Consider the following 121,097-nt stretch of genomic DNA (forward strand, 5'->3'; position numbering starts at 1 on the left):
CTGACGGTGGTGTTCATGCTCGTGCTACTCCCTTTCTTACTCGGGTGCGGCAGCTCGATGAAGCTCCCCGCAAACTGGCTCGCCTGCGGGCCCAGCCCTTGGAAGAAGTTCGCCGCGTTTATAAACACGTCGAACTGCACGAGCTGGTCCTTCTCCATCTGGACTCCATCCACCACCAACACCTCCTCCTCCTTCGCAGTCGTGCTCCCGAACGCCGGCCTCGCCACAGTCGCGCTCGCTGCATTATCGAGCACCAGCGGGAATGTTATTTTCTGTGGTTTTGTAAATGCAATCCTCGTCAATGGCGCTTTTGCCGGCGTCGCAGTCACATTGATCCACGGGATGTCTACGTCCTGGTACGCATACCGCAGCGCGCTGATGTCCAAGCAGTCCTGTACTCTGACGCGGACGAGCTGCGCGTTCTCGTCGTAGAACAGGAAGGTCGAGTTGAGCCAGTCGGGGTCGGTGAAGTCTTGGTGCGTGCTTCCGAGGCCCCTCCACAGGTACCACATGCGGTCGACGTTGCCGTGGTGGGCGAAGAAGATGGGGTCGCGCCCCGCCGAGTAGAACGCGCCCATGTCTTCAGTCTTGTGGGTGGGGTCGCCCGTCCACCAGTGCACGCTGCTGTGCGACTCTCTCTCTACAGTGCCTGCGCCGGGGTCAGGTTGGTCGCCGGCTCGGTACGCAGCGCCCAGAAACAGCTGTGCCGTTGCCGCACCGGTTATGATCTGTCGATCATGGTTGGCATTTTAATTAGACACGTCGTGCGCGCGTCATAACACGATGCAAAAATATTAGTTAGTAATAAGAGAGTTGAAATTGACACGCCGCAAGTAATTAAAATTGTTTTGCATCGTTTCCCGTCTGACGAATGCATGTGTCCACTTCAAGCTTCTTCTCTTCTCTATATGAAGGTTTCAATTCAATTCGATTCAATTTTTATATCAGCAGTATAATTAATACTATAAATTTTTAGAGGTATATATATATATATATATATATATATATAGAGTCCAGCTGCTATACTATCGGTAGCACGGGGCCTCCCGTGCTACCAAGTTGTTTTCAATGATGCGGCTTCCAAATCGACGATCAGCTCCGTTAGACTTGATCTACACTATTAAAAGTATTTGGAAACTAAATTTCATAATTTTTCGACATCATTTGATTAGTGATCAAAAGATCTCAAAATTGACCATTTTAATAGCCGATGTGGCGTGTTTGTGAGTTTAACGGTGTAAAACAATCGAAATCCGATGAAAATTTTATAGAAAATTTTTTTCACTATTTAGAGTAAGATCAGTATATCTGATCTTGAGTTTAAATCTTTTATCATTATTTTTTATGAGGTTTTATTTTAGACTATTTGTTTGATAGGTAAATGATATTGAAAAATTATGAAATTTAGTTTCCAAATACTTTTAATAGTGTAGATCAAGTCTAACGGAGCCGATCGTTGATTTGGAAGCCGCATCATCGAAAACAACTTGGTAGCACGGGAGGCTCCGTGCTACCGATAGTATAGTAGCCGGACTATATATATATATATATATATACAGTGGCTGTGGATACTCGATCCAATCGCTTATTAGGTAGTAGAACGAACCGTCTGCACGCGTGCTTGCTCCAGTACTGCATGGTTTTTTAATTAAGTTGATGCGATCGATGTAGTCTAATTAATGAATAATACGACCGACGCACGTACTTACCTCGCGTTTCATGACCTGGAGGTTGTTTTGGATCTGTTGGGCCGGGGGCTTGGTTCCGGAGAAGCTAAGGGAGACCAAAGCCGGCGGCTGGTGATTCGCATTGCGCAGGTTGTCGTAGAGCGGGGACGAAGTGTCGGTGTAGATCGACGGGATCTGCATGCCATCCGGCGCGTCCCAGTTCCAGAAAGGCAGCGCGAATGTGTCGTTGCAGATGAGCTTCCTGAGTATGCGCTCGTTGAAGTAGAGGTAGAAGCGGTGAAAGGGAAAGAAGAGCCACGAGTTGTGGACGTCGAGCTCGAGGCCGGGGAAGCCGAGTTGGTCGTACGCGCCGTTGCAGTAGGCGCAGTGCACGTTGGCCTGCTGCTTGAAGCTGCGCGGGTCATCGTCGGGGAGGGCCTTCATGAGCTCGACCGCCTTCTTATACATGGCGAGGTAGTCGGCGTCGACCAAGTGAGCCGCGGGCCGGACGCGGAGCGGTTCGGTGGGCGAGGGGAGCTTGAAGTCGACGACGGTGGATGTGTACGGCGGGCAGCAATCCGTCGGCTGGACGCCGGTGGGGAGGTTGGGCGGTCCACAAGTTGAGAGGTCGGGGCCGGGGAAAGGGGCAGCATCGACGGCCAGACGGTTGAGCCCGAGCCCGAGCCAGGCACAGGCGGCGCAGTAGATCAGCCAGCCGAGGCCCGCGAGCTGGCCGCGGCAGCCGACGCGGCCGGGCGGCCTGCCGGCATTCTCCTTAGAATGTTTGGAAGCACTCTTCCGAGGGCATTCAGAGGGAGAGGCCAAAGCAGAGTGGTCGTTCCTAGCGGGAGCTACTAGTCTGGGTTGGGGACTTGCCATAGTGACTTTACCTAGCTAGTTAGGTTCCACTTGATTTGCTTTGGGTACGTAGGATTGCGGGAAAAGCCATGTATTTATAGTGTGCAACCTACGTGCCCTTTTGTTTTTTCTTTTTCTTTTATTTTTTTAAAAAGAAACAGTGCTAAGTAGGCCTAGAATTTGTTTTGGTATCTAGTACTATATTCAGCTCTAATACTTAGTTTAGAGTATTGGTACTAAAATGCTCTCAAAATTACAGTAGCGGTGCTCAAAGTCACGTATCGATACAAAATATAACAAATAGTTTTTGACACTTGCGGATTTTGAGGAACTTCGGAAATATTTGTCAATATATGCCACTACTCAGATTTCATTTTTTATTACTTAATATTCAGAAATCTTAAATTTTTATTTTTTCACCGTGATATTGGGTCAGAATATAAGTCATATGACTTCACGTAATTCAATATTTATTACTTAAATAATAATAAAATAAGCTAATTAATTAATTAATTATAAAAATTATACAAACTGCATGCTAACTAGTAGAGAATTGCACTTAGGGGTGGCAATCCAGCTCGCTGTTCGCGAGCCAGCTCATGTTCGGCTCGCTCGTTTAGTAAACGAGCCAAACACGAGCTGAATTTTTCAGCTCGTTCAATAAACGAACCGAACACGAGCTGGGGTCAGTTCGTTCGTGTTCAGCTCGATAACAGCTCGAATACATATATTTTATATTTATATAATTTATTTAATTTATATTTTTATATATAAATAAATAATTATATATAATATATATTTTTATTATTTTATTTTTAGAAAAATAAAAATATAAATGCGAGCTTAATTATAAAAAGACTCATTTATATGTAAAGTTTCAACTATTAGATCAAAGTCTAATAGATAAGATTTGATAAATTTATTTTTTATATATATTTAATCAAATTATTTTTAATTTATTGTTCGTTGGCCAGCTCGTGAGCCAGCTCGAGCCGAACACGAACTGAATTTTTCAGCTCGATACTTTAACGAGCCAGCTCGTGTTCGGCTCGTTTAATAAACGAGCTGAACGCGAGCCGACCCCAGCTCGCTCCTGTTCAGCTCCTTTACACCCCTAATTGCACTAAGTAGTTAACCATTTCAATAATTATTTAATTAATTAACTATCAAATTAATCAATTAGAAAGTTAATAAACTAACAAGTAAATATATAACACATTATTTAGTTTTTCCGTAACAAGTTAACGAACTATCAGTTTCATATAAATATTAATTAATAGATAAGACATTTGTTACCAAATTACTTAGTCAAATACTTAATAAGGTAATTAAATATGAATAAAAAATCAACCACGTAGTTAGTCAAATACTTAATAATTTAATAAATTTATTAGGTAATTAATTAAATAATTGATTAATAAACAAATCAATACATAGAATTCCACTCAGATAATAGTTTAAATTAGTTTTTTCATGACCAAATTAGTAGTTCCGTGGGTTGGGTGGAATCGCTATTTTCCTTTTTCATGGTTGTTCACAAATAACTTTTTAAGAGAGGAACAACAGTTCCTCATTATGCATATTTGTTTTACTGGATGTGGTGGAGAATTTAGTTGTTCTTGGTTGTAACCGTTACGTTATTTGTTTTGCTGTAAATTAAATTTATTCAAAAGATTATTTTTTCAAAATACCGTAATTGATTTTATCGTGAGTGGCGCCGAATTCAATACGAAAGAAAGAATAATAAAAAAGTAAAATATTAAAAAATTTTAATAAACTAGATGAATAAATATTGGATATATAATTACAGTTTGAAAGTCATTAGTTTTATATCAAAGAAACAGTAATTAAAAAACATTCCTCATGAACCTCAATCTAACTGAAACTTATTCTGAATCTAAAAATTTCTTATGGTTAAACAAACAGGGCCCGTGGCATTTGTTTTGAACTAAAAATCTACATATAGTGAAACAAACTGCGCAGAAAATTTAGCATAATAATTAAGAAAATGTACTACCAAACAAACGTTTTCTTCGTAACTGTTCATCGGTTAAGAGATTATGGAAGGTGATCTGTTACAAAGGAGGTATATAGGGGAATAGACAGATAGTGATTATCGCTGCTACTTGGTGGGCTCTTTGGTTGGAGCAGAATAGAAAAATTTCCGCAAATACTAAGTTCTCTTTAAATTTATTTCTGCTTCAAAAATAATTCCCGTTGACCTTTTTTTTTTTTTCCCAAGGCCACAGCTGCCTCACCTTGTGGCCAAGTTTTTTTCTTAAATGAATGAAGCAGTAGCAAGCTATCTTTTCTCCAAAAAAAAAAAAAAAAAAGGAGAATGAAAAGGGTCAAGGAAAGGTTGGTTTGGTGCCATGGATCCGGGCTTTTAGATGGGAAAAGACTTTGTCGAAGCCCGGAGTACCCTCAATTGTATAAATTGCTAGCTGTTATTGCGGTAGTTGTGCGAATTTCTTTTTTTGCGAGATAGGTAGGACGCTATCCGCTTCGTTTATTTTATTTAAAAATAAATTTAGCTGAAAATGTGAATCAACTAGGATTCGAATTCGGGTCTCGGATACCAACCATCAAGCCCTTAGCCACTTGCTGTAGGGACGGTTGGTTAGTTGTGTGAATTTCATCATAGCTCATCACCTGTTTATTATTGGCGATGGTCAAGTGTTCATTGGACAATATGGAATGGACAGGTCCACTGGTTAGGTTGGAGGTAGATACACTTATTTCGATTTTTGAGCTGTGTAATGGCGGGAGGAGATGTATCTAGGAGGTGCAGTAAATGTACATATATATAGACAAATATTCTCCTCAAAGATAAGCGTTACACTTTGGTTTTGACATGCATGTAACCTAACTCATTAGTACTAACAAATTTTGACTCCTAGCAAACAACTTAAAATACCTAAATTCAATTACTAGAATTAGTATGTATGACCGATCGTCTCTAGAGCAAGTGGCAAAGGGCTTGATGGTTGGTACCCGAGACCCAAGTTCGAATCCTAGTTGATTCACATTTCTAGCTAAGTTTATTTCTAAATGAAATAAACGAAATGGATAGCGTGCTACCTATCTCTGAAAAAAAAAAGAAAAGAAAAAGAATTAGTATGTTTGTCACATATAACCCCCCCTTATTCTTCTACATTGTATAATGTGGAACACCTGTTTTAAACTATGACGTCTTAATCAGAGCTACAATAAATATAACCTAAAATTATCAGACGATGTAAGGCCCACCTTCATTACATTTTTCACTAGTTTACCAATTCTGATACTAACTGAATGATTCGGACCGCTAGTACTAATAATTATTGAGTCTAATCAATCAACTCAAAATACTTAAATCATATTATTTGTTTAGCATCTCTCTCGCATATGAACCACTTACACTCTCCCATGTTTTTTGATAAAGAATTCTTTTTGTTGAAAGAAATAGGTAGCACGCTAGCTACCTGCTTCGTTTATTTCATTTAAAAATAAACTTAAGTAGAAATGTGAATCAATTAGAATTCAAACTTGGGACTCGGATACCAACCACCAAACCGTTTGCCACTTGCTTTAGGGACAGTCGATGATAGAGAATTTTTAAGGTGTAACAAACAGTATCGGACGATGTTATTTTATAAAATTTTTATACGTTAAATAAATATATAGAACTATATTTATTAAAGGCCCACAATCATAGAAGTATATATGTATGTATTAAGTTAGCGATTAATTATGGCCGAGGAAATTTTAATTTTTTAAATTTCATTGGTGCAGCAAGGACAGTTCTCTCCTAAATTGTAATATAAGACATGCGAATAAGTGCTTTGCATCTTGCTTTGTGCTTTGTTGAAATATTTGATTGGATTGGATCTAATTTTTCTATAGAATGATTGAATTTTTAATTTCAATTTTATTAATGCAAATAGATTAACCTGATTTTAATTATATATATATATATATATATATATATATATATATATATATATATATATATATATATATAATATAGAATTAGGCTGGAATACTATCAATAGTACCAAGCTATTGGTGCTATTGATTTTTTTAGCCCTTGAATTGAGAAATGGATGTTAGGATGATGTAGGCCCTTAGAGTTGAGTAAGTGGTTGGTTGAATAGTATAATCTAACAGGTAAAAATAATTAAAGGATTAAATCTAACGTGAAAAATTTGATAGCACCAAATCCTTGGTGCTATCGATAGTACCCAGCCGGACTCTATATATATATATATATATATATATATATATATATTATATATATATATATATATATTGAATTGAGCTAGAATACTTTTAGAAGCACCAACATCCAAAAGCTAGGTTTCTAGCTTTTGGATCTACTCCTTGATTACTAATAGTCCTTGGATCAAACACTATTTTACTTTGAATTTTTGAAATTTAAATATATAACTCTTAAATTTCAAAAATTTAAAATTAAAATTTGAATTTAAAATTTCAAATTCCAATATTCAAAGTTCTAAATTTTAAATTTCAAATTTTAAATTTAATATCAAATCTAAATTTAGAAATATAAAATTTTAAATTTTAAATTTAAAAAATTAAATATATCAATTTAAAATTTAAATTTTAAATTTTAAAATTTAAAATTTAAATTTTAAAATTATAAATTTAAAATTATAAATTTTGATTTTAAAATTACAAATTATAAATTTTTATAATTTAAATTTTAAATTTTAAATTTAAATTTTAAAATTAAATAGGGATTGGAATAGCTATTCCTATCCCTATTCTGGAACAACCGGCCCGTTAAGGGGTGGAGTTAGCAATCTCACCCTTTTTAGAAATAACGTTATATTTAGAAACCTACCTACCAAATTACCACTGCTATCGCAACTGTCTAATGTATTGGAGTGTTGGCGATAGAGTAGGCAATTTTTTGTAGAGTCGGCTGACATCGGTGTTTGCTATATCCTTCGGTAGAACGTTTTGTTGCTACTTTTATTCTAGTTTTTCTTTTTAGTTCTTTTTAGTTCTTTTTCCACCCTTTTCGAGGCCTTAGCTATCTTACTCCATATAACTAAATTTATTTACCTAATGAATGAAGTAGGTAGCGTACTACTTTCTCTAAAAAAAAAAAAAACTAAAAACTTATTCATTTTCTAGTACTATAGTAGAACTGAGATACTTTATTATTATTGTCCATTATTTCTAGAGCCGTGCTAGGTCTTGCTTATGAAAAGGTCATGGCCGTTGGATAGAAAACCGTACCGCGTGCACAATTGGTACCTCCCTATCCAATGTTACAAATTTATTTCGCGAGTCTGTTTAAATTAGTCATGAATTAGGCATAATATATATAGTGACAAAACTTCAGATCAATTAGGCGAACCTGTTTAAATTAATCATAAATTAGGCAAAACAATAAAAACAAAATTCTATATAAAAGTCTAATTTCTTTTCTTCATTAATGAGTAAAGGTTCGTAAAAAACAAAAAAAACAAAAAAAGGAACAAGAAAACTAAGTACAATATCATATTCAAGATGCATGACTTAATTGCATGAATTTCTACTACAGCGTGCACTGAGTTCTCTGACGTGATGTAAAACCTCCACCCAGCTGCATTTGGGAGCAAGCACGTCGACCTCAGCTTGTCCCTTGTGTTCCTAAACTTTAGAACGACCGTTTAGGACATATTTGTTTGGATGTAAGTGATGTGAGAGTGAAGAGGAAAAAGTTATTTTCGATAACAATGATCACTTTTATTGTTTGATTCATCGTAAAAAAGTTACGGTCGAAATTTCAGTTAATCTGAAATGGCGTAATTAGCTTCGGCTACTACGAAGAGAGATAAAAATAATAATAAAATAATATAATAGGTAAAGATAGTTAGATTTAAATATATTTAATTATGATACTAATTACTCTTTTATTCAGTTGGCATATTTAAAATAGGATAAAAGTTAATTAATTAAGTTTTATTATTTTCTTTATTTAGTTTATACAATTAAAATATGATAAAAATTAATTAATTAAATATTAATATTTTTTTACTTTATAATTTTATTGTTGTATTACTATAAATTATATATAAAAAATAATTTCATTATTTTAAATTAAATTTTAATTATATAAAAAATATAATTACATTATTTTTTTATTAAATTATTTATTGTTCATACATAAATTATAGTTTATATTATACATTTTCTGTCAAACAAATAGCAAAATTAATAAAACTTCACTTTCATAACTACGAAACAAACAGTGGACAAGAAATAATTTTCACCGAATTCTATTTTAACCTAAATCCAGTTCAACCTCAAGTTTAATTTTGGTAAAATAAACATGCCCTTAGAGGAAGCGCTTTTGCATTTACCACATGCAGGCACGCGAGCAAATGAGGCAAATTAGGTGGAATTTCGTGTGTGTTCTTCGGAACAAATCTGTTCGATGGCCAGATTGGCATGCGGTTACACGCAAGTATTATATATATATATATATATATATATATATATATATATATATATAAAATTAAGCTCTTATACTTTTGAAAGTATCAAGTCATTTGTACTTCTAAGTTTTCGGCTCNACGAGTAAATATATATATATATATATATATATCAGTAGTAGTGCTTTTAAGTGCTAACTTCGTAACTATTCATCAATTTTAATGGATTGTTAGGGTGAGAGAGAGAAAAAAAAAATTAAGAAAAAATTAAATATCTCAATTTCTCTTCTTTTTTGAATTTCTTCTTAATTTCTTTTCTCTCTCTCATTCTAATCATCCATCAAAATTGATGGATGGTTAGAAAGTTAGAAATTTAAGAATTATTGTGCTCCTAATAGTACAGTAGTCTTACTCTATATAGAGAGAGAGAGAGTGGATAGAGTACTTTTTTTGTGCTTTCAAAAGTAAGGAAGCCTCCATGCATGTATGTTTTCAATAATAGAATATTCGATTCGATGATCAGCTCCATTAAATATAATCTATGTTATTAAAACTATTTAAAAAATAAATTTCATAATTTTTGGACATGCAACATTTACCAAGTGATCAAAAAATCTAAAAAATGACTATTTTAACGGTCGATGTGACATGTTTTTAAGTTCAACGGTGTAAAACAATTCAAATTATATGAAACTTTAATAGAAAATTCTACTTAACATCAATAACAAGATCAATACTTCTGATTTGAAATTTAAATTTTTTATTACTATTTTTTAAAAAAAATTTTATTTTCAGCCATTCATTTTCAAGCGAATCGTTAACTAGGCAAATGAAATCAAAAAATTATAAAATTTAATTCCTAGTTTGTTCCAATAGCGTAGATCATGTCTAACGAAATCGATCACTGATCAGATGTCCCATCCTAGAAAACAGCTTATAAGGATAGAGGGCTATGTACTTTCGAAAGTACCAAGCGCTTGGTGCTATCGAGTTTTCCGTCATTAGATCTATCTCTTTGACCATTTCACCTGTTAGATCATACTATTCAACCAACAACCCACTCAAACTTAAAAAACAACTATAATCCAAAACGAGAATCACTATTATCCTAACTGCACATACTTTCATTCGAGGGCCAAACCTAATAGCACCAGGCCCTTCGTACTATTAATAGCGTGTGTGTGTGCGCGCATATATATATATATATATATATATATATATATATATATATATATATAGAAAGAGAGGGGTGAGAGAGTCTGGGTATTATATTATATATCAATAGTACCAAGCTCTTGATATTATCGAGTTTTCTACCATTAAATCTACTGCTTGATCATTTTCACCCGTTATATTATACTATTCAACCAATCACCCCTCAGCCCTAGTAGACCACTATCATTCTAACCGCACATCCTTTCATCCAACAGCCGAAAACTCAATAGCACCAAGCACTTGCTACAATCGATAGTATATATATATATATATATATATATATATATATAGAGAGAGAGAGAGAGAGAGAGAGAGAGAGAGAGAGAGAGAGAGAGAGTCCGGCTGCTATACTATTGATAGTGCCAATCCCTTGGTACTATTGATAGTATAGTAGCATATATATATATATATAATTAAGTTACTATACTACAAATATTACTAAGCACTTGATGCTATTAAATTTTCGATCGTTGGATGAAGAGATGTGCCGTTAGGATGATAACAGTCTCATGTTAGGATGATAGTGGTTCCCTAGTGTTGAATCGGTGATTGGTTGAATAGTATTAATCTAACGGGTGAAAATGGTTAAAACGGGAGATCTAACAATGAAAAACTCGATAGCACCAAGCAATTGGTACTATCGATAGTATTTTCAGCTTTAGTCCTCTACAATTGAATTTTGAATTTCAAAGTTGATTTTTGCGTTAATTTCACATCAAAACGTCTCCAACTCAGTCACGTATGGTAGAAAATACTGTCAAAAAAATTATACTACAATCTTTCCTATTTATTAAGACCCAATATATCACACTAATTATATATGTATTAACGATACTTCATTATTTTTTGTTTGAAGCTTTATTAACTTCTCATCCAATATATTATTCCTTATACAATATACACACGACAAACTTTTAACCTCAACATTAAAAGATAGGAAAATGCTATTGCTATTTATATGCGCCATTTAGTTTGTAAATCATGCATCCCACCATTCTATAAATAATAACTTTTCCCGTTAGTCACAATGCACCCTCTTTCGGTGTGCGCCACATTGCTCTAAAAAAAGATATTAGATGAGCTCTTCGATAGCATCTTTTTTTTTATTATTATTATTATTATTATGTGTGAATAACTTGATGTTGGAGGAGTCATTTGGGCCTGGGCCAAGTCCTCTAGGAGTCATTTGGGCCTGGGCAAAGTCCATGCTGCTCATTGAAAAAAAAAGTTTGGTCCCCCAGGAGATGTCTAGCCAATCTTTAGCAGGCCCATCAATCACATAAAAAGTTTTGTTCCCCAACTACAACGCCCTATCGAATGGGCAATCTACCAAATCTATTGTCTATTGTAATAAATAAATCTTCGGTTTCTAACCCCTCGTGGCCACCCCTCTTTTTGCTTAGCTCAAATTAAGAGGCACGCGACGCTTTAGAGTTCATATTTTTAATTAATTATAATTTTTGACTTTATCTATTATAAATGTAATATTTGAATCTACAACTTTTATTGCTATCATAAAAATAATTTATTATTCTTATAATTTTTTCTTTTTTTTATTTTTTATATTTTATTTTTATATTTTTATTACAGTCCTTGTTGCTTATTCCTCAGTTTTTTTATTTGTATTTTTTTTTTGTTCATTGACTTTTTTTTATATATAGTTTTATTTGTTTCTATAGAGTTGACTCCCGCAACGCCGGTATCTTTACTAGTGTTACATAAAACTTAGAGATTTTAGTTTTATAATATTAATATTAATATTTAAAAAGTAGATATAGCAAGTGTGGGCAATAATTTTGCGTAGTTGCGAAGGAAAAGATAGGATGGTAAAGATAAATTGTTTGATGCACTTAAATACCATGCGCCGTAATTTTTTATATATAGAGGTATTTTATGTGATCAAATATATTTTAATTTTATCAAATTATTAATTAATATAGTAGATTTAAAAATAGGGTTAGTGTACGAAATTTATTTGTAGGTCAGATGTATACGGTATAAGTTGAAGTGAAGAGTTAAGTGACACGTGTCGTCTTGAGGTTTCCTAACTCTCCTTTACTGCACAGATATATATATATATATATAGAGTTGAGCTAGAATACTATCGATAGCAAACGAGTTTTGTTGCACTCATTTATTTTCGATGATGGAGCCTCCAAATCGACGATCGGCATCGTTGAATATAATCTATACCACTTGAAGTGTTTAGAAATCAAATTTCATATATTTTCGATATTGTTCTTTTATCTGTCGAGTGGACACAAAAATGAACGACTGAAAATGAATATTCTTTAAAAAATGATGATAAGAGTCTTGTAATCAAGATCAAGAGTATAGATCTTGTTTTAAATAGTTTAAAAAATTTTCTAACAAAAATTCAATTGATTTGGATATCTTTATGCCGTTAAACGAGAAAACGCCTCATATCGACTATTAAAATTATAAATTTTGAAACCTTTTGATCATTAGGCAAATGATATCAAAAAAATTTAAAATTTGATTTCTAAATACTTAAAGTGGTATAGATCATGTTCAACGGTGCCGATCGTCGATTTGGAGGATCTATCATCGAAAACAAATGAATGGCAACGAAGCCCGTTTGCTATCGATGGTATTCTAGGTCAACTCTATATATATATATATATAGAGAGAGAGAGAGAGAGTGAGGCTACTATGCTATCGGAAGCACGGAGCCTTCCGTGCTTCCAGCTCGTTTTCGATATTGCGACTTTCGAATCGTCGATCGGCTCCGTTAAACTTGATCTAGAGTATTTGAAGTACCTAGAAAATAAATTTTATGATTTTACGATATCATTTGCCTAGTGAACGAAGGGGCTCAAAATCAACGGCTGAAAATAAAAATCTTACAAAATGTAATAATATGACATTAAAATTTTAAATCAAAGATATTGATCTTGTTTTATATAGTATAAAGAATTTTCTATCAAAATTTCACGTGATTTGGATATTTCTACACCGTTAAACTTGCAAACGGCTCACTACGGCCATTGAAATTTGTTGATTTTGAGCCCATTCGATCACTAGGCAAATGATATCGAAAAATAATAAAATTTATTTTCTAGGTACTCCAAATACTCTAGATCAAGTTTAACGGAGCCGATCGACGATTCGAAAGTCGCAACATCGAAAACGAGCTGGAAGCACGGAAGGCTCCGTGCTTCCGATAGCATAGTAGCCTTACTCTATATATATATAGGCTGGAATACTATTAATAGTAAAACATTCTTTTTGCTATCAAGTTTTTAACTCTTGGATGAAAAATTATATGGTTAGGATGATATTAGTCGGTTAGAGTTGAATGATCTCTCTAGGGTTGAGTGGTTCCCACTGGGTTATAGTATTTAATCCAATGGTTAGAAATAATAAAAAGAGTTGATCCAAAGGCTAAAAAATTAGTAGCAAAAATGAGATTTAGTCCATCTCTCTCTCTCTCTCTCTCTCTCTCTCTCTCTCTCTCTCTATATATATATATATAGACACACACACACGTATATGCAAGAATAGATTTCCACAATAGAATAAAATATAATAGTAATTCAAAGATTACGTCATTCTTACGTACACATACATACCCACATGCAAACTACCACACAACCAGGCATGGTCGCATGCATGCATGCATGCACTTGCACACGCACACGCACACGCACACGCACACGCACACGCATGGAACTCTTTATTCAGCATATACGCTCGAACAAGGTTTGAAAGAGAAAAACAAAACAAAAAAAAAAAAACAAAGGCAAACGAATGTGGACCTAAATAAATTATTCTCCTCTGTAGGGGCGTATAAATTAATGTAGATTGTAGATTTCTCCCCCTTCATAATATGTATTTAGATCATCGATGGCAAGGAAAATTCGACCTTCAGCCCGCCAATCGACACTGTCCCATTCCTGGGCACGAGCGTGACGGTAATGGTCTTGTCGGAGGCGGCGCCGATTTGGTTGAGCAGCTCCGTTATGCCGAACCTCACAGTGGTGTCCATGCCCGTGCTCCTCCCATTCTTACTCGGCTCCGGCAGCTCGATGAAGCTCCCCGCGCACTGGCTCGCCGATGGCCCCAGCTCTTGGTAGAAGTTCGGCGCGTTTATAAACACGTCGAACTTCACGAGCTGGTCATTCCCCATCTGGACCCCCTCCACCACCAACACCTCCTCCTCTGTCGCACCGCCGATTCCGATCTCCGGCCTCACCACTATCGCGCTCGTTGGGCTATCCAGTGCCAACGGGAATGTAATCTGGGGTATTTTAGGTGGAGGGAGAAGCGTCGGCGGAGGTTTTGCCGGCGTCGCAGTCACATTGTTCCACGGGATGTCAACGTCCTGGTACGTGTACCGCAGCGCGTCGGTGTCTAAGCAGTCCTGTACTCTGACGCGGACGAGCTGCGCGTTCTCGTCGTAGAACAGGAAGGTCGAGTTGAGCCAGTCGGGGTCGGTGAAGTCTTGGTGCGTGCTTCCGAGGCCCCTCCACAGGTACCACAGGCGGTCGATGTTGCCGTGGTGGGCGAAGAAGATGGGGTCCCGCCCCGCCGAGTAGAACGCGCCCATGTCTTCATGCCTGTGGGTGGGGTCGCCCGTCAACCAGTGCACGCTGCTGTGCGACTCTCTCTCTACAGTGCCTGCGCCGGGGTCGGGTTGGTCGCCGGCTCGGTACGCAGCGCCCAGAAACAGTTGTGCCGTCGTCCCACCGGTTATCATCTGTCGATCATGGTTGGCATTTCAATTAGACACGTCGTGCGCGCGCTATAACACGATGCAAAAGTAGTTAGTAATAAGAGATTTGAAATTGACACGCCGCGAGTAATTAAAATTGTTTTGCATCGTTTCCCGGCCGTCAGACGAATGCATGTGTCCACTTTACGCTTCCTCTCTTCTATATATGAAGGTTTCAATTCAATTCGATTCAATTTTTATATCAGCAGTGTAATAATATAAATTTATATATATATATATATATATATACACAGTAGCTGTGTATACTCGATCCAATCTCTTGGGTAGTAGAACTAACCGTCCGCATATATGCTCCAGTGCATGGTTTTTTAATTAAGTTGATGCGATCGACTAATTAATAATACGACCGGCGCACGTACTTACCTCTCGTTTCATGACCTGGAGGTTGTTTTGGATCTGTTGGGCTGGGGGCTTGGTTCCGGAGAAGTCGAGGGAGAGCAAAGCCGGCGGCTGGTAATTCGCATTGCGCAGATTGTCATAGAGCGGGGACGAAGTGTCGGTGTAGATCGACGGGATCTGCATGCCCCCCGGCGCGTCCCAGTTCCAGAAAGGCAGCGCGAACGTGTCGTTGCAGATGAGCTTCCTGAGTATGCGCTCGTTGAAGTAGAGGTAGAAGCGGTGAAAGGGAAAGAAGAGCCACGAGTTGTGGACGTCGAGCTCGAGGCCGGGGAAGCCGAGTTGGTCGTACGCGCCGTTGCAGTAGGCGCAGTGCACGTTGGCCTGCTGCTTGAAGCTGCGCGGGTCGTCGTCGGGGAGGGCCTTCATGAGCTCGACCGCCTTCTTATACATGGCGAGGTAGTCGGCGTCGACCAAGTGAGCCGCGGGCCGGACGCGGAGCTGTTCGGTGGGCGAGGGGAGCTTGAAGTCGACGACGGTGGATGTGTACGGCGGGCAGCAATCCGTCGGCTGGACGCCGTTGGGGAGGTTGGGCGGTCCACAAGTTGAGAGGTCGGGGCCGGGGACAGGGGCAGCATCGACGGCCAGACGGTTGAGCCCGAGCCCGAGCCAGGCGAAGGCGGCGCAGTAGATCAGCCAGCCGAGGCCAGCGAGCTGGCCGCGGCAGCCGACGCGTCCGGCCGGCCCGCCGGCATTCTCCTTAGAATGTTTGGAAGCACTCTTCATAGTGAATACCTATAGCTTGCTAGGTACGACTTAATTTGAGTTGGGTACGTAGGATCGTGGCTTTGCCATGTATTTATAGTGTGGTTCTTGCACCTTTTTTTATTCTAAGAAAAGAAAAGAGTGCTAGGTAGGTCTAGATTATTTTGGACGGTACCTAGCACTATAGCAGTTTCAAACCTTTCACAAATTTTGTTATATATTTTATTAGCCAAATTAGAAAATAAAAAAAAAGGTTGATTAGTGGACTCTCCGCACGCATGGACAAGAGATTAATTGTGAAGGATTGCAGCACGTTTCGTTGTGGAGTTACGCACTGTTTGGTTTCACGTTAAATTATAAAAAAAATTTTGATGAAAAAATTATTTCTAACACAAGTGGCAAAAATTTTGATGGTTAAAATTCGAGGTATCAAGTTTAAATCCTAGCAAGTTGATTCACATTTTTTACTAAATTTATTTTAAATGAAATAAATGAATCGGGTAGCTATGCTACTTAATTATCTCTCAATATATATATATAGAGTCCGGCTACTATGCTATCGGTAGCACGGAGCGCTCCGTGCTACCGATAGTATAGTAGCCTAGTTCTATATATATATATATATATATATATATATAGTGTGAGGCTACTATACTTTTGGAAGCACGGAGTCTTCCGTGCTTCCACGTCGTTTTCGATGTTGCGACTTTCGAATCATCGATCGGCTCCATTAAATTTGATCTAGAGTATTTGAAGTAATTAAAAAATAAATTTTAAGATTTTTTGATATTATTTGCCTAGTGATCGAAAGGGCTCAAAATCAATAATTTTAATAGTCGTAGTGAGTCATTTGCAAGTTTAACGGTGTAGAAATATTCAAATCACGTAAAATTTTGATAAACAATTCTTTATACTATATAAAATAAGATCAATATGTTTAATCTAAAATTTTAATGTCATATTATCACGTTTTGTAAAATTTTTATTTTCAGGCGTTGATTTTGAGCCCCTTTGTTCACTAGGCAAAATAATATCGAAGATCGCATAATTTATTTTTCTAGGTATTTCAAATATTCTAAATCAAGTTTAACGGAGCCCATCGACGATTCAAAAGTCGCAACATGAAAAACGATCTGGAAGCACGGAAGGCTCCGTGCTTCCAGAAGCATAGTAACCTCACTCTATATATATATATTTTTTTGTACATCTTTTAGTATTTAATTTGTAGGAAACAAATTAATTTTTCATACATTTAAACTTGTTTGTTTGGTCGAAAGCAAAGGCAAGTCAAAAACCATCTTATATTATTTTCTTCTATTAGTATATTATATATAATTTATAAATAATAATTATAACATAATTTTTATTATTTTTATTGTTTACATTTGCAAATTAAACACATATAGAATTATATTGTAATATAGGCATGCCATATAATATATAGTTGATACTATATATAAATAAATATATATTCATAAATATTATTTATAAATAAAATATAATATACTTACATATTTATATGACAAGAAAAATATTATATATTATTTTACTATATATATAAAGAGAGAAATAATGAGGTCCAGCAGTGAATTCTCATGCGGTCCACGAAAAACATACGTCACTCACTACGACAGTAGCATCACGCAATTTTGCTGCATCGCGCGAATTCTCTTCTCTTTTTTTTTTTTTTTTTTTCAAAATGATAGCTAATAGAATTGATCAGCTCAAGTGTCTCTTCACNAAAAAAAAAAAAAAAACTTATTTTACAAAGAATTAAGCAAACGAAAAAAAATTCAACTTCGAAAATAGTTTTCGGCCTAATTTTATGGCAAACCAAACATGCCTTTAAGGCAAACCAAACTACTTTTTGGTTTGTAATCTCACAACTCTATTATTTAAAAGCTCATATTTATTTTACTACTTTTATTTTTTAAATTACTATATTTTTTTCTTCGAAAAAACTATGGTGTCTTTTGCTTAAGGAATAAGATATTCTTACTTATAACTGTTGTGATAAGCTGGAACTAAACTAATTTAATTTGTTTGTTCTTAGATGAGAATTGAGTTATTTTTAAAATATATAACATAGCATTCGAATGGTTAGATTGGAATAATGAGAATGATTGATAGTTATAATTCTAAAATATAAGAAATTTAGCCTATTATTTACTATCAATTTATTATTTAAATAATTGTATAATAAGTTAATTAATTAATTAATTAATTAACTATTAAAATTATACAAAACACTAATTAGTACAGAATTACATTTAAGTAGTTAATACGTTAAATAATTATTAAATTAACTAACTATCTTATTAATCAGTTAGATATATAGCTAATTATTAGCAAGTAAATATAGAGTTAAGTTAGAATGCTATTAATAGTATTTGAGTTTTTTTGCTATCAATTTTTTAGCCGTCAAATTTATACTCTGTTCAATTTTTAATTTTAATTTTATTAATGGAAAATATATAGACTGACCTGATTTTAATTTAATTTTTTAATAAGATTTTTTTTTTTCGCTAGTAGACGTGTACTATACTACATGCTTTTTAATTAGTATTAACTTTTTTTTTTTTTTTTTGAGAGAGAGAAAGGTAGCATACTACCACCTGCTTCATTCATTGAAGAAGTGAACTAAGCTACATGGGTGAGACATCGCGGGCCTCGGGAAGGACGCGAAAAATAAAATAAAATAAAATAACAAAAAAAAAAACTGTTTTATTTTCTTTTATAGAGACGTGCTAGGTGTCGCTGAATAGATCGTGGCCGTTGGATAGAAGACCTTATTGAATCCACAGATTAATTGGTTCCTCTCTATCCAATATTACAAATTGATTTGGCGTGTCTGGTTAAACTAATCATGAATTAGGCCCAACAGTGAGAACAAAATAATCATAAATTGTGCAAAACAATAATTAAGAACAAAAATTCTATATATGTGTGAGTCCCATTTCATTTCTCTTCTTCATCAATGAGTAAAAAGGCCAAAAAAGAAGAAGAAAAAAAGCACTAAATAAGTACAACGTATTCAAGAGGCATGACCTAATTGCATGAATACCTACTACGTACGTAGGTACATCGTCCTCATAACTCATAAGCTTGTCCCTTGCGTACCTAAACCGCGGGATGAGCTTTAGGAGGAAGCGCTTAATTTGGCATTCACCACATGCTGCAAACGTGAGCAAATGAGGGAAATTAGGCGGATTTCGTGAATGTTTCTAGGAACAAATCCATTGGCAATTCAGTGTTCTTGTGTCTTTTCCTTCCCTAATATTTTGACTTCTTATACAAGTTTAGTATTTAGTATTAATTACTGTGTAAGTGTGGTATTGCTGTACATTTTTCAAAATGTTGGTCTTATAACTACAACTCTTGTACATGTTGGCAGCTTATAACACCGAGTATAATTAATTTAAACATGTTGTTTAACAATATGATGACGTGCAACACTTTGTGAGTTTGGATTTAGGACTCATTTTCCAACAGCCCTTTGTAAGCATGTTAAACAACCATAAGATTGATCTTTAAATCCTTTTTTTTTTTTTTTGATAGAAAGATAGCATGCTACATGCTTCATTCATTAGGTAAATAAACTTAGCTACATAGGGTGAGATAGCGAGGGCCTCAGGAAGACGACTAAACGAAGGAGAAAGGAACTAAAAGAAGAACAAAAAAGAACAACAAAGAACTACAACAAACGTACCCGACTCTGCAAAAATCGGCCCACTTTTTTGCTAGAACTCCAATACGATGAGCAGTAGAGATAGCATTCGTGGGTATGTTTCGAAAAATAACATTATTTCTTTCGCATCAAATCGTCCACCAGATAGCCACCACAAGGATTCGAGGCTTCAAAGTGTCAATCTGTGACTCTCTCCTCACCAGCTCTTTCCAAACGAACTTGGCGTCCTCGCATGACGGGTAGACGTAGGGCGCCTCTTGAATGGAAATAAAAAAGAACTTGCTTCCTACGCCACTTTAAATCCAATTTTGATGTTAAGTTTCAACTTTACCTTGAATTTAGAGTCAGAATTCAAATTATACAAATTGAATGTACTATATATATATATTGGAAAACGCATTTCAACTTTGAATTTGTTGAGGGCTTCGTAGTTTTAAGGAAAGAATCAATAATTAATTCTCCTGTAAAAAAAAATTAAAATTTAAAAGATTGAAAAATAGAATCAAAATGGCCTCTAATTCAGGTATTATTGTATGAGCTCTCGGTTAGACCTTTTTTTAATTTTTTTTTTTTCTTTCCCGGGTCTGTTTAAAGGATGGGCTGGGCCAAAATTTCATTTGGACCGAACTTTGTTATTTGGGCGAAAACTTATTTAAGAAATTAAATCCCAGACCAATAGATCTGAAGTCCTATTAGCAATTTTTAAAAGGCCTAATAAATAAACATATTGGGCCCCCAAACTCCTAGGCCTAATCTAGTGGGCCATGATAAGGTGTAATCTTTTAGTCTTGGGTTAATTTTATGTGAAGTTAGGGATGCAAATAGATCCAGGTTGATGGGGCTCCGGCCCTAATCCGCCCCAAATGGAACAATAAGTGGAAACGAAAAATATAGAAAAATATAACCCGCCTCGAATCCACCACAATCCACCAAATAAATAGAGCAGGAGGTGGGAGATCATTTTCTTCCTTCAATACATTCCAATTCGTTAAAAATTCGCTCCCGCTCCGATCCACCCCGAATGAAGCAGTAAGTGAGAGCCAAAAATAAAATAAAAAAATAATATGTCCTGAGTCTGCTCCGCCCTAATAAGAAATGGAGCAGGAGGTGGGGGAACCCTCCCGCCCCTAGATTTGCAATGTTTGCATCCCTATGTGAAGTGCCCTTTTGATTCCACTGTTGTAACCGGGTCCTTGTACTTTTTTTCTGAACATTTTAATCTCAAAATAATTTTTATTTAGAAATATATTTAATTAATAATTGCCAGTTTTCAGTCTTATTTTCTGAAATAATTTGCCTACCTCAGTTACTTCACATTGAGTAAAAGAGAACGTAAAATCAGATTTTTATTTTTTTTTTAAAAAAATTCACCAGTAATATACAAACTTCAGAGATTAATACATTCAAATAAAAAAAAAATAGGGATTGATTTGCAATATTATGATTCTACAGGGACTTAACATATACATTTTACCCTGTAGGCTGTAGCTTTTATTAAGGTACCGGACTACCGGCCCGTTTCTTTCTTTATACTTTTCCTTGCGTCGTTAACCAACCCTAATCCCTACCCCGAGACTCTCGCATCTTATATCGATCGATCGATCGATCTCTCCTCTTCGGCGCTTCGGGTTTGTGATCGTATCTTCTAATTAGGGTTGACATTCGATCGATCTTTGATCGATTATGAGTTTTTTTTTTTTGTTTTTTTTTCTTTTTGGTTAATTCGGTTCTCTGCGTTGGATTGCAGGGAAAAGGGAATCCATGGCGAAGGGCTCGTTTAAGTTGGACCATCCTCTCGGTTTGTGTCTCCCCAATCCTTCACGTTTCGCCTTGATATAGAAGAAAATTAGGGTTTTTGTTTTCTCTTGTGTTTCTGTTTTTTATATTTTATTATATTAGATTTTGGGATTTATTGGGCCCGTTTTGTTTAAATTAAAATTGGTGAGCAATCTTTGACTATCAATAGATCGGCGAGTTTCGCTGTTTAAGAGCAAGATTAATCTTTTGGACTTATATCGTGAGGTTAATTTCGGTATAAGAATCATAACAATTTTCAGGGTTCTTTTTATATAATTTATTTAAACATGGATTGTTTGTGACGTATGGATGGTTTCTTGTTTGAAAACATGTTAGAAGGGAAACCATGTGATGGGCATTGTGGTTGCTGTTTAAGATGTGTAGTCTTGGTTAATTCATGTGCTTGGTATGCGTGCAGTGTGATATAAATAATGATCTATTGGGGACTGTTGTGGGAAAAGCTGAAATTAGAAAAATTTGAACTAACTAATTAGAGTGTGTTGAAGGATATATAGCATATCTCGAGTTTCAACTATTGTTACTCGTACAACACGGTGTTAGATTACTGTTTGAACTAATGATCCTATGCTCTCTCAATGTATATATATTTTGTTCTTCATATATATTTGGGGATATACTGGCGAATGTAGGAATTAATTTCAGGTATTTACTGAATTTTTCTTAGGATTAACATGGAACTGCTTTATGTGGATGTGAATGCATAGGCATTTTTAGAAAAGGCATCTTTGAAGCTATATTTATGGGACTCCTTTTTTCTTCCGACCTATGTATTTTTTCTTGTTCTGCTCTTATTAACTCATCTGAGGCAGCTGTTCTATTAATCTGAAACCTTCAAATTCTTCTTGTTGGAATTTTGCCATTGATGATAATGCAACTCGAATGTTTTTTTTTTTTTGTTTCTCGTCGACATTCTCCATATTCTTCTAATTGTCACTTTATGAAACCTCTAGAAAATACAGCGAGTTTGAGTTTGTATTATTGTGCTCTCTTCATTAACTCTAGCATGGTTCGCTCTTTGCCAAAGCTTGTTGACTCTGACCTTGGATTGTCATGGTTTTTTGTGTAATGACACTGTTATACTCTACTGGCACATTAAACATATGTTGTTAACCGATACTGTAGAGAGGAGACAAGCAGAAGCTGCCCGCATCCGAGAGAAGTATCCTGATAGAATTCCTGTGAGTAATTTCTGTTTCTTCTTTTTTCTTGTCGTGCCTTACATGATTTATATTGTTGTATTATTAGTCATCAATACGTTCTAATTTTATTTCATTTTCCACATAATATATAGGTGATTGTTGAGAAGGCTGAGAGAAGTGAAATACCAGATATTGACAAGAAGAAGTAAGTTCTCAGCCAATTGTCCCTTTTATATCTCAAAGTGCTTATCTTTCAATATACATTCTAAATTAATTTAAGAGTAGAACCATAGAACCCGGGGAAACAATTTGTGGAATGTTGCATCCATATGTTTGTATTCTATACATTTATTGAAACTTCATATATATCAAGTTCAATATTTGCTTGAGTTTACCAATGGGATTGCTTATTTCTTGAGTGTGATTGGCTAAATAACTTGTGCTGTTTATTGACCTTCCTTGTCTGTTGCTTTCGGCATATTGGCAACATAGCTGATTAACTTAATTCAGATATATAGTTTGAAGTATGTAAAAACATCCATTGAAGAAACAAGTGTGTAGCAGATGTATATATGCATACTAGCGTGTGATATCAGTAACAGATGATCATTCTATAACCTAATTCCTTGGCGGTGCAGGTACTTAGTTCCTGCAGATCTTACGGTTGGACAATTTGTATATGTTGTCCGCAAAAGGATTAAGCTAAGTGCAGAGAAGGCCATATTCATCTTTGTGAAGAATACCCTCCCTCCAACAGGTCAGTTGCCCTGAGTTTGCTACCCTAAAAATAAACTTACGAGTATTTTTGACTCATGCCACTTAATTTTTGTTGTTCAGCGGCAATAATGTCCGCAATCTATGAGGAGAACAAGGATGAGGATGGTTTCCTATACATGACTTACAGTGGGGAGAATACCTTTGGAGCCGTCTAAGGTGATGCAGGAAGTCCCTGTAAATAAGGCTTGAAATAATTGTGTACAGTTTCGTCTTTTTCGTATTTAGTCTAGCTTTGTTCGAAGTGCGATATGTCATTAGTATGATGATTGATGGTCAGCTAGTACAATTGTCAACTGTCTAACCACTGCTGTTCTAATTTTATATCTTCTCTTGTTCTAGTACCCTCATGGATCTTCCATTATCATGTTATAGGATTATTCCTGGTTCTGTGTTGGTAGTATTTTTACAACGTTATCAAAATGATTTTAATAAAGTATCTTTATCAAATTTGTTGATGATTTTATCAAATTTCATACTTCGAAATATATATTCAATCCATTCTCAAACAAATAGTTGCATTGTATTTGCAAAGTGAGAAATACCTACAAGGAAAAGCCGTCGATCATCCATATCTGTAAGCATCCTGACTAATACCTAGTAAAAATACTTCCCTAGTATTTTTTACAATACATAGTAAATAATTGATTGCAACACAAATATTTGCAAGTATTTTTCAACACAAATTTGATTGACAAAGGATTAACTAATAGTACTTACAATACATGGTAAAAATATTTAAGTACAAGCTTGCGAGTATTTTAAAGTAGATCGTGAAAGCAACTGTAAGTAGAACCTGGTGTAAAGTGGAGAGATGGTTGGTGCAACAAAGAGGGCTTTAATTTCATACAAAGTAATGAAAACATTCTGAAGAACAGGCGAACACATTAGTGAAATATCTGTACAATAAGCACCCCACAAGGAATATGAAACGAAAGGCATAGTATTGTATTAACCTAGTAAAATAAGTAACAACATCCCACAGCATTAGCATATCGCATCCAACAAACAGTGAAGCTTTTATTACATGATTTTTAGTCCGATAGATAGGCTATCTCGTCCGCGCATATACAGGAAAGCAGTTCTTAGGGCATTATTATTTTCACTACTAATCACGCCTCTAGCTCCTTGAGGAAGTCAGAGTGGTCAACCAGAACCTGTACACCACAAATACCGCATCAACAATACATTTCCAACAATCCAATTTATTAGCTTCTTTACGAAAGATGAGTGTTCAGCAAACATGGAAAGATTGTACAACAGTTGCTTCCCACCTTCAAGGGCTCGTTTAGCTAGCTTAGGTTTGCTGAAAAAAATACTTTATGAGGAGAGCAGTTTGAATAGGCATTAGTACCCATTTTTTCCCACTTAAAAGTCCTCGAAACAATATTTTACTGCAGCAAATGCAAAAGCTTCGGATGGGAGCTTCCGCCAGGCTAAAAGCTCATGTCAGCTTTGCCACAGCAAAAGCTCCATGATTTAATCTAGAAGATTTAGTTACAGCAGCTTCTCATGTTTCAGCCCAAATTCTGTTGCTGAAATTGGTTGGTGTTGATTACAGACCATTACTCCAAAAGTAAGAGACTGTAGCTTTTCATATTTTATCTTCTCCTCGTAATAATACAATAAGAAAAGCAATTTTCACAACATGGGTTATCTAAGTATAACTCTGCTGTTCCAAACACTGAACAACAGTTAATGTTCATATCACTATTTTCCGAAAGAACTTCTTAACAGTTCAAACCCAAAAGAGGAAGGCCTTACCACTTTCCAGCCATCTGGATCAAGGAAAGAGGTGATTTTCGTATTGATTCCTGGGATTGGTCCAGGCTGTCTTGTAATTTTTCCTCCCAGTTCTTTAGTAACCAAATCCACGACTCGAGCACTTTTATAAACATCTTCAGTGCTAATAGCGACCTAGCAATAAATATAGCTAAAATAAGGGACCATTTCAAAAAGCTTCAACAATTTACCATTCAGATTATAGTACAACCTGAGCATACGCATTGCCTTTAGTATACTCTGTGACACCATAGTTGTATGTCAACTCCAGAACGGTTGTCTCATACTCGTCAGCATAACCCATCATGGCAATTGTATACTGCGCAAGTTTATTGACCAGTTATTAGTCACACCAACTGGAGATGGGGCTAAAACTAATACATTTGCCGGAAATAAGAACTCATTCTAAATCATGAAAAAGAATAGGACTGTTTGCAAAAGTCAATGAAAACTCTCTTACCTTATAGTCAGGATTGTCTTTTTTCCTCAGTAACTTCATCCCACAGGCCTGCATGAAAGTAGACGTATTCATAAGCTTAAAATAATTTAGTTACTGCTGATCAAGCAAGCTCCAAAATAACCCAAAAAGATAAAATGAAGATGAAGGTAAAATAGTAGCAGAAAATATTAGGAAATTAGAAGAACAGAAAACAAACACTGTATCGCCTAACAGTGCAGAAGAAATATAAATAGTCCCACAATTAATGAGAAACCCCATGCTTTATTTCCCTGAGATGCAGGCAAAAAGCCAACATTTTTATCTGCGTACTAATCATCAAGAGAGAATACACATACAACAATATTTGAGGGGATTTTTCTGTAATTCAGCCTTAGAAAAATTTAAACTAAATGGGCATTCATTACCTTTTCATAAAACTTGATGGAGCGCTCAAGGTCACCTACACGAAGCATAACCTGACAAAGAGGCTCAGGAGTTGGACCCCTCTGAATTAGCTCAAATATGTAGCCATCAGGGTCTTCCACAAAAGCGATAACCGTCGTTCCTCCTTTAACAGGACCAGGTTCGCGAGTAACTTTGCCACCCTTTGCCCTGACATCTTCGACCAATTTATAAACCTACAGTTTTATCATAGTTTTCTTTTAAAGCATGTAGGTGGTGCATGCAAGAGAATGAAAAATACTGTGATACAGCAAGATAATTTATGCTCACATCTTCAGTTGCAATGGCAAAATGTCCAAAGCCTGTTCCTATATCATATTTATCGACTCCATAATCTGCAAAACAAGATAAGAACAATACAATTTTAGAAATGATGGAAATCCTATAAAAGCAAACACATATGTACATGTCCAAGACGACCATGCAGCAATTATGAAAGTTTGCAAAGAAATATATTCTGGAGGATAAAGTGGACTGACTTCATTTATGTACAAGTAACATGCAGTTAACAATTCACCAATATGGAGGCAGTTTGTGCTTTAATATAGCTCTAAGATAATATTCTAAAAGCGTTAAAAAGAAAACTAATTTAGCAAGAAGAGAAAACCATAAACTGGGGTGCTGGGGAGTTACTATAAGTCAATTCTAACGCAAAATGAGAGTCCTCGGGCCCAAATCCAAGAAATGCATTTGAATATTTCTCCTCGGGAACATCTCTTTTCCTCAGCAGTTTCATCCCAAAACATTCAGTGTAAAATCTAATAACAGTGAATAATTGAGTCAGCATTGTGAATTACTACCATATCTCACTGCAAGGAAATGTAAAGAGAATTAAATTTAAACAGAAATAAAATTACTTTATGGTGCGATCCAAATCACCAACACGATAAACAGCATGTAAAAATCGCCGCTTGTCTTTCTGAACCCATTCGAGCAAATTCTCACTTCCAGCTGTTTCACCTTCTGATCCAGATGCCATATCCAGGTATTGCTTTTATATGCTACTGTTTAAATTCAGTTGAAAAAGGTAAATGTCAGTAATCTATGCAGTGAAACAAGATCGACAACAAAGTAATAAAACAGGATTCCTTCTTATTTTTCTTTTTTTTCTTCATTTTTTCCCAATAAAAAGAACTGCGTTATGCTCCTTATTGCCCATTTAGAAGGTAACAAAAAGACAATCTACAATTGTAAGTGCAGAACCATAAGCTAGGACGAACCAAATTTGAAATGTAAGGATTTGAAGACCATTGAGTCCATTGACATGATAAACCACCAAATCAGAACATTACATGGCGACAATCACAATCTTGTATGGTACAATCAACTGGATACTAAAATTCATCTCAAATAGTGCAAGTAATTTAGCTTAACCCATGCAACTACAACAGCTGTCCTATAAAACCCTGACTAGAAATCAACCCTTGTTTTCCAGCTACTTTTCCTGCCGTCATACACAAATTGAGGCGATGAATCCTTAACTACTAGTAACTCACAGTACTCTGTAGCTTAACTTTTTTTTTACTGAGAAACAAATCTTATTTATCCAAACCTCAAAAGTCAAAACCCTATCAAAATTACTACTGATGTTTCAGTTCATCTAGCTCTTAACAAAAATCAAATCAAGTATAAGAACCCCCTAAAATCAGAAATTTTTCACAGACTAAATTCGATATCTCGTCAATCCAAAGCATCAAAATCCCCATACACCTAACTATACCGGTCGATTCTGCGCTTCGTCTATCTAGGGTTTTGAGATCCCAACCCAAACTCCCATTCCAAACCATTTCCTCGACTACAAAGTGATAATTCTACAAAGATGTATGGATCGCCGGATTACGAAGCTCGATCTAAAAGAGAACGAAGAAGAAAAAGGATCGAGATCTATCGAGAGAGAGGCTAGGGTTAGGGATTCGATTCGCTCTTACCAGAAGAGAAAGGGGTAGTGTTGTCGACTCGACGACGATCCGTGCGCACACGCTCACTCGCTTTGCTCCGCTCTCTCCGCAGTGTGTGTGTGTGTGTGTGTGTGTGTGTGTGTGTGTGTGTGTATATATGTGTGCGGATTTGTACAAGAAGGTTCCAGAGAGTCGCGGTTACTTGGCATCTGTTTGTATTTGACTTTTCTTTTTGTTACTTTTAGTACCAACTTTTGCTAATATTTTATTTTGTTTATATTTATTTTCTAAATAAATCAATACACAGTGAATTTTATAAATATATAAATCACTCAATTCCATTATTAATTTTCATTAAATTTACTAGTGGAAAATTGACTCGGACTTTAGTTTAGCATTTTTTTTATATATATAAAAACTCGATGAGAGTGATTTGACACATTTGTAAAATTTTTACAGAACTTTTAAATTACAAATTTTTAATTTATTTATGACAGTACTTAGACGATAAATACTTCGTTTATCCATTTATTTATAGAATTTTATATGTCTAAATTATGTACACGTATAAACATATATATTAATTATAACTTCGTGAATAGTTCCTGAACTTCTAGTCGAGTTTTATTGCAGTTTCAAATTTTTAATTTTCATATTAAAATTTAGTAAATTATTAACTTCAAAAATATCCCAAATATTTAATAGTGTTTTATTTTAGTTCTTAAATTAAAAATTATTGTTTGCAACTAGTTCATACACTTGTTTTTAACACCATCAATTCGTCGTTTTTTTATACATCTCATTATTTCAATTCAGATATTACGTGTTTATATAAAGAAAAAATTATAATTTAATGGATAGGCAAAAAATATGCAGTGAAAGAAATCGTTAATACGTGATATAGAGATGCATTGAGTGTAGGCAATAATTTATCATCTAACAAGAGTTTAAAACTACAACATAAGATTGAAGTAGATTTTTCAATAAACTAAAATTTAAATGAAAATTATTTTTTCTGTTATTTATTTATGTAGCGTTAGTTTAGTAAAAAATAAATGACGTAATAATTAGTTGCACAAAAATCTTTTTATTTTTTTAGTAATTAATTTCGATCTAAGTTTAGGCTGTTATCTAGAATTTAAATATTGATCAAAAATAAATTATGATAAATGAAGCAGCAAAATTGAATATTTATGATTTATGATAAGAAATTACTTCATCACTCTTATTTTTCATTAAATATACAGACGGTAGCTGAACGGTGAAATTTACCCAATCTGCAGCACACAAATTTCGATATATGTATTTCTCACTGTTGATTTACGGTGTACACGCACTCTAGTGTGTTATGTTAGATGTAGCCAAAGGTCGAGCAAACAATAACAATAATAACAACGAGCTCAATCATCTCTCCTCACTTAAAGAAACCAGCATTTCTGTCCTATAATGGAAGGTCATAGATCAAGTTATGCTCGAAATGACGTGAGATCGTATGGACTGAATTATATTCGAAATAATGTGATTTTGATTAGATTGAATCGCAATCAATATATGTAAATATTATATCTATATGCTTTAAATAAATTAATTATGTATTTTTAACTAAGGAGCGCGATCACCTCCACCCACTACCCATCCCCTCCGCTCCTCCTCATCGCCCCAGGAATCCTCCTCCACCCACCCCCCACCCTCAATCTCCTTCCCCCTCGTCCCCACACCACTGCTATATATTATACCCTATCCCCACACCGCTCTCCTCTCACCAACCCCCCCTCTCTCTTTCTCTCCATCTACGCCACAATGCGAGGAGGAGGAGGTGGTTTGTGGCAACTCACCCAATCGCTCCTCACCCGGCGCATCGCCGCCGCCACCAAGGCGCGCCGCCCCTTCGCCACCGCCGCCGCCGCCGCCGAGGCCGAGCTCAAGAGGACGGCGCTGTACGAGTTCCATGTGGAGCACGGGGGGAAGATGGTGCCCTTCGCCGGGTGGAGCATGCCCATCCAGTACAAGGACTCCATCATGGACTCCACCCTCAACTGCCGCGCCAACGGCGGCCTCTTCGACGTCTCCCACATGTGCGGCCTCAGCCTCACCGGCCGCGACGCCGTCCCCTTCCTCGAGAAGCTCGTCGTCGCCGACGTCGCCGCCCTCCGCCCCGGCACCGGCACCCTCACCGTGTTCACCAACGAGAAGGGCGGCGCCATCGACGACTCCGTCGTCACCAAGGTCAAGGACGACCACGTCTACCTCGTCGTCAACGCTGGGTGCAGGGATAAGGATCTCGCCCACATCGGGGCGCACATGGAGGCGTTCAAGGCCAAGGGAGGGGATGTCGCGTGGCACGTCCACGATGAGAGGTCGCTCCTCGCTCTCCAGGTTCGCGATCTATCGACCTTTGTTTCCGCAAACTTGTTCTTTTTTATTATTATTATTTGAATTGATTCCGTTATGATACTTGGATCGGAGTGATCGTAAAAGGTGTAGATTTGTATGAAAATCGGGTTGCTCTGCTGTGTTCTTCTTGTGCCAGATCTGTTTGATGAAATGCTGTAGAGGCGATTGCTTGCCTGTGAGGAAACAAAATTTTGATTTTGGTGATTTATATCAGAGAATTCAGTAAAATCTGGTGCCTTGTTGTATGCTAATATTGAGATACTTAATAGCGGCCGGTTTGTAATCAGCTCATTAGATGGAAGTTGTATTGCAGTGTGGTTTCTGTATTGTAGTGGATCTGATTGATGAAATGCTGCAGTGGATCGTAGAAGTCCTAGTTACTAGTCTCAGAAGCAGTTTATTTCGGTGTACTTGGCCTATGGTTTTAGAAAATTTAAAAATGAATTGATAGAAATGGGAAAGTGCTGGACTCCTGAATCCATGATGCTGCTTCTATGATGTTGGACTCTCTGCTGTGAAATTGTGCTAAAACAAATTGTAGTTGGATATATGATGGAAATGAAAGAGAATCAGCTGTTCATTGTATAACATCTTTACTTCCAACATTTGTCCTTTTTATGTAGATTGGTCTATCTCCTCTGAATCTTGTTAATAGCTCAATACCTTTTGGCGAATGTGAACAGGGTCCCCTTGCTGCGCCAGTGCTTCAAGTGCTGACGAAAGAAGATTTGAGCAAAATGTACTTTGGTGAATTTAAAACATTGGACATCAATGGTTTCCCTTGCTATCTCACGAGAACCGGGTATGTCTGGTTCATTTCTTTGAAACATTTTACCTTTGATTTCACTGGAAATGGATAGGTTTTTTTCCTTAAGACTAAGTTACACATTGTAGGCTTTCTTACAGTTTTTTTTTTTTTTCTTCATGTTAACCATCCGGTGCACATTTTTACCTAATTACTTTGAAGGTCTAAGACCACTTCCACTCTGCTTAGTAATTGTGATGAATGACTTAAATTTTTCTATTTTTTATTTTGTGATGTCGAAAGTTAAACACATGCTTTCACTGGTGAATCCTTCTATAGATAAACCTGTTCCATAAAGAATCAAATAATCCCTTTACATTCTTTACTTTTCAATCTCAGTTTTTCCAAACTCAAAAGGCTTGATGTACACATTCAAACTTCTTGGCATCCTCGGCGTTTTGGGAGGATACGAATTATTATATTGCGTTAATTTCTAACCTTTTCATGATAGCCAAGAGAAGAATATTTGTGCAATATCCTCGTCTCAATCGCTATAAAAGTATTTCTCCTGTACTTCTTAAGCTTCTAACTCTTGTCAATATATTTCATGAAAATTGTAGGTACACTGGTGAAGACGGCTTCGAAATTTCCGTCCCCTCGGAAAATGCTGTCGACCTTGCGAAAGCAATCCTTGAAAAATCTGAAGGTAAGGTTAGGCTAACCGGCTTAGGAGCACGGGACAGTCTCCGGCTTGAGGCTGGCCTCTGCTTATATGGAAATGACATGGAACAACACATAACTCCGGTTGAAGCTGGTCTTTCGTGGGCCATTGGTAAGAGACGGAGAGCTGAAGGCGGCTTTTTGGGTGCTGATGTCATCCTCAAACAACTTGAAGAGGGGCCCAAAATCAGACGGGTTGGATTTTTCTCATCTGGCCCGCCCCCACGAAGCCACAGTGAGATCGTGACAAGCAGCGGGGAGAATATTGGCGAGGTGACAAGCGGAGGGTTTAGCCCATGCTTGAAAAAGAATATAGCGATGGGGTATGTCAAGTCGGGTTTACATAAGCCTGGGACAGAGGTTAAGATTGTTATCCGGGGAAAGCCGTATGATGCAGTTGTCACTAAGATGCCGTTCGTTCCGACTAAGTACTATAAGCCATCTTAGACCATGAAGATGCTTGTTGTTTATGATGTGTTAAGGGTGGTGTAATCCAGCTGCTGAAGAATTTCTCGCTGAATTCGGAAGCAGTTTTCCTGCTCTTATTTGCTAATAATTGTTTTTCCTTTTGGTGTTTCTCCTAATGTTGACTTACTGAAAAAAGCATTCTATTTATGCTTCTGAGAATGAATGTCTGTGTCCTTCCTCTTTTCATTCTGGAGAGCACATTGTGTATTACTTTATATTCTTCTTATCATCTTTAACTGCCGGGTGCATGGAGACTCGGTTTGTGTTATCTTTTTTACTAGTTTTAATTTCACAATCATCTGCTGAGTTTCGCCATCTATAAGAATTCAAAATGCTCTTGCCGACACTTCTATAAACCCACAGGTCTCAATAATGGGAATAGCTTGCTACAATTTTTATGTGCAATACCTGTTGCATAGTAGACTTTCTCATTGAAAGATGGTAGGATCGGCTTTAGAAAGTTTTCGCCGTGGATTTGATTCAGTGTTTGCTAACTTGATTCAGGCAGTTTCAGTCGAATCCGGCGACTTAGAAGTGCTCTTCTATCGACTGCAATGCGAGTTGAACCCGGCAACTCGAAGTGTTTCGGCACCGAAACTCCCGAGAACTCGGCACTTAGCGGTATGCCGGCACCGACTTCGTTGTCTTTCTCTGTTTTTTTTTTTTCTCGTCCCCTCGCAATCCCTCCGCAACTCCTCTAGCCACACCTCGTAACAGTAACATGCTCGTTTCCCTCCCCTCCCAACGGTCGACTCTTTTCAAATTCAAACACCACCGCTTCCTCCTCTTCCTCTCCCCCTTCTCCACCTCCTCTCCCAACCTCTTGCCCCTCATCCCCACGGCCCGAATACTTCAACAGGCCCACGCGCGCCTCATCCTCCACGGCCATGCCCACAACTCCACCATTTCCCGCCACCTCGTCGCGCGCTACGCCGAGCTCGGCAGCGTCGACCTCTCCCTCGCCGTCCTCTCCTCAGCCCGCCACGTGTCGCCCGCTCTCCACGCCTCGCTCCTCCGCAACTTCTCTCTCCATGGCTGCTCGGAGGAAACCCTAATAAGGGTTTATTCCCTAATGCTTCACGAGACCCAATTTTTAGATGAATCCGTTTACCCCTTCGTATTCAGAGCTTGCCCTAATCTTCGTGTGGGCCAACAAGTACATACCCATGTGGCAAAATTGGGTTTTGAGAGCTCTACCCTTGTGGGTAATGCTTTAATGGAAACGTACCTAAAAAACGGTGCACTGTGTTATGCCCAACGAGTGTTCGATGAAATGCCGGAGAAAAATTCGTCTTCTAGGAATATGATGATCTCTTGGGTGTGTGAGTGTGGTAATCCAATAGAGGGTTTTAGATTATTTGAGAGAATGATTTTGGAAGGATTTGCGCTTGATTCAGATACTGTTGTTAATCTTCTTCGGGCTTGTGTACTTTTAAATAGCTTAGAAGCAGGCAAATTGGTTCATAAACTAGTCATTGCATACGACTTGTTTGATGAGTTGTCAGTGAGTACTGCTCTATTGACAATGTATTGTAAGTTGGGTAGATTAGAGACGGCAAGAATATTGTTCGATAAGATCGGCAATAAGGATACTGCAGTTTGGAATATCATGATCTCGGGTTATTCACGGAATGGATATCCTGAACATGCCCTAGAATTGTTGATACAACTGGGGAGATTAGGGATGGGAACTGATTTGTTCACGGCCTTAGGTTCGCTTGTTTCAATTACAGAGCTAAAATCACTATCTCATGGTAAACAGATGCATGGGCATGTGATAAGAAATGAAATCGGCAATCAAGTGTCAGTTTATAATGCACTGATAGATATGTATTCCACATGCGGTTGTATAGACTCAGCAAGAAATATATTTGATTCTTTGGTGAATAAGACTACAGTGTCTTATAGCTCGATGATAAAGGGTTATGTAAACAATGATTTATTCTCCGATGCTTTATTACTCTTTAATGAAATGAGGATGGATCAAGTGAAGCCTGATTCTGTAACACTTATCAGCATTCTCCCAGCTTGCGTAAGTTTGAGTTTATTGAATCAGGTGAATAACATCCATGGGTACTCTATAAAGCTAGGTTTGGTTTCGGAAGCTTCAGTTGGTACAGCTCTTTTAGTTAGCTATGCAAAGTGTGGGTGCATAGATCTGGCACAGAAAATATTCAATCAAGAAAATATCATTCACTGGGACTTGGTATCATGGAATTCAGTAATTGGTGCATATTCAAATCACGGCGATTGGTATAGATGCTTTGAAATGTATGAAATAATGAAGGGATCAAATGTTTATCCTGATAGAGTAACTTTCCTTGAACTACTAAAAGCTTGTGTTAACTGTGGGCTTGTGAAGCAAGGTTTGGACTATTTCAATCAAATGGTTTATATCTATGGCCTAAAGCCAGAACAAGAACACTATGCTTGCATGGTGGACCTTCTAGGACGGTTTCGGCTTTTCAAAGAAGCCCTAGAGCTTATAGAGAGAATGCTGTTTAAAGCGGATTCTCGCATATGGGGATCCTTACTGAATGCCTGTAAGTTGTATTCTGATACCCAGCTTGCTGAAAAGGCAGCGATGAAGCTCATAGAATTAGAACCTAATAATGCGGGAAATTATGTGATGCTCTCTAATATTTACGCAGCAGCAGGAAAATGGGATGGAGTTTCTGCTATGAGAAGCTTTCTTAAAGATAGTAGTTTGAAGAAGACACCTGGGTGCAGCTGGGTAGAGATCAGTGGTCGGGTGCATGAATTTCGTGTATTGGATCGATCTCACGATAATTCGCAAGGTATTTACAACATGTTAAGCATTTTGGAGCAAGAGATTAGAGATGATACTAAAGAATGTAGTGTCTTGTGGTGTTAATCATGTTTGAGCACATCGGAAAACTCAAGGCGAGATCGTTGTGATTGGAAATGCAGAAGTTTACCATTTCAAATCTCATTGTTTGTCCAGGCTCAAGCTTCCATAAAAGTGCTATTTGAGAGCTGTTTGATGAAGTGGCCATGAGTTCTTATTAGATTTCTCCAATCGGCACTTCCGCTCCTAAAGCTTAAAAGCTCATCTCACCCTACTAATACAGGAAATGCCTCAGTGTTTTTGGAAGCAACTAATTGCCGCTATTTGGATCAAGATGTGACACAGTTGTCCTTCTTCTAAAAGCTTAAGCTATTGGATCACGATGTTTTAATTATCTATATTCATCACTCCACATTATCTGTGAGCGGATTTTGATGACAGGCCTAACATAGATTTCCTGGAATAAATAGGAGAAAATTAAATGAGACAAGACTCCAAGGAGACTCAAACTCAAGACCTTGTGCTCCAACACTATACAAAGCGACTGTTTTTTCATTAAAAGCTAAAGGTACCAAAGTATGTTGTTTGATCATTCATATTCAAACACCCAAATCTGTTTCCAAAGCTGTTCCAGAAGTTATTCCGAATATCAAAAGGTAAGATATACTGAACATTCATACACAATCCTTGTACATAGAAAAATAGTTGATTTGTAATCTATTAATTGGCATTGGTCAAGATATGTTGCTTATAAATGAAATCATTTTCTTTCGCATTGATTGAGCCCCTGAACTTTCACTTAGCAAACAATTCAAGCTTTTGTTGTTCGAAGTTAAATGCATTGGTAGGAAATGGTTGCAGTGCATACTATGTTTGATTATGCCCGGGGCAATGACAATATGCCACTTGGTTGGTCACAGACCAGTCCAAGTGCAGTGCTCTGTACCTCTTACTATATTTCCATGCATTAAGTAATGCTCTAGTGCCCCACAAAATTAGGCTTGAGGATGTAATAATGTAAGTCACTTTCACATGCTACTGCTCTTTCTTTTTTTTCGTTTGTTTTCCAACAAATTGTTTGGTTGTAACTAATCAAACGAGCACATAAAAGATTAAGTAGTATTTGTTAATCTGGCATGTTATTATGTAATTGATTTGTGTTATAATTATTATAATCTTGTACTATTACTTGATGATTAATTAAAATTTTCTCATTGAGTCTTGCATAATTAACTCATATATAATACTAGGAAGCTATTTCGTGTTTTCTTTTTCAAAGTAAGATTTGGTGAGCACATTTATAGCTTTTATTTTCAAAAGTATGGTACCCTCATGCCATTGCAGTGCCCCATAACATGCAAGCACGTGGGGAACCTCTCTTCTTCAGGTCACATACCACTACTAAAAGTTAATCTGTGCACAAATAGAGTCCTACAAAGACACAAATAGAGTCCTAAAAAGTAGCTTAAGTGAATCCACAAATATGTTTATATATATGCACGTAGTAGATATATATAATATTGTTGCTGTGTGATTCCACTTGAGTTGGAATCTGCCCATAGATGAGCACTCTGTGAGAGTAAATTATTATTTGGCACATATAAACTAATGCTTCATTAGTTGATTACAAGATGGTAAATTTACATGTTCCTCTCTATTTAATTGCAATTTGCAAATATATATATATATATATATATATATAGAGAGAGAGAGAGAGAGAGAGTCCGGCTACTGTACTCTTATGAGTATAGATCTCTTTGTACTTATAAGTTTTCGGCCATTAGATCTAATTCTTTGATTATTTTTATTCGTTAGATTATACTATTCAACCAATCATCTACTCAAACTCAAACCTAGGAAAACATTATCATCTTAACCGCACATCATATCAACCATGTGAACAACACAACTTTCTATGCCTCGAATATCACATCAATCATGTGCGCTTTTTCTCCAACATAGTCGCTTTGATAAGTTGTAATTCATATATCTTATCCACCCATTATTTTGCAGATTACAATTAATCAAATTACTTTAGCTAAACTTTTCCCAAACTTTCTCTCAAACCATACTCATAGCTAAAAATGCTAGATGCTTTTGCTTCATCTCTTAGCCTGTTTCCCTTAATACGCTGAATAATTGTTTGTACCAGGCACCTAAATAAATTAAAAAAAGAAACTGCCCTTTAAGGTTAGAAAGCAAAATTCTAGAGTTCTTTTAAGGATTTTTGGATCTTCTTCTTTTCAAGAACTATAGCTTAAGAGTGTTAAATATAAATAGGAGTAAATTAATACGGTTGGTTCAAAACTTTTCGCTAGAATCATGGCATGGGTGCGGGTCAAATGGGAGAAAGTTAACAATGTATAAACTTCGCGTGACTCGAATTCAAGACTTCTTGTTTTGATAACATGTTAAATAATATGAAACAACCGTTATTCTCTAAAAATTTAAACTGATAGAAAAGAATATTTAAATACTTTTATATTTCATAGAAAGAACCTAATCCTCGCTGATTCATCTGAGATTTCGCATGTGGCGTGCTATTCGGTTCAGAGTATAAGCGCCCTGTTTCGAGATCCTTGTAAAAAGTTCTAGTTGCAGATTCATGAACCACTTTCCAGTTGAGAGACAGGGTGGGTGCTACCTAAAGGCACCACAACATTAAAGTGTGCATTAACAATATTTATTTACGTCTCAAATTCATTGATCACACCAATTTCATTCACCTAGCAAGGCCTAGGATATCTCCCACCTATGTAAGATGTGTTAGTTTAGATTAACACAATCCTACTGATCAAGAGAATGTTCTCACTGTTAATTAATCTGATAATCATATTAGCAAAAATAAAATAGTAAAATGTTATCTTATTAATTAAATAATGATATAATTGGAGTCAACCAAGCACTGATCTCAGGTTTCAACAATGAAAGTTTCATGCTTCCACTAACAATGTGAAGTGACCTCCACCTCTACAATTTTTTAGAGGTTATTTGGGTTAGTGGGTGCTTTGAATAATCCACCAAGTGTGGCGTTATGATATCTTTAATGTAATGCTTTGTGGCCATGATTAAAGATAAATTAAATTGTATCTACGTGAAGGATCCAGAAATTTAATATATATCTTTCGATGGAGAAAGATTCCTGCAATCAACTCATGATTTACTAAATGGCAATGTTTCATTGGTATAATAATAGTGATATGGCAGTATTATGATCGATGAGATAGAAACAACTAAGATACCACATTACTATCAAATTTGCGAGACATATTATTCTGCTAATTAAATTGCGTCTTGAGAACTTGATTGCACCAATATAAAATATTTGAGTTAAAATTACAACAAAGTTTAATGACGAGATTGTCACGTATCTTATAGTTTGACGACCGAACATGCAATTAGTTGAATTTCTCTTAGCATAAATAATTAGCCAAATTTCTCTTACCAAAAATAGTTGGATAAAAATAAAAATTATTTTTGGTAATCTCTACCTTAACTTTTTGAGCTTTTTATCTAACACCTTTTTCTCACAAAGTTTCACAATAAGGGGGAGGTCACCTAAACCCTATTACTAGAAGGGACAATGAAAGGGCATGGTCCCCAAACTAATTAGTTTGGGAACTATGCAGATCAGCGCCACGTGGCCGATTCACGTGGCCGATCCAACGGATGCCTTTCTCAGTTACTTTTTCTCCCTCTTTTTTTGGAAAACACGGGAATTTTTTTTCTTTCCATCTGTGACCGTCGGATCGGCCACGTGGCGCCTATCCCCATAGTCCCAAACAAATTTGTTTGGGACTAGGCCATAACATTTTTTGTCCAAAAGAAAGAGAGGTCGAACCACAGCATATAATAGGTGGGCTCCACAGCCAACGACCACTCGGCCCACTGCGACGATCAACACTTCCCTGCACCCGGTTCACTCCTTCCTCCGTACACCTTCCATCTATCAACCGTCCATTTCACTTCATATGCCAATCTACACCAATCGCTGAGTTGTGTACCTTTTTTTAATCATTTCCTGAAAATTGACGGTTGGATTAGAGCCGAGTGATAAGACATAGTGCTAAAATTCGGGAGGTGAACGAATGTACGGATAAGCTGGGTTCAGAGAATAATCCCCTCGTCTCCAAAAGGCTTTGAGATCCAACGGCTTGGATTTAACCGATCATCGGGACTGGAAATTTCCACGTGCAGGTGCCGTGCGAATCCCAAACACATGTATCGCGAAGATGCAAATTACGTACATGCCCCTCTATGCATAACTAATTTATCTATAAGCCACTACGAATTATGCTAATATATATATATTCTTATTCAACATAAGGATTTGTTTTTTTATTGTTTTTTAATTTGGTATTTATAGAGCATATATACAATTCTAAACTATCAATATTATATATACATATATATATGTATATATATGAGGCAATAACTTTTTTTTTTTTTTTTAGAGAGATAGATAGCACGCTACCCGCTTTACTTATTTTATTTAGAAATAAACTTAGCTGAAAATGTGAATCAATTAAGATTCGAACTTGGGTTTTGAGTACCAACCATAAAGTCCTTTGTCATTTGTTTTAGGGACGGTCGGTGAGCTAATAACTTATTGTATTATGGTACTAGAGTGTGCATAATTTGTAATTGTAAAGTGGCATATTTGTAAAAAATAAATTTGAGATGGGCTTATTCGTAAATGGACTTCTGAAAAAGTTACGCCACCGTCCATTTGGTGGACCAATCTAAAAGATTAATTAAATATATGGTGAGTATAATTAATTAATTAATTTCATGCGGACCCACACGTAATTGATTTCTTAAAAAACTTTAATTAGCTGCTTTATATGTTGGCCATTTCCAAAAGTAGACTCTATTGCACTCACCAACCCGTAAGAACATAGAAAGGAGAAACCATTCTCCAGTTGCACTATTCCAATTGTGTTCCTAAATTTAAAGATATTTTTTGTAAATTTTTTTTAAAAATAGAAAGTTATTAAAAAAGTAGGTGTTGGCTATTTTTATTGAGGTAAAATATGTCTAACTTTCTGCCTCGTAATAATAGACATAGAAGACTAATAAGTTAAATTGGTTTAGCCTAATAAGTTGAGCGGAGCTGTGATCCATAAGAGATTTAACAATAAGAGATCCAACAATAGATTTAACGTTTAGTTGAATTGAATTAGATCGAACTCCGTGAATACTGTGCTTGAGCTCTAAAGTGTGATGAATGCGTCTTTTCTATCTATACGTGTTTTTTGAAATAATTGATTAGCACTTACGGTTTACCGTAGCTTTCATGAGATTTCATATATAATTGAATTAAAAAAAAGTGACTATTTTGGTGGTAAGGTCATTATTTTTTTTTTCTAGTGCAAAGAGTAAAAGATTTAAAATGCATACATAAAATTTTAAGTTCGAAGCTAAAAAAAAGGTGTTCGGTTCAGCGTAAAATGAATACAAAATTATTTTCGGTATGAAAAAACTTGTGTGGTTCGACGTAAAAATATTTTAAGTTGTCGTTTTTCGCTGTGCGTATATATTTTTTATTTATTTTTTCCTACCAAATCTAAATATTTTTCTTTTTTGTTGAACCAGAGGGGCTCAAAACTATTTCACAATTTTGAACTAAATTTATTTAATTTTATAAAAAAAGTAAATAACAAAAGTGGGCCGCGGCGGTAAGCTCACCTGTGGTGGACGAGAACACACAAAAAGACACAATGGAATCTATAAATGAGGAAGGATGTTAGAAGCACCGTGCGATGAAAAGCTACACAACAAACGCCACACGGACCTCCTCCTCCCCTCTCGTTTCGTCTCCAAATCGCCTTTTCTCTCTCTCTCTCTCTTCAAAGACGCCTCCTTTTTCCTCCCTAGTTCCCATCCCCGTCCCCCAATTTCGCATGGGATCGCCCCAGTTCGCCGAGCCCAGTTGATCCCTAACCCTTCCTCGTAGCCGCGCCGATCGATTCGGAGAGAGCGCTCCATCCGATTCCGAGGCGATCGCATAAGGGGCTTCTCTCAGATTCCGCATGAACTGGTTCGTCAATCTGGGGCTTAATTCGAACTCGAACCACTTCATCACCTGCCTCTTGATCTTCGTCCTCCATTATTCGCCCCAGTTACCCCCGTCGATTTTGAATTCGAGGAGTCGCTGTAGCGGAAATTACTCAGATCGCAGATATGGAGAATCGCAGTATGTTACTAGGGTTTTTTTTATCCCCCCCCGTAAATTTTAGTTTTTTCTGTTGTGAATTTTGGTGATTTCAGATGGGATCGGCATGCGATTTAGAGATCTGATGAATTAGGTCTACGTTTTTTTTTAAAAAAAAATTGTGATCGTGGAAAAGGTATAAGTTGTTATGAGTTAAGGTGGAGTCGGATGATATCACTTGATAGGTGCATGAAAAAGGCCGTGTTTTTAATTGTTTGTGAGAGGTGTTGCTGGATTAATTAACTAGAATAATGACGCCTCTAAGAGAAAATATTATTCTAATTGGTAGGTATAGTGGTGTGATGAGTTGCTTTCCCATTGGGTTTGATGCTATATGGACTATTTTTTAACATGTAGTACTTCACTTTACATGCATGCTTAGTTTCTCATACAAAATGTTCCTTATTATATGGGGTAACTATGAATCTATTTACATGCATGATGCATATGCTGAGAATGATGTAACTTGTTTTTTGTTTAAGTAAAAATAGTTGTACGTTGTCTTAAACCTATTTTCTACATGGAACTGTAAAAAGTTTCAGATTTATCCAAAACCGAAGAAGTTCTTTGAAATAGTTTGCCTTCAAAATAATCTGTTACTGTTCATAATTCCCCAAAATTGGCCTGTTTATTGGTTTTACATGTCACTCAACTTGACATTTATTCATGGAAACTGATCTGTTATTTGATCATGTAGACCTGAAAACAAAGGTCATAGGGTGGTTAAACAAGGAATGATATTGAAGCTTTCGCCATCTTGTGTGCCAGAAATTTCATTGATCCAAACAATATCATACTTAAATTACTATTTGTATGAGTATTGTATAAAAAGCACTTCTATGAGTATCTTTATTTGGTGGCTTTTCATGTGCGGCCTTCCATTTCAGAAACAGTTAAATTATATTTATTTGCATATATATGTGATTTTTAATTCAACTGTTTTATCAAGTATTCACCTTTTCTTTTTCTTTTCTTTTTGTTTCTTTAGGATCTTACTTTTCGAATGTTGAGAGGAAGTCCATCTCTCCTTCTGCTATTGTCATAGGTGGTGGGTTTGCAGGCATTGCTGCTGCTCATGCACTAAGAAATGCATCATTCCAGGTAATTTCTTTAGTCAAAGATTTCAATGAACGATTTTTAACATCTAATTATCCAGTCTAATCATAAATGCTGCATGATATCCTAATTCTTTCATGGAGTTTAGTAACATGCATATATTTTCAGGTTGTCCTCTTGGAGTCACGGGATAGAATCGGTGGTCGAGTTTCTACTGACTACTCATTTGGCTTTCCTGTCGATCTTGGTGCATCCTGGTGAGCCTCAGCCCTTAAGTTTTTAACTATCCTTCATTTTGACCATGATCTATTTAAATTTAGAGTATTTTTTTTTCCCCTGAATAATTCATGTTAAATTGCTTTTTTGGTTTCTCTCATGCTTAAGGTTGCATGGTGTCTGTGAAGACAACCCATTGGCACCTTTGATAGGAAGACTTGGGCTTCCACTGTATCGCACGAGTGGCGATAACTCTGTCCTGTTTGATCATGATTTGGAGAGGTAAAACTATTTTTTCTTGGATATTAGACATATCTGTATTTGTGTTATTCAGTATGAATAGAAATTACTGATAAGTTTTGCTCATATTTGTATTTTCCAATGTTTTCTATTTTATTTTATTCAGTTATGCACTCTTTGATACTGATGGCCATCAAGTCCCTCAAGAACTGGTCCAAAAAATTGGAGACGTGTTCGAGACTATATTAAGAGAGGCGGGTTCTTCTGTCAAACTCGATAATGTGACTTTTATTTTTAACCTTCCTGTGGATCGGTAACTAATTAGCTGTTTATAATTTACAGACTGACAAAGTGAGGCGTGAATGTAATGATGACATGTCTATAGCACAGGCTATCTCGATTGTTCTGGAGAGATGCCCGGAATTAAGGTTTTAGAAAAATCTGATCTATGTTTTTTAGCGTTTGTCAATCTTTTCTTGCATATTCATCTATTGGACCTAGAATTTCTTGTATTTAATTGACTTTAATGCTCACAGACAAGAAGGGCTCTCTCATAATGTACTCCAATGGTACCTATGCCGAATGGAAGGCTGGTTTGCTACAGATGCAGATACAATCTCGCTCAAAAATTGGGACCAGGTAGGAATTTTTTTTTTCCTTTAAGCTCAAAAATCTTATTTGGCAAGTAGAAAATCAGGGAATATTGTTGAAACTGCATTTTCCTGTTTACTCTATATGGCAAAATAGCTCACAAAAAAACAGTGGCCACAGTGATTGAATTTTACTCTCTTTTAAATTCTAATTAGCAGTTTTTGAGGTGCTTTCATTTTATTTATTTTTTGTACTGTGGAGTACTTATGTAGCTTTTGCATGCAGGAAGTGTTGCTTCCTGGTGGTCATGGCCTTATGGTTCGTGGGTATCGTCCTGTTATAAACACTCTTGCTAAAGGCCTCGATATTCGTCTCCATCACCGGTTTGTACTGATTTCTTTTCATCTTGTTATAAAACTGTTGCTGGCTTCATATTTGCTGGTCACTGGTTTGCAGGGATATATATATATATATATATATATATATATATATATAATATGTATGTAAAGGTCTCTTCTTGTTTTTGCTCATCCCAATCCTCTCTTTCAGGGTTACCAAGATCCTTCGCCACAAGAAGGGAGTGGAAGTAACTGTGGAGAATGGCAAAACATTTGTTGCCGATGCCGCCATAATTACTGTACCTTTAGGGGTTCTAAAAGCAAATTCCATCAAGTTCGAACCGAGGTTGCCAGAGTGGAAGGAGGAGGCAATACGTGAACTCGCGATCGGGACAGAGAACAAGATAGCCTTGCATTTTGACAAGGTCTTCTGGCCAAATGTGGAGTTTATAGGAGTAGTTTCATCCACTACATATGGTTGCAGCTATTTTCTTAATCTTCATAAGGCGACCGGCCATCCTGTTCTTGTTTACATGCCTGCAGGTCGACTCGCTCACGACATTGAAAAGATGTCTGACGAGGCTGCCGCTAAGTTTGCCTTCCTTCAATTGAAAAGGATTCTCCCTGATGCATCTGAACCGGTAAGTATCCCTTTTTTGTTCAAGCTGTAATGTATCCCCAACTCTATTCCAGATTCAGCTACATAAGAACCCAAAAATCTTGTTTGGCGCATTGAAGTTCTATGTAGGTACAGCAGAAGCCCAATTGCTGTATCTCAATCTACGCCCAAATTAGACGCTGGTGGAAATGCAGCAGTTGGGGAGAGTATTTTACACTTAAGGGTAATATTATCTGACCACTTACCTCTTAAATGAAGAGAAAGAGTAATTTCTCTACGCTGGAAATAATCTTACTATCCCACATGTAAAGCAATGGGATAAGCAGATACAGCTTTTAGCTGCGTCAACAGAAAAGCTACAATTGCAGTACTCTCAACTGCATACAGCCAAACAAGATATTAAAGCTACAGCTATCTTTTGCATGCCCAACTGCATGCATCTCTTATTGCACATCATTTCTGCCAACATCCAACCCGAACAGATGGTTAATATGTTTGTACAGGTGAAGGGATTTAAATTAAGCCCTAATAATCGTACTGATTTCTCGTTTTATAATCTTTTTTGCAGATCCAATACCTTGTCTCGCACTGGGGAACTGATGAAAATTCACTCGGGTCCTACACCTACGACGCAGTAGGGATGCCCCGCGAGCTCTACGAGCATCTGAGAATCCCCGTCGACAACCTGTTCTTCGCAGGAGAGGCCACAAGCACCAAGTTCACGGGCACAGTCCATGGCGCCTTCTCCACCGGACTGATGGCCGCAGAAGAGTGCCGGATGCGGGTTCTAGAGAGGTACGGGGATCTCGACATGCTGGAACCGGTCCACCCAGTAATAATGGGCGAGGAGACTGCCTCGGTCTCTGTCCCTCTCCTCATCTCTAGAATATGATTTGTCAGTAGTAAGCTATTTTAAGGTCTTTATCCACACTGGTAGTTGACTCTAACCATTCCATTCATTGCTTGAGGGGGGAATGTTTAACATAAGGAAGCTGATCAATTTTCCTTGTTAATACTTTCCAAGCATGATATATGTGTTATGATCTACAGTGTGATACTAGTACTAAGATGAATAAAATGAAGGTTGGACAATGGGTTGTTTGTCGTTTGTTCTGTATAATATAAAGTTAAGTATTGTGAGAAGGGGATATTTAACAATAAAATCCCCGTGAAGGGATCTTTAGTGCAAGGCTACAGACGCTATTACTGTGTGAATGGTTAATTTAGTGTTATATCTACTATGGTTTTTCTACAACTGTTGCTTCATTACTTCCTCTATTTTTTTATTATTGGCTGTTACTACAGTTAATACTTTTGTGGATGTTATGATTCGTTATTTGATTCCAAACTTTATGGTTGATTCTGAGTTGAAGTGATGGTTCATTAGTTCCTGAAATATGTTGATCAGCATACATTGGTCTATTCGGCAATATAACACAACAAAGAAACTATAATGCGAGTGTGTACCTGGGTTCCTTTGCATATAAATATAAATAAAATAAATAAATAAAATTCAAGGGTTTATTGTTTTATTCTTAGGAAATTGCGTGGACTTAATTCACCTCATCAGATGTGATGCTCTGGTACCGTCAGTTGGTGATATTACCTTTATCAGTCTACCAATTTTTTTTCACATTATTTACAAATTTTAACATTTTTTTTTAATTATGAATATTGAATGATGTAATCAATGAAAAGTAGATCAGTTAACAGTTCATAATCGACAATCAAACTTTATATATATTTTTTTTCAAAATAAAAATTTAAAAATAAAAGAACATGCAATTCAAAGCCGTGGTGTCAAAGCACGACAGCATATGAGTGAACAAGTTAACTGTATCATACTTAGATCACATCATCAGTAATAAATCAATTACATTTCTCTATTTTAAAAAAAAGTATAATAATTTTTTTTTCATTAATCACAATGAGACTGTCAATCTAAGGGAAATAATTTTATTGGTTGAGAACGTCACGTCAGTAATATATCCGATGCATCCTAGTCTTTTTTCAGCAAGGACGATGTGTCCAGCAGACGGTGCATTGCTGACGTGATGCACCCGGTGCACGCAAAGTTAGTAAGTTCTACTTGGGGTTTTAGAGCGCGAGCGAGGTTCTTTCTTATAATAAGCTCTATCTGAAGAAGCCGATAAGATCCACTCCACCGCTTCCCCTCCCCTCTCCCACTCTTCTTCTTCTTCTTCTTCCTCCTCCTCTTCCTTTGATGGAAGCAATCGGGTCTCAATCCATCCTCTCTTTCTCCTCCAATCTCTGGTTCGAGCTCTCTCTCTCTCTCTCTCTACTGTGCCCACGCAAATTGGGAATTTTTTAGAGGGTTTCCCCCCGAGCTCCTGAGGTGGTGGAATCTTCAATTCGTGGTTGATTCAAGCTAAATATAAGTTGCTTTTTAGTTGTTCGAATTGATTGCGAGTTATTAACGTGTAATTTTTAGTAAACATTTCTCCTTTGCTCATTTGAAGAATGGATTCCTGAACACTGCGTTCAAATCTATGATATGTGCTCCTTTTGTGTACTTTTGGGGAGATTAAGCATTTTTACGAAGATCTCATTTTGGGATTTTGGGTAGTCTCTAGAAGAATAGAAAGAGGAATCACTAGTTTGAAGTTTTAGTCAGTTTGATCTCGTCGCATGCTTTCTCACTACTATAAGATGATTGTGGAGGAGATATTTGTTATGTCTTCTGAAAAGTGAAAATAGAGTGGAATGAGTAATCGACCAACATATGTATTTCTGTTTTTAGCAATATTCTAGGATAGTCCGATATTGTGTCTCTCAAATGGATTGTGGATTCCAACATAATTTGTTATGTCTTTTGATTTGGGGTGTTCCTCCAAGCCATGTCGCCTCAAGTGTCTTCCATTTTCCTTTACGGTTATGTGTTAGATATCCTACAAATAGCGTAGGAAAAGAGGTTCTTAAGCTAACTCCGGATTTCTCTTACATTGTGTGTTGTGGCTGTATTTCATTTAATGCTGATTTCAATGTTCTTGTAATTTCAGCAAAAGGAAAGTACCTCTCAGTTCACATGCGTACTGCGTTAAGTTTAAGAGCAATCAAAGATTGGAGATAGTTTGTCGGGGCATGTTAGCGCCTCGAAAGTTCCTGCGAAGGAGAAAGAAAGAGGAGGTCTTTAAGGATGCCGCTGATGAAGCTGAGCAGAAGAGCTGGAGAAAGATGATGAAAGAGATCGAAGAGTCGGGCTCCGCCGTGTCAATTCTGAGGACGCAAAGAAGCAGGAGGGAATCACTTCCAAGAGATCTTGTTCTCGGTACGCTCGTGAGATTTAAGCAGCTAAAGAAATGGAATCTTGTTAGTGAGGTATTGTCTACATCCTAAATTCTGAAAAAAAAAAAAGTGAAGAGTTTTTGAAAGAGAAGATGACACGTGCCGCATGCCTTTCTTCCATAGAATAATCAATATTCTTCTTAGAGAAGAAGGCACTTGCAGCATACCTTTCTTCTTATTGAATAGTCAATATTTTTCTTGAAATTTTAGCATTTATGTTAGGTTAAATCTACTGAATCTGAATTGTGGAACATCCTTAAATAAAAAATTCTAAAAAAATCAGGCACCACCTTGCAAAATTCGCTATAGTTCAGGTATTGTTTGTGTGCACCATTACGTTGAGCGTACTTAAAGTTGCAGCTACATCTTTCTATATCAATCAATCTATACCTTTAGTTTATGATTGTACATCTGGTGTTTTGAAGATATATGACCTGTTCAATTGCCGATGATAGGGAGTCATGCACGTGAAGTTTTCACAATGTCTTCATTTATTGATGTCTCGCAGATTCTTGAATGGCTTAGAACACAACACTGGTGGGACTTTAGTGAGATGGATTTTCTAATGCTTATCACAGCTTATGGTAAGCTCGGTGATTTCAATAGGGCGGAAAGGGTGTTAAAATATATGGGTAAGAAGGGTTACCCACCAAGTGTCATATCTCACACTGCTTTGATGGAAGCGTATGGAAGGTCTAGGCAATACAGCAAAGCTGAAGCCATATTTCGAAGGATGCAGTCATTGGGTCCTGAACCTTCACCATTGACATACCAAATCATCCTAAAAACTTTTGTTGAGGTAAATAAAATCTTTGTTCTCTTGTAGAGGTGGTTTTTTGGATCATCTATATCATCTCGTTCTATATTATTGGGAGAATCTAGAAGAAGAAGTTATTTTTCTACCTAGTTGGAGTCGAGAACTTAAATGCAACCTCATGTACAGGTTTTGAATAATGTGTCGAAGAGATCTTGGATAATTTTTGTACTTGTCATGTACATGCCAGATGACCCTTTTTAAAAAAAATATAGTTGGAACGTGCAACCGTAGTTATATTCCCTCAAACTGTAAAAGATGAAAAATCTGATATACACCCATTGGGTAATGGCAGGGCGACAAATTCAAGGAAGCTGAAGCAGTTTTTCAAAGCCTTCTGAATGACGAAAGATCTTCTTTTAAGCCGGATCAGAAGATGTTTCATATGATGATATACATGTACAAGAAAGCAGGCAACTTTGATCAAGCTCGAAAATTATTTAGACAGATGGCTGAGAGCGGAATACCGCGATCAACTGTGACATTTAATAGCCTCATGTCTTTTGAAACAGATTACAAGGAGGTCTCAAAAATATATGACCAGGTATTCTTCAAGATCATCTATATTTTCTCAGATGAAACATCAACGTGCCCAATTTGCTTGCATCTATTGCAAATAACATGAACATAATGCTTTATGTTCTAGTAATACATGCCAATAATAATTTTATATTTCTTTTTTGCTTTTAAATGTCTAATGTTAATATCATTTTAGATGCAAAGAGCTGGACTTAAACCAGATGTTGTGAGCTACGCACTGCTCATTAGTGCTTATGGGAAAGCAAGGAGAGAAGACGAAGCATTAGCAGTTTTTGAAGAGATGCTTGATGCTGGAGTCAGGTCTTATTCTCTTTATTATCATGTTACTTGCTTCGTACTAATATGCAACTACTGAGTAATACGTGAAGTTTTCATTTTTGTTATTGCCATGATTTTTTACCATTACCAAACTTTGTATTGGCCTAACAATGTGGTTTTTTGTTTTTTTCTGTCTTCAGGCCAACTCGCAAAGCATATAACATCTTGCTTGATGCCTTTGCTATATCTGGAATGATGGAGGAAGCTCGGACTGTTTTCAAGAGTATGAGAAGAGACAGGTATGTGTATACATACATACATACATACATATATATATATATATATATATATATATATATATATATATATATATATATATATATAGTGCGACTAGGATGCTTATGGAAGCACGGNTTCTCAAATATATATATATATATATATATATATATATATATATATATATATATATATATATATATATATATATATATATATATATAGTCCGACTACTATACTATCGATAGTATCAAGCTCATGGTACCATCGAGTTTTCTACCATTAGATCTACTCTCTGATCATTTCCATCCGTTAGATTATACTATTCAACCAATCATCCGACTACTATACTATCGATAGTATCAAGCTCATGGTACCATCGAGTTTTCTACCGTTAGATCTACTCTCTGATCATTTCCATCCGTTAGATTATACTATTCAACCAATCATCCATTCAACCCTAGGGGACCACTATCATTCTAACCGCACATTCTTTCATCGAACGACCGAAAACTCGATAGTACCAAACGCTTGGTGTGTGTGTGTGTATATATATATTGTATTTTTCCCCACACGTTTAAACTTGATAACTGGATCTAACATTGTAGCTGTCACACTAACAATTTCGTAGGTGTGAACCTGACCTCTGTTCTTACGCGACCATGCTATCTGCATATGTCAATGCATCTGATATGGATCAGGCGGAGAAATTCTTCCGTCGAATTAAAGAAGACGGATTGAAACCGAACACTATCGTTTATGGAACTCTGATGAAAGGGTATGCGAAGTTGAATAATCTTGAGAAGGTGATGCGGGTCTATGAGAGAATGCGAGTTCAAGGTGTTGAACCGAACCAAACCATATTCACTACAATAATGGATGCTCATGGTAAGAATGCAGATTTTGGGAGCGCCATTGTATGGTTTAAGGAGATGAGCGCTCGTGGATTCCCACCTGACCAAAAGGCAAAGAACATCCTTCTCTCTCTAGCTAAGACTGAAGAGGAAAAACACGAAGCCAATGAGCTAGTGGGAAATAATGCAGATCAAATAGAAGCGAAATTTGATGAGTTTACGAAGTTTGAGAATGATGATGATGTTGATGATGAGCACGAAGACGAATTAAGTGATGGAGAAACGGAAGATTTGGAGGTCCAACAAGTTGCTAGTGATTTTGAATCTGGCTTCAGCTATGATGATGATGATGAGGATGATGATGTCGATGATGATGATGATGATGATCATGCAGGAGAGTTGAGCTTTGTTTCTACTAAAGAGAAACCGAAGCTAGTAAATGTCAATTGACGTCTAGAATCTGGAGCTGTAAATTTTTTATGAGCTATTTTATGTACGAATATACAAAGGTAAATTTCGATATCTTCTAATATTCTTGTTGGACAGTTGGTAAGTGCTTCTTTCTAGCCATAATGAATGATCTTAAAAAGCTATTATTTTCTTGTAGTACTGACAAATTAAGTTCTCGCATCGTGTGTTGATAATGTCATTTAGTTCTTCAAAAGTTTTGTTCCTTCCTAATTGCTTCTAAACCATAATTGAAAGTTTTGAGTTTCAATTTATCATTTCAGAGAGATTGCTTTGGATGGAACTTTCACCTGGAACCTTAAAAATCTTAGTTAATAACGAACCTTAAAAATCTTAGTTAATAACATCACAAAATGGATACTTCACCACGCACACAAAAAAGCCAATTTACACATTTACAGCTCGGGAAACAAACCCTGACAATAGTGTTCAAAAGTAAAGAAAGTAACTTAAATTGGTTCAATTTGACTTTCACAATTCCTTGTACACTTAACACTAACCCCGTAAGTTCCTTCACATAAACAACCAAACTCCATTTACTGTCCAATTAAGATTCAAATTTCCCCTAAACCCTCTAAAACCCTAAAAATCTTTTCCATTTGTGGGTGCCCTGTGTCTGATGAAAAGAATTTTACAACCTCGCAATTCACTTCTACCAAGCTACATCCTGGTAACCTCCCTAAACTGCTTTCTCTTGCCATCTTCTTCATTCTTGCAGCTTCTACCCATCTCTTATTCCCTCCGTACAAATTCGAAAGAACCACGGAGTTCGGAACTTCCTCGGGGCCGACCTTTATCAGTTGACTCATAACAATCTCAGCTAAGCCAATTTCTCTATGAACTTGACAAGCCCCAAGCAAAGCACTCCATATAACACAGTCCGGCTTAATCGACATCTTCTTCATGAATTCGACTGCCTCGTTGAGCAAACCGGCCCGACCAAGGAGATCGATCAGACAACCATAGTGTTCAATCGACGGTTCGATCAAGTATTTCTTGGTCATCAATCTGAAGTACCTGAACCCTCCTTCAACAAGACCCATATGAACACAAGCGGATAACACCCCGAGAAATGTAATACCATCTGGTTTCTCTCCCATGGAAGTAACTTCATCGAATAGATTCAATGCATCTGCTCCACGGCCATGCGTCGCTAACCCTAATAATATTGAGTTATACGTTATTAGATCCTTGACCTTCATGCTTTCAAACACAGTCATCGCATCCTCTATGCACCCACATTTCGCATACATGTCGATTAATCCGTTTCCAACATGAACACTACTTTCAAAATCATTATTTTGAGCATAAACATGAAGCCATCTTCCCCAATTGAGAAAACCCAACTTAGAGCAGGCGGAGAGCACGGCCACAATCGTTGCATCATTTGGTTCGACATCAGGTGATGATAACAACCTATTGAAAGTATTTAAAGCCTCAGAGTTCATATTACTCCGGACGTATGCTCCAATCAATCCATTCCAAGAGAACACATTTTTCTCGGGCATTTCATTGAACAATCGCTCGCATGCTTCAACATCTCCGCACTCTGCGTAACCAAGCAATAGCGTATTCCACGACATAACGTCCTGGCATGTCATCTGATCAAAGAGCTCCTGAGCAGTACCTATGTCTCCACGTGCGGAGTACCACGAGATCATCGTGTTCCACATGATGATATCACGCTCGGCCGTTCGATCAAAGATCTCTCTTGCACAGCCTACATCGCCAACGGTCAAATAAGCAGCTATCATAGCAGTCACAGCAACAGCATTTTTCTCGCACATTTGCTCGAACGCCTTACGGGCACGACCAATCCTTCCCATTTTCGCATACATTTCGATCAATGCAGGCACGACAAATGCATCACCCTCAAACCCAGTTTTTATTACAACACAATGAACCTCCTCGCCGTCTATTTCACCAACTCTATTCATGCGAGCACATGATTTGATCACGAAGGGAAATGTGTAATGGCTTGGCCTAACATTTCTCCGTATCATGAGACGGAACAGCTCCAAAGCCTCGCGGTGGTCACCCACCTCATGGTGTCCCTTGATAACCACGTTGCCGAGAACTGCATTTGGCTGGGGAATTTGGTCGAACAGGTGGCGGGCGATGATGGGGCTGCCGAGGCGAAACGCGGCGGCGGCAATCTTGGGGGCGAGGAAAGGGTGGTGGTGGAGGCCATGGATGATGGATTGGGCTTGGATTTGGTGGAGATGGTGTGGGAAGCTACATGATTGTAAGAGAGAGGTGAGCTTCTCTTCTACTAGTCTTAGGGTTTGGTTCAAAGGGAACTTGTTCCCAATTTTTGAATCCTATAAGGAAAGAGAAAGTGCGAAGTTTAAATTTCAGTTATGTCGACCGTTGCTAGATTTGTTGGTGGTGGCCTCAACCCTAATTTTATGTTGGAGAATTTCGAATATAACTTTGATTGCGCTTTAATATTTTGTAATCAAATGTGTAGCAACATTTAGCTATCTTGTGACTAGTACATCATAAAATCAAAATTTTGTAATTATTATCGTTGCAGTAGTAACACTTTATATAGTTAGTGCCTATTTTTTTGACCATTATTTTGAAAAAAAAAAAATCTGTAATTTTGTAATTAAGTTGAAACCAAATATATAGTAAATAGAAAATACTTTATTACGATGTAAAGTTAAAATAAATTTTTGGGGCTCGAAAAAATAGAGAGTTATGATTCAAAGCTCGAAATAGTTTATATATATATATATATATATATATATATATGTATATTTGAATAACTCTACTTAAACTGCATTTTAAAAAAAATCAATCAATATGAAAATGCTTGAAATAGTTTTGCAACAATGCATTTTGTAAATACAAAAGCTTCGAGTATGATGAATGGGACAAATATTTGAAGCACAAACTAAACCCGGATAGTGACATATAATTCAATTGGTACATAAAGCATAGAATGTTGAAACTTGCTCAAAACTCAAAAGCAAGAAACATGACCAAACATCCTTTTAGTACGTCGCGCGCAACTCTTTGAAAACCAGTGCAACAATTAATGCTTCTACATGTTTAGGTTTGCCATCGATCACAACACTATAATAATCACCAAAAGACTATTCTTTTAAGAAAGTCAGAAGAACATGACAAGGAGGACGAGAAAGATTTTGACGCGGATGTGAAGATAAATTGCCGACGAGTGGATTATCGAGAGAATCAAATCCATCTTCTTCAATGATCGGATCGAGAGTCACGTGGATTTGCCTTCTGGTAGCGGCAATCAACCGCCACGGTGCGATCGCTGCGAATGGAGCCTTCGTTGGCGACCGAGAAGAGCCCCCGACCGCGTCGAAGAGGATTAATAGAGAGGAGGAATCCAATTGCACATGAGCCATCTCTATATATATTTAGGTTGGTTTTAGTTCCTAAATCCAAGTTGTGGCTTAACACAAGAACCAAGGAAGAGATAAAAAATGGATCTTAGATCTCAATTTATAGTGTATTACTTTACATGTATATATATATACTCTTATGTTGTTGGTACAATTGCATGCATGGTGAATCTATTAAGGAGGAAACAATTTTAGGGAAAAATAAAGGGGATGGGTTTGGGGCCTTTGGGAAATTTGGGAAATTTGGGAATTGGAGATTGGTGTTAGTTATTGGGACAGTTGAAATGAAGTGTCACTTTGATTTTTTTTTTTTTCCTCTATTTTTGGAGGGTCAAAGTGATTTTTCTTTTTCTGGAAAAAATTGCTGGGCTTGGAAGAGTTTTTTGAGTACTAAGCCTATAGAATTTTTTAAATGTAAGAATAGCATTTCAAAATTTTTATTTATAAAAATAGACCGATAAAAACGGTGAATCATTTACTGCTTTTACTCTAAATTATATATTCTCTACATCCAAACTTCAAAAGACGCATGCATTAAACATTTACAATACTTTTATTTTTTTGAAGAGAGCAGTGACTGGTTTATTGTATTTTTTCACCGTATAGATCTAATTTTGTAAACAAATTATTTATCGGACTATTAAAATAAGACTGTTAATTAAAAAATTCAGAGGTTTTGAAGGAATCTCATAGAACAAGTCATCTCCCTCTCTTCTCTTTTTATTCTTTTTCTCTTCGTTTTGGCTTAATTTTTCTGCAATCCTAAGGCTTAATTTGGTATTGAGATCTATCTAACGCTATTAGATAAAATGGAGTTGAGGAAAAAATATATAGGGATATGTTTCTGCGTTCTCCGGTGGGACCGCAGAAAATATATCGTAACCGACTCATCGCGATATGCGGAATGCAATATTACGTATGGAAACAAATAAGATATTTTTTCAACGTACTTTTTCACCGCACGTAATGCTATCTTCCCGCAATCCCAAACGAAGCCTAACTCATAAAAGATTTTTATTGCCGTCATCGTGCCATCAACCGTGTCATCCATCTGAATAACAGAAATTGATCTTCTAATAGGGATATTTTTATAATTGGTTAAACATGTGAGTTTCAGAATTAAAATCGATTTTTTTTTTTAGTGGATGCAGAATTTTCTACGTACTAGTTCTGCTACTGGTCGATCTTTCGTAGACCACGCTTGAAATACCGAATGAGAAGTCGACACGTAAGTGAGTAAATATATTTTAAGTTGTATTTTAAGTTAAATATATATATGCATCTTCACGAAGGGGTGAGAACATTTTTTAGAGGGGAAAGATGTAGATTGGTGCAGCATTTTGGAAAGGTACAGCAAATGATCTTTTCACGTTGACGTAGTCGGTGGAACTTAACATCTTCCTGAGAGAGATTGGGGCTCTACCAGTGTGTGACACGTACCTACTACCCATGATAATTTTGCTTTAAAAAATAAAAAATAAAAAATGTAAAGAGATCCATCCCCTCATAATTGTGGTAAGATTAATATAAAAAATAAAGTTTGGATAAAAAAATTGTACAATTTATATACGTTCATTTTTAGATATATATATATATATATATATATATATATATATATATATATATATATATATATATATATATATTATNTACTATCGAGAGTATTCTAGCTCAACTTTATATATAAATATAAAATTTAGACTCTTATAATTAACTTCTAACTTTTTTGGAATTAAGCGATTTTAGTCATAAAAAAATATGTGTAGATCTTCTCAAATTTTATTGATGAATTTACTAAATTTAATGACTTTCATTACTTTTTAGCAAATAAAATTAGATCAATTAATGATTAATAATTAACAGAGTTGGAAATTCTGATAATTTTTTTTTAAACTTAGTGAAGTATAAAAACTCCAAAAAGTTTACTCGAAATCATTTGTCATTAGTGAATTATATGACAAGCCTAATTAACTTTACATAAAGTTGTGGTCTAGGGGGTTATATGTGTTACTAAATTGAACTCAAAAAAAGATAATTTGTTTTTTTTTTTCCCTTCAAACAATGATATTTTTTAATATCAAGATCATTCTAGAAGAATCATATTAGTGTGGGTGTGGCTGCTATATATTTCATTCATTCACTAAGCTCATCATAGTCAAAGTTAGAAGTATAAATCACAAAAATCTCTTTCAATAATTTTCACCTAATCAATTTAATGTTGCTTCTCAAATTTGTAATTGAAAACAAGCCACGTATAATATAATTCCTATTTATTTGTGCATAATTATATTTACCTTTTATCAACAAAGATGTATTAAAGTCCCAATTGCAATCTCATCAAATTTTTATTAAATGGTAGAGTTCGTTGGCCATACTAATTAAAGCTTCGGCAAAAATTTCTCAAGCTATAATAATATTTTTTTTTCAATTAAAATGCTCCATAATTATACTTTATTATCTTTAATTTAAAATCACCGTTTTTAAACTTAATGATAAATTTAAAACGACCTTTTTTTTTTTTGATTAAAATGCTCTCCTCGTTGTTCCAAAAGCAAATTCTTAAGATAAACTTAATTTTGGGTTTAAATGGACCACAAACACACCAACAAAAAATATCTCCTTTTCGAGGGTCCGCATACGACGCACCCCGCATTAAATATAAAAACCACAACACCAATCACGCTAACATCCTGTGAGTATGCGGACGCTAGCAATCGCACTCTTAAATCCGTGTGCGTCCACCACATAGAAAATGATTGTTATAGAAGCCACAAAACCACCACAAGATATGTACACAGAATTAATGAACCGTTTATTACGTGTTTTTCGTAATTGATTTTCAAGTTGAAAATAATTTTTAGTTGATCTAAATTTAACTAAAACTTATTTTCTCACCGGCATATAAGAGAATAAAATATAAATTACAATAATTTTTTTGCTTTCGTATTTGACTTCAGTAATATTTAGGGTGAAATCATGCAATTATGGTATTTTAAAAAATAAAGTTACAGAGGATTTAAATTTACGTCGAGTCAAACAATAAAAGTGAATATTTACTGCATTAAATTTTGCATTAGTTATATTAATATATATTTTTGGACCATTTTTTTTACTAAGTTGATTTTTAAATAATTTAATATCAGAGTCAATTTTAAATCATTTCATTATGTCGAAAAATAGATAGGTCTAGTAATTCTTCTATTAAAATTTTCTTGAATGCTTGTCGTTACACTGGACATAGAAGTTTTAAATTAGAATTTCCTGTAACAATAATTAATTAAATAAAGGAAAAAACTTCAAATATCATTTCTATAATTTCACACTTTCTCACTTTAGCACCCCCTATGATTTAAAATGTATCAATTTAGTATCTTACGGTTTCATTTTTATCTTTTTATTATTGATTTCACTAATTTTTTTCTTTAAATCAATGACAAAATTAAAATTAAAGAGTACTAAAGTGAATATTCGATAAACATAGGTGGAATATCTGAAGTTTTTTTGTATATAATTTAACGAAATATTAACGGAGAAACTGACGAAAAGATAAAAATGAAAGCACAGGACACTAACTTGATCACTTTAAACCTTATGCACCCGTTTGGTTCGGAGTTAAAGGGTGGAAATAACCCTTAACCCCGAAGTTATTCCCAAACATTCATTTGGAGGGTGGGGTTAGCCCACCCCACCCCACTACTCCAACCAAACAAAATACTATTTTACCCACTATCTTTCTTATTTCATCTACTCCAACGAAACACTATAAATCGTGTCGGAAATTTATTTTTAAATAAGTGAAGAGATGTAAGATATACGTCACCATAAAAAGTAAAAAACTATTCCTGCCGTAATTGGTGCTCTATAAATTCTCCCTCCAAGAACTGAGGAGGCCACCCACCCCCCCTACACCACAAAATTTAAGCATATCTCCTGCAGCAGCTGATCGAGCACAAAGGTTCCAGGGCAGCAGCATCTACCAGTCTGGGTCTTAGACATGATGGCAAAAGCTCAGTTCGCCGCCCGGTTCGCGACGGAGGTCGCGCCGCCGCCGCTCGTGTCGATCGTGAGGCAGAGCAGGATCCCGAAAATCCTCGACACGATCGCGGAGGACGAGAAGGAGGCCGCGGCCGCGGAGAGGTTCTTCTCGTCGCCCTTTGCGAACACCTCGCGCTCCTCCGAAAGCTCGTCATCGTTCATGCGAGAGCTCGACAAGTCCTTCTCGATCCACGGCCAGGAATGGTCGGCTCTGCCGCTTCGCCACCGGCGGCCGCAGGATGCTTAAGAGTTTGATGCAGGGGGATTAATTAAGACAAATCGCTTTTAATTTGCTTATTAATTATAGAAAGTGTATTAAAACGAATATATATTGTACTGTAATAGGTTGGAGTTTTTAGTGGCATCAACCTAATAAAGTAATAATGTGTACTTGTTAATTATGTGCATCATTCTCTTGCTTTTTTGCTCTTCTTTTTAGTTTGAGCAAAACCTTATTATATATATGTTGTGTAATATTCATGCTTCTGCATGCATGGTNTATATATATATATATATATATATATATATATATATATCTGATCTAATGATCGTAATTTTCTTATGAAAACAATTCCTGTTATAATTTTTTTTTCTTTCCTTTTTCTTCTTTTTGGTTTCAAATCCTAGCTAGAGAAGAGAACGCGGCACGAAATAAAAATAAAATTTCAGCGAAGAGCTCTCCAACGACGTCTTATTGTCTTATTGAGGAGTTTCCGAGATTTACCGGCACATATCAACTTTGCTTCCATTTAAGAATTAGTTGGGTTTTTTTTAATACTAAAATTATATATAGCAGTAATGAGTTTTGAAATAAATTAAGTTTCATAATTCAATTAAAACAACTTAGCTTTATTTACTTGTTAAAAAATAAATTTAATTAGAAATGTAAAATAATAAGATTTTAAATATAGGGAAAATTTCGTCTGTATCTTTATAAAACCATATACACTACAACAGAATTAGGTTATAGGGACACATGTTTGGGACACTTTTGAATAAGTGTCCTATTTATCCTAAAACTTAAAAAAACATCTACTAATGCCTAAATATAAAGCCCAATCCAACCAAAAATAAAAGATTACTCTACTCAACCCACCACACCCAGTCAATTTGGCCCGATTACAAATAGAAAAGAAAAAAAAAAGAAAAATCAATTACCATATTTTCTTCTCTCTTCACTCAATCCACTGAAATTCTAGACGAAGAGTCTTTCCTGTCGTCCTCCTCTGCTACCGCAGCCAACGATATAGAGTTTCGGCGGTTGCTAAATGCTTAAATAAGTATTGGTAAATTAGCAGCACTCTTTTAGATTATAGCAACACTCTTTAACTGTCATTATAACCTAGCGACCCCACATATAGCAACACTTTTTAAAAGTGCCGGTAATTTTAGCTAGCAGCACTTTTTTTGACATGTACCTACATTTAAAAGTGTTGCTATAGACCGTTTTTATTGTGGTGCTAATTTCATAAATATCCATCTAAAAATTAAAATATCATGTATGCCCCCTCAAAAATCTTTCAAAACTAACCCTACCAGTAAGTTTCTATCTAAATTTAAGTTAATTAATATTTAAATTTCAACTTTACCCCTATTGTGTATTCAATAGTCAATTATTTTGTTTCGTAAATATCCTCTATTATATTTCAAAATTAACTAAGTAAAATTCAATTAATTTTAATTTAAAAAATATTCATTTTAATTAAAAATTAAAATATTTATTTTTAATTAGAATGGAAAAAATTTAAAACTAAAATCAATTGAATTTTACTAAATTCTTAGTCTAGATAGAGCTTATTAATTTTGAAATATTAGAAGGATAAAGTTGGAATTAAAATACTAATGAACTTTAATTTGGATGGAAACTTGATCGTAAGGTTACTTTTGAAAGTTTTTTCAAATTTGGGGGTATACAGGATATTTCAATTTCTGGATGGATTGCTATGAAATTAGATGATTTTAAAAGGGTACAGAGAAAATTGTCCCATGAATGTAGGATATTTATGAATAAATTATGCTAGATAAGTAGAACGGGAATATACTAACGCATTAAAATAAAACTTATAAAAATTAATATTTTGAAATCCAAATCGTTTTCGATGCGTATTGAGCGGTGCATTCCATGTGCTTGAATCACATATTCACGTGGCACAGGAAAAAGAAAACCAATAATGAAGGTCTAAATTAATCGGACAACGTAAAAAGAAAGAATAATAATAAAACCTAATTTCTTCTTCTTCTTCTTCTCCTCCTCCTCCTCCGCTGGATTTGGATCTTTTATTTCTCTATTTCGCCATTAGGGTTTTGGGACTCCGCGGCGCGCCATTGGAGGATGCTTCGGAGATCCATTCTCTCCGCCGCATTCCGTGGCCGCGCCACCCGGAGACCCTTCTCCATTGTTGCTCCCCGTGGAGCTTCAGTGGGGAAGGAGAGGCCATCCGACTCGCAATCCAAGGTGCGATGTGATTTGAATTTGTCCTTCCTGATCATTACTTAGGGTTTGCTACTGTAATTTTGATTCTTTTAAGCTGTTTTTTTTTTAAAAAATTTTAAAAAAAATTAGTAGTTAGACATTTGACAAAGAGTATATATGGGATCTGAGGTTCGAAGAGTTGAAGCTTCTGCAGTGGCAATTCGCCGTAGCGATTTGCATTTGTATATCAAACAGTGTTAGTCGTGTTAATCCAAGATTGCCTAAGGCCTAGTGTGATATCATGTTTGTTTTTCGCTGTTTCAAATAGAACTTCGTATATCAAATAGTGTAGGAGTAGACAGTAGATTGCTTGTAAAATTTTTAATCCAAAGTACGTATTTAATTGACAACACAAAATAAAATTTTAACTTTTTTTTGCTTTCTATTTTTTATATAAATTATTATCTGTCAGTTAACCAGATATAGTATAAACTAACCAATTATAACAACAAAAGAATTTTTTTTTTCAACTTTTCAAATTATATAGAATTAATATTTAAAAAAATAAAAAAAAGGGACGATGATAACAAACAAGGCCTTTGTAGCCTGACTTTGAATGTCCAAATTAAAGATTGGCCCATTTCTTACTCGTTTTGGATCATGCCATGTTGTGTCATTTTCTCGATTCGTGTCATGTCAATTTCAAGATTCTCTAGTAACTTCATGCTGTAGCTAGTCGCGCCATCAGGTAATAATCCGCAATGGAGTTTGAGCAAAGAATGCACAAATAATTACTTTTCTTTCCCTTTCTCATATCCATTTCAAGTCATGCCTTCATTTGATTGAAAGTAACTTTACCTTTCAAAGAAGTAATATGGATTAGGACTCGTCAGTGAAACATCATTCTCCAACAACTCAAGCTTCAGAAAATTTTAAAAACAAAACACATAATATTAATGCAGAAGACCCTTATTTGAGTTCCGTCTGGGCCGATCTTCTCTTTAATTAATACCATCCTCATGATTCGACGCGCATGCCGTGGATGTATTAATTAGTCTGCTTAACCATTTAGAGAAAACAATTATTTTGTTAACTTCTTCGGTAGTCTTTTGATTGAATAATTTTTGGATCTAGTTTTGAAATATGCACACAATACTATACCCTGATATGTTTGCTGTTTGCTGTGGATTAGTAGGTGTTCGGTTTCAGAGAAACATGCTTTCGGGGCTATAATGGCTTTCATGGCCTAAGATACCAGATTTATCAGGATGGAATTTCAATAGCTGAGGTGGTTCATTGGCCATTTTGATTGCTTCTTAATCTTACTGTTGTACTAAGTGCAGATCTTTTGTTTGTTTATTTAATTTGAGGATGAGAATATTTTGACTATGCTCTATTTACTACTCGTTTATAATTACTGCTAATTCTTAACGATATCTTCAATAATTCAGTATGGTTACAAGAGAAGTGATCATAGAGTTTAAATGGCTACTGCCACCGGACAACTCAGATCAGGAACTTCTTCAACAGTAGCTCTAACCAACATGGAAATAATTATTTGGAAAGCCTGTTTCATAATTGGGACTTGTATTATAATTGTGATTTCCTTCACAAACAGAAAGGACCGGACCCCTTCTCGTTGGTTGCTGATGAACTGTCGCTGCTTGCGAATAGATTGCGATCAATGGTGGCTACTGAGGTGATCACATGTTGTTTCAGCATCAGGACAATTCCTATTTCCTTACTTTAGTACATGGAATTATCAGAATGGCCCCTTTACGGTAATCGGATTCTTTGCAGGTCCCTAAACTGGCATCAGCTGCTGAATACTTCTTCAAAATGGGAGTTGAAGGAAAGAGATTCCGCCCCACCGTAAGATCTTAACTTCTTCAGCGATTAATCCAGTCCTATAATATGCTTAATTGCAAAAACTAAAACGTTAGAGCGTTTTCTATTTCTATGTAACAACCATATTATTTTCCTTTTGATATCTGCATTGATACTAAGCTTTGGCTCTAGCTAGGCAAGGGTCTTAAGATATTTTATTGTGATTTGTGCCAAAGCACGCTCGTGCACCGTTACGGTCTATTAAGTAGTTTAATGAACTTAGTTTTAGAATGCCCTATCCCAGTTTCTTCTTTCTTTATTCTCTCTTGTTTCTTTAGTTGTTACGAGTGGGTGAAAATGTGCAGGTCTTATTGTTAATGTCATCAGCTTTGAATGTGCCTATACGAGAATCAATTGCTGATGGAGTGTCTGGTGGCTTGTCAAATGAGTTGCGCTCTCGACAGCAGTCGATCGCAGAAATAACTGAAATGATTCATGTCTGTATGTTATTCCTTCATGCTGTCCTTATTCCTAATTGCTTAATGGATTGTCAATTCCTTTTTGATGAGGCACTTCTACCCCCCATTATAGGTGGCAAGCCTTCTTCATGATGATGTTTTGGATGATGCCGATACTAGGCGCGGCATAGGTTCATTGAACTTTGTAATGGGGAACAAGGTATCAAGAAAAAGTAGTTTAAGCGGGCTTATTTTTTGTTAGTGCAGTGGCAGTTTCATAAATTTATGTACTTTGTTATGTCGATTTCAGTTAGTAGCTAAACTTATGCTACAATGCAGCTTGCTGTTCTAGCTGGTAACTTTCTGCTTGCTAGAGCCTGCATTTTACTTGCATCACTGAAAAACACTGAGGTACTAGAAACATTTACTTTTCTTATTTCCTAGTTCTTGCGTAAATCTTCTCCTTTTACATGTTTGCTGATACTTAGACAAGATGTCACAACGAGGATTTCAGGGCAGCGCACTATTTGATATGCTAGCTTATATGGCACTTTATGGACTTACAAATGTTTGCATCATCAATCTTGACTAAATAGGAGAGAAAATGCGATAGTTATTCCAAATAAGCATTACAAAGTTGTCAAGAGAGGGGAGAAAAAAAGAGTCAATTTTGATGTCCTCAAACAACATACATATGATATGCAGATACAGTATTTATTGCTCCTTATAACTCACTGGTCTGTCACTTTTACCAATACGGTCTTTTTGTTGGATTCTAGTATTAATCATTGATTTTTTCTTTTTAACCTGTCATTTTTTAGGTTGTATCTCTTATGGCAACTGCTATAGAACATCTTGTTACAGGTGAAAAGATGCAGATGACAACAACTTCTGAGCAGCGCCGCAGGTATATAGTTAAACACTCTCGCATAATATTAGGACCTTGATTGTGCCGACTATATTTCTTGCTGGAAATACTAAAAAAATTGACAAACATTTGAAGGAAATATTAAAATTCCTTCAATTCCTCTGAATTTGACTGCTATGCTTTTTCTGCACAAGGACTTGAGTTCATTTTTCCATGATTCTTGCATATGCGGATGTACAGCATGGAGTACTACTTGCAGAAGACATACAACAAGACTGCATCGCTGGTTTCAAACAGTTGCAAAGCTATTGCAGTTCTTGCAGGGCAAACTTCGGAAGTTTCAATGCTTGCGTATGAGTATGGTCGCAATTTGGTTCGTTATAGTTCCCACACCTAATTTACACACTAATTACTATGCAGCATTTAACTTCTTAAAACCACAAAGTAGGCCTGAATTTCTGCTATTCAGGGTTTAGCGTATCAGTTGATTGATGATGTACTCGATTTCACGGGCACGTCAGCTGCACTCGGGAAAGGCTCCTTGTCTGACATTCGACATGTAATACAACTTCCATATGCTTCTGTCCGCCGCCATTTTATTTCTTGTGTATAATAGAAGTAAAAGCCAAAGGAACTTTAGCTCTAATATGTTCTGTCGTTACTTCTTCTTTTTTTTCTTTTTTTTTTTTGTATTATCATTCTATTATTCTCTCTTCATCATGATAGAGTAATAGGTATCACAATTGAATAACACGCCTTTGCATATGCAGGGAGTCGTAACAGCGCCAATATTATTTGCGATAGAAGAGTTCCCCCAATTGCGTGAAGTTGTTGACCGGGGTTTCAAAAATCCTGCAGATGTTGATATTGTAAGTGTAGATCTTCCCTGTTAATCCCTTTTAAAGTTGTCCTATCACTTCACACAGCAAGAGAGCGCAATGTCATGTATACACTTGCATTTAATTAGCCTCACCATACTCTTGCCCTACCTAATCCACTTCTCATATACACACTCCTAATAACATGATTACAACTAGTTTAAAATTCGGAAATAAAAAAAATGTAGTGCTCCTAATTTCACATTGACGACAATTGGAAACATAAGATGGGTGTTTTTAGTCTTAACCATACAAACTGCAGGCCCTTGGCTACCTTGGTAAGAGCTGTGGAATTGAGAGGACGAGAGAATTGGCGAAAGAACATGCAAATCGCGCAGTATTAGCAATCGAGGCTCTTCCGGCGAGTGATGCTGAGGATGTTCTAAGTACAAGGCGTGCCCTTATCGATCTTACTCATAGGGTCCTTACAAGAACTAAGTGAAGTGCATACTCTCACTCACAACTCAGATCCCTTCTGGAGTAGCCATGCTACAAGTATGTTGTGAAATTGTAATCTAATCAGATGTTTCGGATTGATGATTTTCGCATATTTATGCGCAAGCTCACAGGGGCTTGATGATTGAGAAAATCGATCCAGATTTGTTTTTCCCAATTTTGGTCCACATATCAGATGATTCTTGTTTCCTAGTTCTGATGTATGATAATATATATCCATAAGCTTGTTACTTTCAGCATTCACTTCATCATATCTTGCAAGTAACTAGTGCTCTCTATGAGGTGTTAGGTTTTTTCTTTTCTTTTTTATTCCCCCCTACTTTTTGCACATATGATGTTATGCTATCAGCAAAATTTTCTTGATTTTTATTCTCTCAAAATTTTGCTTATAAAGTGCTGCAAATCAGAACCGTTTTGTTTTGCACTCAAGAAGAAATCCTAATACATTCAAAATATACCTCATTCTCTTCCTCTTTGCTCTGTTTTTTTTTTTTTTTTTTTTTTTTTTTTTTTTTGAGCAAAACCTTATGTTATCTAATATTCATGCCTTTGCATGCATGGTGTAATATATATCTGATCTAATGATCTTTTCTTATGGAAGACTTTCTGTTCTAAACATTTTCTTGACTTTTGTGGAAGAACTTTTCCTTCCCTTTCCTTGTTTTGGTTTTAAATCCAAGAGAAGAGTACACGGCACAAAATAGGGATAAAACTTTAGTGGGAACTCTCCATCAACATTTCGTTAGGAATTATACATATTAATTTTATCTTCGTTTAAAAATTTGCTGAATATTTTTTAATATTAAAAAAAAATATATTTACTAACAAGTAGTAGCAAATTCGAGAACAGCAAACGAGACTTCTCGGGAGCCCTCCATATAAAATAGAGGGTTGATGTGTAGGAGAGAGATTTTTTGCCCATCCATAAACTGAGTTTTGGAATATAGTATCGTAATAACACGATTGAACTACGACTAAGCTTCTTTCCTTTTTTTTCTTTTTTTTTAAAATATATACTTAACTAGAAATATAAGACAATAAAATATTGAACATAAAATTCAGAATACAACTAGATAAATAGCACGTAAATCTACTAACACATTAAAATAAAACATGTAAAACTAATATTTTGAATCCAAAGCATTTCGCATGCGTATTCACTATCACATTAAAATAAAACATGTAAAACTAATATTTTGAATCCAAAGCATTTCGCATGCGTATTCACTATCACATTAAAATAAAACATGTAAAACTAATATTTTGAATCCAAAGCATTTCGCATGCGTATTCACTATCACATTAAAATAAAACATGTAAAATCTAAAAGTGATCTTATACTTTAAAAATAATAAATAAATAAAATTTAATCTTCGTCTTGCTCCTCCTGCTCCTCCTCCTCCTCCTCCGTTGGGTTTGGATCTTTTGTTTCTCTATTGTGCGATCTGGGTTTTTCGGTCTCCGGCGCGCGCCATTGGAGAGGATGCTTCTGAGATCCATCCTCTCCGCCGCACTCCGTGGCCGCTCCACCCGGAGACTCTTCTCCGTTGTTGCTCCCCGTGGAGCTTCAATGGGGAAGGAGAGACCACCCGATTCGCGATCCAAGGTGCGATGTGATTTGAATTTGTCCTTCCTGATCATTACTTAGGGTTTGCTATTGTACTTTTGATTCGTTTGAACTGCTTCTCTGCTTCTGAAAAGTAATAGTTAGATGTTTGACAAATAAAATGACTGTAACTTCGTAGCGATTCGTATTTGTATACCAAATCGTGTTAGTCATGTTAATTCAAGGTTGCGTAGGGCTTCGTTTGGTATTTTGTTTGTTTTTCGTTTTTTTAAATGAAATTTTGCATACTAAATAGTGTAGGAAATAGGAATAGACTGTGAATTGCTTATAAAACCTTTCATCCAAAATTTTTATTTGACAACAAAATAAAAATTTTAAAATGATCTTTTTAACTTTCTAAAATTTTAAAATAAATCATTATTTATCACTTAATCGGATATATTATAAGCTAACAAACTATAACAATCAAAAAAAAAAAAATTCTTTCGACGTATTAAATTATATAGAATTAATATTTTAAAAAATAAAAATAAGACGACTGTAGCAAACGAGGCTTCTGTAGCGTGACCTTAAATGTTCAAAGATCGCCCCCATTTCTTGTTCGTTTTGTCTCGTATCATATTGTGTTATCTTTTAGAGAAAACAGTTATTTTGTGAACTTCTTCGGTTGTCTGTTGATTGAATATATTTGGATCTAATTTTGAAATATGCAAACAATACTAAACCCTGACATATTTTGCTGTTTGCTGTGGATTAGTAGGTGTTTTTTGGTTTCAGAGAAACATATTTCCGGGCCTATAATGGCTTACATGACTTAAGATACCAGATTTATCAGGATGGAAGTTCAATACCTGAGGTGGTTCATTGGTCATTTCGATTGCTTCTCAATCTTACTGTTCTACTAAGTGCAGATCTTTTTTTTATATATAATTTGAGAACGAGAATATTTTGACTTTGTTCTGTTTACTACTAGTTTAGGATAACTGCTATTTCTTAACGATATCTTCAATAATTCATTATGGTTACAAGAGAAGTGATCATAAAGTTTAAATGGCTACTGCCACAGGACAACTCAAATCAGGAACTTCTTGAGCGGCATCTCTAACCAACATGGAAATAATTATTGGGAAAGCCTGTTTCATAATTGTGACTTGTATTATAGTTGTGATTTCTTTCAAAAACAGGAAGGACCTGACGACCCCTTCTTGTTGGTTGCTGATGAACTGTCGCTACTTGCGAATAGATTGCGATCGTTGGTGGTTACTGAGGTGATCACATGTTGTCTCAGCATCAGGGAAATTCTTATTTCCTAATTTTTAGTATCAGAATGTCCCTTTAACGGTAATCATACTCTTTGCAGGTGCCTAAGCTAACATCAGCTGCTGAATACTTCTTCAAAATGGGAGTTGAAGGAAAGAGAATGTGCCCCACCGTAAGATCTTAACTTCTTCATCGATTAATAGTTTTACCAGTGCTATAATATGCTTAATTGCAAAAACTAAAACCTGGCATTTTGCTATTTCTATGTAACAACCATATTATTTTCTTTTTATTGACACTAGGCTTTGGCTCTAGCTAGGCAGAGTCTTAAGATGTTTTAATGTGATTTGTGCCAAAACCATGCTCCTGCACTGATACGGCCTATTAAGTACTTTAATAAACCTAGTTTTAAAATGCCCTCTCCTAGTTTCTTCTTTCTTTATTTTCTCTCTTGTTTCTTTAACTGCTATGAGTAGCGAAAATGTGCAGGTCTTATTGTTAATGGCATCAGCTTTGAATGTGCCTGTACGAGAATCAATTGCTGATGGAGTGTCCAGTGGCTTGTCAAATGAGTTGCGTTCTCGACAGCAGGCGATTGCTGAAATAACTGAAATGATTCATGTCTGTATGTTATTCCTTCATGCTATCCTTATTCCTAATTGCTTAATGGATTGTCAATTCCTTTTTGATGAGGCGCTTCTACCCCCCATTATAGGTGGCAAGCCTTCTTCATGATGATGTTTTGGATGATGCCGATACTAGGCGTGGCATAGGTTCATTAAACTTCGTAATGGGGAACAAGGTAGCAAGAAAAAGTAGTTTCAGGCGGCTTAATTTTTGCTAGTGCGGTGGCAGTTTCATAAATTTATGTTCTTCATTATGTCGATTTCAGTGAGTAGCTAAACTTGTGCTACAATGCAGCTTGCTGTTCTGGCTGGTGACTTTCTGTTTTCTAGAGCCTGCATCTCACTTGCATCACTGAAAAACACTGAGGTACTAGAAACATTTACTTTTCTTGTTTCCTAGTTCTTGCTTAAATATTCTCCTTTTAATGGTTGCTGATACTTAGACAAGATGTCACAACGAGAATTTCAGGGCGGCCCACTGTTTGATATGCTAGCTTATATGACAATTTATGGACTTGCAAATGTTTGCATCATCAATCTTGACTAATAGGAGAGAAATTGTGATAGTTATTCCAAATAAGCATTACAAAGTTGTCAAGAGGGGAGAAAAAAAGAGTAAATTTTGATGTCGTCAAACAACATGCATATGATTTGCAGATACAGTATTTTTTGCTCTTTATTACTCACTGGTCTGTCTACTTTTACCAGCATGATTTGTTGTTGGATTCTAGTATTAATCATTGATTTTTTTTTCTTTTTTAATCTCTCAATTTATAGGTTGTATCTCTTATGGCAACTGCTATAGAAAATCTTGTTACAGGTGAAAAGATGCAGATGACAACAACTTCTGAGCAACGCCGCAGGTATATTGTTAAACACTGTTGCATAATATTAGGACCTTGAATGTGCTGACTACATTTCTTGCTGGAAATACTAAAAAATCGACAAACAATTGAAGGAAATATTAAAATTCCTTCAATCCCTCTGAATTTGACTGCTATTCTTTATCTGCACAAGGACCGGAGTTCATTTTTCCATGATTCTTGCATATTGGGATGTACAGCATGGAGTACTACTTGCAGAAGACATACTACAAGACTGCTTCGCTGGTTTCAAACAGTTGCAAAGCTATTGCAGTTCTTGCAGGGCAAACTTCGGAAGTTTCAATGCTTGCATATGAGTATGGTCGCAATTTGGTTCGTTATAGTTCCCACGCCTAATATACACACTAATTACTATGCAGCATTTAACTTCTAAAAACCACTAAGCAGGCCTGAATTTCTGCCATTCAGGGTTTAGCGTATCAGTTGATTGACGATGTACTCGATTTCATGGGCACGTCAGCTGCACTCGGGAAAGGCTCCTTGTCTGACATTCGACATGTAATACAACTTCCATATGCTTCTGTCGGTCGCCATTTTATTTCTTGTGTTTAAGAGAAGTATAAGCTGACGGCTCTTTAGCTCTAATATGTTCTGTTGTGGCTTCTTTTTTTTTAATCAGTTTATTATTCTCTCTTTATCATGATAGAATAATAGATATCATAATTGAATAATACATGTCTTTACATGTGCAGGGAGTCGTAACAGCTCCAATATTATTTGCCATAGAAGAGTTCCCCCAATTGCGTGAAGTTGTTGACCGGGGTTTCAAAAATCCTGCAGATGTTGATATTGTAAGTGTACATCTCCCTTGTTAATCCTTTTAAGAAAGGTTGTCTTATCCCTTCACACAGTGAGAGAGTGCAGTGTCATGCCTACACTTGCACTTAATCAGCCTCACCGTCCTCTTGCCCTACCTAATCCACTCACTTCTCAAATACACATTCCTAATACCATGATTACAACTAGTTTACAGTTCGGAAAGAAAAAAGGAAGTGTTCCTAATTTCACATTGATGATAACTGGAAACATAAGATGGATGAGTTTTAGTCTTAACCATGCAAATTGCAGGCCCTTGGCTACCTTGGTGAGAGCTGCGGAATTGAGAGGACAAGAGAATTGGCGAAAGAACATGCAAATCGCGCAGTATTAGCAATCGAGGCTCTTCCCGAGAGTGATGCTGAGGATGTTCAAAGTTCGAGGCGTGCACTTATCAACCTTACTCATAGGGTCCTCACAAGAACCAAGTGAAGTGCATATTTTCTTGGTAAATAGACTCGCAACTCGGATCCCTTCGGAAGTAGCCATGCTACAAATATGTTGTAAACTAGTAATCTAATCAGATGTTTCGGATTGGTGATTATCGCATACTTATGCGCAAGCTCGCAGGGGACTTGATGATTGAGAAAATTAATCCAGATTTGTTCACATATCAGATGATTCTTGTTTCCTAGTTCTGATGTATGATAACATATATCCATAAGCTTGTTACTTTTCAGTATTCACTTCGTCATAACTTATGAGTAACTTGCGTTCTCTGTGAGGTGTTAGGTTTTTTCTTTTTTCTTTCTTTTTTCCCCTACTTTTGTCACATATGATGTGAAACTATCTGCAAAATTTCTGGACTTTATTCTCTCAAAATTTTGCCTATCAAGTGCTGCAAATCAAAACCTTTTTGTTTTGCACTCAAAAAGAAATCGTAATACATTCAAAATATAACCAGAAAACATCCACAGAACAAATCGGCAGGAAAATTCATGCTAACCTCACAACCTATCCATCTATTCATTTTGCTATGTACACTATCTTACTCCAAATCCAGCTTCTAAGTAATTATAGTGTCTGACTTTTGGCAAATTACAAACTGCTTCTGAAAAGCCTTTTTGTAACCTCAAGATGCAGTGAATGCTCCCCAACAGCTGAACTCTCTTCATTATTCTTTAATGTCAGGAAAATTTTCATTTCCATTCTCAACCTTAACCTTTTTGTGCATCTCATTCCAGAACGTCTCCTTCGCCCACGCGATCGCTTCGTCTACTTCGGTGGCTTCTTTTCTCCGCCCGTGGGCGTCAATCTCGATAAAGAACGAGCTTTCCGCGGGAATGGTATTACTACTATCTTCGTCGCAGTCCATTTCCATCACCGCCACCTTCTCAATCTCCGTCGCCGCAGATTTCGACGGCATTACTGGATCGACCGAAACTGAAGAGATCACCGAGGGAGGAGAGTCCAGTTCAGAGTTGCCGCCCCAGGGGGTTCGTCTGATGGTTTCGGGAGGCGAGAAGCATCGAAAGTTAACGCTGCTCGGGCGGAGTTGCTGCTGGTTGAATCTAGAGGAGGATGTGCTGGCTGTGTAGTTCTCTTTGCGATTCGCGAATGGAATGGTGAAGCTCCTGACACTGCTTTGATCCCCTACAGAGATTGTCGACGGCGGAGAGGCCTCATGCCGCCACGAAGAAATCGTAATCGGCCTGAGGATTATGAAGCAGTTGAGATGCTAGAATAGATGATTTATTAGTGCTTATGCGTTTTGGCTTCTCCAGAAGCAAAAGTCAAAGTATTTTGAATGTAAAATATTTACAAATTTTGCGTAAAATATAATCCTCAAAAGTTACTCGTAACGTTTATATACTTACATTTGCTTCCACTTGCATGTTTATGTCTAAAAAATTACAACGCATATTTATAACCTCAAAACTAACTCGTATAAATTTGTGCGTATATATCTCCACGCCATGCGGAAAGAGTGCAAAATATATCAACTTTTAAAACAAGGAAATAATTATCGGTAACATTTGAATTTGATGGTGCATAGAGCGAAATTCCTATATTTCGAGGTGTATAAATGCAAAAAGTGTCGAATTGTTGAAAGAGCCGTATAAAAATGAGCACTCGTACGTACCTGAGCTTGGAGGCGAAGAAGGAGAGCACGGCGTCGTCTTCTCCGGGCGCCGCCGCCGAAGGAGGTGAGAGCTCGTCGGAGCTCACCGCCGACGACCTCTTCGACCGCGACCTCGACCTCGTCCTCCTCCTCCATTCCCCTCCTCCTCCCCCATCGGATCCGAATATATCATCGTAAAAACCCTCCTCCGTCCTCAACTTCCCCCCTCTCTCCGGGATCCGAAACCCCGGGAGCCTCCTCCCCCGTTCCCCCCGTCCCCCGCCTTCTCCGGCCATCCGCCGCGGCGCCCCGCCGCCGCGCTCCGCCGCGGGGCGGAAGATCTCGTCGTAGATCGACGTCGCCGGAGGGGGCCGGAGATCGCCGGAGAATCGCCGGAGGAGCAGCGTCCGCGGCGGCCCCCCGAAGACGTCGCGGAAGTCGTCGGGGTCGAGGGCGGCGGAGGAGGCGCCGCCGCCGCCGCCGCCGCCGGAGCCGATGGGGACCTGCCACGACTCGTCCATACGATTCGCAACGAACGGCGGAGATCGATCGCTGCGCTACGTCGTTAACAAACAACCAATGGCGGTCTCACATATGCGTGTGGAGTATAATACGCTCTCTCGGTGCGAGGCGAGGCGTTGCGCGCGCTTTTATATGCGGGGAAAAGGAAAAAGCTGCACAAGAAGGAAGGTAATTTCCCTTTTAACTATTTATATTTAACTTTTAATTGTGAATGAAAAATCAAAAAAGTTTTATTAGTAACTTGTATACAATATAAATAAATAAAGAATATATAAATAAAAAGTTTAGAATATTTTTTACAGAAATTACAAATTAATATTTGGGACGTTTTGAAGCACTTATATAAGCATTGCAGGATAGTAAAAAAAGTATATATATATAGAGAGAGAGAGAGAGAGAGAGAGAGAGAGCAGGCATTGTTTGCTATTAGGAACACAAAGGCTTCCGTGCTCATAAGCTGTTTTTGATAATAGGATTTTCGAATCGATGATCAGCTAGCATATTTGAATTATCTAAAAAATAAATTTTGCAATTTTTTGATATCTTTTACCTAGCGATCAAAAGAGTTCAAAATCAACAACTTTTAATGATTGATGTATATTGTTTGCAAGTTTAACGGTATAGTAGTATTCAAATCAGATGAAATTTTAGTAAAAACTTTTTTATACCATGTACAACGAGATTAATATTTCTAATCGAAAATTTTAGTGCTACATCATAACTTTTTGTGAAATTTTTATTTTCAATCGTTGACTTTAAGTCTTTCCGATCACTAGGTAAATGATATTGAAAAACTGCAAAATTTATTTTCGAAATAGTTTAAATATGTTAGATTAGGTCTAATGGAACCGATCGTCGATTCAAAAATCTTCATTATAGAAAACGGCTTAAGAACACTGAGCCCTAATGCTCATAATAACACACAAAACCTACTCATATATATATAAAGAGAGAAAGAGAGAGAGAGAGAGTTGAGCTAGAATCAATTGATTTCTAAACACCTCAAGTGGTATAGCTCATGTTCAACTGTGCCGATCGTCGATTTGGAGGCTCCATCATCGAAAACAAATTAATGGCACCGTTTGCTACCAATAGTATTCTAGCTCAACTATATATATATATATATATATATATATATATATATATATATATATATATAAATGGAAAGCAAAAGGCAACTATAGTGTAGCTAACAAGATCCCCCAAAATTTTCTCTTTTTCTATTATATCATTTTTTAATTACCCTCGCTTTGAAGAAACATCATTACAAAAACGGTCCCCAACTATAGAACGCTAACAATTTAAAGCTTCTACTTATTTTTTGTTCAGTGGAAAATTGACAAATCGTTGAATAGTGCTCTTAAATCTTAATTATTCAATCTTGCTCCTGCAGATACTTCAGCTGGACCAAGCAGGTTCTATTTTATATACATATTTGAATTACTCCATTCATCCTACAATGCTTCTATTTTATAACAAAAGAAACCAGAATATTGTAAGTTTTTTTTTCTTTTTCTTTTTCTTTTTCTTCATCCGGGGTCCAAAACACCACTGCGTAGTAACGCATTTTTTTAATTTTGTTGTTTGAGTTTAATACATATTTGTGTTGATAAAAGATATTTGAACAACAATTATGGTCATGTATGCATAGTGAGATTTGAATTTGGTTACAAAAGTTTTAACTCTAATTCAGTGTGAGGATAGGATTTACAGGGGATGGAATGGATATTTCTATATGAATCCTTATTATATGTACCTGGATGTGGAACATAAATCTCCTATCAAGCAAACCTTTGATTGATTAGACATATTATCTGATCCATCATCAAGTGGTCATGCCTAATAAACTGTCAAGCACTACAATATATCTCATTAGGGTCCATCTGTTAGGTGTTAAGTCGAATTAGAGCTAAGATCATGAAGCTAGAAGCCAAAAACTTTGGTTGGGTCAATTTGCAGAAGAAATAATCTTACGGCCAAACCATGTATGTTGTTTCCTCTTTATTTTGAACTTTTGATATTCCAGAACCGGTGTTGTTCAAAGAAGCACTAGTAGTTTTTTCGGTTAGAAGTTTTCTTTAGCTCTTTAGGTACAATAAAACAGAAGTTTTATACGGTAGTTCCACTTTTGCGGTCCAAAACTCATTTCGCTATTTGAGTTTTCTGTCATGATTCTGAATCTGAATTTTATGTTTGTTAAACGCTTGATTTATACTTCTTGCTACAGAAAATCTTCTGCTTCAGAAGCCACAAGATAAGCAGGTATTAATCTCGCAAACAGCAGTATCTTTGTAATAGCTTTCTATCTTATGGACCATGCATTCAAAAAGGGAAAAAGAGAAAAAAAAGAAAAAAAAAACTTGGGGTGTAAAGGCAGTGAGAAAAGGAGTGCACGTGAAGAGGAGGATGGTTGCTAACCTCTGAGCAGACATAACATGATGGAAATAGATAGTATCATTTCTTCCCCTTTAATCTTTTATCATACATAACCCCTTCCTTTATATACATGCTTTACTTTTCCTTTCCCCTTAAACTTTTCTATGCACAAGTAGCACAAAATGTGCTTGGAGAATCTTATCGATTGTTTGTTCATTCATGTAAATATCCTGAGGAGGCTTTGAGGTTTTAAACTTCCAATCTATTCCAATATAATTACATCTTATCACGCGGGAGAATATTTAGTACTAAGTTGAAGGTTTGATAAAAGCTCTTGGTATGAATTTCACCATACATCTTGATTACTTGCGGTGTACGAGAATCAATTAATATTTCTACTGGTTAAACCATAATAATGCTCTCTTGGCAAAAGCATAAAAAACAAACTCTTTTGTGTATTACTTGTGTCTTATTTGACATTGATCAAGTTCATCTTGCTCTTTGTTTCCTTCTTTTTGTGTTGCAGAGATTTGAACAGATGGTGAAGGAAAAGCAAGTCATTAGATGTCCCCAGAATGAGAGAAGCACCATGCGAAGGTAAATAAAAAGGAAAGACATCTAAAAGCTATCCATCTACCTTGTATGTATCACTTTCTTTGCTCCTACTTGTCTACTTGTTTAAGGCAAATTTGCAGAAAACAATACTTTTTGGCAGCTTTAAGTAAGACAACTAAGCAAGAATATATTACCATATATAACTCTGCACTAGAGAGAGAGAGAATACAAGCATTAGCCATTAAGGACCTTAAGAGAGCTAAACCAATAATACAGCATTGCGTTTCAACTTTTTTTCTTGTAGAGAGAAAAGCATCACATTTTAACTCTTGGTGATGCATTTATGCAATGAAAATTCCCCAGACAAAAAATATATGTATATCAGTGTTTATTTTTGCCATTTGAAAATTTCTGCAATTTACGACATTTATATTCCGCAATTAGGACATACTATATTGTGAATTGCTATTTCTGTTGCAAAAGAAAGATGTATAGCACATGTTTATAAGAGAATAGATTGAGAGAGATATCCCCAATCATGGATGAGAGATTCGTGAGCGAAATATGAGACGACAAGCTTAATAGATGCAATGAATTTGATAATTCAATGAAAAGGACAGCTTCTTCAGATATTAGAGAAGGAATGTATCATACATGAAAAGAGTACAAGGAGAACAAACCATTTCAAAATTAACATGTGGTGAGGAAAGTGGAGACATATAAATTATTCGGATACAATCGATGTTGAAACGGAAGACACTGACCATATATCTCCATGGTCTCTTTTCGCATTTCGAATCTCCAATAATCGGAGGATTTTTTTTTTTTCCTTTAAATATCTCTCATTTACTGAATAAGAGATTAGAGTTATCTTCTCTATCTTATGCTTTGCTATAACACAATCCAAGATGATTCTGTTTTACTTCTACATGCGCCAAAAACAAAACCGTTTTGCTGCTTTTGTTGCAGTAGATTTATTGCTTCTGTTGTTGCCACTTCAGTGAGCTACTACATTTTTATGTTTGATTATGATGGATACTACAAACAGAATTTGCATAAAAATGAAGGGGTATGATTGTTACTGGATCTACCATAATGCTGTATAGTAGTGACAAATATTACAAACAAAGTAGTAATCTTGATTGTATTAATTAAATCGACCGTAATGAATCGGAATGATGGACTCAAAAGTTAGCTGTTGGGTGGGGTTGGATGTTACTGCAACTTTAAAGAGAGAGATGCCGATGATTGTGGCATGGGGGCCAAGAAAGAGAAGGAAATGATGCTCTGATCTATTACAGCACACATCAGAGAGGCCCACCCTACACCATGCATGAGCATCCAAGAGCCACCACCTTGTTCAACAGTTTGAAAGAGTACACCCAAAAGAACGTAGGTAAAATGTTTGGATAGTCCTTGTGTTATATATCCTGATGTTGTCGCTTGGTTCCTGTACATTCACTTTCTCTCTCTCTCTCTCTCTCTCTCTCTCTCGCTTAAATACTTACTGAATTTACGACTAAAAACAGATGTTTCTGGTAGGCTGATACTGGAGGGCTTTTTTCTGGAAAGGGAGGAGCATTGTAGCTGGGGGACATTGCTTGGTGAGCGGGAAAATAGTATGTCGGAGCAAAAAAGAGGGGGGCGGGCCTAGGAGTCAAGGACTTAGAAGCAACAAACGCTGCTTTACTAGCAAAGTGGTGGTGGAGGTTTCTCTCAGATAAGCCCTCGCAATAGGGCGGTTTTATCGGAGGTGTTTGCTGTTCTAGAAGGAAACCCCTTAGGGAAGGAGTGTCCTTTAGACCTTTCTCCCAGTGATAGTGAAGTGTACTACAGATCAAGCATATCTTCATATGTGGTATTTCTTATACAATAGAAGACGGTAGTAGTGTATCTTCATATGTGGTATTTCTTATACAATAGAAGACGGTAGTAGTGTCAGTTTTTGGATGGATAGATGGAGTGGCCAAATGTCCCTGCAGTCACTCTTTCCTAGAATTTTTAACGAGGTAGCATCAAAAAATCATAGGGTTAGAGATTGTTTTGGAAGGAACGGTTGGAGATGGCATAAGATTCTACAGGGCTTTGCTCCAGGATCTCAATCCGATAGTGAATCAATATTGGAGTTGAAGGAGCTACAAGCCAACATTACTTTCACGGACAACCGAGATGAAGCCGGATGGAGATGGAATTTAACAGAAATATTTACGGTTAATTCAGTTGTCCACGAAAGGAGGTTCATTCAGTTGAGGAAAACCAAAACTCCCTTGAAAGTTAAAATTTTTGGGTAGCTGGTACTGAAGCATAGGGTACCAACAAGAGATAATCTGTCGAAAAGGGGACGGTCAGGAGAGGTGTGTTGTGTGCTTTGTATGGAAGAACTTGAGACGTCGACCATCTTTTCGCTAGTTGTTGTTTCTCAAAAGCATTGTTGGAGTGCTTTCTACCAAATAAGCAATTCCTGAGTACCTGTTCTTCAACCGGCGCGCTCTGGAATGCTAGCAACGTTAAGTAGGGCACTGTAGGGAGAAGGGAATTATCAACCATCGTTACTGTCTGCCATGGTTGGAGCGGAATAGAAAAATCTTCGATAATAGAAAACTAACGTTGAGACAACTATCGGTGGATTTACGATCTTGTAGGAACCTTTAGAAGCTGCATTGCAATTATTATTATTATTATTTTTTTAACTTACGAAGCCTTGTTGCTTCAACTTATTGCTTAATTTACCTTCCTATTGAATGAAGCGGTAGCATATTACTTTCCTTTCCAGAAAAAAAAAAAAAAAAAAAAAAAAAAAAAAAGGAAGAAAAAAACAGATGTTTCTTTCTTTTCCCTTTTGTTTGCCAAAATGGGCAGTTTTAACCATTAACTCAGTATGGTGACCCACCTATTTCAATTCACTTTAAACACTTTAGGGATTAAAATTTTCAAATGAAATGTACAGTAATCAAATCGCCGCACTATGATAATAACCATACGTTCAACCCAGTAACAATTTATTATACTGCTATATCTATGCTTGTCAGAATTCTAAATCAAAGTGAATTGGTAGGTAATCTCCATGCCGGCACGCTGACCTCAAAAGCACAAGCAAATCTGACAAACTTACTGCCACAACTGCATTTTGGAGCTCTATCAGAGGTGAGTTCAAAACTATATGAACTTGCACAGGTTTGGGTATATTCCGATCCTGTTATTGACACAAAGCTTTCTAAATTTACAGTTCACAACGTCCGGGAATTTACGTACACTAGTGTTAGCAAATAAATCATGATATTAGCAGGTGAGAAATGAACTAAGGTGAATAGTCATAGTATTTTTGAATGTTAAGATTGGTAAAGTATCGATTTAATTGATACAAACCTAGTGTAATAAATTAGTTCTCAAATCGCAGAGCAAAAGAAATTAAAAATAAGAAAGTAATCACTCGCCCAACTGGATGCTGGGCTTACTTATTCTTTCGACTGGGTTGAGATCAGACTAGCCCATTAAGAAGGATAGGAGGACCTAACAACGGCCCATTTACATTTTATTTATTTATTTTTTTCATGAGAAGTCCATTTACATTTTACACAGTTACCAATTCCAAACTTTGAACAAGTACAGAGCTTTGAACGCCTATTTGGTCATGTTGTATGGTGCCGTAGTACTTAAATAATGTTATTAGGAGAAACATTATATTGAGTCTCTCCTGAATAGTTCCAATTCCCAGCAAATTTCGCTTAGTTCTGTATTTTACAGCCCTATGCAAGCGGGTGAAGTAGAAACATAACCAAAGAGATTATAAAATGAAGCACTTCTAAAAGATATTATAAATTTTAAATATTGGTATAAAAGGCTAAGATGAGAAAGCGAAAAATTCCAAACTTATTACTAGGAGTCTATGGTGCGAGCCAAAAGAACATTTTTACTAATCACAACATCCAAACGCGGCCCAGGGAAATCCAACCCTTGTTTCCTGTTCCTAGAGGCAACGGGCCACGTGGCACGTGATCGGTGGGTCGCACCTCGCCACCATAACGTGATGGTGCGATCGGTCCAGGCTCTAGATCGGACGGCTGGGATCCGGTTAGCAAGCCGTGCCGTACCGTACACGTGTTGCTGGCTCATAGGTTCGGGCTTTATCCGTCGGCGGAAGTGGAGCTATCACGACAGCTATTGGGCCTCGCCCACCAGCGTGGCAATAATTTAAAGTGGCGGCCCAGCACATTGTGGGCCAAGTCCACCACGTAGGACGTTCTAATAACAATTAATTAATTAATTAATTACATGGGCCCTACAAGTCCCCAGAAACCAATGGGAAGCTGCCGCGAGTGGGCCCAAGCGTAGGAGGTGAACCGCGTTCGGTTGGGCCGCTCAGGCTGTCCGTAGGCCCACATCGAGCTGTCGCCCGCACGTGTCACCCTTCCATTGGTTGATCCCCCCGCCGCGGGGCCCTCTTCTGGATTCCCGCGCTCCCCACCACCCCCCCCCTTTCTCTCTCTCTCTCCCTATATTATAAGAAATTATTATGAATTATTATTTAAATGAAATTAAATATAAAATAAAATAAAACCCGCCAACGCTCTTCCCCATCTCCCACAACTCATAGCAAAACCATTGCGGAGCTCAACACCCACCCCCCCCCGGGCTACTCCACGAGACCTCTTTCTCTCTCTAGATTCTAGAGAGAGAGAGTGTGAGAGAGGGTGAGAGAGACGCGGCGGCGGAGGAGAGAGGAGGAGGAGACCGGACGGCGAGGATGATGCGGAGGTCGGGATCGGACGGCGGATCGAGCGGCGGATGGTCGGAGGACGCGCGGCGGCGGCGGCGGCGGCGGTGGCGAGGTGAGGCCGGGGGAATGCTCGTGCAGAAGCGGGCGGAGATGCGGAGGCGGCGGCGGCGGCGGCAGGCGCTGGGGCGGCGCCGCCGCCGGTGGTTACGGTGAGGGTGGCGTACGGCGCTGCCAGGTACGAGTTCTCCGTCTCCTCCGTCGCCACGTTCGGTACGTTCTCCTCCCTCCCCGCCCTCTCTCTCCCCCCCGCCGTTAGGGTTCCGCTATGTCCCTGTTAGTGTATACTCTTTACTAGCCGCTAATTAATTTTAATTACCGACATAATTGTGGGTTTAAGAGGCGTAATCCCGTAAATTAGAGGGGTAAAGTAAAATGGTCCTTACGCTGCGTCCTTTAATTTACCGATATGCCCTTGCATGCGGCAATCGAGTAAATAGAGTGTGGAGAAGAGCAAATGATTGGATTAGTTGGTTTACATAATATTGTACGGATGGATGCGCCCCACGTGTCCTTTTACCCGATCCGGCGGCCGGAAGTGTGGCTGTAAATATGTGCGCTGATGCTGATTCGTTGTGATTTTACGTTTACTTATTATTACCCCACCGACACAACATTTACGGTGGCAATGTTGAAATTACCATAATACCCCCCTCTCTCTCCCCCCTGTGGGTTCACGAGAGTGTACGCGCCTCCCCTGTTTAATTTTACCGGGCATCATTGATGGAAATAACTGTAATAGTTAAATGCATTGGTAGTACTTGAATTATTAACTTATTGCAATTTGGTCCTTGAATGTTCGGCTTGCATTGCTTGGTCTTTAATCTTACATAATTTCTAAAATATATATATGTTTAATTCTTTAGTCATCATTTACTTCACAATCCTTTTGCATCAAAACCACCAATAATTGATGGATAATTCATAATTTTGACAAGTCATACATGTGATGTATGGAGTATGCCCCCTAATACAAAATGAACTACTTGTAATAAGTCAACAATTTTAAGTTTTTCTCGCAAAAACTGTATCTTTTCATAGCTAGTTTGTGTTGAACTACTTACATTGATGAGTTACGAAGAATGCGATTCATTCGTGTGAACTAGTTTTCCGATTATGGCTCAATAAGATAAAATTGCACACGGATTGCAGGGGAGTTGAAGAAGCTTCTAACCGCGAAGAGTGGTTTACAGCCGGCCGACCAAAGGCTAATTCACAGAGGGAAGGAGAGGAAGAACGGCGAGTTCCTTGACGTCTGCGGGGTGAAGAACCGATCGAAGGTGGTGTTGCTGGAGGATCCAACGAGCGCAGAGAGGAGATTCCTCGAGATGCGCAAGAACGCGAGGATCCAGACCGTCCATCGTGCCATCTCCGACGTCTCCTTGGAGGTGGACAAGTTGGCCGATCAGGTAAGCGAAAGTCGCATGCGGCTACTGTTATCGAATGATTGTAGTTAGGACTACTGCTTTGTTTGGCCTCGCAATAGAATGTCGCACTGCAACTGCTGAATGCGTAGTGAAGTGTGCTTTAACATAACTCGCTGTAGCTAAAAGCAGAAGAAGAATCGGCTAAAATGTAGGAAATCCTCCTGTAAATATAACGGTTTTCACCTTGCCGCCATGAATATATTGAAGCCAATATATGCATCAACCCCTAAAACTACAATTTTCAATCACTTGGCTCCTCCGTCCTATGTGATTCTTTAGTTAAGATGCATCATTTTGCGCACTGGTCAATAGAGTAAAATTACAGGTTTTAATATATGGGGGGTGGGGTAAAGGTGAAAATCGAGATACATTGCAGCTAACCTAGTTTGGTTACCTTATATTTTCATCTAAGCCTGCTTGCTTGTTTACTTCTCTTTTGCATATTGACATGGTGTATTTATTACGCTTGGAGTTGTAGTTGGTCAACATACATTTGCATGTGAAGGTGAGAGAGTTCATATTTAGAACTAATGTTGACTCGAGTAAGTAATGAGGCCCACTTGGAAGTAAAATAGTTGTTGTGGTTGGAATATTAAATTGCATAGCAACAGCAAACAACAAGAGTTGTTGACTGTGGTGATTAAATCATGTTTATTTTTTCCTTACATAATTAACATGTATGTTGTCGTAACGAATTCGCATTGTGTGGACTTAGGAAATGTCATAAATTGGTAGAAAAATTTAGGTGCTCACTTTGTGCGCATGGGAGACAAGGAGGGCCCGGCACACTGAAGGGGCTTAAATTTGCACCTAAATAATTAGGTGAACAAATTTATAATAGTATGTAGTAGCACTAGTATGTAGATTTCAAATTAGAAAGTTTTCACATATTTGGGGAACCACCTCTTAATTAACTATGCCAAAGTACGGGAAATTAATTTTTCAACCATTTTCGAGTTGAAAGATATCTTGCTTAATTTCATACTTGTTTCTTTTTTCATAACTTAGACAAAATTTTTGTGGTATTATTACTAGAAAATCCCACTTTTTAGTTCTATGAATTAATATCTTATGTTTTCCTAATATATTAATTTGTTTCTAGGTAACTACTATTGAGAAATCTATTTCGAGCGGGAATAAGGTGGCGGAGGTGCAGATCACGACACTGATCGAGTTGCTCATGAGACAAGCTGTGAAATTAGATAGTTTACCAACCGAAGGCGACAATTCCTCGCAGAAAAATCTACAGGTCGGCAACATTTACTCCTTAATATTTCTATTTAAATAAAAATTTACCACTGCGTACATTATGCATTAAGGCCCGTAAAAACATGCTACGTAAGATTTAAATGCTGATCAGTGGCCTAAGTAAATGAACCACTTTCTCCTTTGCTAGTAGTTGTAACATACTTTTCAAGGCTTTTTTGCTCAGTGCATGCACTTATTTAGTTCACTGTACATTGATGGCATTGCCCTACATGTTCCCTAAATTTCTTGACATGTAGTTTTGGAAACCACATGCATGTTTCAAGGGCAATAATTCCAGGACATGAGATCTCAAATTCTCACTCATTTTGACACATTTCGAGGAGTTAAATTGCAAAAGCAAAATGTTTAAGTATAAGAGTTAATCGATCTAAGTAGAGTTTTACTTCGAGAATAAGCTCGTTACTATAAGATCTTCAGATGATTATCACAGTTCATTGGAAGCCACTAAAGAATTGAGCAAAGAGCCGGTGCTTCTCGATGGCTCAACAACTCTTGTTGGATCCACTATGTCGTGTAAAATCATCTGATTACATGGTCCCCAAACTTTTCACGTGAACAATTTAGCGCCTGTACATTACTATATTTTACAGTTCCATCCTTCACGCGGATTGACCGTTTGTTGACCGTGCAGCAGCTCTTTTGGTTTAAAACAACCGTTTTTAACACTTGGTTTCATTTTATTTTTATTTTTTCCTTTCCTTTTAGGCAAAGAGGGTGCAGAAATGCGTGGAAGCTCTAGATGTGCTCAAGATCTTGAATGCGAGACTAAAATCAGTAGTGGTTACGACAAAGTGGGAGACGTTCGACGCTCCTACGACTACAGAGTGGGAATTTTTCGACTGAAAATGTTCTCCAATTTTGATTCTCCTCATTCATTGCAGTGTATTTTTAGCTAGCAGCTAGCTAGACCCATCTCAATTGTATTCATTACCCTTTTCAAGTTCAATCGGTCTAGTTAATAACTGGTGTTGGTTCCCTCCTCATTCTTTTCTTCCTTCTTTGCTTTTAGAATTCTGATCTGCGCAGTGAAAGCGTTCAAAACAGCGAAACCAATAGCATTTCCTCGTGCAAATATTATTCGGAATTCGGGGTATTTGATCGAAAAACTTTTCCGAAAAGACTTTTGTAACCTGAGAATTCCGAAATCTGAGGTTATGAGTTTCCTCTTTGATTAATTTCTCTGCTGATTCTATGTTCTTTCTGAGTTTCCTCTCTGATTAATTTCTCTGCAAATTCTATGTTCTTGTTCCAACCCAACCCAAAACCAACTGTCATGAGCCCGAGAATACCCGATTAGGGCGGTGTTTATTTTGGGCCTGGGTTAAATTTAGGGTTTGGCCCAGGAGAGTCATAGGACTTAGTTTGATGTGATAGAAGCGGAGATATATTTATCAACTTATCATTTTCCTCGCTCTTTAGCTCAGCGAAGCGTAGTAGCGTTACTATTAAGCCAAAATCATGTCCAAATAATATGTCCGTGTTTAATTGTGATCATGTATATGTTAGGTCATAAGAAACTTAATTTAATTCTATTCTATTCTATTCTATTCTATACTGCATGCCAAGCCCATTAGCACCACTGATTATTTAAGCATTCATTTTTAAGGCTTTTTGCTTGTGCCTGTGCATGTATCTTTGGAACCATAAGTCTCTTTTTCGTATCTTACATAAGAGAGTTCATATATTTCACTTAAATTTATGTGCCCATCACATACATCACCCTAGCTTGGTCAAAATAGAATATGTCTAGCACACAAAAGTTCATTAAATAAGTACTCCACAAATTCTAGGGCACAACGCATGTTAAATTAATTGGCCGTACATTGTCACCAGGGGCCATATTTTGGGACTTGAAGATTTGGTTATGTAAGCATATGTCCACCTTTCACTTAAACTAATGCAAAGATGGGTTAGGACAAGGGATAAGGTATTTTTACTCACAAATAAGAAGTTGGAAGCTTCTCAAAGATCGAAAGGCGAAACCCTTGGAGGATTTTAATTTAGAAGCTGTCAAATTTTTTTTTTTTCTTTCCATCAGCTCTATTTAGATAATACTTTTGAAAAAGCGCAAGTAGTGCAGTGAAACATACACTTATCTCTTTGGCCACTATTTTCAGATTTGTCAAATAATATTAGCTAACAAAAGGGACCACACGTCGCAATAATTTTGGTTTCCTTGTAGCTTGTTTATGCGAACTTTATTTCACCGAAGTTTTGAAGAAAGATGCATGTTTTGATTGCGTAAACTTCTAGCGACATCTTTAGCAATTTGTTGAACTAGTTGGATTTGATTTGGCTTCCAGAAGCTACGTAAATCAAAGTACATTAATAAAGATTTTTCTCTTTTTTTTTCGAACGAGAAATTGGTGTGTGGCATTCTATCCATTTTAATTTTTTTTTTTATTTTTTAGAAGTAAATTTAGATGAAAGTATAAAATAATTAGGTTTCTAGCTTGAAATATTGGATACCAATTATTCAGCCTTTTACCACTTGTGCTGGGAGCGAATGGTATACAATAAAAAATTTCAAATGAATAACTAACATGTTACTTTCTACTAATAATTTAACAGCGGGAGCGGGGGAAGAGAAAGAAGAAGATGAGGTGATGAGGATCGGAGAATAGTTTTTTTTTTTTTTTGAAACAGTACAATTTTTATCGAAAGAGTGCAATATTTATATTAAACAGCGTAATTTTCTTATAAAACAGTATAATTTTATTTTTATAGTGCAACCTTCATCTTCTTTTTTTTTTTTCTCTGATTTTTAAATTTTTCAGTAACAGCAACGATATATAATGGTATTTCAAAGAGAAAAAAAAATCTTTATTTTTTAACTTTTTATTCATATTTTTTTTTATCCTTTGCATCTCTATTCGCTCATTGGAGATGGGTGCATCTTTTTTCTTCACCCTCACGAGCGGCGAGCATCTCCTCAGCAACAACCTCATCACCTCCGTCCGCTCTGCCCTCACTCAAACCCACTCCGAATTCTCCTTCTCTTTCTCCGGCAACAGCGAAGGCGGAGGCGGAGGCGGAGGCGGAGGCGGAGGAAGAGGAGGTAGCACCGCTCTCGTTAACGTTGCCGAGGACCGCCAGCATCAATAGAGGAAGAGATGAAAGAAGAGGAGGTGGTGCCGCCCTCATTATCGTTGTCGAGAGCTATGGAGGTGCTGGAAGAGGCGATGAGGATCGGAGAGAAATAAAAAATAAAAAAAAAAGAGATAGAAATAAGAATATTTTGATCAATTTATTAAAAATTTGATTCGAATTTATAAAATCAAAAATAATAGCCTATTTTTCTAAAACTGCAAAACTAATAAATTTTTGATACAAGTTGGCCATGGTTTTGCTTCAACAGTGTACAGATAAGATCTCAGAACGAAAAGACCAATTAAAGGGGCATTTGGTTCATTTCTAATCATTGCAATTATCTCTTCCACAACACTCTGGTCATAATATAATAATAATACACATAAAATTTGTCCACATCACCTTTATCACTAAAGTGGGTCTAGCTGTGAGGCAAATGATTCGGTGATCTCATTTATGCTTTGATATCTCTTACATAAATCTCTACTTCACCTTAAACTTATCTCAGCTTGTACGATTGTGCAGAGGTGGCTATATCATATTAGTTTATTACATTCGTATACACTTATCTCCTTAATAAAGTGTGCTTGTCATCAGGTGGGACAAGACTTTTTTTTTTTTCCTCTTCTTTTCTTTTCTCTCTTTTTTTTTTCTTTTAAGAAATAAATGGGACATGACTCATGCATTTTTTAATTTAATTCTTCGATCGCATCTCCACTACTTTCGATATTAATATTATGAGATGAGCTTTTACTTTCGACAAATGGTCAAGCATTTTATATAAATTTTTTTTTTTTTTTGAGAAAATAGGTAGCAAGCTACCTGCTTCAGCATTTTATATAAGTTAAAAAATAAAAATCAACAAATGGTTCTACAACAATGCCTCTTGATTGACTTTTCGATGCAATAGTGTTTTTTGCATTTGCACTCATAGTTTTGCGAAGATTCTAGGTTGAATAATTGTGAGTATAAATAACAAAATAATTAGTGCATACAAAGTATATATTTCTTCTCAGTGGCAATTAATCCTGCCCTACATTTTTTTTTTGTGTTTTTTTTTTGTAAGAAATCTTACCAATCCAAAGATGAGAATCATGGATTTTGTGCATTATTATTGTGAAGCATCAGCATTATATATAAATAAATAATAAATAAAGTTACTAATTGGGAACCCATACAAGGCCTCCCCGCATTCCGCGGAAGTGGGACCCACTCCTCTCTTTTTTTTTTGGGTTTTTTTTTTTTCTTCTGAGTCTATTCTTATTTTGGAGTGTGGATCGTGCATTCAAAAATTAAAATTTTTAATTTAAATTTAAAGTTTGAATTTAAATTGAATTTAATTTTTGATTGTAAACTTAAATTTTTTATTTTTATTTTGATATTTGAATTTGCATTCAAAATTTATATTTTAATTTTAAATTTAAATATGTAATTTTAATTTTAATTTTAATTTAGAAAATTAGAACAACTAGTTTTGAACTATTACGTTGATTTATTATTATTTTTAATCATTTTAGATGTTTTGCTTCATAAGAGAAGATGCAAGATAACGAACTATTAGCGAGCTGTATCAAATGCATATTTTCTTTACTTTTAATAAAAATTATGATGAGATCTTTAGCAATGTGTATATATTAAAGTATTCATTCATAGAAATGATTTAAAAAATTATTTACATTAGCAATCAAGCACCATGAATCAATAGTCACAATTTTAAAAATCTTAAATCATATTTTCTTTACTTTTAATAAAAATTATGATGAGATCTTTAGCAATGTGTATATATTAAAGTATTCATTCATAGAAATGACATTCAAATATGATTTAAGATTTTTAAAATTGTGACTATTGACTCATGGTGCCTGATTGATGATGTAAATAATTTTTAATCTTTTTTTGAAATTAACAAATTGATGTCATGAACTAAGAGAACTTATTTTTTGAATTTCTTTTTCTTGAATGATTTTTTTTTTATATTAGTTTTTTCTCCAGTTAAATAATATGTTTTTAGTTTATGTGAGTGATATTTTGCTAATTCGTATGCTATTAATCTTAATCTTAAGTTAGAAAAATTATTTTTTAAATATATAATATTAGAATATTTATTTTCACAGTTGAACCTTTTTGCAGTATAAAAAATATCTATTTCGATTTTCAAATGCTGTTTTATTAGTCTTTTTTTTTTTTTTGCTTCTGATAATTAACTATTGATTCCTTGATCACTAATCTGAAATTTTGGAATCAAGTATTTTATTAGTTGTATTTATAGCGATAAAAATTAACGAAAACTTTCCTTAATCGTTAACAACGGCAATAGAGACACTACCGCCAGGACTACCAAAAATAGTGCTTTCACTTTCATTAATTTTTTAATATTCTTTATTTGTAAATTCTACTCTAATAATTATAGAAAAATATTACTCATCTTTTTTAAATATTATAATGAGCTTTTCTTTTATTTTAAACTGTTTTATTCATTTTAATTATTTAGTTTAGATATTTTCAGAAAAAAGATATACTTTAGTTTTATTTTTTTTAATTTTTATCATACAATATTAAGATAAACAATATTTGAAAATATTAATGCGCACAATTAATAATAGCTACAGAAGATAAGCAGATTTATATTTTTCGATAATTATATATTATAAATTATTTTTCTGATATAAATTTTAATATTAAAGTTTGTATTAATTTATACGCTGTAATGACTAACTATAATAATATCTATCCATCGCCTCGCGCTGTCCCGCGCTGTCCCTTAACTAGTGTAAGATGCTTTTTGACTTCTTTTCATATAAAGCTCCTTTTCTCCTTACTGTGTGAAATGGCCAAGGCATGTTTTGCCACCACATATAAATATATTCCTTGCTGAGCAGTACTATTATCTTATTTTGATTAATCCAAGAACACACACAACCCCAAGAAGGGCAAAAAATGGGGCCAGTACTGTTTGGAAAGGACACATTCATGCCTTTGAGTAGGTGAGGAGTTCTCTTCAAGCCCTTTATTTGGTCACCAAGTTGTGCCCACAACCCTTATTACCAATTTAATGAGTAATTTGACGCGCCAATGTTGTTCACCGTCGCACAGCTTGAATCGTGGAAACTGTGTCTAGCTAGCTAGATCTCTCGTTTTTAGAGTTCATATTATATATGCGCATCTTATTAGTTATCATTCTCAAATCTCTTCTTAGCGGTTGGATTAATCTCGCGCGCTTTGATGCATGCTAGCTATTTTAGCGGTGTAATATATATATTTTTCTCTTTGCGCTTTCTCAGTAGTTAAAACATATATGGTTGAAACTAAGGGTCGAAGATTATTCTTCCTGCTTCATCTCTCAACTAAATGAGCCCAAAGCAAGGAAATGGAAAAAAAGTCTCATAGCTGAAACACTACCATATTTATCTTACTGATCTAAACAGCAAAAAGGCGCAATTCCTTTGAAATATATATATATATATATATAATATATAATAAGAACTAGCTACTATACTATCGTAGCACGGACGCTCCGTGCTACCAAGTTGTTTTCGATGATGCGTCTTCCAATCGACGATCGCTTCCGTTAGACTTGATCTACACTATTAAAAGTATTTAGAAAACTAAATTTCAGATTTTTTCGATATCATTTACCTATCAATACAAAGTAGTCTAAAATTGAACGGCTGAAATATAAAATCCATAAAAAATGATGATAAAGATTTAAATTTAAGATCAGATATATCTGATCTTACTCTAAATATGTGAAAAGAATTTTCTATAAAATTTTCATTGCATTTGGATTGTTTTAACACCGTTAAACTCACAAAACACCACATCGCCATTAAAATTGTCAATTTTGAGATCTTTTGATCACTAGTCAAATGATATGAATAAAATCTGAAATTTAGTTTCGCAAATACTTTCAATAGTGTAGATCAAGTTCTAACGGAGCCGATCGTCGATTTGGAAGCCGCATCATCAAAAACAACTTGGTAGCACGGAGCGCTCCGTGCTACCGATAGCATAGTAGCCGGACTCTATATATATATATATATATATATATATATTAGCACCCTATCATGCACCTAGCTCATTTATATGTATCAAGATTCCTCTTCCAAGGTTGAGGTTGAAAATAGGTAAAAGAGAACAAGTCACACTACAAAATTTATTGAGATAATTAGATATCCACTCTTCCCAATCTAGATGCCTTTTGTTCGATCTGTATTGAGGTTTTTTGAAAGTTCCCACCCACCCATCAATTCCCATCAATTCCCATCAAATCCCTTACCTAATGGCCTTAAATTAAAATAAAAGCTTTCTATTTTTGGAAGTTTCCCTATCAATTGGCAATCCCTATGGTATCCTAACAATCCCTACTATCTCATCTTGCTTATCTAAATCTAAATCCCATCTATCTATGCATATATTGGACCATAATTTCACCATCTCAAATTTACCTCTATATATATATATATATATATATATATATNAGTAAGTTCTAGCAAGCTTGAATATAATTAGCAAAAGTTTAAACCTTAATTTTTGCACTTTTTATTTGATTCTCCCTCTCTCTCTCTCTCTCTCTCTCTCTCTCTCTCTCTCTCTCTCTCTCTCTCTCTCTCTCTCTCTCTATAGCTAGAAGAAGAATTTTGAAAGAATATGCATTTTCTATTTCCTCAAGTGTATTTTTGGCCTTTTAATTATGGCATTGGAGATTGAAAAAAAAAGAGTATAGTATTTGCAAGGAACTTATAACAATGAAAGCCTTCTTTGGCATGTAGGAGTGGGTGATGTTGACCATTGCCTAAGGGTTAGGTAATTCCCTACACCAAAGTAGTGAATCACTTGGTAGTTGAGCACTGTACGATTTGAACGATGCATGGTAGCTATCTAGGATTAATATATATATGATTGAATAGCATATTAACAGAGCGAGAATTGTTATCGGCTATATCAGTTGCTTTAACTCTAATCAGCTCCGTCGACGCTTGAATATTGGTAGGGTTCACTATACACAGGCTTTATTAGTACGTAACAGTGATCTTAAGAAAACTTAACCCTTGAAGGGCTTCTCTTGTGGTTATTCTCGTGGATGAATTTATGTGGTTTTTTGTCGAGTTCTTACAAATTATGGATCATGTTCAATTGAGAGAGAGATATCACTAAAGCCATTGTTAATTTCCATCACAATATTGAATGCAGGGATGATCTAATTAAGATGATTCTTTCGTACGTACGATCGTTGTTGGCATCATTTATGTAAGAGAAATAGAAATTGGCTACAAACTAAGATTTTGACAAAGACGAAACAATAATCCAATTAGAAGAGAGCTACATCTTTTTGTTTTTCACGGGCAATACTGACCGTCCCTAGCTTAAGTGTCAAAGGACTTGATGGTTGATATTTAAGATTTTAAATTCAAAGCGTAATTAGTTATTTAGGATAATTGCCTATATACTCCTCATACGCTTGAAAATATCCGATTTATCCCTACTTTTTTTTTTCTTTCTAAAATACCACTCATATGTTCCACCGTTATTGTAAAATACCTCCGCAGTTTTTTCCTGTTAAGTTAATTAACCTAGGTTAAACGTGAGTTAAATATCTACCACAACTAAAAAAAATTAAAATCTTAACTTAAGGGCAAATAAGAAAGGTTGGTGACGGTAGAGGGGTATATTGGAAAAGACCAAAAGTCAAAATATTTTTTTTGCCTCTGACTTTAAGGGCAAATAAGAAAGACAGTGATGGTGGAATGGTATATTTGAAAGGACAAAATAGTAATTTTACAGAGATATATAACAGAGTTAATTAACAGATTTTAACTCTAGGGGTATATTAGAAATAATTAAGTTGAAACATAGGAAAAGCATTTTCAATATTAGCCTTCTAGGAGAGGTAAATCGGAAAGTCGAAAACTTTTTAGGGGTATATAAGCAATTGCTCCTAGTTATTTTACATTTTCAACTAAATTTATTTCTACACAAATTTTGAATGGAACTATCAGTAGCATGCTACCGTTCTTTCTCACCAAAAAAAAAAAAATATAAAAATAAAAATAAAAATCTTTATCAAAAAGATGTCCCCCCCCCAGCCCCCCCCCCCTACATTAAGTACATGGTTAGTACCTAGCCATGGTGTGTACACTAATAATTCAAAACCAAGTAGCTAGCGTTACTTATGAGGACATTGACCTCTCAATGTGTCCTCTCTATTAATTAGCTACAAATGTGCATGCATGGGGTTCACAATTCATACAAAAAATATTAATCATCTCCCTCTTCTGTCCAAGTCACTAGCAATAATTTGAACAAACCATTAATTAATTATAAGTACATGTACACAACTTCTCTATACATTATCAATACTTTTTTTTAATGAATTTTCATATATATTTTTCTGAATTAATAGTTAACTAAGATATACTTAATTTTGGCTTTTATTAATTGTACGCGGCGCGACAATACTTCATTAGCATTTAAATTCTTATTCCCGAGTCATTGGAAAAAAATGAAGCAATAGAAAACAACAATATATATTTAAATAATTTTTCCTTAACACAAAATACAATGGCATAACTTCTTTTTAATTTTAAAAAACAGTAATACCCTACCCCGACTATATCATAAATCACAAAAGAGTATAATCGTAGCCTTAATTAATTAATGAGCTCAAACTTTTCCCACTTTTTGAATGTTAATTATCTTAATTACTAGCTAGGAAAAAAAAAATTAAATTCGGCAAGTAAACTATATATCATAATCTAAACTTCTTAAGAAAATTAAACTCATCTAAATACGCAATCAACTATTCTAATAATCTACATGATTTCCTCATCTTCTTCCTATAATGAGAGTAGAAGTGTTTTTTTTTTTTTTTTAAAAAAAGAAAATCTGAACAAGCACGAATAATAAAGCAGGCTAATATCGAGTACGTACTACACATGGTACACTGAGAGTACGTGGTGGTGGTTCACTTTTGCAATATTTGTATGATCTCAAATCTTTTCCAAAGTTCGACGCGAATTAGGCGTGGGTACTGCGACGTGCATGTGGCCATGTCCAATCACAATCTACATGCATTTTGCACGAAATAAATAAATATATATATATACACACACTTACGTACGTACGAGTATATATTTATATATTTTTCATTAAGGATAGCAATTAATGATACTGGTGATTAGAGTGATCTTAGGATGTCATTAGTGAATCAGTTTGAAACAACAATCGAGTGCTCGAGGATTCTAAACATGTCTTATTAGGTGATGATGCGTTATAAATCCAAAAATACTTATTAAATCAAATATCAGTACTTACTAGTTACCATGCGTAAAAAGTTGAATGACCGATGATAGTATGTCTCAGCTAAAAGGTGCTCCTGAGGTGCAAATCTAATGCATCCCTATCGATCCTTTTGCGACTTGACGGTGCTGCCCCGGCCCACTGGTAGTGGACGACAAAGGCCTAACTTTGTATCTGCGCCCCGTGGAAAGCAAGAGACATGTAGGTTTCGATTTCGCCCCGTGTGACATTAGCTTTGAGTTAGGGGTTTTAGGGCATCTCGTTTGGCCCCAGTTACTCATGATCTACTCCATAATGCAGATGGAGCTAGCTAGCTAGCTCAAGAGAGATCTAGGGAAAGCCATTTGAGGAGTTCAATTATAGAATAAATTTACATGTGTTTCTGAAAGGAGATGTGCTTCCATACGGCTTTACGTGTGATCGAGAAAAGGAGAGAAGCAGTTGTGTACATGGAGACCCGAAAAAGCCCGCGGCATATGGGAATGATTGATATCATTCATCACTCATTTGTGAGCCACAGGGGCCTGGAGTAGCCACTAAATAGTAATCTCACTTCGAAACCTATATAGCACGGCGTATGTAACTTTCAATCCTTCAGTTAGTGAGTTTGTGCTGATTATCGAATACGCTATCAGATGCACGCGTGTGTTTTGTTTAAAGAGAATATCCAACTTGAGTCGGAAAAAGAATACCTACCAATTGTTCTAAATAGTAGTCGTAAATAAATCCTCATTAATTAAATTAATATAAATTATTTAAACAAAAACTAGAAAAAATGAAAGGTGTAAACAACCAACCAAACAAACATATGAAAGTAAGCTAAGGGGCCGTTTCAAAGCAGCGTGTCCTCGAGGGGTCGATGTACATTTGCACCTATTGCTCATTAACAAATGAAAAGGCCAAAAGGAAAAAAAAAAAGAAAAAAAAAAGAAAAAAAAAGGCGGCTTCTCCGGAGTAGAAGCAGGGCACCACCACCCCTTGGGTTAAAGCCCCAAGCCTCCTCCTCCTCTCTCTCTCTCTCTCTCTTTCTCTCTCTCTCTCTCTCGCGCGCGCGCGCGCTCGCTTGCTCGCTCGCTCTCGCTCTCGACATCCACGGTGCCCTCGCGCTCTCTCTTTTCTCTCATGCTGAGCTCCTCTAACCTAACGCACCAGAGCTGTTTCCACCGTGCGGCGGGGGCGGGGGCGGGGGCGGGGGCGGAGGCGGTGGTCATCTGCGGTACTTAGGGTTCGAGTCGAAGAAGCACCTGGGAGCGCTTGAGGAGCTCGGCCTAGGGTTTTCTAGAGCTCCGAGTTGTTCTTAAACGAGCTTGAGCTGCATGTTGGAGCTTGGAGAGGAGATCTGAGGTAATCGAGCTTCGGATCGAAGTTGGTTTGTGTAAAGGAGCGGTTTTGTGTAGCCTTTGACGAGCTATGGAGTGTTTGGAGCTTGAGATTTGGGAAAGTTGGCGTCTTTAGCTGAGTTAGCCGGTGTACGTTTTGTTGGCTTATTTTTATTTCTCTATCTTTTAGGGCTTTTGTTGCTGTTTGAGGTTGGAAGGGATTTGTTAGGAGGTTTCGGAGCCAAGAGGCTGTGAAAAATTGGAGGTTTTTATACTTGGTTTCAGCTTGGTTTTCTTTGGTTTAAAGGGAGAATAGTTTTATGATGTTAGATGTTTATGAGTCATAAAAAAGATTTTTTTAAATTTGAAGGTGTGATCTGTTGACACTGGAAGTGAGCATTTTGTGATTCAGTTGAGTAGTTTGAGATCAAAGACATGTTGATCCCTTTCGCATTCTTTAGCTTTTAGATGAGCTCAAGGCTGAGAAATTCGATAAAGGGGAAGATGAAGCATAAATAAAGGTTCGTCGCAGATTTACGTAGTGGAGAAGCTCTTCAAAGAGTGCGCTTGCGAAACCAAGGAAAAGGTGCTACTTTGTCCTAATAGAGTAGTTTCTTTTGTACTGAGCTGTTAAATTAGTTGTGGAAGATGAGGCTTTCGCCGTCAGGACTACCCGAGCAACCACCAGAAGGTGAGGTTTCGAGCAGCTTGATGTTAGTCTGTAATAGACTACATGCATATGAATTATAATGTTTCTGCATTTCATATATGTTGGTTGATGTTATATATCTTCTGGTTTTTTCACATTTATAGAATTTGATGAAGTTGGTCTTGCCCCTTTCAGTGGCTCGCGATCCTCTTTCTTTTTGGCCCCTCGGCCTATAATCTGTTCTTTATACGATTTAGTTTAGCTTGTGCTGCCAAAATGTAGCTTTTTCTTTATTAGCTGTGGTGTTTTTACCTTAATTGATATAAAATTTGATAGCTATATAAGAGGACTAACTTTGCGGTCTAGTCTTTGGGTTTTTAATGGATATATCAAATGAACAGGAAATTATGAGCCTTGCATTTGTTTTCTGATAATTCATCTTCTCATCTAGTTAATCTGTGTCATTTTTAGTCATTAGACTTGATCATGGCTGCTTGTTTACCTCTTGGCATGCTAATTCTTGTTCAGTTCTGATTTAAATACACGCCATTTTTTCACAGAAGAGCAAAGATGTCTGAATTCAGAGTTATGGCATGCGTGCGCTGGGCCTCTGGTGTCGATGCCTGCTATCGGTTGCAGGGTGGTTTACTTCCCACAGGGCCACAGTGAGCAGGTTGGTAATGTATTCATTTATTTTTCTTGTTTTTTCTTTTTTTACTGGGAGAGGAATTTATTGACAAAGTGAATAAAAATGAGTTAAGGTATAGTGGCATATACATTTTGCGGAAGTGATACCTGCCTATATGGTGGAAGTTGGTGACAAGAATTTCTAAATTATGTTTTGTAATTTCTTGTAGGTTTTATTAAACTTTGCTTTGTCTCATGCTTTTATCATATTCGATTCTCTTCTGTAATTTGGAGACACTACAGGTTCCTGAGTTTTTTTTTTTTTCATGGTCCTTTTTTCGGTTAGTTATTTGTTATGCAGTTTGAGTCCGTTAAGAGATTCTCAAATTGTACATGCATATTTTCTCCTGGTTTTCCTAATCTTTCAGTGAACAAAATGTATCACCTAATCAGGTAGCAGCTTCAACAAACAAGGAAATTGATAACCAAATTCCGAATTATCCAACCCTACCTCCTCAGCTCATTTGTCAGCTGCATAATGTGACTATGCATGTAAGTTCAGAGCATATATTTGTTTTTGAAATTTATACACTTGTCATTTCAGACACCTAATGCATGAATTAATTCTCACTTCAGGCTGATGCAGAGACAGATGAAGTTTATGCGCAGATGACGTTGCAGCCACTGGGTCCGGTAATTGATAGTATCTCTTTGCTTTTGGCTTTTATCTTCATATTACCACTTGTTTGGCCTGGCATTTGGAGCAGCTTCTAGACTCCATTAAGTAGAAGCTTCCAGAAACTAGGTTGTCTGCAAACACAAGAAGCATGAAGCTTTTACTATTGCAAGATGCTAAATTGACTTCGGGGTCCCTATAGCAGAACTTCCAATTTGAGGAGAACTATTTGTTCATGTTTTATCTACTTATATACATGTTCCAATATACGTGTTCTTATATACAGGAAGAGCAAAAGGAGCCATATCTTCCCACTGAATTAGGAACCCCTAGCAAACAGCCTACCAACTATTTTTGTAAGACTTTGACTGCAAGTGACACCAGCACACATGGCGGATTCTCTGTTCCTCGTCGAGCAGCTGAAAAAGTCTTTCCTCCGCTGGTGGGTCCCTAGTCCCCCCTCCCCCCGTCACCCCCCAAAAAAAAGAATCAATTTGAAACTTATAAATACATAGAGGAAAAAATAATTGCAAAACTTCCAAAGAGTGCTTGCTTCATTATCTTCTTATCTTCCTATTCTTCTTTTATTATGTTTGTTGTAGGATTTTTCCCAGCAGCCTCCGGCACAAGAATTGATTGCAAAGGACCTTCATGGGAATGAATGGAAATTTCGCCACATCTTTCGAGGTGGATTTCTCTCAACTTTTTTTTGCGATTGGTGATATATCATACTTGAATTATATCACAAGATTTGTTTGCTCTGGACCTTCACAGTGGAAATTGTTGTATTTTTGCAGCGTTTGTAATAGTACTCTCAGCTAATTATCATATAGTAGTTCTTATCCCTGAACCGCTGTTGATACAGGTCAACCAAAGAGGCATCTTCTTACAACTGGCTGGAGTGTGTTTGTGAGTGCAAAGAGACTTGTTGCTGGGGATTCCGTCCTTTTTATCTGGTATTTATCAACCCTTTTGAGTCTATTGAGCCTCTCAAAATGATTCCTTTTGCTGACTGTGTTCTCTTTAGGAACGAAAATAATCAGTTGCTTCTGGGGATTCGACGTGCTAATCGACCTCAGACGGTCATGCCCTCGTCAGTTCTGTCTAGTGATAGCATGCACATTGGCCTTCTTGCTGCCGCTGCTCATGCCGCTGCAACTAATAGCCGGTTCACAATATTTTATAACCCAAGGTGGCAATCATGTCTCTTTTATTAATTCGTCCACATATTCATGGGCAGGCTTTTAATAGTTTTTTATTTGTTTACAGGGCAAGCCCTTCTGAATTCGTCATTCCTCTTGCCAAGTATGTTAAAGCAGTATATCACACTCGAGTCTCTGTGGGTATGCGTTTCCGAATGCTCTTTGAGACAGAAGAGTCAAGCGTTCGCCGGTATATTTCCTTTTATGTTCCATAAATTGTAACATGATTAGTTATGCTTGTCCATATGGTTTAGTTTCCGCCTTGTTGAAACATAAGCAGTTAGGGTTTAGGCTTTACTTTGTGCAGTTCGATCCGTATTCTTTGATCCATTTTGTGTAATTGGCTTTATGTTTATTGTTTTTCAGGTACATGGGCACTATTACGGGTATTAGTGATCTTGATCCCATCCGATGGCCAAACTCGCATTGGCGTTCTGTGAAGGTATATATTTTGTGTATAATCATATCATATCAATCTTTATTCTGAGCTACTCTGTGCTGAATGTAGTTTTAAGTGTATCATACCCTGGATGCCTCGCCGCTTGCCAGTTAAAGAAAACATATTCATTTTCACTAAGTCGCAGTTTGGTCTGGCTTCTAGAACGGCTTCTCTATTGCAAAAAGTGGAAGCATTCAGAAACTAGATGTTTGCTTGAGAAGTAGGTTGGAACTTTTGCTCTGGCAAGAGGTGAAGTATGCTTCTGGGCCCCGAACGCCGAAGCTCCAACCGGAATAAGGAAAAAACTGCTAATGCTTCTTTGAACATACTGACTTAAGCAGATAGTCTTGTGCTCATGATCACTTTGTCAATTTTCTGCTCGCTTAGGTTGGCTGGGATGAGTCCACTACTGGAGAGAGGCAGCCAAGGGTTTCACTTTGGGAGATTGAGCCCCTCACAACCTTCCCAATGTATCCATCTCCTTTCCCTCTTCGACTTAAGCGACCATGGCCTTCAGGATTGCCCTCTTTCTATGGTAAGGGTCATGATTGCATCATCTAATAAAATATATATTTGAAGAATTTATTCAGATATTCATACTTATTGCAATGTTATCTCAATTTTCCTATTCCACTAGAATCAACAAACCTCCTAAAAAACCTACAATCGTGTTATGTTCCAATATTCAAATTTGTCCAAGACCGTATATGCACTATGAATTAAATTATATATAACAAATCTCCTCTCGTATGTATCGATCTTATCATGTAGGTGGGAAGGAGGATGATTTTGGTCTGACTAATCCTCTGATGTGGCTCCGAGATGCTGGAAACCCTTGGTTTCAAGCCTTAAATTTCCAGGGATTAGGCTCCACTCCATGGATTCAGCCAAGAATGGAAAACCCAGTACTTGGACTTCAATCCGACATGTACCAAACAATAGCTGCAGCAACAGTTCAGGAAATGAGAAATTTGGATCAAGGAAAACAGCTTTCTCCATCTATGCTACAATTCCAGCAACCTCAGAATGTAGCGAATAGATCCTCTCCTTTATTATCAAGTCAGCTTCCACGGCAAACCCAGACTGAGTCCCAACAATCCCTTTTCCAGACTATTCAGGATAACCAAGTCCAATGCCTGTCATTTAGTGAGTTGCAGCAGCAGCAAAGACAGCTTCAGCAGAAGCACTTTTCTGACCAGCAACAAATCCCTAATGTAGTTTCAACTTTTCCGCAGTTCATCTCTACTACTCAATCCCAACATCTAACAGTTCGTCCAGTTTCCTCCTTTTCTCAATCTCAGAATATTTTGGAGTCAAATGATAACTCATTATCATCATCTAGTCCCCTGCATAATATTTTGAGCTCTTCTTCTCTAGAAGCACAATCACATCTTCTTAATTTACCTAAAACCACCCCGCTAGTAGTTTCGAGACCCTGGTCCTCTAAACGAGTTGCACTCGAGTCTGTTGTTTCTTCAGGATCTCAGTGTGTCATGCCTCAAGTAGAACAACTGGATTCTATTTCTACTACACTAGCACCATTTCCAGGAAGAGAATGTTCAGTCGACCAAAACGCCAATGAAGATCCTCAAAGCCATCAGTTATTTGGTTTTAATTTAGATTCCTCTTCACTGTTAGTACAAAGTGGTTTGTCGAGCATCCGAACAAATGGGAATGAAATTGTTTCAAATGTGATTCCTTTTGCTGCTTGTAATTATCTGAGCTCCTCAGGAAATGATTTCCAGCTGAGTCAAGCACCAACTAGTTCCAGTTGCTTGGATGAGTCTGGACTTTTGCAGCTTTCAGAGAATATTGAACATGTGAACCCACAAAGTGGAACATTTGTGAAGGTGAGAGATTTCTTTTACCAAGAACAGTTTTCCTTAATTCATTTCAAAGAAGTAGCACTGAGTGCTGGGTATTACCTTCGCCGCAAAGCAGAATGATATATGACATACTAGTGTTTAAACTTCAACTCTGTGGCCTATATCCCTTTACATCTTTGAGATGTGCTCCTTCATAAAGTTTTACTGTTTTATACAGAAAGTTCACGAGAACTAATTGAATTATTTGGCACAATCCTAGGTTTACAAAGCCGGTACATTTGGAAGATCACTCGATATTGCTAAATTTAGCAGCTATGATGAGCTGCGTGGTGAACTGGGTCGCCTGTTTGGCCTACGAGGCCAGTTGGAAGACCCTTTGAGATCAGGCTGGCAGCTTGTATTCGTTGACCGTGAGGGTGATATTCTTCTTGTTGGCGATGACCCTTGGCAGTAAGTCTCTTTCAGCCATCATCTGCTCATTCCAAACAAATTTTGGTCAATTCTTTTTGAATTGTATGCTGTAATTATTGTTTTATCTCCATTTTGTTTTTTGTGGTTTCACATATATACTTTTTCTATTAAATTTAGTAGTTACTCGATTACTTTACAATGCTAGTTATCTGAGGGAAAAATAGGTTAACTTGCATCGGGGTACATAGTTTCTGTTTGGTCCTCGGTCCCCCTAATCTTTGTAATAATAACTCCCATAGGTTTGGTTTATAGAATCTATGTGACGTCTAAAGCAATAAATCGAATCATTGTTCCAGGGAATTCGTGAATAGCGTGTGGTGCATAAAGATACTTTCGCCGCAAGAGGTGCAACAGATGGGCGATCTTTCAAACTCAAACCCCATCAAAAGAATTCCCACCAGCAGTTGCGATGACCATGCAGGTTGGCAGGAAACGAGAAATCTGAGCTCCGGTATCACATCCATGTGCTCTTTAGAGTACTGAAAAGTTAAAAGAGAAAAAAAGATAGTAAAGAAGAAAAGCCTGTGGAGCTAGCTCCGAGCTGGACTGCAGAAACACTTTTCAGTGTTGGGAAGCTGAATCGAAGAAGCAAAACCTAGTAAGTCGGCCTAAACTACGTTATGCTTAATAATTGTATAATATGATATCAGTTGGTAGTCTTAATATACATGCCTAGAGCTGTAGTTTCTCCAAACTGATTCTATCAATGTAAGCCTGTTTCGTTACATCCGCTTTTATAACGTATGGACTGTGTCAATATTCTATGCGTTCAAATTTGTTCTTCTCATATCCTCTTTCTATGCTCTTTTCTATTTCTCATTTCTTTAGGCTGTAGGTTTCACCATGAGTAGTGATACTACCTCAGCATGAATTTTTATTTATATATCAAAATGTACTATATTTGTTCAATTTTTATGATAGCTTTCTCATATTTAATATATTTGATCTGTCTATAATTATTCATACATTGTTAATATCTACTGCCGTTGTGAAATTTGGTCCAAAAGAATGAAACCCTTTAATACAATGACAGTGACCTGTGAGTTTGGGCCACATTCATGTGATCTGAGGTCCCTATCTTTAATGTTGGAATGTCCACTCATTGAACAATGCAGAAAATCTCTCTCTCTCTCTCTCTCTCTCTCTCTCATCTTTTTTCAAAAGATAGTCCATTCATTGATATATTCATTCATTTCCATACATTTATTCAGTGGTGTCGTTTTCAGGCCGCCGTTGTGGTCCACAATCTGGGCGATGAGCCCAAACGAGTTTAAAGTGGGAGCATGTGGCCTCCATTAACTTTGTACATATTGGCATCTTCCCCTGTAGCATCTTTCTTTCTTTCTTTTTCTTTCTTCCATATCTCGAGTGATTCTTACGTCCCTTTCGGATCTCGTTTCGGGTCCACTGGGCTCGTTCGGTCCTCCTTTCCGTCTGTCTTCTTGTGTGACTAATGAAGTTCTCTTTTTCTGCATTTGATCGAAACTAAAGACGTATGTATAAACTATACCAATCCATCTTAGTATAGGTAGATATGGTACTCGCACTGCGTGGTGTTAGCTGCTGTAACAGATTGGATGCATATTTGCTTTTTCCTTCTGATCTGGATTCTGTATGATGGGAAGCTACACCCGAAAAAGTTTAAATCCTCGGCGCCAAACAGGGGAAAGTCTTTGCTCTAGAGCAATGCTACGTGTACACCTATATGGTACACGTAAAATTGACATCCCGCCCATTTAAAGACCTACATTCTTTTACTAGTCTTATTAATTATTTTTTAGACTCAACTCAAAAAAAAATGTGAATTGTAGGCATACAGGTAATACTTTTTTTTTGTGCTGCAACAGATTCTTTTTTAGTAGGTTTGTACATAGACAATCTAATCAAGAGTACTATGTTAACTTTTACATTGGGATGTGAACTATTGTTAAAAGAAAAAAAAAAAAATCCTTGCTAGTCAGGGACTTAATGTATCTTCCTTCTCCTCATCAAATCTTGCGTTGTTACTGCTGTAAATATCAATTCCCACCTACAAATCTTGGATGCTGAAACATAAACACTTAAAGCTCCAACTTTTTCTCTAATTTGCACTACTGGAGACATCAAAAGAAATTATCACAATATAATCAAACAATTACAATTTCTAGCATAGATTTGGGCTCAATAAGAATGTAAATATTCAATTCTCACGTAACAACTACTCGTACATCTTCTCTACCAATCTAAAGTTGAAAAAATAAACTAAAAGCGCCCACTGCAACACAGTTTATATGATGAAGGGATTCGTCCGGTTCGTCGAATCTGATTCACTCTGTGAGCTGCTTTTGCGGCCTGTTGGTTCATTCTGGCTTCTGCTTCTGCATGTTTCTCTTCGACCCGCCGCTTCATTATTTCGAGGTTTTCTGCCATCTTCTCAGCTGCTATTGCTCTCATTCTTTCTGCTTGATCCTGTCCAGTTTTCTTGTTAGAAATTTCTTTTAAAACTCTCTTAGTAAACATCAAAGTAAGCTTCTAAAGGACAAGATACCAACATATTGAATAACATAAATAAAGTGACAGAAAAGATTTTCATATTTGATTGCATACTAAATTTATTGTCTTTGATCTCTCTCTCTGATCTTTTCCTGTAGAAGCAAGTGATCACATTATTCTAGATCTTCTACTTGAAAAATTCAAAAGGACATGGTAGTGAATTCTTTGTTCAATTTACATCTCTACCTGCTCCCCTTAAGTTGGTGAATTTTCTCATTGTTCACTTCCATGAACTTCCTGATATATAGTTGGCTCAATGGCTTTTACAAATCCGACAAATCTAAAGCACCAAGAACTACAAACAGCAAAAGGGAAAATATACCTCCGCTTTTCTCATTTCAGCTTCATATTTCGCTCTCTGTTGAGTCTCCCATGCCTGAATTTTGACCTCTTCTCGTTTATATCTGAGAAACATAAGCTGCATCAGTTGAATTTAAAAAGAAGAACTACAATGTAATTCAATTGTGGGTGGATCTTCTAAAATTGTATCTGGATTTAATGCAGGGAGCAGAAGCATAATCTTCATCTAGCAGCCACTTGAGATTCACTTCAGCATCAAAATAAACATGTATGAAAAACTCCTCAGTAAATACGCCATGATCAATCATAGTACAAAACTTACTGCCACTAGGTTTTCTGTCAAAGTACCTCGCAGTATGTTTAGAATTTTCAGCTTCCTCCCATGCTTCTGCTCGAGCTTCGAACTCTCTCGTAAGATGATCTGAATCAATAGTTTCAGCTATCTGAGAAGACGATTCGAGCTCTTCTTTACTAGCCCAAGAGGCAATATTCATCTTTCCCAATTGTATGCCAAGAGCCGCAATCTCTTTCCTTGTCTTGAGCCTCAATTCTCTCTCTGACATCTCATTTTTGCTATTTTTTCCTCTAAAGTTTTCTGCATTAGCCGAAGCTCCTCTTTCTGGTGTAGATGGAGTTGAGGATTTAGGGCTACGAACGGGCGTCATTGATCCGAGAGGAGTCGTGGTTCTTGATGGCTCGTGGCTTGCAATGGGAGTCATTTCAGTACCCACATCTCTAGTGGACGCCGATTGCACATTGCGAGCTACTGCACGATCAAAGAAGCGTCTGAAATTAAAATTGAATTATGAGCTTATTGGTGAATAATTTTGGCATTTGTTCTTGCGACTTCACATGATTGCCAACTGCCTACAAAGACTAGAGCTTCTCTACTTCAGAAGGCAGAAGCTTATAGAAACTAAGCATTTGGTTAATGAAAAGTTGAGAGCTTTTGCTCTGGTGGGGAGACAAAATGTGTGTTTGGACTGTGAAAGACGCAAAAACTCTATTTTGAAACTTCCGTTTTTGTTGTAAGCTGGAAGCTATTGAGGTGATTTTAGTAAACCGCCGTTGGGCCAAACAAGTCCTAATCAGAACCATGCATGAGAGTGATACATACGTGGAGAAAATGTAAATCAAGCAATGCTTCAGCACTAAAAATACTAGCAATTTTCACTTAGAAGCATCATATATCATCTCATAAGGTGTATAAAACCACACAATATACCTGTTGGTTCGTCATGTGTTCTTCTCGCGGCGGATGAAGCCTTCTGATTGACTTCGATCTGATTTCTTAACATGCCACCTGAACCATTACCGGGCGAAAAACTCGTTTGTCCACTCGAATTGTAATTTGATTGATGGGTGACAAAAGAGAACTTCTCTAACACATTTTGGGATGCAGAATATGAATCGCCGATCCTTTTAGTATCTACTGCTTGAATCACACAATTCATGCGATCTGAAACCTTAGATTCGGGTGCAAGTCTAATTGCAGTTGAACTTATCTGATAGTTTTCTGGAATCTGTACAACATTGTTCTTTGAGACATGCATCTTTTGCCGACTTACGATCCATTTTTCCGCATCATTCCACTTTGATGAAGCCGATCTAGAGAACGGGCCGCCAGCCAGTAAATGCTGTGGTGTTCTCTCCACTTGATGAAACTCGAAGTTAGAGGCATTGGCATTGCTGCCATCTTCTTCTAAATTTCTTATAGGGTGTATCGCGCTCGAGCTGTTGGGCTGAAATTGATGAGAAACAATCCTAGAGATGGTCTGAACTTCACCGTGATGATCCATCGTAGTCGAATCCTTTGAGTAATCTTGGGGCAAATCCGTTCTCGGGGCTTCGAAATTCGCTGCATCATCAAGTGCCGACGAATCTTTGCAGCCTTTAGAGCTATCTGAAATAGAAAACTCAGAGACATAATGTTAACAACCACAAATTCATTTCATAACAAACTGGAAAAGGATAATAACATTGACAGAGAGTTGAAGTTCTTAACAATAGAGCATGTTCATTAACCTCTTAACAATAGAGCATGTTCATTAGGTCAGGTTTAGTAATCTTATTTTGTAAATAAATAATTTCAGCTCTGTCGATCTCATTAGAGTTAAAAGGTGTATGTGAAAAAAGTTCATCGCATTTTATTACTCGCCTTCTTCATCGGTGTCGTTCATTAATAAGCCATTCTGTGCATATTCTGTGTCCGCATTCTTCGAAGGGGACGTCCGCGATGAATTGCTCCCCGCCTTTCTTATGCGGTTGTGAGCTCCGAGAAGTTTCATTCGTAACTTGGTGGGAGAAAGCACTCCGCTCTGCAATTATATTGAAACCGAACGAGATAGGTTTTTTTTTCAGAATAGAGAAACTACATGTTACTCGGGGAATCGAGAAATCATCGGTGAGAGAAGTATATGAGTCTCTCGATTCTCAAATAACCTTACGTCGAAAAAAACTCAAATCAAACGGTCCGAATTCATCTTTGAGTGCAACTAAAACTAGCTCCCATTGATGAGAATTCTTCTGAGTTCTAAAATGTGAGACATGCATGGGAAACAGAAACAAATGTTTCCTCCTTTTCAAAGGAAAGAAGAGAAGCATAACAACAGGAAGATAATGAACAGAGCAAGACATTTTACTGAAAAATACGAAGAACAAATGGTCGGAATTGTTTCCGAAATGGGTTCTTCTTCTTTCCTTAGTTTTACTTGAAATTTCTTTTGGAGACCTGATTAAAATTCTCTTTTAGTCCTCACATTTGAGAATCAACATTTATTTGGTTTTGTCTAAAGAATTTTATCATTCAAATGTGAAAAGAGCTTCTTTTTCCATGTGCAAGCACCTCAATGTGGTCCTGCATTTGCTGACACTCTGAAACCTGTCAATTCGTTTTGGTATAACATCAGAAACTTAATTTGATTATTGTTTTCGCTTTGTTTCCGCAATCTCTGTTTAGATTGATACTGATTCTTTTCAATTCAAGTATGCTCACAGCATCTATGTGACAATCAAGAAAAATACTGCAATTCCTTTCTTCTTCTGCTTTTTTTTAAAAAAAGATTTTCTGAAATAAGAATAACACAAAAAAAAAAAAACAATAACAAAAATCTAGCAGGAAAAAGGAAAAAAGTCCATGAATGAGAATCAATTAATTAGGTTTTCAACAGACCAGCTGATGATCTGAGGAGTATAAAAAAGGAAACCATGATCAGTTCTTGCATATGAGCTCGATTCGAAGCACTTTTCGGTATGCTTAACTACATATTCTGCAGAAAAAAGGGAAAAAAAATGCAGTAAAATGGTAGTAACCATGAAACCTTGCTTGAAGATGCAATTTTTAATCACTCCATGCTTTTGAAACAGAAATGTGACAGATGAGATTGATCGAGAACGAAAGTAAATAATAATCAAAATAACAAATAAAAGAAAAGAAAACTTATATAGTCCAAATTAAGAAACCAACTTATTAAGATCAAAACATAGAACTACCAGCAGGATATATAGAAGTAAAATTTTAGAGAAGAACATATAATCACTAGCCAAAAATAAGTAAATGGGATTGCTCAGTAAAGCAAAACATGTGACAAGGGGAGTTCAAAGTACACATCTTAAACAACCCAACAAATTAATGAAACAATGCTTCGATTACTAGTAACTTAAAGAGAGTAAATTTAGTAGGAAGTGATAAATTATGTTAATATATNAGAGAGAGAGAGAGAGAGAGAGAGAGAGAAAGAGAGTTTGTGAGGAGATCTAACTGTGAACACTGTAGCATGACATGACAAGGGTCTAATAAGTGAGAAATAATAACTCGGCAATCTTTCAATTCCTCGGCAACATTTTGTTTTTTTTTATTTTTTTATTTTTTTAGGGAAAACTTCAAAACCCCCCTACTTTCGCACTCTTTCATGTGAGTACCCTTTGGCTTAAAGTGTATCAAATTAGTACCTGTGATTTCGCACTTTCTCACTTTAATACTCTGTGGTTTAAAGTGTATCAAGTTAGTACTCTGTGGTTTTATTTTTTTATCAAGTTAGTACCATATGGTTTTATTTTTGTATCAAGTTAGTACCATGTGGTTTTTAAACCGCAGGGTTCTAAAGTGAGAAAATGCGAAACCACAGGGTACTAACTTTATACACTTTAAACCACAGGGTACTAAAGTGAAAAAGTGCAAAATCATAGAATACTAACTTGATACACTTTAAACCAGAGGGTACTAAAGTGAGAAAAAGTGAAACCACAAAGGGGGTATTTGAAGTTTTTCAATTTTTTTAATGAAGTACTTATAAGGATATTTTGCAGAAACAGTCCTATTCTTTTTATTGTCCAGGTAAAATGTATAAATAGTCCTTATACTCTATTAGTATTTCAACTTGCCAACTTAGTCACTGAAAATATACGTTCAATAAATAGTTACATGTGAGAACAGTTTGGTCTGTTTACATAATTAATTGATTTTTCATAAGATGTCCTTTAAATAAGTACTATTTGTTTTTTTGCGGAATAAAAAGGAAAAAAAAGAGTCTATAGTAATTTGGAAGGTTAAATATACGAATTTAGTTAAGAATCAAAGTTGAAGGGTCGATTTCAAAGACGCTCGAAATTGAGGGGTTCTCCATACATTTTTACATGCAACCGCAAAGTGGAGAAGCTTTTTAGGTTAACAAGTGGGTAGCCGAGTTTTTACCGATTAATCGTTGGGTTCGTTTCCAACTTTATGTACGAACTACGAACTCGGTCAAACGTACTTTCCAAGGACTCAAAAAAAATAAAAAAAAAGTACCCCTCACACCCCCCACACACTCATCATTCACTCACAACCCCATCCCTTTTTTTTTTAATTATTTTTCTTTTCAATTGTGTGTGTGTGTGTGTGTGTGTGTGTGTGTCAGGTCTCAGAATTTTATAACGTGACCCATTCACCCATTCTGATTCATTCACATAATATATATAGGATTAATTTAAGATACATGTTTATGTTAAACACCGTTAAATTCATGAAAATTTGTCGAACGTTTACAAGAAAAGCAGAAATTATATATTATGTACAAATAAGATTTAATACATTTTATCTACGTTTTAACTTTTTCTTTATTTTTTTTTTTTTGTAATTTGAGATACCATAAACTTGTCTAATGCATATTAGATGATTGTGTAATTATCTCCTTAAAATTCGTGCGAGAGCTAAACACATGTCACTAGGTAAAAAGTTATTCCCTTTTTTGGGGAATTGAACAATAGGATAAAAAGATTTGGAGCTTTACAAATTCTTTCGTTCTCTTTATATAAATTGTTTCTTAATTCTTGTTCCTTTTATTCCCATAAAATTTTGAAATATGTTTGATTTTCCAGTTAAAATCTGACCCAAATTATTAACTTAGAATGTTTTTTTCTTTTAAAAAAAACAAATATGCTAGGGATTTAAAAACCTGATTTCTCGGATTATATTAGATTCTAGTCTGAGTAACACCAAACGAGAATTAAATTTTTGTTGGAGTAAATCCAAATCCAAATCTAAATTCAAAACCGAACCCCACATTATGTCATAATCCATTTTTGTCCAGATCAAATTAGCTGAAACACCAAACGGATAGATTTTGGTGATTGGATTTCCTCGCAAAATAAAATGAAATAAAATGTGTGAGAGAGAGAGAGAGAGGTTCATTCACATGGGTGGACTCATAAGCAGAAGATATGTACAAGAACAGCAATTAATGGAACCCAATCCCGCACACCATGTACTTCACACAATGAACTAGAAGTAGATTCTACTCATTTCCATGTATCAGTTGTTGAAACTTTATTATAAATTAAAATCATACGTTCTGCCATGATTTCGATTTATGTACCCGATTTGTAGGCGCGATTTTTGCTCGTGGTTCATCCTCGTTCGCGATCTGTAAGAAAACGGGACGTTTCGAGTTTAATTCCCTTATTCCCGAAGATGGCATCGTCACAGAAAATTAAATTAGAGTTAAATCAGGACTCCCGAATATTATATATTTACATATAACTTAATGTAAGGTTGTTAAATCACGTCTGTCCATTAAAAACGTGTCGAGACGCATCCTTACCGTTAGATCTACCATATCTTCACAGATCGATTTGAATAGACCGACTGTATATTTATAAATCGCCTAGCATAAGTCACGTGGGTCACATCCAACGTCATCAGTTCCCATAGGCAACTTTGCATGAGACCAAGCACTGATTTTGTAGCTTTCTTTTGAATAGCATATTCTCCTCTTCTATGATCTTCTTCTCTCTGTACATCTCCCTAAGTCTATTCCATTGTCTCATGTACATGAATCATTGAGACTCCTGTGTTCCCCATGTGGATGTGCAGAGTAGCTCAGTTATTAGCATCTTTTTCACCTTTTAGAAAAGAAAACACAATGTTTGAACAATATATAGTTTCTGACATGTTTAGTTCAAATATGACGATTTCGCGCTTTGAGAGATAGGTAGTACGCTACCCACTTTATTTATTTCATTTAGAAATAAACTTAGCTGGAAATGTGAATCAACTAGGATTCGAACTTGGGTCTCAGGTATCAATCACTAAGCCCTTTGCCACTTGCTCGAGAGACGGTCGGTAAAAAAAAAGCACTTTAAAAAACTACTAACTTAAAAAAGCACTTCTTTATTCAGGTAAGCAAAATCAGTTTAGGTGCCTGAAAATGGGCTCAACACAAACGGGCCGCGAAGCCTCCTAAAAAGGCCTTTTGTTCCATAGCGGGTTGCGGATTGGGCCCAAATATAGCTAATCCGGCCCAATTTTCTTTATATCCAAATCGGCTGCTGGGCCCTTGGCAATCTAGTTCGGTGCACAACTCTTCTCACACGTATGCGAACATTGCCGGCACGTGCGAACTTACTAGAAAAGCTCAGCTCCGCCCCTCTCGAAACCCATTCTCTCTCTCTCTCTCTCTCTCTCTCTCTCTCTCTCTCTCGTGCGCGCGCGCGTGCTCTCCGGCGAGGCGGCGGCGGAGGAGGACGAGGAGGAGGCGGCGGAGATGAGCGTGTGGAACTACGTGGTGACGGCGCACAAGCCGACGAACGTGACGCACTCCTGCGTCGGCAACTTCACCGGGCCCCAAGAGCTCAACCTCATTATCGCGTAAGGATCCTTTTCTCTAGGGTTCCACCCACCATTGCTAGGGTTTCATGTTGGATCCCTCTTAGTAAAACCTAGTCCGAATCACGCTTACGTTATTAGGGTTGCCCAACTTCTCTGTTCATTTTGCCGTTTATGTGGTTGTAGAATTGGGTTGTTCACGCTTTACTCGATCGTTTTATCCCTTTTCAGTTGAAGCAGGTAGTATAGTCATCTCAAAATTACGTTTTGGTCATCAATTTCACAATTTGCTTGACATTTTGAGGTGTTTGGTTATATTTTGCTTATATGTTGAATTTGTTGGATCCCTAAATATGGATCATTAGTTATTATCCGGCCACAATTGTCAGATATTTCTGTCGGATATCATGTAGAACAGTGACATTTGTTAATTCAATTTGCTAAATGAAGTGCTAAGGCTTTTTCATTTTGCAGGAAATGTACACGTATCGAGATCCATTTGCTTGCTCCCCATGGTCTTCAGGTAAGTAATTTCTTCTACCTGCATAACGTGTTCCGTATCCATGTATTTGCTATTTATTTTAGCATCTTTTTGAGAAGGTCGGAAATACTTTGCTAGCTTGATTACAAAATTGGGGTTGTGGAGATACTATTTGATATTTCTATCATTCACTTTGGAGATGAAGGAGTCGAGAGTTGTATGTAGAGAGATGTTAATATGCAGGAAGAACAGTTCAGGTTATACATTTATCCACAAATCTTTACTCAGTAGTAACCCTGTGGGTAATATCACAGTTGTGACTTTATTAGTTCCGAACCATAATCGGCTTGTGTTGCTCTACTATTTGTTTCACGTAACGAAATGCTTTGTAGGCACCAATGGAAAACAGTGTTTAATCGAAAAGCTTTCTCTACCTCCCCTGCACTTTTTTAGTTGAACCTTTTGAATTGGCATAATATAGTTTTTGTTTTATTTCTTGTCATCATGGATTTTCTTTTTTCCTTCAATTGACTTAACATTGGGTTTTTTACAGTTGTATACGGTCAGCTTATCTGCAATAAGAGTACTAACTACATCTTGATGTACTTACTTTAAAATGGACGCCCACTATTATTTACATTTTTCTACTCTTGCCTCTTGCAGCCTATGCTGGATGTACCAATATATGGGCGAATTGCAACACTTGAGCTCTTTCGTCCTCATGTAGGATTTCGACCATCTCTTTTGACACCTTTTGGCCTTTATACTTTCATATGTTTTATTCAAGCTTTTGTTATTACAGGGTGAAGCTCAAGATTTCCTATTTGTTGCTACCGAGAGATACAAATTTTGTGTTCTCCAATGGGATGCAGAATCGTCAGAGCTCATCACAAGGTTAGAGAGCAGTTGCAACTCACTCCCACTAGAGAATTATTAACGTGATGTGTTGTTCTTTTGCCTTCCTTGATGTAATTGAGCTTGGAAGTCATACATGAAAATAATATCTTTGTCTGTTTAAGTCATGAGGACCTCTGTAATTTTAAAAACAGCGTAAAACATGACGGAATTAATTTATCTTTCACACTATGCTACATTTTCTGATACAATTGCCGAGTCTCATACTCTCATAGTTCATGAGGAAGGTGGTAAAATCTTGGCCTTTTCTCGTGCTTTATGCACATCATCTTGAGTTCCAACAGATCAATTGAATTCTTGCAAGTTGAAACTGATGTATTTTGCATAGTATCTCTTTGTGAGCTTCTAGTATTGTAATGCAGTTATCATTTCTCTTCGGCTATTTGAATATTAATATTTTGTCTACAAAAAGTCTGCGGTTGATCTCAGTCACGGTCATACTTGGGCTTCTTTACATTGTTTCAATATACTGGAAGTTATTATCAATCTAAGAAACCAGTATATGAACACATTCATATGCACTTTTCTATTGAGCAGGGCAATGGGGGATGTTTCTGATCGCATTGGTCGCCCTACAGACAATGGACAGGTAGGTCCATAGATATTCTTGTATCTGGACCATAGATATGACTTATATTATCACTTACAAGCAGCTACATTGAAATTTGCCTTTGTCCCTGATATCGCCATGCTCTTTATTATCTGTTTTAGATTGGTATTATAGATCCGGACTGTAGGCTGATTGGTCTCCACTTATATGATGGCTTATTTAAGGTAACTTTAATTTAGTTGTTCAGTAAATTGCATGGAGTTTTGGATTTGCTTGGTATCAATGAAGGCATTTATTGTTTCAAAGCACAAAATCAGAGCAGTTCACATTCAATTATAGGATTATTAGTCACGGTTTTCTTTTTCTCTTCAGGTTATACCCTTTGATAACAAAGGACAACTAAAAGAAGCATTTAATATCAGGTACTGATATTATTTTCTTTTGCAATCTATCAGATATGCTGTTGCACTGTGAGTTATGCTATGCAACTGCTTATTTTGTAATTCAATCTGATCAAATGGTATCTAGTGACTATTCATGTATTACTGATTGTTCCAGCTGATAACTTTTTCATGGAACCATTTTCATTTTATCTTGACTGCAGGCTTGAAGAACTTCAGGTTCTGGATGTCAAGTTTCTATATGGCTGCTCAAGACCGACAATTGCTGTGCTTTACCAGGTTTTCCTACACTTTTGACTTGTCTTTCTCAGATTTCATGTTTCTAGCATTTTAATGATATTCTGATGCAATTCACATGAAACATTTATTCATGAACTATTGAGAGATGCCAATTGATTTCTATCTTGAGTTTAATATGCATTATTCTATGAGGATAAATGTTGTGATGGTTTGATTTTCTATTTTACAGGATAATAAAGATGCACGGCATGTTAAGACATATGAAGTTGCACTTAAGGATAAAGACTTTGTCGAAGGCCCATGGTCGCAGAACAATCTTGACAATGGGGCAGGACTTCTAATACCTGTTCCAATGCCTTTGGGTGGTGTTATAATTATTGGTGAGGAGACAATAGTGTATTGCAGCGGTACTTCCTTTAAAGCTATACCGATCAGACCAGTAAATATCATGTCCCTTCTTTCTTTCTTACCTTCCCCTCCTCACTCCCTAACTCGCTTAGTTTTCGCTTTAATTAGATCAACAGGAAAATACAATTACTATTCCCGTTGCTAATTCTGTTCTTTTTTCCTTGTATTCGAATGTTGGGTGCTTAGTCAATTACTAGAGCCTATGGGAGAGTCGATGCTGATGGTTCTCGATACTTGCTTAGTGATAACACGGGCCTTCTCCATTTACTTGTCATCACTCATGAGAGAGAAAGGTAAGTTTATGTTTAATGCATGGAAATACTAATTAAGCTGATAGATCTGCTGGATAATGGTTGCAGCAGCTGATTTGTTTAATGTGAGGGTGTCAATTTAAAGGAAAAAATAAGGTTGAGGGGTCTTTTTCAAAATGGCATATAGTTGAAGGGGCTGTATTTATGTGTACCTTTTCTTTCATATAGCTAACCTTATTTACATATTGAATTTTTTGTTTTGTTTTCGTTTTGACCTCTGGGTATGCTAAAGGGTAACTGGTCTCAGAATTGAGCAATTGGGTGAGACCTCTGTTGCATCAACAATATCTTATCTTGACAATGCAGTTGTTTTTGTGGGCTCCAGTTATGGTGATTCACAGGTATACCATTAATTAAGATACCATTTTTTGCTTAATGACTTCAGAGTACATTTGCTCTCTTGTTTAAATTTACTTTGTACTCAATGACTACAAATAGCTGTTTCAACCAGTTGATCAAACTGAATCTGCAACCGGATGCAAAAGGTTCATATGTTGAAGTACTTGAAAGATATGTCAATCTTGGGCCCATTGTAGATTTCTGTGTAGTTGATCTTGAGAGGCAAGGGCAGGGCCAGGTTGTCACTTGTTCAGGAGCTTATAAAGATGGTTCCCTTCGCATAGTTCGAAATGGAATTGGGATTAATGAACAGGTTTGGCTATTTTTTGTGTTTCATCTCTTCTTCTTCTGAAATATTGACACATATATGCCAAAGATATTTTCTATCTAGATAGTTATCTTCTTACCAAGCTCTTAGTACTATCGAGTTTTCTGTCGTTAGATCTATCCTTCGATCATTTTCGTCCATTAAATTATCTATTCAACCAACCACTCACTCAACCCTAGGGGACCACAATCATTTTAACCGCACATCCTTTCATCCAACGGCCGAAAACTCGATAGCACCAAGCGCTTGATACTATCAATAGTATAGTAGCATAAGTCTCTCTCTCTCTCTCTCTCTCTCTCTCTCTCTCTCTCTCTCTATATATATATATATATATATATATATATATATATATATATATATGTATGTATATGTATATGTATATGTATTTATATGTATAATCTCCTTTGTTTGTGGAAAATCAACCAAAAAATCATAATAATAATACCATGTATTTATTTTTCTTTCGGGATTAGGCTTCTGTGGAACTTCAAGGCATCAAAGGATTGTGGTCTTTACGGTCTTCTATGAATGATCCGCATGATACCTTCTTGGTTGTTAGCTTCATCAGTGAGACACGTATTTTGGCAATGAACATGGAGGATGAATTAGAAGAAACTGAGATAGAAGGATTCAATTCACAAACACAAACCTTACTTTGCCAAAATGTTGTGTATGATCAGCTTGTACAGGTGACACCCTCGAGTTAGATAGCATTATTCCAATATTTTTGCCACTTAGAGTATTAAAACTTGTTAATTTTTTTTTTCTAAGAACAAAATTATGATGATCAATGTTTGTGATAGGTTACTGCTATATCTGTTGGATTAGTCAGTTCGACCACTCGAGAGTTGCTTGATCAGTGGAATGCACCTGCAGGGTTTTCAGTGAATGTTGCAGCTGCTAATGCCTCCCAGGTTTACTTCTTTCAGCCAAAAGAGTTATCTAAGATTCTAACACTAAATTGGTCATATTGCATATGCTTGTATACATAATTAAGTAAATACTGAATCCTAGATTCATTTTATCATGAACTGTAAAATCAGCTCCAAAAGTCTACTGGAAACATGGTGTTAGTACTCTTTATGTCTATTATTATTTCCCTGATAACATTCTCGTCTTCAACTTGTCTCTAGTTATAGTCTGAGATTTATGTTCTCTTATGAATTTTGCACATTAATTACTGGGAGGCAACTTGTGCGAGACTGTCTAAGATTTAATTAAATAGATGCTGTCTAGGTTTCAAACATGGCTGCTTAACATCTTTGGTTACATAAAAAATACGTGCACTTAACATCTTCTTTGTAGTTTTGGCTTCTGTTTTCTTATGGCTCTCTCTCTCTCTCTCTCTCTCTTGTGCGTGCGCGCGTGTGCATGCACGCACTTGCTCTGTGTGTCTCCGTGTGTAAGGTGGCCTTTTCTCCTTGCTTGGAGTTTCCATTTGAATAGAGTTGTTGAATAAATGGAAATGTGCACACACACACTCTTTTAATATGAGAATGGCTTAATATGCTTATAGTTGTATGGTGCTTTTGTCAACTGCAGGTTTTATTGGCTACTGGAGGTGGGCATCTTGTCTACCTAGAAATTGGGAATGCAAAGTTGGTTGAAGTAAAACACATTCAGCTGGAATATGAAATCTCCTGTCTTGACATAAACCCGATCGGTGAGAATCCCAATTATAGCTCACTAGCAGCAGTGGGAATGTGGACAGATATAAGTGTTAGGGTATTCTCACTCCCAAGCTTAGAACTAATGACAAAGGAAAATCTGGGTGGAGAAATCATTCCTCGCTCTGTTCTTCTGTGTAATCTCGAAGGGGTATGGTCTCGATGTCACATTTAGGGCAAATTGCTTTAATACAAAGGCTGCCAACGTTTGTAGGAGGTTTCACTTGGGATCCGACCTTTCAATTGTTATAGTGGGGTCCCTGCCCTTTGCATTTCATTGCAATCTTGTCTTTTAATCAAATTTTCTTGTTAAATTGGATGCTTAGAAGTCCACAGGTCATCCTTATGGCACTCAGATGAAGATTACGGATATCTTTGTCTGATTTTATTGAAGTGAATGCAAAGGTTAGGAACCAAATTGTTACTATTGAAAATTTTGGGACCAAACTGAAACTGTGCTGGAGGGTTGCAGACGCCTGGTGCAATTTATTCCTTACATTAGTGGCGAAGAGCTGTGATTGACTGAAATCAATCTCCCTTCCTTGAAATATTCTTCTTTTTTTTTCTCTTTTTTTTTCCTTTACCAGGTGTCGTATTTGCTTTGTGCCCTTGGTGATGGGCACCTATTCAACTTCCTACTCAACACAAAAACTGGTGAATTATCTGATAGGAAGAAGGTTTCTCTTGGCACACAACCTATCAGCCTTCGTACGTTCTCTTCAAAAGATGCTACCCATGTGTTTGCTGCATCAGATAGGCCGACTGTTATTTACAGCAGCAACAAGAAGCTGCTTTATAGTAATGTTAACTTAAAAGAAGTCAGCCATATGTGTCCCTTCAATTCAGCTGCTTTCCCAGACAGGTTCTCTCTCTCTCTCTCTCTCTCTCTCTCTCTCTCTCTCTCTCGCGCGCGCACGCGTGCGCGTGCACACACACACTGAGCATAAGGGTTAGGCCATATTATTAGTTGTTTTCACTGTTCATAATGCAATGTTGTTAATCTAAATCACGACTGTAAGTCATATAAGAGTTCTTTTAATAGTATGTTGGTCGGATATGTTAAGATAAACTAAGTATTTTCTAAGTTTCTTAAGTTTTCTGTTTTTTTAAAAATAAATAAGAACGTTATCTGAACTATATGGTTTCATTTATACTTTGTGGTTGTTTGGATGCAAAATCCCTTGTCACTTGTTAAGATAGAAACGCAGAATATGTTTCGAAGACTTTTTTTGCTGTTGAAGTTCTGCCTTTTATGTGTAAAACTTAGGATTTTGTGCGTTCTTATTGTTGCATATGGAGTCTTTTGTGTAACATCGCTAGAAATAAAGCTGTAGCCCATAGGTGTCTTTGTATTTACTATTTATGGTTCTACGTTAGCTTTTACATTACTTTGTATTATTGTTATCTTCTGGCTATTGACTATCCTGTTCATTGAACATCTTAATCATTGCAACAGCCTTGCGATTGCTAAAGAAGGTGAGCTTTCTATCGGCACCATCGACGACATCCAAAAGCTTCATATCCGCACTATTCCTCTGGGGGAACATGCTCGTCGAATTTGCCATCAAGAACAGTCTAGAACGTTTGCTATCTGTAGTCTGAAGAACAATCAGAATAGTACCGAGGAAACCGAGACACATTTTGTCCGTTTATTGGATGATCAATCTTTCGATTTTATATCCACATATGCTCTCGACACCTATGAGTATGGCTGCTCGATCATCAGTTGTTCTTTCTCGGATGACAACAATGTTTACTACTGTGTGGGGACAGCGTATGTCTTGCCTGAAGAAAATGAACCCACCAAGGTGAACTTATCATTATTTGTGCTAGAACTGAAACTTCGGAGCTGTGTCATTTCATATTTATCTTTCTATCAAATATACAAAAGAATTGGAGTTCTTTAACGTGTCGAGAGCGTTGAAAATGATCTCTTTAAAGAGATTTCATTTTGCTACTTGTATGTGTAATCATATTTGGCCTTTCTATTGTTGCCTTGGCTTATATTCTTGTGCAACCTATTCTAGGGCCGCATCTTGGTTTTCCTAGTTGAGGATGGGAAACTACAATTGATTGCCGAGAAGGAAACGAAGGGAGCCGTTTACTCACTTAACGCCTTTAACGGAAAGCTGTTGGCCGCCATCAATCAGAAGATCCAGTTATATAAATGGGTGCATCGGGAAGACGCGTCCCGTGAGCTGCAATCTGAATGTGGTCATCACGGGCATATACTCGCCCTTTATGTTCAAACCCGTGGCGATTTCATCGTGGTCGGCGACCTAATGAAGTCTATATCCTTGTTGATATATAAGGTACCGTAGCAACCTATATTCCCTCTCAGCTAGCATTATCTCAATCTTGGAGTTAATTCCCTAAAATAGTTACATGTATGGACTAGAAAACTGTTCTCTTAGTTTTGGAAAGAGGATCGAAGTTGCAAAATTAGAGCCAGTCCAGTCTTTGCAAAAACATTTATCATAGTAACTGCAAGTTCCTTATACTTGCAGCATGAGGAAGGCGCGATTGAAGAGCGAGCGAGGGACTACAGTGCAAATTGGATGACCGCACTTGAGATCCTTGACGATGACATCTACCTCGGTGCAGAGAACAACTTCAACCTCTTCACCGTCCGTCGCAACAGTGATGCTGCAACTGATGAGGAGCGTGGCCGCCTCGAAGTTGTTGGAGAATATCATTTGGGCGAGTTCGTCAACCGCTTCCGACATGGCTCTTTGGTAAAGTCAAGCGGCCATTATTCTTAAAAGCTTTAGCTGTCTGAGAGCCAGGTAATCCTAATATTTCATATTCAACAGGTAATGCGTCTTCCTGATTCAGAAGCTGGTCGCATCCCCACCGTCATTTTTGGGACTGTAAACGGTGTCATTGGTGTCGTGGCCTCTCTCCCCCACGACCAATACTTGTTCCTTGAGAGGCTACAGTCCAACTTGGTGAAGGTTATAAAGGGGGTTGGTGGGCTTAGCCACGAGCAGTGGCGGTCGTTCAATAATGAAAAGAAGACAGCCGATGCCAGGAACTTCTTGGACGGCGACTTAATCGAATCTTTTCTTGATCTCAGTAGAAGCCGAATGGAGGAGGTTTCAAAGGCGATGGGGGTCCCAGTGGAGGAACTGTGCAGGAGAGTCGAGGAGATGACGAGACTGCATTAAAATTTGGGGAAAACAACGATATGCTATGCATGTAAATTATTATTCCTGGGTGGAAACTTAGTTGTTCGTTGTGCAACACTATGTGGTGTTCTTTGTGTAGTTTTGAGACGAAATATCAAACAATATTTTTGCTTTTTTGTTGCTCAGGAGATAATAGCTGTTTGATTATGCATGTTTATTGCTTTTTTTCTCCCAGTTGCTTTCATGGTTTTTGTCTTTTCGGATAATTTTGTTAAGTAAATGAGTAACAAATTTAAGTTTTAAACTGCATATTTGGGTGGAGATATTGTGCGCGGTATGATGTTGGTACATTTGGATGATTGAATTAATTCTTTGCTGCTCTATATTCTCTGCAACTAATGCTATAATTTGTCGTCTTAAAAGAGGTTTTATGTTTATTCCTTTCATTTGCCTTCTTTTTTTCTTTTTCTCTTTTTTTATTGTATTACGCTATTTTCATCCGAATGCATTTACTGTGAGGAATGTTTATATCTGGAAACTACCAGTATAAATCTGAGGGCAATTTACTGTGTATATAAGCGTATATATGGTAGACTTTCGGTAATAGAAAATCTAATATCTAAGGGATGGTGTTCAAAAGGCTCTACATAAATGATCTGTAACTTGAAGCAGATAATACCCCTTAAACAAACCCAACCATAATAGATTATATATATAAATAGATGGGCTAAAATAGGATGAGTTGGAGACATCACGGATGCCCTTCTTTTTTTTCTTTTTTTTTTTCTTTTCTTTTTTTTTTTTTCTTCTTCAAGCAGCTGTGGAAACTGGAATGTAGCATCTTACCAAGGAATCCAACAAAAAAGATACCTACTATATTCTCCTCAGATTAGTTTTTTCCAATATGCTGAGACAAGGACAAGCATGGAAAGCACACTCTTGGGCCTTTGTACTCTCTTTTAATGGGACTTTTCCTTTACGTTTTAGAGGATAATTGTGTAAGAGACGTGCGATAAGAGCGCGTCGTATTCTCTTCCGTGGGTTGACATATTCTGATTTTAATACAAATACATCAATTTATTGAATCTGATCATTGTATGCGGAATAAAATTTGATATGATGTAAAGAATCTATAAAATGAACTTTTGGCACTTGTAGCCAACGAACGAACACTGGGACGTAGGAGGTGTCCCAAGTCCCAACCACACAAAAAACGTGGAGCTTTGAGAGGAGTACTGCACTTTGTTTTGAGAGAAAAAATAACGGTCGTTTTTGCATTTAGTCTCCTCAATTTTATTTTGTTTTTTTACAACTACTAGCCTTAGTAAATTTATATTTGTATATATAATCATCTTCTTGCTACGTTGGTATTTTAAAATTGAATACGATGATTGAATCACCGTGTTCATATCTC

General features: G+C 36.7%; 17 protein-coding genes, 1 long non-coding RNA gene and 1 pseudogene across 45 annotated transcripts in view; 13 read left to right on the forward strand and 6 right to left on the reverse strand.

Annotated features, from left to right (window-relative positions):
* LOC109719964 (polyphenol oxidase, chloroplastic-like) overlaps positions 1–2,546 on the reverse strand; it is a 2,670-nt gene extending 124 nt beyond the window's left edge. The window contains exons 1-2 of the mRNA XM_020246822.1: positions 1,710–2,546; positions 1–728 (exon numbers count right to left, since the gene is read on the reverse strand). The exon at positions 1–728 is cut by the window's left edge and continues 124 nt beyond it. Of these exons, the coding sequence (XP_020102411.1) occupies positions 1–728; positions 1,710–2,546 (1,565 nt within the window). The remainder of the gene's footprint in view (positions 729–1,709) is intronic.
* Positions 13,948–16,046, reverse strand: LOC109719965 (polyphenol oxidase, chloroplastic-like). The gene is made up of 2 exons (XM_020246823.1): positions 15,288–16,046; positions 13,948–14,888 (listed from the first exon to the last, which is right to left on the reverse strand). The coding sequence occupies exons 1-2, from the start codon at positions 16,044–16,046 to the stop codon at positions 14,025–14,027; spliced, it is 1,623 nt and encodes a 540-aa protein (XP_020102412.1). The 3' UTR covers positions 13,948–14,024.
* Positions 21,220–23,847, forward strand: LOC109720386 (autophagy-related protein 8C-like). Of its 2 annotated transcripts, none has more exons than XM_020247453.1 (6): positions 21,220–21,341; positions 21,461–21,511; positions 22,654–22,709; positions 22,823–22,875; positions 23,309–23,427; positions 23,508–23,847. In XM_020247453.1, the coding sequence occupies exons 2-6, from the start codon at positions 21,475–21,477 to the stop codon at positions 23,600–23,602; spliced, it is 360 nt and encodes a 119-aa protein (XP_020103042.1). In that variant the 5' UTR covers positions 21,220–21,341; positions 21,461–21,474; the 3' UTR covers positions 23,603–23,847. The 2 variants fall into 2 exon arrangements, with proteins under 2 accessions (XP_020103042.1, XP_020103043.1); XM_020247454.1 differs by having other exon boundaries at positions 21,271–21,367.
* Positions 24,304–28,207, reverse strand: LOC109720385 (lactoylglutathione lyase-like). The gene is made up of 9 exons (XM_020247451.1): positions 28,056–28,207; positions 26,985–27,131; positions 26,761–26,885; positions 26,398–26,462; positions 26,091–26,303; positions 25,687–25,734; positions 25,438–25,545; positions 25,209–25,361; positions 24,304–24,601 (listed from the first exon to the last, which is right to left on the reverse strand). Exons 2-9 carry the CDS (start codon positions 27,104–27,106, stop codon positions 24,557–24,559), a joined length of 879 nt encoding a protein of 292 aa, XP_020103040.1. The 5' UTR covers positions 27,107–27,131; positions 28,056–28,207; the 3' UTR covers positions 24,304–24,556.
* On the forward strand, positions 29,739–32,538 carry LOC109720384 (aminomethyltransferase, mitochondrial). Its single transcript, XM_020247450.1, has 3 exons — positions 29,739–30,401; positions 31,103–31,221; positions 31,785–32,538. Exons 1-3 carry the CDS (start codon positions 29,826–29,828, stop codon positions 32,329–32,331), a joined length of 1,242 nt encoding a protein of 413 aa, XP_020103039.1. The 5' UTR covers positions 29,739–29,825; the 3' UTR covers positions 32,332–32,538.
* LOC109720294 (pentatricopeptide repeat-containing protein At4g35130, chloroplastic-like) lies at positions 32,969–36,104 on the forward strand. The gene is made up of 2 exons (XM_020247313.1): positions 32,969–34,895; positions 35,004–36,104. The coding sequence occupies exons 1-2, from the start codon at positions 33,074–33,076 to the stop codon at positions 35,225–35,227; spliced, it is 2,046 nt and encodes a 681-aa protein (XP_020102902.1). The 5' UTR covers positions 32,969–33,073; the 3' UTR covers positions 35,228–36,104.
* LOC109720295 (probable polyamine oxidase 2) lies at positions 41,196–45,690 on the forward strand. Of its 2 annotated transcripts, XM_020247316.1 has the most exons (11): positions 41,196–41,357; positions 42,364–42,476; positions 42,600–42,688; positions 42,816–42,929; positions 43,054–43,141; positions 43,230–43,315; positions 43,424–43,526; positions 43,764–43,861; positions 44,028–44,457; positions 44,555–44,658; positions 45,004–45,146. In XM_020247316.1, exons 1-10 carry the CDS (start codon positions 41,345–41,347, stop codon positions 44,609–44,611), a joined length of 1,191 nt encoding a protein of 396 aa, XP_020102905.1. In that variant the 5' UTR covers positions 41,196–41,344; the 3' UTR covers positions 44,612–44,658; positions 45,004–45,146. The 2 variants fall into 2 exon arrangements, with proteins under 2 accessions (XP_020102905.1, XP_020102904.1); XM_020247315.1 differs by lacking the exon at positions 44,555–44,658 and having other exon boundaries at positions 45,004–45,690.
* On the forward strand, positions 46,561–51,089 carry LOC109720576 (pentatricopeptide repeat-containing protein At3g59040). 2 transcript variants are annotated; one of them, XM_020247802.1, is made up of 7 exons: positions 46,561–46,709; positions 47,456–47,774; positions 48,250–48,540; positions 48,851–49,099; positions 49,271–49,395; positions 49,554–49,652; positions 50,261–51,089. In XM_020247802.1, exons 1-7 carry the CDS (start codon positions 46,660–46,662, stop codon positions 50,931–50,933), a joined length of 1,806 nt encoding a protein of 601 aa, XP_020103391.1. In that variant the 5' UTR covers positions 46,561–46,659; the 3' UTR covers positions 50,934–51,089. The 2 variants fall into 2 exon arrangements, with proteins under 2 accessions (XP_020103391.1, XP_020103392.1); XM_020247803.1 differs by having other exon boundaries at positions 46,661–46,791.
* On the reverse strand, positions 51,506–54,331 carry LOC109719966 (pentatricopeptide repeat-containing protein At2g44880). The gene is made up of 2 exons (XM_020246824.1): positions 54,080–54,331; positions 51,506–53,272 (listed from the first exon to the last, which is right to left on the reverse strand). Exons 1-2 carry the CDS (start codon positions 54,329–54,331, stop codon positions 51,506–51,508), a joined length of 2,019 nt encoding a protein of 672 aa, XP_020102413.1.
* Positions 58,205–58,801, forward strand: LOC109720649. Its single transcript, XM_020247893.1, has one exon. It carries the CDS (start codon positions 58,323–58,325, stop codon positions 58,608–58,610), a length of 288 nt encoding a protein of 95 aa, XP_020103482.1. The 5' UTR covers positions 58,205–58,322; the 3' UTR covers positions 58,611–58,801.
* LOC109720647 (solanesyl-diphosphate synthase 1, mitochondrial-like) lies at positions 60,459–65,514 on the forward strand. 5 transcript variants are annotated; one of them, XM_020247888.1, is made up of 12 exons: positions 60,459–60,818; positions 61,972–62,064; positions 62,395–62,475; positions 62,577–62,648; positions 62,969–63,100; positions 63,195–63,281; positions 63,401–63,472; positions 63,883–63,968; positions 64,170–64,302; positions 64,399–64,488; positions 64,700–64,798; positions 65,070–65,514. In XM_020247888.1, exons 1-12 carry the CDS (start codon positions 60,696–60,698, stop codon positions 65,247–65,249), a joined length of 1,248 nt encoding a protein of 415 aa, XP_020103477.1. In that variant the 5' UTR covers positions 60,459–60,695; the 3' UTR covers positions 65,250–65,514. The 5 variants fall into 5 exon arrangements, with proteins under 5 accessions (XP_020103477.1, XP_020103480.1, XP_020103479.1 ...); XM_020247891.1 differs by having other exon boundaries at positions 60,470–60,818; positions 61,969–62,064; positions 62,228–62,475; XM_020247890.1 differs by having other exon boundaries at positions 60,470–60,818; positions 61,969–62,064.
* LOC109720318 (solanesyl-diphosphate synthase 1, mitochondrial-like) lies at positions 66,516–71,736 on the forward strand. Of its 3 annotated transcripts, XM_020247355.1 has the most exons (13): positions 66,516–66,869; positions 67,591–67,686; positions 68,015–68,098; positions 68,191–68,262; positions 68,580–68,711; positions 68,806–68,892; positions 69,012–69,083; positions 69,494–69,579; positions 69,780–69,912; positions 70,009–70,098; positions 70,293–70,391; positions 70,669–70,864; positions 71,601–71,736. In XM_020247355.1, exons 1-12 carry the CDS (start codon positions 66,747–66,749, stop codon positions 70,846–70,848), a joined length of 1,254 nt encoding a protein of 417 aa, XP_020102944.1. In that variant the 5' UTR covers positions 66,516–66,746; the 3' UTR covers positions 70,849–70,864; positions 71,601–71,736. The 3 variants fall into 3 exon arrangements, with proteins under 3 accessions (XP_020102944.1, XP_020102943.1, XP_020102945.1); XM_020247354.1 differs by lacking the exon at positions 71,601–71,736 and having other exon boundaries at positions 66,517–66,869; positions 70,669–71,113; XM_020247356.1 differs by lacking the exons at positions 67,591–67,686; positions 71,601–71,736 and having other exon boundaries at positions 66,521–66,869; positions 70,669–71,113.
* Positions 71,208–72,969, reverse strand: LOC109719967 (the record flags this gene model as incomplete). Its single annotated transcript, XM_020246825.1, has 2 exons — positions 71,208–72,068; positions 72,500–72,969. Coding segments are annotated over 2 exons (1,008 nt in total), but the record flags the coding sequence as incomplete, so codon positions are not given.
* LOC109720319 lies at positions 72,973–78,629 on the forward strand. 14 transcript variants are annotated; one of them, XR_002218896.1, is made up of 6 exons: positions 72,973–73,168; positions 74,394–74,415; positions 75,228–75,262; positions 75,903–75,973; positions 77,123–77,327; positions 77,474–78,629. XR_002218896.1 is itself a non-coding variant. In XM_020247357.1 (6 exons), the coding sequence occupies exons 1-6, from the start codon at positions 72,974–72,976 to the stop codon at positions 77,583–77,585; spliced, it is 543 nt and encodes a 180-aa protein (XP_020102946.1). In that variant the 5' UTR covers position 72,973; the 3' UTR covers positions 77,586–78,629. The 14 variants fall into 14 exon arrangements, 5 of the variants coding, with proteins under 5 accessions (XP_020102946.1, XP_020102950.1, XP_020102947.1 ...); XR_002218893.1 differs by having other exon boundaries at positions 77,164–77,327; XR_002218894.1 differs by having other exon boundaries at positions 77,164–77,323; positions 77,474–77,523.
* LOC109720720 lies at positions 80,494–84,576 on the forward strand (annotated as a pseudogene).
* On the forward strand, positions 94,663–101,905 carry LOC109720798 (auxin response factor 6). Of its 3 annotated transcripts, XM_020248114.1 has the most exons (15): positions 94,663–95,256; positions 95,477–95,797; positions 96,316–96,428; positions 96,836–96,934; positions 97,019–97,075; positions 97,345–97,500; positions 97,661–97,745; positions 97,924–98,014; positions 98,086–98,250; positions 98,328–98,450; positions 98,627–98,702; positions 99,087–99,234; positions 99,471–100,549; positions 100,785–100,975; positions 101,293–101,905. In XM_020248114.1, the coding sequence occupies exons 2-15, from the start codon at positions 95,755–95,757 to the stop codon at positions 101,477–101,479; spliced, it is 2,613 nt and encodes an 870-aa protein (XP_020103703.1). In that variant the 5' UTR covers positions 94,663–95,256; positions 95,477–95,754; the 3' UTR covers positions 101,480–101,905. The 3 variants fall into 3 exon arrangements, with proteins under 3 accessions (XP_020103703.1, XP_020103701.1, XP_020103704.1); XM_020248112.1 differs by having other exon boundaries at positions 94,663–95,797; XM_020248115.1 differs by lacking the exons at positions 94,663–95,256; positions 95,477–95,797 and adding an exon at positions 96,613–96,685.
* LOC109720799 lies at positions 103,057–107,496 on the reverse strand. 4 transcript variants are annotated; one of them, XM_020248116.1, is made up of 5 exons: positions 105,987–107,496; positions 105,054–105,731; positions 104,177–104,594; positions 103,851–103,932; positions 103,057–103,444 (listed from the first exon to the last, which is right to left on the reverse strand). In XM_020248116.1, the coding sequence occupies exons 1-5, from the start codon at positions 106,114–106,116 to the stop codon at positions 103,238–103,240; spliced, it is 1,515 nt and encodes a 504-aa protein (XP_020103705.1). In that variant the 5' UTR covers positions 106,117–107,496; the 3' UTR covers positions 103,057–103,237. The 4 variants fall into 4 exon arrangements, 3 of the variants coding, with proteins under 3 accessions (XP_020103705.1, XP_020103706.1, XP_020103707.1); XM_020248117.1 differs by having other exon boundaries at positions 103,354–103,434; XR_002219060.1 differs by having other exon boundaries at positions 103,421–103,434; positions 103,851–104,594.
* LOC109720800 lies at positions 103,306–104,538 on the forward strand. The gene is made up of 3 exons (XR_002219061.1): positions 103,306–103,393; positions 104,033–104,096; positions 104,420–104,538. It is a non-coding gene; the product is annotated as an uncharacterized LOC109720800 (long non-coding RNA).
* LOC109720276 (DNA damage-binding protein 1) lies at positions 110,766–119,987 on the forward strand. The gene is made up of 20 exons (XM_020247269.1): positions 110,766–110,954; positions 111,387–111,435; positions 112,057–112,116; positions 112,196–112,287; positions 112,846–112,897; positions 113,020–113,082; positions 113,231–113,280; positions 113,463–113,538; positions 113,729–113,938; positions 114,094–114,200; positions 114,451–114,559; positions 114,670–114,870; positions 115,362–115,577; positions 115,692–115,802; positions 116,431–116,706; positions 117,143–117,417; positions 118,012–118,363; positions 118,583–118,867; positions 119,063–119,290; positions 119,369–119,987. Exons 1-20 carry the CDS (start codon positions 110,851–110,853, stop codon positions 119,720–119,722), a joined length of 3,270 nt encoding a protein of 1,089 aa, XP_020102858.1. The 5' UTR covers positions 110,766–110,850; the 3' UTR covers positions 119,723–119,987.

The sequence above is a fragment of the Ananas comosus genome, linkage group 14 (assembly GCF_001540865.1).
Source record: "Ananas comosus cultivar F153 linkage group 14, ASM154086v1, whole genome shotgun sequence".
In the NCBI taxonomy this organism is placed as follows: Eukaryota; Viridiplantae; Streptophyta; class Magnoliopsida; order Poales; family Bromeliaceae; genus Ananas; species Ananas comosus.

Bases quoted from the DNA above. Each gene is read 5' to 3' on its own strand.
- LOC109719966 (XM_020246824.1), bottom strand. From the start codon at position 54,331: ATGGCTCATGTGCAATTGGATTCCTCCTCTCTATTAATCCTCTTCGAC. The intron at 53,273-54,079 runs GTTCTTCTGACT...CTTTCCTTATAG, and splicing joins TTTCTCGTCCTCCTTGTCAT to GATTCAAAAATTGGGAACAA.
- LOC109720385 (XM_020247451.1), bottom strand. From the start codon at position 27,106: ATGGCATCTGGATCAGAAGGTGAAACAGCTGGAAGTGAGAATTTGCTC. The intron at 25,735-26,090 runs GTAATGAATGCC...ACTTTCATGCAG, and splicing joins CCATCAAGTTTTATGAAAAG to GCCTGTGGGATGAAGTTACT. The intron at 25,362-25,437 runs GTTGTACTATAA...ATTTATTGCTAG, and splicing joins AAGGCAATGCGTATGCTCAG to GTCGCTATTAGCACTGAAGA.
- LOC109720276 (XM_020247269.1), top strand. From the start codon at position 110,851: ATGAGCGTGTGGAACTACGTGGTGACGGCGCACAAGCCGACGAACGTG. The intron at 112,288-112,845 runs GTTAGAGAGCAG...TCTATTGAGCAG, and splicing joins TCGTCAGAGCTCATCACAAG to GGCAATGGGGGATGTTTCTG. The intron at 118,868-119,062 runs GTACCGTAGCAA...TTATACTTGCAG, and splicing joins TATCCTTGTTGATATATAAG to CATGAGGAAGGCGCGATTGA.
- LOC109720384 (XM_020247450.1), top strand. From the start codon at position 29,826: ATGCGAGGAGGAGGAGGTGGTTTGTGGCAACTCACCCAATCGCTCCTC. The intron at 30,402-31,102 runs GTTCGCGATCTA...GAATGTGAACAG, and splicing joins GGTCGCTCCTCGCTCTCCAG to GGTCCCCTTGCTGCGCCAGT. The intron at 31,222-31,784 runs GTATGTCTGGTT...TGAAAATTGTAG, and splicing joins TGCTATCTCACGAGAACCGG to GTACACTGGTGAAGACGGCT.
- LOC109720294 (XM_020247313.1), top strand. From the start codon at position 33,074: ATGCTCGTTTCCCTCCCCTCCCAACGGTCGACTCTTTTCAAATTCAAA. The intron at 34,896-35,003 runs GTAAGTTGTATT...ATATTTACGCAG, and splicing joins GGGATCCTTACTGAATGCCT to CAGCAGGAAAATGGGATGGA.
- LOC109720295 (XM_020247315.1), top strand. The intron at 43,316-43,423 runs GTTTTAGAAAAA...TAATGCTCACAG, and splicing joins GAGAGATGCCCGGAATTAAG to ACAAGAAGGGCTCTCTCATA. The intron at 43,862-44,027 runs GTTTGTACTGAT...CCTCTCTTTCAG, and splicing joins GATATTCGTCTCCATCACCG to GGTTACCAAGATCCTTCGCC.
- LOC109719965 (XM_020246823.1), bottom strand. From the start codon at position 16,046: ATGAAGAGTGCTTCCAAACATTCTAAGGAGAATGCCGGCGGGCCGGCC. The intron at 14,889-15,287 runs GTAAGTACGTGC...CATGATCGACAG, and splicing joins TCCAGGTCATGAAACGAGAG to ATGATAACCGGTGGGACGAC.
- LOC109720798 (XM_020248112.1), top strand. From the start codon at position 95,755: ATGAGGCTTTCGCCGTCAGGACTACCCGAGCAACCACCAGAAG. The intron at 95,798-96,315 runs GTGAGGTTTCGA...ATTTTTTCACAG, and splicing joins ACCCGAGCAACCACCAGAAG to AAGAGCAAAGATGTCTGAAT. The intron at 100,976-101,292 runs GTAAGTCTCTTT...TCATTGTTCCAG, and splicing joins GTTGGCGATGACCCTTGGCA to GGAATTCGTGAATAGCGTGT.
- LOC109720318 (XM_020247355.1), top strand. From the start codon at position 66,747: ATGCTTCTGAGATCCATCCTCTCCGCCGCACTCCGTGGCCGCTCCACC. The intron at 67,687-68,014 runs GTGGTTCATTGG...TTTCAAAAACAG, and splicing joins ATGGAAGTTCAATACCTGAG to GAAGGACCTGACGACCCCTT. The intron at 68,712-68,805 runs GTCTGTATGTTA...CCCCCATTATAG, and splicing joins AAATAACTGAAATGATTCAT to GTGGCAAGCCTTCTTCATGA.
- LOC109720649 (XM_020247893.1), top strand. From the start codon at position 58,323: ATGATGGCAAAAGCTCAGTTCGCCGCCCGGTTCGCGACGGAGGTCGCG.
- LOC109720319 (XM_020247357.1), top strand. From the start codon at position 72,974: ATGGGGACCTGCCACGACTCGTCCATACGATTCGCAACGAACGGCGGA. The intron at 73,169-74,393 runs GTAATTTCCCTT...TTGCTCCTGCAG, and splicing joins AAAGCTGCACAAGAAGGAAG to ATACTTCAGCTGGACCAAGC. The intron at 75,974-77,232 runs GTAAATAAAAAG...GATCTATTACAG, and splicing joins GAGAGAAGCACCATGCGAAG to CACACATCAGAGAGGCCCAC.
- LOC109720799 (XM_020248116.1), bottom strand. From the start codon at position 106,116: ATGAAACTTCTCGGAGCTCACAACCGCATAAGAAAGGCGGGGAGCAAT. The intron at 105,732-105,986 runs GCGAGTAATAAA...TTTCTATTTCAG, and splicing joins GAACGACACCGATGAAGAAG to ATAGCTCTAAAGGCTGCAAA. The intron at 104,595-105,053 runs GTATATTGTGTG...TTGATCGTGCAG, and splicing joins AACACATGACGAACCAACAG to TAGCTCGCAATGTGCAATCG.
- LOC109720576 (XM_020247802.1), top strand. From the start codon at position 46,660: ATGGAAGCAATCGGGTCTCAATCCATCCTCTCTTTCTCCTCCAATCTC. The intron at 46,710-47,455 runs GTTCGAGCTCTC...TTGTAATTTCAG, and splicing joins TCTTTCTCCTCCAATCTCTG to CAAAAGGAAAGTACCTCTCA. The intron at 47,775-48,249 runs GTATTGTCTACA...GATGTCTCGCAG, and splicing joins AATGGAATCTTGTTAGTGAG to ATTCTTGAATGGCTTAGAAC.
- LOC109720647 (XM_020247888.1), top strand. From the start codon at position 60,696: ATGCTTCGGAGATCCATTCTCTCCGCCGCATTCCGTGGCCGCGCCACC. The intron at 62,649-62,968 runs GTAAGATCTTAA...GAAAATGTGCAG, and splicing joins GAAAGAGATTCCGCCCCACC to GTCTTATTGTTAATGTCATC. The intron at 63,473-63,882 runs GTACTAGAAACA...GTCATTTTTTAG, and splicing joins CATCACTGAAAAACACTGAG to GTTGTATCTCTTATGGCAAC.
- LOC109720386 (XM_020247453.1), top strand. From the start codon at position 21,475: ATGGCGAAGGGCTCGTTTAAGTTGGACCATCCTCTCG. The intron at 22,876-23,308 runs GTAAGTTCTCAG...TTGGCGGTGCAG, and splicing joins CCAGATATTGACAAGAAGAA to GTACTTAGTTCCTGCAGATC. The intron at 23,428-23,507 runs GTCAGTTGCCCT...TTTGTTGTTCAG, and splicing joins GAATACCCTCCCTCCAACAG to CGGCAATAATGTCCGCAATC.